At 41.0% G+C, this 144179-nt stretch overlaps 1 protein-coding gene and 3 pseudogenes across 1 annotated transcript; 1 reads left to right on the top strand and 3 right to left on the bottom strand.

The window, feature by feature from the left end:
* Positions 1 to 50849: 50849 nt before the first annotated feature.
* Positions 50850 to 51173, bottom strand: LOC147422894 (putative pentatricopeptide repeat-containing protein At5g52630). Its single transcript, XM_086500879.1, has one exon. The coding sequence runs from the start codon at positions 51171 to 51173 to the stop codon at positions 50850 to 50852; it is 324 nt and encodes a 107-aa protein (XP_086357005.1).
* An 8376-nt stretch (positions 51174 to 59549) lies between these two features.
* Positions 59550 to 103881, bottom strand: LOC147422893 (uncharacterized; annotated as a pseudogene).
* A 7742-nt stretch (positions 103882 to 111623) lies between these two features.
* LOC147422892 (uncharacterized) lies at positions 111624 to 114539 on the bottom strand (annotated as a pseudogene).
* Positions 114540 to 137364: 22825 nt separating this feature from the next.
* LOC147422891 (uncharacterized) lies at positions 137365 to 138477 on the top strand (annotated as a pseudogene).
* Positions 138478 to 144179: the final 5702 nt, after the last annotated feature.

Genomic DNA, 144179 nt, shown 5'->3' with positions numbered 1-144179 from the left:
TGAACCCTAGTGTGGAAAGTGATACACTCGGAGCAGTGCTAATGCAAAAGGATCCCAAAACTTCTTTCATGCGTCCTATTTAATTCTCTAGTCGGGTCATGAACCATCAGAAAAAGGATTTACCGAAGTAGAACACATGGTTCTGGCACTAATGTTTTCTACTACAAAGTTTCGCTCCTATCTCCTGTCTAGAACCTTTGTAATCTTGACAATGGAGGAGGTCTTCCCATATGTAATGCGACACATGGATGTCTCATCTAGGATCTCAAAGTGGTTAATTAGACTACAAGAGTTTGTCTACACCATGCAAGTAGAAAACTCCACCAGGGCCAGTTTAGCGGGAATTCTCACTCATCGCCATTATGAGAAGAAGCTGAAGGTCAACAAAGAAGCAAAGGGAAGAACACCAACGATAGATAGTCCTAGGCTAGAGAGATCTCACTCTCTTTTCTTTGACGGAGCATAGAAGAGAACAATGGATCAGTCTGCAGCAGGCATGGTCATTTTCAATGAACAGCAAGAAAGAGTATTCTCCATGGGGCAGTTATTACACTCCCACTCCAACAATGAAGCAGAATATGCACCCCTAATTCTTGGGTTGGAACAATGTATTTCACAAAGAATTCAGTGCCTAAATGTGTTTGGAAATGCTTTGCTTTTGATAAGGAAAATAAATGGCACTTGGGATTGCAAAAATCAGGTTTTACTTGGTCAACTTCGCCAAGTTAAGGACCTTCTAAAGAGGTTTGAATCAGTGAAACTATTCCATGTCCCCCAAGCAGAAAATCAAGAGGCAAATGCGCTAGCTAAAGAAAGAATACAAGATGTTCCCGTAGGGGCTATTAAATTAAAACTACCCCTCTTCCAAGGTAGTGATGTTATGCCTGATATCATCATTTTTCTAGATACAGGAGAATGTCCAGCAGGACACACCAAAGGCCAAAAACAGTGGCTGGTAAGGAAGGCTACTAGGTACCTCCTTATAGACAAAAACTTGTATTGTAAGGGCAAAGATCAAATTCTCAGGCGGGTGCCAACCTCCAATGAAATCACAGAGGTAATTTCAAGTTGCCATGACGGCGTCTACAGTGGTCATTTTGCTTTAGATATCACCAGTAGGAATATTCTACAGGCAAGATACTTTTGGCCTTGTTTGAACAGGGATGTACACCATTGGTGTAAGACATGTAAGGCTTGTCAAGTGGCTAGTGATCGCACGTTAACCTACGAGCCACAAACCCCTATCATTTCATATGGTCCTTTTGAGAAATGGGGAATAGACGCAATCAGTCCTTTACCAAGGGCCCAATCAGGTAAATTGTACATCATAGTGGGTGTAGACTACATGACTCGATGGGCAGAAGCAACAGCCACCACCCGCATTACAGCCTAAGATGTGGCAAAGTTCATTTTTGAGCATATCGTTTGCCGTTTTGGCACTCCTCTTGAGATAATATCAGATAGAGGACCAGGATTCAGAGGTGATTTGGTGGGAGAACTGATGAAGAAGTTAGGCATCACACGTCAGCATTCCACACCATATAATCCCCAATGCAATGGTCTGGTAGAGAAGGTAAATGGAATGATTTGCAAAATCATCACAAAACAGGTGAACAACCACATAGGGGACTCGGATAAACATCTCATGGCAGCTCTTTGGGCCTACAGAACAACCTTCCGAACATCACTAGGTTTCACTCCTTTCCATCTAGTTTATGGGAAGGAGACAATTCTACCCATTGAGGTACAAATAGCCAGCTTATGAGTCTTGGCTAGCCAGACACATCGTCTAATTGTAAACCACATCTTGGATCTGGAGAGACTCCAACTGGATAGGGAAGAAGCAATCAATCATTATGTAGCATAGGTAGAACGACTTCGGCTCACTTTCAACCAAGGGCTTAAAGAAAAGAGACTGGAAAAAGGCATGTTAGTACTGCGATAAGACAACAGATTTGACACTAGGAAGGATAAGAAATTTCAACCCAGATGGGAAGGGCCATTCATCATTAAGAAACTCTATGACAGCGGCATCTATAAGCTGATGGAAGCAGATGGGAGAATTCACAAGACTAGGGTCAATGGATGGAGACTGGAAAGGTATTTTCTTAGGTTTGACCCAGAATTCGTGCTAGACATTCCAGAAGAGGGAGAAACCTCTAACTCTACACAACTCAAGAAGCAGAAGAAGGGCTAGAAGCATGAATGCCTCTAGCCAAAGGGGGAGGGCTAATGATAGCCGACTTTCGGAAATCAAAGAAAAAAAAAAAAAACTTATTCCCCCCCCCCCCCACTATCATTACCCCCCCTGGTAACTTATTCCCCCCCCCTGGCCCGATGGGCATTGGATAAAATAAGAGTCTCTCTCTCTCTCTCTCTCTCTCTCTCTCTCTCTCTCTCTCTCTCTCTCTCTCTCTCTCTCTCTCTCCCTCATTTTCCCTACAACCCCCCCCCCCCCCCCCCCCTAATACCCTCTCTCCCCAATTTACCCCCACTCTCATTACCCCCCCCGGCCAGGCGAAAGCTTTGAGCACTCACCCCCCTCCCCCCCCCCCCCCCCCCCCCCCTCGACCCCTCTCTCGTGCTCCCTCTGTGTGAGCCGCATGGAAACCCCCCCCTCCGCTCTCCCGTATTCTTACACTCACCCTTTACACCCCACCCACCCCCCCCCCCCCCCCCCCCCTCCTTGGCCCGCTAATATTCTTTCCACGACCCCTCCCCCCTCTTGCCCAACCGCTCGCCTCACCCTCCCCTCGGCCTCATTCCCTCCCCCTTGGCCCGCTGATATATTCCCTCACTCCCACCCATTGACTTGCTTCCCTCCCCTCGTCCTCAAGCTCCCATGCAAGAAAGTAGACCCCCCCCCCCCCCCCCCCCCCCCCTCTCTCACACCCACACATCTCCCCTACCCCACTGCATTGCCAACCCCCCCACCCCCCCTTCCTTCACTCTCTTGTCCGGTGGCCCACAAGGCACGGCCCTCCCTCTATTCCCTCTCTCTCTCTCTCTCTCTCTCTCTCTCTCTCTCTCTCTCTCTCTCTCTCTCTCTCTCTCTCTCTCTCCTCTCTCTCTCTCTCTCTCTCTCTCTCTCTCTCTCTCTCTTTCTCTCTCTTATCCACACACCTCACCCCTCCCTCTCCCTCACAATCTCTCTCTCTCAGCCCAGCGCGGACCACCCTCTCTCTCCCACTCGGGCGCTCAGGCCACGCAAGCAGAAATCTCCCTCTCTCTCCTTCTCACGGACTGCGGCAATAGAACCTCACTCTCTCTCTCTCTCTCTCTCTCTCTCTCTCTCTCTCTCTCTCTCTCTCTCTCTCTCTCTCTCTCTCTCTCTCTCTCTCTCTCTCTCTCTCTCTCTCTCTCTCTCTCTCTCTCTCTCTCTCTCTCTCCATACTCACTCACACACACACACCATCACTCTCCCCCCCCCCCCTTTGGCGCTATGCACGAGCCCACGATAGCACCGCTCTCTCTCTCCCACCTGGGCGCTCACGCACCGCAGCAGACCACACACACACACACACAATACACACACACACACACCGCACGCACACACACGCTCTCTCTCTACCCCATTTCCCCCCCCCCCCCATCCGCCTCGTGCCGTAGAAGGCAGGCAACCGCCCGCCCGCCATCAACAAAAAAAAACAAATATATATATATAAAGCCCCTTCCCACGCACGTTTTCGCGCACACACATACATATACATACACACACACCCGCCCTCATGCACGAATATATACACACACACGCATATACGCATCGCACCACAAATACAAAGGAAAACCGACTACGACATCGACGAATAAAGAAGAAGGATCCAAAGCACACGCTGCCAACAACAAAAAGAGAAAATGCGTTGAAGGCATGCCCCGGCCGACTTCGAAAAGAAGTACGCTCGACATCGACGCACTGGCAACACACCATTCACCGGCAACACGCAACCACGATGCCATCCCAGTAATTTATAGGTTATTTTCATCATTATCTTCAGTTTTCACCCAAGCCATTGTAAATTTCCACTTTTTTGTAAATATCCTCTCTCTAGGTGATGGTCACAAAGGCCCACTTAGAGATTCCCATCTTTTAATAACCTCCCAAAACAAAGCAAGGGTCAACCACACCGGGCCCACCACTTGCTTTATCTCCCTGATTAAGCTTACCCTAACCACACTGGGATTACCATAATCCAAGCAGCCAACACCTATAAATTGGCACTGAGAGGTCACTATGGGGGGGGGGGGTGCAATTCATGAGGAGCCAAGCATTTGGTAGAGTGTAGTGGGAAGGATTGACACTATCACCATCACGGGAGGGGGCTTCTGTGTTGGGTTTGCCTTGGGAATTGCACCATGCGAAGGGAACCACATCCATCTCTCAACTTCAATGGTCGATGCACACACGTATGCAAGCTCTTGGTAGTAAGTATTCACAATCATTGAGTCATCTCAGAGAATGCACCAAGTAGGTTGCACCACCTCCTCTCCCTACCTCTCTACCACCACGGCATGCCATTTTATAAATATTGATAATTCACCCTCACACCCCCGAGGGTTTTCATCATTTGCAAATCTCTCTCTCTCTCTCTTTCTCTCTCTCCCTGTGTGTGTGTGTGTGTGTGTGTGTGTGTGTGTGTGTGTGTGTGTGTGTGTGTGTGTGTGTGTGTGTGTGTGTGTGTGTGTGTGTGTGTGTGTGTGTGTTCTGTGTGTAAGTTTGCGGTGTTCATATCATCATGGTTTGCATCCTACCGCTCAAAGCTAGGTGGTGCCCCATTTTCACTTTATCGTGGCAGTCTCGAGGCGCGCCATTTGGCCCCCGTCGTTTTAGAGGCCATCGAGGTTCGGGGCCTGCTTTGCGTCCGTCAATACCAACAGCTCAAAACCATAGGCAAACTTCATCCTACTCCTCAAGTGCTGGAAAGTAGTACATCACACCCATTGAAAACATTGGGATAGACTATATTGCATGTACAAGTACATCAATATATTTACCCACATAAATTCTATGTGGTGGAGGATGAAAGCACATAACACCCAATGATGTTGGGGCAACCTTGGCAAAAAGAGTACAATGTGCAGATAGATTGGAATGCGAATGCAGTTAAAATTCAGCATGCACAAGAACAACAAGTGATAGCCTTTGCTCAGCAATACCGGAATAATCAGCTGCAAGCAATGCAATCGCTGGAAAAAGAGCCAAAAGAAAGAATGCCACCAAAGAACAACATGATACCAAAGGCCAACAGACAGGTAAAAGCCAACCATGCTAACTACATACATACAAAGCCACCGGCCACAGTGCAAAGATCTAGGTTACCAAAACCAGGGAAACAAGTATGGATGCGGAAGGATAGAAATGACATGGCACACAAACAACAATGCAAAGAAAGAATTCAACCGAAGCAGATAGTTCAACCAAACACCAAGGGCATAAAACAAATATGGATCCCAAAGAAAATTCTCAACAATAACCCAAATGTTACTCGCATTTGGATACCAAACAAAATCAAAAGGAACTCCCTTCAGTACAAGCAACAACGGAAGTTAGACAGCTATATTTGCAAAAGGACAACCGACTTATGTGGATGCCAATCCACAACAAACCAATGGAAACCAAGGAAGTTCCAAAACATCTACAAAAACCAGCAAAAACAAGCTACCAATGGAAAGCAAAGAAAATCTGATCCACGGCCAAGCCAATCCTAACCATAAAAGAAACTACGGCTATCTCAATAGAAGCGGCAAAGCGATTGCCTTTTGCAACAAAGACAATTAAATAGAGAGCAGTAGAGTTACAGTTGTTACTTGCAAAGAAAACAGGAAACCTCGACGGCGAATGCCAATAAGCATCTTGCTTATTCCCTTCTCTTGCACAACATTAATTTTTTCCATGCATTGACCGAGTATGCATCAATTAGGGCCACATTAATCGGCCAAGCATTAGCACAACTTTTTCAACCTATGCACGACACATACTCCGATGCGATACCTTGTCGTCCGGTAGGACTCCGGCTAGGAGGGGGGGAAGCATTCTCAAATGCGGAACCAATAGCAGAAAGAGCAAAAAAGGGTATGATTTTTTACTATTTTAAGGGTTGTTGTTTGATTGCGAATTTTTGGACTAACCCAAGTACATATGCCCTTATAAAGTATGTATCTATAGGTATATGGGGCCAAACGCCACATCAAGCCCCTAGGTGTGTGTATGTATATAAGTAGAAATAGCCATTTTTCGGACAAAATATTGGTAAAACGGAGAAATTCGGCCATAAAAATTGCATGTGAGTGTATATAATGTTTTGTGGTGATGTTTGTGATTTATTGTGATTTTTGGGGATTTTCTGGATTTGATTTGCTATTTTTCTTTTAATTTTGCTAATTTTCAGCATACAAACTTCAACAATACAAAAAGCAGGTGAAAAACGATCGTGATGAAAAACAAAAAATATGGGGATGATCAGTGACTATAGGAAAACCTATGGTACAGTGGGGGTACAATTATGAGACTGGAGCGGAAAGCGTGTTTTGACCAGGTTTTGACCGAAATGCCAAATTTCTGGCAAACATGTCAAATGGAGTCCAAATCAAGAAATTTTTGAGCCTAAACCGTATTTCGCAAGAAGATAGGAGCACATGTCAAATTTCATGAAAAGTGGTTCGGGGACCTCCATTATAAGAAATTTTCACCTCATTTTTAGCTCATTTTCACTATTGACCTTGTGGAGAGAGCTTCTGCCACCTAGAGCGGACGGACCTTCCAGCAGCTTCTACAACGCGCACGACTACCCGACGAGCTTCAGACATGTGAGGTAGGCTCACCACCTTGAGCATTTTGCACATGTTTGTCATTATGTCGCGAAAACTAGTGTAGGGATCACACACAAAGCGGGCGGTAGAGACCTACAAGTAGAGACGGCGACCTAATGACTAACCCAAAAGCAACAAGACTTCATCGGCAGCTTACCCTAGCATAGGAGACCAGTCTTGGATGTCCAAAGGCAGTAGAAAACCATCGAAAAAAACCCTAATTCCTAGAATCCCGCAAGAGGCCACCAAATGGGAAATCGGCGAAAGGCGACCAAATGCTACCAAAATTCATGGGTAGGAGCATCTCAACATGCTCGACAAGTCTATGTGCCCTGCATGCCCAAAAAGTGACCCGAAGCAGCACTAAACTTCAGAAACGGCATCAGACACACAAAGCATCAAATTGCTCTCGCGGCCAAACCGCATGCCCGTTTGCCACCATACTTCACGAGCGGCTTTCCTAGACCATCAACAACCAAGTCCAATGGTGGTAGACCACCACAAATCATTGAAGACATGTAAACGCAACCACGGGTGCTTCTAGAGCGACAAATTGCCAAATGAAGCTCCGTTGAAGCCAAAGTCAACAAAAACCATACGGCAAGGATCCCCAAGGAGTCGGGAAGCTATGGAGACCAACATCAAGAAATTTCATCGCCAAAAAGCACTCCAAAAGTCAAAAAATGGCTCGGAGGCTCTAAAGTCCACACAGGGAGTTAATTTCTATCTATTTGACTTTTTTGCTGAAATTAGGCTTAAAAGGGACTCAGGGGGACCAAGGGTAGGCACTAGGAGCACAATCCATGAAAAAATCATGAGGATGTCTCAAGGGAATTTCTGGGCATAGATCCCAATAATTTTCATCATACACATTTTCTGAATGACCTTTACATGCTATCCACCAAGTCTCATCACATTTGGACCAAAATTGACTTCATATGCATGAAAAAACGCAAAGTTAGGGCATAGAGGCAATAATGGACCATAGACCTACCAAATCTTGTCCAAATCACATGAAACTTGCACAACACATCACCAACCAATCTATGTGGTCAGAAGCAAAAATTGGTGAAGTAGACATCCTACGCGTAGGATGTCTATTTGACATTTTTGGCCTACAGAGGATGTTTGTCCATTCCAGATCCAATCACCTCATCATCAAGAGCTCATATATCAATTTTGAAGCCATTCTAATCATTTTTGACCCCCAACACCTTCAAGATACACTTTTTGAGCCCAAAAACACTACACAGGCTCTTACAAGTGTCATAATAATCAATATCTAATTCTCCTAAATGATTTTCTCATGTTAAGCTGATCATTTAATATGGGGAAGTGCCAGGGGAGAAAAAGCTAGAATATTGGTTAAGCTAGCAGACCGGCCACAGTAGGGATCCAAAGGAGGGAAAATAGGGATCCAAAGGGGGGGGCATCTGCAAAAGAGCCATGTGAAACAATGGGCTAAAAAGACCCTAAGGTTCAGCCCATTAAGACTTCCAAAATGCTAAGGTTCCAAAATTCGAAGGTTGTGTCCAAAGGTCAACCTTAAGGGAATTGGATGCTTTGTGTGTGAACAAGAAAGTCTTTGCAATCCCTACTTGGGAGGGGGCGAGCCTTTCTTGTAGGGGATGAGAGAGAAAGCCACACACACACACACAAGCTCCCTTTACACAAAGGGAATGAGGGACACATGTCAGCTCCCTAGCCTAGATGCCCACAAGGTGTACCCAATTCCTATTGGAGGGCCTTGGAGGTGGACCAATGAGAATTAGGCTAGAGTAAATCTAGTTTAATTAATTTAAAAGCACTTAATAAAAGAACCAATGAGAATTAAGTCCTCTAGAAGACTATTGGACAGTCTCCCAAGTGGTCCAATGAGCATTCAGCAACCCAATGTCTTGCCTGATTCCTATTGGCCAGGAGGCAAAGGGGTCCAATGAGATTTTAGTTGAACTATTAAATTACCTAAAGCTCTCACAAAAGGGGAAAGGGGGACGCATGTCAGAAGACTATCACTTATACTGCTTAATTATCATTGGCTTGACCTAGGGAGGTCCAATGAGGGTAGAGCAAGAGCAAATAGCTAGAGGGCTTGCCCAAGAGAGAGAGAGGGGGCTGATTTTTTCAAGTCATTATCACACACACACTCACACAATCTCATGTGTGAAGAAAGAGAAAGACTATCTCTTCCCAAGCTTTAATGGAGAGCTCATCACCTACTCCAAGCTTGTGAGATAAAAGCCTACATCGACACACTCTTGGAATGTGGATGCAAATCCAACCAAGAGCCAAGCTTCAATGCATGCTCATCTCCTCTACCATGCTAATTACTAAGCTAAGCTATGCTAATATGAGTGATTATGTGAGGAGATGTACATCTTTCTCGTAAGATACTCCTTATTCCTCTCAATCTACTCTCATACCCTGCTAGCTCTCACCATCTTCGAAGGTGTGTGAGGTCGTGGGTCTGAGACCGGGGATAATTAATGTTGTGTTTTCTAAGTGGTTTGCTTAGTGCATGAAGCTTTCATCTTCATTGCACTAGCTAGTCTTGAAGGAACACAAAGAATTGTATTGTACAATGTCTCTCTTGATGGGAGAAACCATAATACAAAGCCTTTTGGAGGGGGGACCAGCTCCATGCAAATCCGGTCCTCAATTTTTGTCAATAGCTTAATTTCTCTCTCTTTTTAAAAGTATTGTTCATGCTATCTAACTAGGTGTTATGCTTTTTGTTGCTCTCTCCACCTAAGCACTCTTGTAATTCTCATTAGGAATCTATTATAATGAAATGCCCACTATTGTTCATGCTTATTTCCGCTACACACAAGTTTTTAGGCCATTAAATGTTACATTGGTATTAGAGCACAAGGTTTCTCTTTTCTTGCTCAAGAAGGGAGGTCCTCAAGCTAGCTATAAATGGTTGGTATTATTAATTGCCTGTGAGTAAGTAGAATAGGGATTTTTCAGCCTTGCAGTGTGCCTGCCTTCGTGCAGTTAACGGGGCATCAACGTCGAGAGCTATGGTCTTAATAGTGGAGTCCTACGGGGCTTCCCTACGGCTTAACCACTATTGAGCTATTAGAAGCTTGACAGGAGCCGGTTCTGTTTTGGTGTTGAAAGACCCTCTCTTCTATTCCTTGCAATTAATGGTATTCGAGCCACGGGTACAGTAGCTTGAGTGCTTTTTCTAAAGGGGTAAAGAGGAGTAGCAACTAGGGCTTGAAGTGCCAAAGTACACCTAAAAGTTGTTAGAATGGCTGAAAATAGTAAAGAGAGTGAAATTAATGTTGATAACTTTGATTTTGCTAATGATCAAGCTACCAATGATGCTCCGATGCTTGTTAACTATCTTGTTTCTAGGTCTCAACAAGCCATGGGCAATCCATCTCTCCAAAGTGAAGTGCAACGGGAGCTCCGTGCTCACGGGATTCTCCAAGCTCATCACCATGACAAGAGAACACCTAGGAAGCCTCCTTGTGAGACTCCCAAAAGAGGTCTCTCTCCGATTCGGGAAGAAGAAGAGAATCCATATGAAGGGCTCAAGCATTTACTTCTTGATGATGCATCTCCTTCCCAAAGGAGAACTCAAGAGCCTCCATCGAAGGAACGAGAAAGAAGTGAGTCTCCCGCCACCTTGGTGGAGATGGCTCCACGAGGACTGTGGGCTAAACGCTCTCCATCACCACCAAAGCGGAGAAGACCATCACACTCTTCTCCACACCATAATTCAAAGAGGGATGATAAAAAGCAAGAGAAGAAAAAGGCGAGAAAGAGGACACCCTCTTCTCCATCATCTTCATCCTCTACCTCTTATGAAAGTGATGGTGAAGATGCCGAAGATCAAGACAAGAAAAATGCAAGAAAGAGGTCACCCTCTTCTCGACCTTCTTCAAATTCTTCACCTTTTGAAGAAAGAGATGGTGCAACCTTTGAACCATCAAAAAGAAGAGGCCATAGGAAATCCTATGCCGCATGGAAGAGGTCGTCCAAGCTGAATAAATTCAAAGAGGGAGGGAAAAGGCATCTCTTTCCTTACCTATGATGGTACCTTTGGTGCTACGGACAAAGTCTTGGCCTTTATCCAACAGTTCGATGCGGCGTTTGGAGATGAGGGCTTCACGGAGTCCTCTAAGCTACGCCATGCAGCTATGCGATTTCAAAAGTCCGCCAGGCAATGGTGGTCTAGCCGACGAGCCAACGGTGAAGCTCCACGAACATGGAAAGCTTTAAGAGCTTCCATTATGAAGCAGTTTTTGGCCATCGATGCCAAAGACAAAGTACTCACCGAATGGCGAAGCTTAAAGATCTCTCCCTATGAATCCATCCACAAATATGTAGACAAGTTTTGGAACCTACAACTCAAAGCCACTGTCTTCAGAAAGTTGGATTTTGGAGAGCAAAAGCAACAATTTTGTGCGGGCTTAACCGAAGAAATGGCGGAGTATGTCAACTCCCAAAGGCCAAGTACCATATCGGCGGTAATACACCATACTATGGTGGCCTCTCGAATCAATTTCCAAACGGGGGCTAAAAGAAATAGTAAGCCCACGAAAAACAAGGGTTCCAACGAGCCTAAGGGGAAGGACAATGTCCAAAAGTCTCCTAAGGGAAACTCCAACAAAGCTAAAGAAAAGGGAGTTTACAAAGGTAATAACAAACTCTCTCCTGAAGAGCTTGAGCGTTATCGCAAGGATAACCGGTGTTTCAAGTGCGGCAAACAAGGGCATGCGTACCGCGCTTGTCCGCAAAAGAAAAACCGCCAAGATCCTCCTAGAGCTTCCTTGGTTGAAATCCAAGAGGAGGAGACTCACCAAACTCACCACAAAGGATCTCCTCTATGCCATGCTTGGGGAAAGGTAAGAGAACATGATGCTTTTATTCTCTTTGACCCTGGTTCTACTCACAATTTTATATCTATAGAGTTGGTCACCAAGCTAGGCATACAAGCTTACGAGATGGGAGATGTCCTACCCGTAGACAGTGCTTTCAAGGAGCAAGAAGCTTCAGTCACTCCCTTAATCGGGAAATTGAGGCTTCATGTTCAAAGCTATGTGGACAAAGAGGAATTCTTTATCTCTCCTCTCAAGCATGAGGATGTAATCCTAGGGGCACCATGGTTTGACCGCCTAGTTTCCAATGTTAAATTTCTTGAAAGGAGAATCTCCTTTAAGTTCAGGGAAAAAGACATGTATATAGATGCTAAGGAAATGGGTAACACTATCCCCATTGTACATACACCATCTTTCAGCAAGTCAATAAAGAGCTCTATTTCCTTGTACATGATTTTTGTTAAAGATTCTCAAAATGAACCTAATGCTTTAGCAAAAGAAAATAAAAGCAACCAAAAGGAATTAGAGTTATCCAATTTTCTCAAGGGGTTTCAAGATGTTTTTATTGACGACATCCCTTGTGAGCTACCTCCTAAATGAGGTAATGATGACCATGCAATTGAATTTCTTCCAGGAAGTTCACCGCCTAACAAACCTCCTTATAGAGTTTCTCAAGCTCAACAAGAGGAGATTATGCGGCAAGTGCATGAGTTAGTTGAGAAGGTCATGGTTAGGCCTAGCTCATCTCCATTTTGCTCACCTGTGCTATTAGTGCAAAAGAAAGACAGCACATATCGTATGTGTGTCGACTATAGAGAACTAAATAGGATCACCATCAAAAATAGGTTTCCCATTCCACGGGTAGAAGACCTATTTGATAAGCTACAAGGATCGACCTACTTCAGTAGGATTGACCTAAAAAGTGGCTATCATCAAATAATGATAGTTGATCAAGACATTGTAAAGACCGCATTTCACACCACATTTGGTCTTTACGAATACAGTGTAGTGCCTTTTGGCTTGACCAATGCACCAGCCACATTCAACCGCTTGATGGAGAAGCTGTTCAGGCCTCATCGAACCTTCACTGGAGTGTTCTTTGATGATATTATTATCTACTCAAATTCATTAGACGAACAAAAGCAACACCTCCAAGTAATATTTCAAGTTTTGAGAGAGAATAAACTTTATGTTAATCGAAAGAAAAGTGAATTTTTCTTGCAAGAGATTCAGTATTTAGGTCACATTATCTCTCAAGATGGCATCCAAATGGATCCATCGAAGTTAGAGGTAATAAAAGGATGGCCTAAACCAAGGAATCTTCATGAACTAAGAAGCTTTATAGGTATGTGTGCATACTATAGACGCTTCATAGAATAGTTCTCACAATTTGTGGGACCATTACATGACCTAACAAAGAAAAGCATTAGGTATACATGGTCTGCTGAGGAGAACAATGCTTTCAAAAAGCTTAAAGAAAAGCTTATCTCTCAACCTGTGCTTACACTACCGAATCTCTCAAAACCATTTGAGGTCCAATGTGATGCTTGTGGTGATTGCCTTGGAGGTGTTTTTCTCCAAGAAGGTCACACCATAGGCTATGAGAGTCGAAGGCTCGACCCTGTTGAGCAAGCTCTAGGCATATATGAAAAGGAACTCCTTGCAGTTCTACATGCCTTAAACTCATGGAAGTACTATTTATTGGGGACTCCATTCATTCTGCGAACGGATTACCAAAGTCTTAAGTACTTGATGACGTAGACCAAGCTCTGCGACAAACAAATGAGGTGGGCAAATTTCCTTTCGCAATTTCATTTTCATATTGCTCACATTACTGGCAAGCATAATCAAGTAGCTGATGCACTCTCAAGACGACCGAGAGTGAATGCGGTTTCCATAGCAACTCACAATGATCTATCTTCAATGATAGATGAGTATGCTATTGATCCCGATTTTAGAGATGTGATTTCAGCCCTTGCATTAGGGAAGAAAGAAGAACCATTTACTTTACAAGATGGTTATCTTCTCTACGGCAATAGACTATGTGTTACTAACTCACTACGTGAGAAAGTAATGTATGAATCTCATGCTCCACCTTATGCAGGGCATAGAGGGATTCAGTCTACCTTAAAGGGAATTGAAACATATTTCTATTGGCCTACCATAAAAGTGAACATACAAGAGTATGTTTCTAAATGTGTGGTATGCCAAAAGACAAAATTTGATAGAGGGAAGCAACTTGGATTTCTTCAACCCTTGCCAATCCCTAATTCACCATGGGAGAGCATATCCATGGATTTTATCTTTGGATTGCCTAAATCTATCCATGGGAATACGGGAATATGGACAATAGTAGACAGGTTCAATAAACAAGCTCATTTTATACCTGTCAAAAAGACTATCAAAGCCCATCAAATGGAAACCCTCTTCATTTCACAAATTTTCAAGTACCATGGCTTGCCAATGTCCATAGTGTCGGATAGAGATCTTAGAATGACCAGTAATTTTTGGAAGGGTCTCTTTGAGAGTTTAGGGACAAGGCTAAACTTCTCTTCGGCCTATCATCCACAAACGGATGGCCAAAGTGAAATAGCTAACCTAACAATTCTCGACTTACTAAAATCCTATGTAACGCAAGTAGATCAAAGATCCCAATGGGATAAATACTTACCCTTAGTGGAGTATGCTTACAATAACACTGTACATACTTCCACGGGAAAAGCACCTTTCGAGGTAATTGAGGAGAGATCAAAAAGTCCCTTGCTACTTAAGGTACATGGGAAGATCTTCGCCACAGATGAGTATAGCCAAGACCTACAATTAGAATCCTTTCAAAAGATTAAGGATGCTATCTCTATCTCACAGCAAAGGCAAAAGGCTACTGCTGACAAGCACAGAAGATCCCAAGCCTTTAAAGAAAATGATTGGGTCTTATTAAAGTTTCCCAAGGCTCGATTAAGGCACACGACGGGTAAGAATCCTATGAGACACCAAAAGTACTATGCTTAACTAGCAAAAAGGTACTATGGTCCCTTCCAGATTCTTAGGCCAATGAATGAGATGGCCTATCAACTCAAGTTGCCGAATCATTGGCTCATACACAATGCTTTCCATGTGAGCCTATTAAAGCCTTAAAAAGGAGAGCCACCTCAAGAACCAACTATTGAAGACCCACCGGAGATCGAGGACCAAGAGGAGGTGCTGCAGCCCGAGTCCATTCTCCGACATGAAGACAAGGTATTAAGAGGCGGTAAGACTATCCGACGATATCTTATAAATTTTAAGAATTATCCTTTTGAAGATGCTAGATGGATGCAAGGCATACAATTAAAGGATAACCTAAACCTTGTCAATGCTTACAATGCTTCCCAAGAGTAAGCAAATGTACAAAATGTTAAAAATGAACAAAGTTTTTTTTGTCTTATAAGACTCTCTTTTTTCTTTATTGTGCACAAAAATGAAGTAGTATGCATGCTTAGATCAAGTTTGCGGAGACGAAGTCTCCCAAACACCAAGTAGAGCTTGTCACTCTACTATGGAAGATTGGTAGGACTAATGTGCAGACATGCTTGCAGCAGCCTCGGGCTCTCAAGCGCCAAATGGACTAGTCATCCATTGTGGAATGATGTCGTAGGGTAACATAGGGATCCTCTACCCGCTAAGAAAAGGATTCATGAATATGCTTTATCTTCTCTACACCATAGTCGAAGACGACTATGATTTCAAGAGAGAGGTAATGTCATAATAATCAATATCTAATTCTCCTAAATGATTTTCTCATGTTAAACTAATCATTTAATATGGGGAAGTGCCAGGGGAGAAAAAAACTAGAATATTGGTTAAGCTAGCAGACCGGCCACAGTAGGGATCCAAAGGAGGGAAAATAGGGATCCAAAGCGGGGTGCATCTGCAAAAGAGCCATGTGAAACAATGGGCTAAAAAGACCCTAAGGTTCAGCCCATTAAGACTTCCAAAATGCTAAGGTTCCAAAATTCAAAGGTTGCGTCCAAAGGTCAACCTTAAGGGAATTGGATGCTTTGTGTGTGAACAAAAAAGTCTTTGCAATCCCTACTTGGGAGGGGGCGAGCCTTTCTTGTAGGGGATGAGAGAGAAATCCACACACACACACACACAAGCTCCCTTTACACAAAGGGAATGAGGGACACATGTCAGCTCCCTAGCCTAGATGTCCACAAGGTGTACCCAATTCCTATTGGAGGGCCTTGGAGGTGGACCAATGAGAATTAGGCTAGAGTAAATCTAGTTTAATTAATTTAAAAGCACTTAATAAAAGAACCAATGAGAATTAAGTCCTCTAGAAGACTATTGGACAGTCTCCCAAGTGGTCGAATGAGCATTCAGCAGCCCAATGGCTTGCCTGATTCCTATTGGCCAGGAGGCAAAGGGGTCCAATGAGAGTTTAGTTGAACTATTAAATTACCTAAAGCTCTCACAACAGGGGAAAGGGGGACACATGTCAGAAGACTATCACTTATACTGCTTAATTATCATTGGCTTGACCTAGGGAGGTCCAATGAGGGTAGAGCAAGAGCAAATAGCAAGAGGGCTCGCCCAAGAGAGAGAGGGGGCTGATTTTTGCAAGGCATTATCACTCACACACTCACACAATCTCATGTGTGAAAAAAGAGAAGACTATCTCTTCCCAAGTTTTAATGTACAATGTCTCTCTTGATGGGAGAAACCATAATACAAAGCCTTGGAGGGGGGACCGGCTCCATGCAAATCCGGTCCTCAATTGTTGTCAATAGCTTAATTTCTCTCTCTTTTTGAAAGTATTGTTCATTCTATCTAACTAGGTGTTATGCTTTTTGTTGCTCTCTCCACCCAAGCACTCTTGTAATTCTCATTAGGAATCTATTCTAATGAAATGCCCACTATGTTCATGCTAATTTCCTCTACACACAAGTTTTTAGTCCATTAAATGTTACACAAGCATCAATACATGTCCAAATCCAAATCCAAAAGCATAGCCATGTTCCATAGGCCATGCACTACCCACAGAATAAATCTCATGTCATTTTGATGAAATAGACATCCTACGCGTAGGATGTCTTCAGCATAATTTGGACCTTCTGTGCAAAGAGTGACATCATGGGAGCCAATACCATGGTGCAATGAGCCCATATACCAATTTTCAACCCATTTGGACATCAATTACTACCCGTTATGAACTTTCTACCCAATTGGTGACCTAAAGCCTGAATCAGCCAAAAAATCCACTTTTTGATGCCCAAAACGATATCCAGGCACATAGCCATGTTCCATAAGCCATGCACTACCAGCATGTCAAGTATCAACCGATTCTGATGAAAAAGACATCCTACGCGTAGGATTGGCCACATTTGCACTGTGAGCACATGCACAGTTTAACAAGTTCCTTTTAAGCTTTATTTTCAATTTTCAAGTCATTTGGATAGTTAAAACTCATTTTCTCAGCTAATATGGAAAAAACGCTAACTTCGGAATACTGAGTGCAACAGGATCTATGGCAGCCGCGAAGTCACAGCCGGCAAGGAAGAAAAGAATGACCGTTAAGGACTACCTAGAAGAAGTGGAGCCCTTCGTCATACCAGAAGGAACACTAAAGCCCACTAGCACATGGATTCAAGAAGATCTGCTAGAGTCAAACGACCTTAAGATCTACCAAGGAGTGTTCAAAGACATTGAAGGGAATGTGATCGAGCTACCAATGCTGCCGCGAGAACTCAATGAGTTCGTAAGAAGCAAGATGGCCAGGTACTTGGAGAAGATTGATCTCCACAACTATTTTGAAGTAGTGCCGGTAGCGGTTGACATAAAGAGAGTCTGGGAGTTTATGATGACCATCAAAGAAGACGGAGTGGCCAGAGTAACCAATCTACAAGGCAGGCCTGAAACAAAAATAATCATCACTGAGCAAGTCGTAGCAGATGCACTAGACCTCTCCAACAAGGGGTATAGTGTAACTAAAAGAAGGGATGATCATGTCAAGGTGTACAATGAAAAGAAAGGAAACTACACTTTTGAAGATATTGCCAACCCAAGAGTGGCAGTCATGAGTCAGTTGTACAACCAATACTTCCACATGTGTACGAAGAGGCCACAAAAGTACAGAATGCCGCCAAGTGCAATTGCCACGACATTCACTTGGGCAATGACAAAAGGCACCCCAAAGATAATCAATTATGCAGCATATATACATGACAACCTAGTGAAGATGGGTAGCAAGAACCCAACATATATTGTACCAGGAGAACTAATCACTAAGGTGATTTATGGGGCATTACACGCAAAAGGAAGATGGCCTGACCCCCCGTCTCAGAATGACTGGCTGAGGCTCAAAGAAGACAAAAAGGACGAGCCACAAAGAGCACCAAGGGTTGCTACAAGATTGAAAAGACGGCTAGAGCCTGTTCAAGAGGAGCAGCCAGAGAAAAATAAAGGAAAGAAAGAGTTTGCACAAGTGCCGGTGAAAGATACAAAGACAAAAAGCGGCAAGATTAGAGCGGCTGATGGAGAGCTTCAGAGCAGAGAGAGCCCTTAAAGGTGATTTGAGTGAAATCTGGAAGCCATCTCTAGAGGCAATGTCGGGATCATCCCGAAGAGTGCAATGGGACAGATTCGAGGATTATATCAAAAAATTTGAGATTCTTGATGCCACATCAAAAAATATCCCGCATGTACCTTTCACAGAGGAGGAAGTGGAGCAAATATGGCAAAAACTACTAGATGAGCAAGAGAGCAAAGAGAGAGAAAGAAAAACTAAAGCAGACAGAGATCTTAAGAGAAATCCTACATCTCTACCAGCCAGCCCGAAACCCAGTCCACTGCCCTCACCACCTCCTCACAGCCGTCCACAAGAAGATAAAGAGGAGGAAGACAAACACAAAGGCCAGGAGGAGCCCAAGAGAGAACAAAGCCAGGAAAGGTAAGAGGTTAAACCCGAGAGTGAAGAGACAAAGCCAAACAAAGAATACAACACATTTTTGGACCTGCTAGCTGTAGGATACACAAAGGAAGAAGCTGCCACAGTCGTGTTCGACTTGGCAAGCACAAGGCCTAAGGAACAATTGCAAAGCATCAGGCTAGTAGAACTAAAAGAAATGGCCACGGATATAGTAGACCTGCACCCGCCCTCCAATGATTGGGATGTGGTGATGACGAAGCTAACCAGGTTAAGAGAAAAAAGACCAAAAAGCCCTGCAAGAAGAATTAGAAAGTATCAAAAGAAAGCTCGAGGAGGCGGAGAAGATAAACGCCGAATTGAATGACCTCCTCGTAAATATGGGCGAAGAAGCTGAAACAAAAAAACGGAAACTCCTAAAGAAGATTGAGGATCTGAAAGGACAGCAAGCCGGAGAGCAAGAGGGCACAGGGCCAACTGCCTATGAAGGCATTGATTTAGAAAATGTGGCAGCTCCGGTGGACACACCTATGCAAGAGGAAATCCTAGAAGGATCCTCTCAAGAGCCACAAGATTTGACACAGGAGGAGGAAGAAAAGCTGTGCAAGGCAATAGAGGTGGAGATCACAGAGACAACAAAGGAAGCCTCGAGTGGGAGCAGAGGGTTTTCAAGTCCATGACCATACAGAAGATTGACGCCAGCAACCTCAGGCGCGAATGGCTTCAACCCTCTCTCCCATATCCATTGCTGAAATATAAAGCCACCACCATCAATAAGAGGATTAGAGAAGAGCCGACCGTGCCACTCTGCAATGCAGACATCTCCCAACCAGAAGGGGCCAGGCTAATAGTTGACTCTCAGCCCAAATGGAGGAAGGCTTGGCTCACAAAGTACCCACAATACCTAATTCACTTGGTAGAGGCACCGAAAAACATCAGAGACAACCTCATCTTTTGTCCTCTACCAAGGATCAGGACGTGGAAAGCCCAAAGATCTTACAAAGGAGCCAACCCACTTGGCTGAATTACCCTAAGCTGCTGGACTTGAAGGCAGGTGAGAGAATAAGTGTCCAATACATGGTGAAAACCCTAATGGGCGCCATCAAATTGTTCATTGGCTCACCTGACCTTACATGCATCATGATGAAGAAAATCTGCAAAACCCTTCTGTCAGTATTTGAGACATTCAAGCCAGTCCAGGTGACAGACAGTATCTTCTTCTTACAAGATACTTACAAATGCGCCTATGATCTGTCTGGTGAGCCTTCCAAGGAGGTGATACATGCGTTGTATCAAAGGATAATGTTTCTACCATCCTATCACCTCCAGGCCTTTGAAGAAGCGTTCTACACCGGCTTCTTCACAATAAACACTGATATTTTTGGCCCAACAATGATGAATCTGCATGCAAGATACGAATCACTGATCAAGATGCGTGAGACCATATGATGAAGAAGTAGCTCAGCGGCCATGTCGGGGATGAAATGAGCAAGGAGGGGGGGAGTGTTAGAAGCTGGACACACCCCACGCAGACTAACTACTCGGAGGATTATCATTTTTTTGTTGTAATTATTCATTTATTGAGGAAACCTGATTTTTCACCTTGTAAATATTGGGGCTTACAGAAGTTTCCAGATTGTATCCCAGTTTTGATAGTTAGATTGAGTAGATGGTTGATTTTGGAACTTTAGGGTTTGAGAATTGTAAGGTATATATACCACTTTTTGACCTTAATGAAAAGGCCTTTTTGTCATTTTAAAAAACAAGTTTTGAAGTCTGTGAGTGAGCATACTGTGTACGAGAGAGAGTGTGAGATTCATCTTGACGCTACGTGTGCACCGGTGGTCGGAATCGAGTGCGGAGAAGTGCAGCGTGTTGCCCCCGACGAGAGCTACGTGCTGATACCTACATTGCACGCGTACGGTTCGGTTTTGCAAGCTCCTTATACAAGCTTTGTCTGTCGATTTGGTGAGCATACGTTGTCCGATTTTGCATTGCAGCATATCCACGCGTTCACATTGTTGAGATGTAGAGAGAAAGAGAGAGAGAGAGAGACGAGACAAGAGACACACCATATACTCTCCCAAAGACTGATTCATATTGAGGACAAGATACAAATATATAGGTGAGACCAATTTCAGTAGAGTGAGCCATATATAGCTCCAACACCCCCACTCAAACAAAGGTCTCTAGCTTTGGATGAAAAAACCCTTGGGGAGTTCAAGGGAAAAACCCAAGCCCCTATACAATGTGAAAATATGAACCAGCGGTGATGATGTGAAAGTGAATTATGCATCTATGTACAAATATTCAAGTGACTTAGATATCACAATGTGCAAATGTGGAGTGTGCATAATGCATGGCACCTAAAAGATTACAATGTCATATGTACAAAGCTATTACAATAGCAAAGAAGCTAATGTAGAAAAAGTGAGGCCGAAGCAACTCCAAGCTCCGAGTGCAAGAGGATGAAACGTGACTCATTGAGGCCTTTGGTCAAAATGTCTGCAATCATTTGGTCACTTGGACAGTGTTCAACCATAATGGTTCCTTTGCGTACTTCATACCTGACATAATGATAATGGACAGCAATGTGCTTTGACTTATTATGTTGAACATAGTCTTTTGCAAGACTAATAGCACTTTGGTTGTCACACCGCAAGGGTGTGCTAGAAAGAGGAGAGTGACCAATATCAACCAGCATTTGTCGAAGCCAAATCAACTCACGAGCTGCAAGTGATGTCGCAACATATTCTGACTCAGTCGTAGAAACTGCAACACAACGTTGTTTCTTGCTGGTCCAAGAAACAAGACAACCATTTATAAAGAAGCAATTTCCACTAGTAGATCGCATAGATAAATGTGAGCTTGCCCAGTCTGCATCTGTGTAACCCAAAAGAGAAAGAGATTGCATAGAATCCGATGTGAGTTGTCGTCGATAGACTAAACCAAAATCTGTAGTGCCTTTCAAGTATTTCAATACACTCTTTGCAGCAGACCAATGCTTAAGAGAAGGACATGCAAGATGTTGTCCAAGATAATTGGCAGCAAACAGAATATCAGGACGAGTGTTCATGTCAACAAACTGAAGACATCCAATCAAGTTAGCATAAAGTTGATTTGTGACAAGTTGACCGCCATTGTCAGAAGTGTTCTTCATAGAGTTCGCAAGACAAGGTGTGTTGGCTGAATGTGTAGATTCCATACCAAATTTTTGAATAGTATCTGCAATAAACTTTGACTGTCGAAGGAATAAAATACCTTTTGTATGGTTCCGTTGGATTTGAATGCCAAGACAAGAGGGAATCTCTTCAAGATCCACCATATCAACTACAGAAGACAATAACTTTTTCACTTGCTGAAGAAATCCCAAATCATTGGAAACAAGGATGGTATCATCCACATAAAGAGCAAGAATCACAAAACTGCTACCTTGGTGTTTTATGTATAAGTTGGGGTCTGACGAGCAAGAGATAAATCCTTTAGAGGTGAGAAAAAGATCAAATTTTGTATACCAGGCTCGCGAAGCTTGTTTGAGACCATATAGTGCCTTATGGAGTGCAACAAGGTCTTCTTTACCTGGAATAACAAACCCTTTTGGTTGTTCCATATAAATTTCCTCTTCCAAGTCACCATTAAGAAAAGCAGTTCGCACATCCATTTGATGAGCTTCTAAATCAAATTGAACAGCAAATGCCAATAAAACTCGAACACTTGTAATGCGAACAACTGGTGAAAAAGTCTCTTGATAATCAACACCAGCTACTTGGGAGTAACCTTTTGAAACTAAACGCGCCTTGAACTTTTCAAAAGATCCATCTACTTTTACTTTTGTCTTATACACCCACTTACATTTAATAGCTGTACGACCAGGATGTAATTCAGTTAGTATCCATGTACCTTTAGAGATAAGAGAATCGTACTCTGCTTCCATAGCCTCTTGCCATTGATCCTTTTGTGGTGAAGAGATAGCTTCATCATAAGTAACGGGATCTTCAGAAGTAGAAAAAGCATTCTCAGCAATATCGTCATCATAAACATGACATGAGCCATGTTCAAAATCAATAGGTAGATCAACAAAAATATCAATATCATCATTGTTAACAATTGGAATGGATGGTTGTGAAGAGGAAAGTTGCTCTATAGGAAGAGTTTCATCTTCTGAAAGAAATGGAAAAGCCTAAAGCAATGATTTATTATCATCAGAATCATCCATGGACCATGAGCCTTCCATGAGCTGTTCGTTAAAAGTAGCATCACGATTCACAATTACTTTCTTGGAGGAAGGTTCATAGAATTTATAGCCTTTGGAAGTGTCAGAATATCCAATAAAAATAACTTTAAGACCAAGAGCATCAAGCTTTGTTCGTGTTTCTTTAGGAACATGAATATAAGCAATACACCCAAAGGTTCGAAAATGAGATACAGAAGGAATGTCACATGTCCATGCTGTGATGGGTATCTTACCAGAGGGTGAAGTAGTAGGAAGATGATTCTGAATAAATGCTGCTGTCAAAGTAGCTTCAGCCCAGAAAACACGAGATAAGCTAGAATGAATCATCATACATCTGACAGCATTGAGAATAGTGCGATTCTTTCGTTCAACAACACCGTTCTGTTGAGGCGAATATGGAATAGTGTGTTCATGATGAATTCCACTATCAGCACAGTAACTCACAAACTCTCGAGAAACATATTCGCCTCCATTGTCACTACGAAGCTTCTTAAGGCGACGACCAGTTTGAAGTTCCGCAGCCTTGTGGAATTTTTTGAAAACAGATAAGGCTTCAGATTTTTGTCTAAGTAGAAATACAGTCGTATACCTTGAGAAATCATCAATGAAAGTAATGAAGTAGCGATATTGTGATCTCAAAGAAGGTAGAGGTCCACATATATCAGTATGAACAAGATCCAATATGTCATGAGAATGAGTTGTATTTGAAAGAGGAAAGGGTTTACGATTGTGTTTCCCAAGAGCACAAAATTCACAAATTCCCATATGGGGATGGGCTTTAAGATCCATACCATGAACAAGATCACGACGTTGAAGATCAAGGAGTTTTAAGAAATCAGCATGAACAAAACGGTGATGCCATACTTTGCAATCATGATCACCTAGAGCAGTGAAAATATTTGCTACAGCATCGTTGAGAGAGAGTTCAAAAAAATTACCGTTTCGAGGAGCAATGGCTATAGTCTGTCCATCTTTCTCAATTCGGCATTTGGTATGATCAAATCCAACAAACAGACCAAAAATAACAAGTCTAGAAAGTGAAAGAAGATTACGTTAAAGATCTGGTACATGTAATACTCCTCGCAAAATTCGAGTGGAAGAAGATAAGGTACCAAGATATAAGTCTCCAATACCCTTTACTTGACAAGTAGTACCATCAGCAAGATAAACAACATGTTGAACTGGCAGTGGATGATAGTTATGGAGCCACTTAGACTGATATGTCATATTTCCTGTAGCACCAGAATCGACAATAAAAAGTGATCCATCACGTACATGAAGTATTCTATCTGGAGCAACTGAACATAGGACGCAGCTTGTTTCTGGTACAATGTTGTTTCGATGTTCAGTAGCATATGCTCTATTCCGATCTGTGTCGAATCGATGCTTATAGCACATATGAGTGGGATGATCAGATCGTCCACAATATTCACAATAAGAAGAAGAAGAGTCTCTAGATAAACGTGCTTGTTTTGTGGTAATATTGTGTTCTTCATCATATTGACGTGCCCAATAATCATCTTCAGTATGGCCATTTCTGTTGCAGTAAGAACATTGCTTATTAGGAAATTTGAGACGAGAGAAAATATTACCGCGACGGCCACCTCTGCGGTTTCCTCGTTGAAATGGACGCCTTCGAGCATAAAAAGCACGTTCCATCTGTTGTGACTCAGTCTTCTCTTGTGAAATCATAGCTGTATCGTAACGAGCATTCCGACGTTCTTGATGTTGAGAGTATTCAATTAAAGACATGCAAGCTTGGTCGAAATCAAGACCATCTTTATTAGAGAGAATAGTAACAATGTTATCATAAGAAGAGTCCTTCACCGTATCAAGGAGAAGTGTAATCAATTGCTTTTGTGGAATAGGATCACCTGCAGCAGCAAGTTGATTAATAATAGATTTAAAAGATTCAATATGTCTCGTCATGGCAGTACCAACTTCATATTGTAACTTGTTAAGCAACCCTCTCAAATAAAGTATTTATGTAATAGATTTCTTCTGAAAGTTTGCAATAAGGTACTTCCATATGTCGTGGGAAGTAGGAAGTTCATACATATCAAGCAAAAGAAAATCAATAAGAGCAAAAAGAATATACCGACGAGCTACTTTATCACGTCGTTGCCAATCCGTATAGGCAACATTCCAATCTTCAAATATAGGTCCTTCAGTGATAAGCACGTTATCATTATCCGTATCAACAGGCTGAGGCGGACAAACACGATTTCCAAGAACAACATCAGAGATTTCATCGCCTTCAAGAATTAACAACATCTTTGCTTTTCAGCCTGGAAATCCTTGACCTTGGAAAGGAGGAACAGAACGCTGGCCAGAAGGAAAGCCGTTGACGAGAATATTCATAGCCATATCTTGTTGCGAGGAGACGTATAAGATAAGATCGCAGAATCTGCACACCATATATGGTGAAGGCCTCAATTGAGAATGAGAGAGATATGAGTACTACGTTCTGTCAATGATGAACGTAAGAAGGATGCTCAAGGAACTTCCAAAGATGTGAGAGACATCACCCAAAAAAGGCAGGGTAAAGGAGACGTTAATAATAAACGAGTCCTCAAAATAGAGTGGCGTGAGACGCAAGATTGACGGCCACAATACGAATAGCAAAAAGCTAAATCTTCTCAAAAAATTTAACACCAAAATAAGAAAAACGATCGTGGACGCTTCATGAAGAAGTAGGACGAAGAAAGCTGCGTCAAGCTCAATTGCAGTAAAAACAGCATAACTTTTTGCTGCGAACTCCGATTGGCGCAAACCTAGAACTCAAATCGAAGAGCTCAAGGAGACGAACAATTTTTGGATGAAAATTGCCATTGCGCTTTTCCCGTTTCTCCAAATTTTGAGCAGAACAGCAAGAAAAATTGAGATGAAGTTCAGGGTGTCATCAACAAGAAAACGTAATCAACGATTAGATTGATTAGAAATAAACGCCACATAAAACACTAATCATATTCTTCTTAACACAAAATAACCACAGTTAACAAGAATCAACGCTCAAAAATAAAATTTGTAGCAATTTTGAATCTTACATGCGAATCGCATACACATACTGTTGTGTCACCATGAATTGAATCTGCGCGTGATCGTTACCGCTCTGATACCATGTTGAGATGTAGAGAGAAAGAGAGAGAGACGAGACAAGAGACACACCATATACGCTCCCAAATACTGATTCATATTGAGGACAAGATACAAATATATAGGTGAGACCAAGTTCAGTAGAGTGAGCCATATATAGCTCCAACACACATTGAGTAGAACTACACATTAGGCACTTTAGATTTTGGAAACGAAGACCTGCAAATTTTGGCCAGACATCCTACGTGATTTTGCACCGTGTGTTTTGCGTTGGGGTTTTGGTTCATAGACCTTAGGGAGAGTGACCTATTGGTATTAGTAGGGTCTCCTTCAAGTTCTATGGTGTTTCGAGATTGTTTGATGGGTGTTCGGCTCTAGAAAGCGTTGTAGGAAGTTTCCTCTTATGCACTCTTGAAGGCTATGACTTAGACAATTGGTAGAGACCTCTATAGGAATTAGTTAAGAGTCGATCAAGTGTAGGTTGACACATTATGCTTGCTTCCACGCGCCTGCGGGTCGAGCTTCGTCCTTAGCTGACATTATATGGTAGGTGAGTTCTCGCTGTGCTGACATCCGTCGTGGCGTATCCGTCCAATAGACTTTTTACTGCTGATGCACGAATGGTGTCCACCACCTTATGATGGTAACCAAAACATATATTAGTGGAGTTTGTGTAGAGTGCGCAGGTGATGGAGAAGGTAGGAAATAAGACTACACACACACACACACCAACACACATTGAGAAACACACACACAATCGTTACCCTGTAGCAGCCATTCAACAAGCTGCTCTTCTCTTCTTCTCTTTTGAACTATTATCCAAAGTATATTTACAACATAGTATATTCAGTGTCCAGCCGCCCATAGCACCATGGGCATATTCTTTAACATCATATTATTTAACACTCCCCCTCAAGCTCAGAGTGAGCTTGCATATGATGGATTCCCAATGCTTCACGAAAGTAGCAAAACTTCTCCTTTCCAAGAGCTTTTGTGAATATGTCCGCAACTTGATCATTTGTCTTCACATACACCAAATCAATCATGCAAAATTTGCTCAGCATGACTTCCAGTGAGAATCAAGTCATCAACATAGATAACAATAACGACAATCTCTCCATCAACATGCTTCAAAAATAATGAGTGATCAGCAGTAGATTGTTTAAATCCAATCTTCTTCAAGAATCTGGTTATCTTTTCACACCAAGCTCTAGATGCTTGCTTCAAACCATACAATGCTTTCTTCAACTTACACACATAATATGGAAACTCTGGATGTTGATAACCCTCTGGATGTATCATATAAATTTCTTCTTCCAAGTCACCATTCAAGAATGCATTATCCACATCCATTTGCCGTAACTTCCAACCGAACATACTTGCCATTGCCATCACCAATCTGACTGTTGTCATCTTTGCAGCTGGACTAAATGTCTCATCATAATCAAGACCTTTTGTTTGTGCATAACCTTTAGCAACAAGCCTCGCTTTGTATCTTTCCACACTACCAGCTGACTTGCACTTGACTTTGTATACCCATTTTGAACCAATTTCTTTCTTTCCACTTGGCAAGCGAACCAAATCCCAAGTGTCATTCTTCACAAGAGCATCCATCTCATCATCCATAGCTGACTCCCATTCTGATTTTCCAATTGCCTCTTGAAAACATGTAGGCTCTTTATGTTGCACACGTGAAACCATGTATGCATAATGTGTACGCATGTAACCGTTGTATGTCAATCTATCAACTGGATAACGCACCCTCTCTGATCTTCTCAACTGTGGTGCACTCTTCTCTTCATTTCTTGCATATGGGGGTACATATTTCTCAATATGCTTACTGCCAGGTGTCCTCAAATGTGGTAAACCATGCTCTTCATCGAGGCTTTCATCTCCATAACTCTCTTCAACCACTTTCTTCTTGCCTTTCTCGTCTTGCTTCTTATCTCGCAAACGACCGCTCCATGGGTTGACACTTCCTGTACTCTCCTCTGCCATATGTGGTCCTGAAATAGTTCTTGTTGATGGTCCTGGCTTATCAACAACATGACGCACATTCTCTTGCTCTTCATACTCATCTTCTATCATCACTGGCTTTGGTTTATACCATGGTTCATGCTCACAAAATCTGACATCTCTACTGACATAAAATTTTCTTGTCGTAGGATCATAGCACTTGTAACCTTTTTTTTCAACTGGGTAGCCCAAGAATATACACTTCAGTGCCTTTGGCTCCATCTTCTTTCTTGCTTCATTTGGCACATGAACATAGCAAACACATCCAAAAACTTTCATGTAGGAAATTGTTGGCTTGATCCCATAAAGTCTCTCATAAGGTGAAATTTCATGAATGGCAACTGTTGGTGTTCGATTCATAATGTGTACTGCTGTATGAACTGCTTCAGCCCAATATGTTAATGGCATATTCATCTCATTCATCATGGCTCTTGCAATCTCTGCTATGACTCTATTCTTTCTCTCAGCAACTCCATTTTGTTGTGGTGTGTATCTGCAAGTAATCTGTCTTCTTATGCCTTGTTCACGTAAGTAATCATCAAAACTGTGTGACATGTACTCTCCCCCTCCATCTGTACGTAGGCATTTAATTTGACAACCATTCTCTTTCTCAACCATAACTTTGAACTCCAAAAATACTTCAAATGCCTCTGACTTTGCCTTTAGAAAGTAAACCCATGTCATTCTACTGTAATCATCCGTAAATGTGATAAAATATCAACAACCATTTGGTGTAGCATGATCACAAGGTCCCCAAATATCTGAATGAACAATTTCCAAAGGACTTTGGCTAATTCTCCCCCTCTTTGGAAATGGTAAACGAGATTGCTTTCCAAATTGACAAGCTTCACAAACATGATCAAAATTCAATCTGCCAAACTTTGGTAATCCACGTACAATTTGATTTGATTGCATATGCTTTAGTCTTCTAAAATTGACATGACCAATTCTCTTATGCCATAAATTTGCCCAATCATCTTGAGTGCCTGATTTGTTTGCATACATACCACTGTGTAAACATGGATCTCCAGCTTCCAATGAGAACAAGCGACCTTTCTTTCTTCCACGTGCCAATATCTTGCCTGGTCTGCCTTTGTGAAACTCCTCTATGAAGCATCCATAACGATTAAAATGGACTTGCAACCCTTGATGTGTCAGTTGGAGATGTTCTATATGTTCTTTGTGATTGAAGGCACATATAGAACATCTCCCAATCTGTTGTATGTCCCGTCTTTTTCTAGCAATGGAACTGAACCAACATGTGTAATCCGATGCAAAGTATCATCACCTGTAGCGACAAACTCATCCTCCTCTAATTTCTCTTTTCTGTCAAACCATTCACCATGATATGTCATATGATTTGTGGCACCACTATCTAAATACCAATCATCTGTATGATGTGGCTCCACCATGCTTCCAACAACATGCTCCATAGGAAATAAATGTCCACTCGACCTATTGACATATATATTTTGATCATGAGGATTGTATCCAACAAAGTTTCCTCCATGTCTGCCATAACCTTGGCCTCTTCCACCACAATCACGATTTTGATTTAGCCTTGTGTAACATTCTCTTTCAAAGTGACCATAAATGTCACATCTGTTACAATATCCATCTCTTTGAGGATGTACAAATCGTCCACCTCCACGTCCACGAGTTCGGGCTCTCTCCCTACCTCTTTGGCTATAATCATTGTAACTTTGACTTTGTTGGTTTTGCCATTGACCTCTTCCAGCATTGTTTCCACGACCATAGTTTCCTCTTCCACCTCTATTGTTTCCACGACCTCTAGAGTAAAAAACCTGATCTCTGGAATTGTTATTTGATGTAGAAGGACCTGACTTGCCTAACTTTACCTCTTCTTGCAAACAAAGGTTTACTAACTCTTCAAAATCAGGCATGTGTCCTCGAACAGATATAGATGTATCCAATGACTTGTATTCCGGTCCCGAACCATTCAATGTCACTGAAACTAAGTCATCATCTGGAACTTCAACATTAATGCTCGCAAGATCTTCCTGTATTTGCTTTATCTCTGTCACATAATCTGATATGGATCTATTTTCTCGCCATACACAATGTAACCTTTGCTTCAAGTGAACTTTTTGTGGTTCTGTATTGGAGCTGTTCATTCTTGCTAGTATCTCCCATGCTTCCTTTGGAGATTGAGCCTTCTTCACATGTGGTATAAAGAAGTCACTAATGCATAGTGAAATCCAATGCATCACTTTCCTTGAATTCTCGATCCACTTCTTGTAAGCTTCTACTCCTGCTTGCCATGTTTTATGTGCGTCAACATTCTCTCTATTTGGTTCCAAACCAACCTCGGGACACTCTTGTTCACCTGTAATATAATCCCATAAACCTTTGCCCATGATAAAGTTCTCCATCCTGTAAGACCATATGTTGTAGTTCTCTCTAGTCAGCTTCTCTCCAACAATCTGTGTGACTTAAGTTGAAATTTCTGCCATCTTCACTCTCTCAATTTCTTTCAAAGGATTTTGACAAAATTTCGGCAGAGTTTCGTTTGTATTTGGACAATATCTCAAGTGATAATTTCAACCAAAGTGCTCATAAACACTGACAAAAAATCTCTCACTGCCAAGGGAAAATCCACTGACTCACTTTGCCACAGACTGACTCAGTACTATGCATAAATACTCTAAAACAATGTCCACATGGACCTGTATGCAAATGCAATCCATACGCTGTCTTGTACCACATATCCATACATCCACCTTCTTCCCATAGTCGTAAACGACATATGAGGTCTTTCGCGGGGCTAGTCGGGGGTTCGCTCTAGTACCTAATCCACCTTGCCAAGGTACCAAAGCTCCCAAGGCAAGGCTTCAAAAAACCTCACTCGACTCTCACAAAGGCTGCAGTTTTCCAAAATACATTGACTGCATATCCATACATAACCACAAAGTACTCAATCTGACAATATAACCGCCTCAACTTCTTCCCACAACCTTTCTTATATAGGCGGCTGTCCATAACGGACCCACAACAACCAAACATAATCTTCGATAACAGAATATCATGATGCAAAAGCTCTATGTCGCTCTCCAAAACCTGTGTAAATGTTGAATTCTTCACCTGTAACCTGTAAATCTACTGCTGAGTGCAAAACTGGACATCTCCTATGCTTGTATGAGCTGGCTGTTTGCTGCAAAAAATTGTATATTTTGGCAAATCTGAGTATGCCAATGCGTCCGGAATGCCCAAAAACATAAAGATAGACTCCTGGATCACTGTATTTCGAGTTCGGGTGAGGAAGTTATGACCAAAAAACCTCTCTTTTTTGCTGTTTTCCAAAGCTGCGAAAACCTGTGTATTGACTGTAGCTCCTCAAACTGAGCTCTGATACCACTTTGTAGAGTGCGTAGGTGATGGAGAAGGTAGGAAAGAAGACTACACACACACACACACCAACACATGTTGAGACACACACACACAATCGTTACCCTGTAGCAGCCATTCAACAAGCTGCTCTTCTCTTCTTCTCTTTTGAACTATTATCCAAAGTATATTTACAACATAGTATATTTAGTGTCCACCCGCCCATAGCACAATGGGCATATTCTTTAACATCATATTATTTAACAGTTTGAACACATTTTGTTAGTAAACACTTACAAGTGCTGTCACACCACAATGAAGCGGTGCACACAACACTTACACGTATAAAAACCACTTTCACATGGTGTCTGACTGCATTCAAGTGGTGAGAAGCCACATTTTTTTTGCTAAGTCACTACGTCAGTCCATCACTCCATGCAAGTGGTGAGGCACCACTCCCAAGTGGTGTGACACCACTTTCAAGTAGTAACTAAAACCTTGTCACTGCAATCAAGCGGAAAGTTCCCTCTTTCAAGTGGCCAGACACCGCATTCAAGTGACCAGAAAACGCATTAAAGTGGTGACTGCCCACTTTGAACTAGTTTCTCACCACTCTCAAGTGGTCATCAAGTGGTGAGACACCACTTTCATGTGCAAAGTCACTACGTTAGTCATCACTCCATGCAAGTGGTGAGACAGTACTGTCAAGTGGCCAAACACCGCATTCCAATGACCAGAATCCGCGTTCAAGTGGTGACTGCCCACTTTGCACTAGTTGCTCACCATTCTCAAGTGGTCATCTAGTGGTGAGATACCACTTTCAAGTGGTAGCTTAAACCTTGTCACTGCAATCAAGCGAGAAGCTCCCGCTTTCAAGTGGCCAGACACCACATTCAAGTGACCAGAATCAGCGTTCAAGTGGTGACTGCCCACTTTGAAGTAGTTGCTCCTCAATTTCAAGTGGTCGTCAAGTGGTGAGACACTACGTTAGTCATCACTCCATGTGCTAAGTCACCACTTTCATGTGCTAAGTCACTACGTCAGTCATCACTCCATGCAAGTGATGAGGCACCACTCCCAAGTGGCGAGACACCACTTTCAAGTGGTAGCTAAAACCTTGTCATTGCAATCAAGCAGCAAGTTCCCGCTTTCAAGTGGCCAAAAACCGCATTCAAGTGACCAGAATCTGTATTCAAGTGGTGACTACCCACTTTGAGCTAGTTGCTCACCACTCTCAAGTGGTCATCAAGCACTTTTTACAAGAGCTTCTCCACTTCCAAGTTGTGTTGGACCACTATCTAGTTCTAATGCTGGTCTGTTGCCTAGTATTTTGTCCCTCCCAGCTACTTTTTAAGTGCTAGATTTTAATTGGTGTCTAGCCACTTTGTACTAGTCGCTCACCACTCTAAAGTGGTCATCAAACACTTTTCACGAGAGCTCCTCCACTTTCAAGTAGTGTTGGACTACTATCTAGTGCTAATGTTGGTCTATCGCCTAGTATTTTGTCCCTCCCAACTACTTTTTAAGTGCTAGTTCTGAACTTCCCCAGAACTTTCATGTCCTTACTCACCACTTTTTAATCATTGCCCACCATATTCAAGCAGTGCACACCATTTTTTATTGGCGGTTCATCACCGTCAAGTGGTTTGAATTCACTTTTAAGTCATGCCAAACCACTTTTTAGTTACATTGAATGCGGTTTCTCACCACTATTAAGTTGTCCTCACACAACCTCTTAATATTCTACCTTTTTGTATGGTTACTAGTTTCTACACTAATTTGTATTTGTGGTGCATTATTTTCACAGGTAAAACAATACTATTGAATGTATCATTACTAGTTTTTATTGGTGCACATCAGTTTTTAGTGATATAGCATCACTTTTTAATGTTTTGAAACAATTTAACCAGTTTTTAATGCTAAGTTTATTTTTAACATTTGTATACATGTATATTGCAGGTGGAGCTTTATTTAAGATTCAAGACAAAGCATGTAGATATTCAGATTTCACAACGTTGCTTCGAGTCTATGAAACCGTTCTTTGTCCAAAAATTGAGGGATCGCTACACCTGTTGTTGTATTGTGCATGTACAAATGATTTTCCTTAAAGAGGCAGTAAATCACATGCGGACGTTTTGATCTTCATGGTTCTTGCTGCATGTGCAGCTGCCCTATATGCCTTCATCATCATGAAGTTGTCAACCATGGATTTCTTGCATACAAATGCAAGTATGAGTACCACTTCATTGTTGGAGTCTATACTCTGCCCTATACTTGCAGAACATAGTTTCCATAGGTACCAATGCTTAATGGGAACATGCAATGCATGCGGTGTAGGTAATATTCAAATCTATCCAAGAGAAGAAGTTGAGCAGAGTAAGCAAGTATCTGTGAAGTTTTTTGAAAATATAGTGGGTGCTACTGGATTAAACAATGAAGCTAGAAAGAGCACTGTGAAAGACATTGTCCAAAAGAAAATGCTGCCTAGAGAACTTTTGCGAGTGTACCAAGACCACTTGAAGAAGTATGTCACTCACAATTTTATATTTAGGTGGAAAGCACAACAGTTCAAGGACTGCATTTATTTGTTTCCAAATGATGTGGTTGTCTCCGTCGTTGACTTTGCAAAGAACTACTCCTTCAAGGAGAAAAATGAGATCCAGTCAATGCATTGGTACACTAAGCAGGTCACTATCTTTGTCCTGATTACTTATTTCCACATCGCATCAGGTGCAATAAAGAACACCATGCACTTTTTTGTCTCACATGATAAACAACATGACACCTTATTTGTGCAGCATGCTTTTCTCTTACATGCTCAATGGTTGAGAGATCAAGGGCTAAGCTTTTAAAAAAATTGGGTTTGGTCAGATGCGCAGCTTCACAATTTAAAGCAAAGCGACTGTTTTACTTTGTTGCTAGATATTGGAGCCTTACTGGCATGTAAATGAATTGGAATTTTTTTTGCTCGGGACATGGAAAGGGGGAACATGATGGGGCTCGGGCTGTCATTAAAAGGGCTCTAACTCATGAGCAATTGAAGCAAAATAGCGTGCGGTTGACTTGTGCAGTTGAAGTCGTCTCTTTTTTGAGAATGCATCTCAGTACTGGAGCAACTGCTATGTATGACAAGAAAAAGAGGGAGGTCAATAGGGTGTTTTGGGAGGTCAAGCTAGCCGATGTTCAGCGATCCCATCAATGGGACTGCAAACCATTGAAGGGCTCAAGAGCAATGCATTGTGTGAATGGGTATTTTGAGAACAACACTTGTGCATCGCGATCAAAATGGTTGTCATGCTTTTTTTTTCCTTGCAGGCTTGGCCATTGGAGAAGGTGTATGAATAGATCACATGTGGAGACATGGCAATTTCACACTTTGGAGCCACTTGCTAATGATTCCCAGTCATACGGAGACTCGGACGATGAGGAGTTCCATGGTGCCACTTATGCAGGTCATTATGACTCCTTAAGCGATGCTCTCACACCTGGAGACAATTTTGTTGTCACTTTTGAAGAGAATAATGAGGAGGTTGTTGACTTCTATAGTTTGAAGTGTGTAGTAGCTAAGGGCCTAGCAACTAACGAGCAAATTGATGCATGGGGCAACAAGATAGAGAAGCATACTTATATGGTCACGGGCCATTGGTATAAATCCATACAAGCAAACTTGTATGAGCTGTGGGATAACAAGCCAGTAGTTTTCATATATTCCCGCTTGATAAGGGCAATAAAGTTCCCTATGGATCCTGTAGTGCTCGAAGGAGAAGTGTTCGAACTTTCCAATGAAAACCATGAGGCAATATACAATAGCATGCCCTTTGAATTGTAAATCTAATCTGATTTTATATCATCTAGTGAAAGATTGAACAAGATGGAATTGGTGTAAACGTACAATGGAATTGACATGTTGGTTTTTGAGAATGCTTCACAACTCCCCCCTCCCCCCCCAAACATCACCACTAAAAAGTGTTGCAGTTCCAGAAAAACTCAATAAAAATTTACCACTTTTTAGTGGTGCTAAAGTGGTTTAGCACCACTAAAAAGTGGTTAAGAATGCTTCACCACTCCCCCCGAACATCACCATTAAATGGTGTTGCAGTTCCAGAAAAACTGTTGCAATAACACAATAAAAATTTAACCACGTTCTAGGGGTTTAGCACCACTAAAAAGTGGTTCTGAGACATTCAAAAGTGTAGAGACATGTATAGTGCAGAGACATGTAAAGTGCGAGAACTTCTGTATATTACAACAATTATCCAGAAACGTCTACATATCCATCAAGAATGTACAATATATAATGTTTCTTAAATTACAGATGTACAATCTCATTCATCTCCATTTATAAAAAAGTGCTTAAAGACACTAACTCGAAAGTTCATCTTTGGGATTGCTGATGGGGTTTGCCTTTGTATACTCCTGTGAATTGGGATTTAGTGCCCATCTGCACAGCCATGGCAATAGTATGCGCGTGAGGTAATCAGGGTCTTAGTCTTCATCAAGAGGATCAAAGGTGGGTGGACATATACAGTTGTCCCAGACATTGCGCATATTTTTATATCTGGAGTCATCCACCAGGAATGCCCGAGAGGAGTCATATTCTGGAAACTTGTTCCAGACATGGTAAAGAGGCTTGAAAGACATAGGTTCACCTCCAAGGTCTCTTGGAGCTCCAGCAATCTCTTCAAAATATGACCACTTCTCACATTTCCAGTTTGAGAAGAGATCCCATATGTCTAGCCAACATGTAGTAAGGATTAGCTCAATGTTGGCAGCAGTACAAGTTCTCCAAATCATTGCATCTGCTATTTGCCTCAAATCTCAAACAAGTTGCTCAACATCTCTACGATAGTAGATCCACAACTTCTCATCCACTCTTTTTAGTTTAACTCTGTCGGAAGCTGGACGTGGAGGGTGTTTAAGTTGTCCACTCTTTGGATCAAGTTTGCTTACATCTCGTTTCATGAATAGTCCATCGAGATCAAGGATGATGAGCTTTTTGATCTTGCAGAAATTCGAAACAAGATATCCCCATCTAGGGAAGTTTGGCAAAATCTCCTCAATTTCGGGGAAAACTGTTGGTTCCTGGTCTTCCTCTACTTTATCTGGTGTTACATCTGCATCCTGCTTAGTTGCTATGTCTTCAACCTTCTCATTTGGTTCTTGAACATCTCCAATCTAGCTAGGTTCTGCCATAGACAAGTACCATGCCTTAAAAACCTCAATCAGACTGACATATTAACCTTTTCAAAATACACTTGAAAAGTATACCTTCCAGGCTATTGATTTCCATTTCATTAATTTCCTGAACTTCTATGGCAACAACAGTCCACTTGGCAGGAGACACTGGAGAAAAAATAAGCTCTACTTGAAGATGCTCATGATGAGGTCGGAAAGAACAATACAGTACAATAAATAGACAATCAATGAACAATATGAGTACAATAAATAGACAATCAATGAGCAATAAACAACTAGTGAATGAAAAATAAAGCCGTCGTTTCATTATCATCAAAATGAGGGTACAAAGACCAAATTACAAACAGGCTACAAAGTTAATAGGGGCTACAAAAGTTTCTTGCGGGACATTGGTTTGGGAGGTTTAAGGTTGGGTGCTTAGAGGTTAGTCTTTTTCCAAGCAGATGAAGGCTCCTTGGATTTTTTACCTCCTGGAGTAGGCTCTGAAGGCTCGGATGCAACCTTAGCTTTTTTCTTTGGTGTGGCGCGCTCTCCAGTGTTGCTCCTCTTTTTCCTACACCCCAAAATCTCTGCACAAACATCTGAAATAAGCAGATCCGCGTCCCCCGGGGCGGTCACTTTTTAGAATGTGTATGATATCACGTGAGTTAACCGGAGAGGATTATTAAAAGACCAAAATGTATACATATAGAGGGGGGTGGGGGTTTTTTAAATAGGCTCACAGTGTAAGTATAGTATGTATATTGGGGTATTATTAATTACCTCTTGAACGCACGTGATATAGGGGTCTTTTGATAAGTGACTGCCCCGGGCCGCGTCCTCATCAGAAAAGTTCACTGTTGTATCCTTTTCAATTGGCTTCTCAGATGATTTTTCAACGTCCTCTACGTCCTTTTTCATTGCAGGTTCTGGCTTCAGAGGCACCTCAGCTGACTCCTTGGATGCATCACCTTGAGCTCCCACTACATCTGCTCTTTTTTCAGCCCTTTTTTCTACCTTTTGTTGGTCCGGAGTGTCTTCACCTACTTGTTTCTGGGATGCATTCTTATTCCCCGCACCCACCACACATGCTATCAATATTGGGCTTGCGTGATGACCCCAGCTTGGGAGTGTGCTACATAAAAGACAATGTAATAATACTCAATATTAAGTTATGTGAACATTCAAAGAGAAGAATGTTCCACAGAATATTACCAATTCCATCAACAGGAGATCCAAAGATGCCTTCCATTGGATCTTTCTCCGCAATTACATAAGGAAAATAAACAAAATGGTCAAGAAATGAATCTACAATCAGCTTCATATCATAAGGTATAAAAACATTGATTACCTGTACCAACATGCTCATCCATGTTTGCCTCTCCAGGTACCAGCAGCTTCAAAGCATCTTTTAAAGGCTCCTCACATCCATGAAATAGACACTGGCCGGCAGACTTACAGGCAGTTACAAAACAAAGTGGGTGATACGGATGTTGACACCGGAGCATGTAGACACCGGTAACAACAGTCTGCATGATAGACATCCCACAAGCAACACAATCACCTAACTGCACACAACTATTGTCCGATCCCAAATGAACAGGCGGCCTGACAGGAAGGATAGGCATTCTTGACTTGAACAAATTAATAATCGCACTACAACATAACCCAAAGTTATCGACGCTTTATATATCGACGCCCGTGCCTTTCCATGTTTATATCGACATACTTATCATCCGTCGATATACGCGTCGATATCTACGTCGATATGCTAGTGGCAGACTTACAGGCAGTTACAAAACAAAGTGGGTGATACGGATGTTGACACCGGAGCATGTAGACACCGGTAACAACAGTCTGCATGATAGACATCCCACAAGCAACACAATCACCTAACTGCACACAACTATTGTCCGATCCCAAATGAACAGGCGGCCTGACAGGAAGGATAGGCATTCTTGACTTGAACAAATTAATAATCGCACTACAACATAACCCAAAGTTATCGACGCTTTATATATCGACGCCCGTGCCTTTCCATGTTTATATCGACATACTTATCATCCGTCGATATACGCGTCGATATCTACGTCGATATGCTAGTGGATATAGGCGTCGAAAGGCTAATTTTTCCACGCATATATCGACGCAGGTATCGACTGAAGTAATTTGGGGGGAAAAAAGCCAAACCCGCGCGAAGGGGCCATTTTCGCCCTCAACGCGCGCGTTCTCAAATCTTGGCCGAAACCTGCTGCGAGGTATTATGGCACTCTTCCCCCCTAACCTCTCTCTCTCTCTCTCTCTCTCTCTCTCTCTCTCTCTCTCCCCCCCCCCCCCCCCCCACATCGTGTGTGTGTGTGTGTGTGCGTGTGTAGGAGAGAGAGAGAGAGAGAGAGAGAGAGAGAGAGAGAGAGAGCAGTGTGTGTGTGTGTGTAGGAAAGAGAGAGAGAGAGAGGTGTGTGTGTGTAGGAAAGAGAGAGAGAGAGAAAGAGAGAAGTGTGTGTGCGTGTAGGAAATTAAAGAGAGAGAAAAATGTGCGTAGGAAATTAAAACTAGAGAGAGAGAGAGAGTTATGGTTTGCGTAAAAAATTAAAATTAAAGAAAGAAATGAAATGAAATGTTATGTTAACTCTTCAAAAGGCCAAAGTGACCTATGAGACCAGAAAGTTACAATGTGGTAGACTGATACTAGGTTAGAATAACAAAATGACAAAATAACATATTATGGAATCCTAAACTGCTGGGTGTGGACTAAGCAGCTAAAACAGCTAGCTGAAACCATTCGTAGTTCATTAGGTAGTTTTAAAGCAATTTCAATAGCGCGTATGGCAAGCCGTAGGTCAATGGGTTTGTATTAACGTCAAATACACAAGCCGTAGGTCAAATCCGGTTGCGTTTTTCTACAGAAAAATGCAAAGGAACTTCGGAAATGGCTTCTATGCCTTCTGAAACCATCCGTAGACGATTAGGTAGTCTTTAGGCAATGTCAAGAGCGCGTATGACAACCTGTAGGTCAAACGGATAGAAGAAACGCCAAATACACAAGCCGTAGGTCAAATCCGATTGCGTTTTTCTACGAAAAAACGCAAACGAACTTCAAAAATGGCTTCTATGCCTTCTGAAACCATCCGTAGACGATTAGGTAGTCTTTAGGCAATGTCAAAAGTGTGTATGGAAAGTCTTAGGTCAAACGGATAGAAGAAACGCCAAATACACAAGCCGTAGGTCAAATCAGGTTGCGGTTTTCTACGGAAAAACGCAAACGGACTTCGAAAATGGCTTCTATGCCTACTGAAACCATCCGTAGATGATTAGGTAGTCTTTAGGCAATGTCAAGAGCACGTATGGCAAGCCATAGGTCAAACGGATAGAAGAAACGCCAAATACACAAGGAGTAGATCAAATCCGGTTGCGTTTTTCTACGGAAAAACGCAAACGGACTTCGAAAATGGCTTCTATGCCTTCTGAAACCATCCGTAGACGATTAGGTAGTCTTTAGGAAATGTCAAGAGCGCGTATGGCAACCCGTAGGTCAAACGGATAGAAGAAACGCCAAATACACAAGCCGTAGGTCAAATCCGGTTGCGTTTTTCTACGAAAAAACGCAAACGGACTTCGAAAATGGCTTGTATGCCTTCTGAAACCATCCGTAGACGATTAGGTAGTCGTTAGGCAATTTCAAGAGCGCGTATGGCAAGTTGTAGGTCAAACGGATAGAAGAAACGCCAAATACACAAGCCGTAGGTCAAATCCGGTTGCGTTTTTCTATGAAAAAACGCAAATGGACTTCGAAGATGGCTTCTATGCCTACTGAAACCATCCATAGACGATTAGGTAGTCTTTAGGAAATGTCAAGAGCGCGTATGGCAAGCCGTAGGTCAAACAGATAGAAGAAACGTCAAATACACAAGCCGTAGGTCAAATTCGGTTGCGTTTTGCTACAAAAAAACGCAAACGGACTTCGAAAATGGCTTCTATGACTTCTGAAACCATCCGTAGATGATTAGGTAGTCTTTAGGCAATGTCAAGAGCACGTATGGCAACCCGTAGGTCAAACGGATAGAAGAAACGCCAAATACACAAGCCGTAGGTCAAACGGATAGAAGAAACGCCAAATACACAAGCCGTAGGTCAAATCCGGTTAAAACGCAAACGGACTTCGGAAATGGCTTCTATGCCTTTTGAAACCATCCGTAGACGATTAGGTAGTCTTTAGGAAATTTCAAGAGCGAGTATGACAAGCCGTAGGTCAAACGGATAGAAGAAACGCCAAATACACAAGCCGTAGGTCAAATTCGGTTGCGTTTTTCTACGGAAAAATGCAAACGGACTTCGGAAATGGCTTCTATGCCTTCTGAAACCATCCGTAGACGATTAGGTAGTCTTTAGGCAATGTCAAGAGTGTGTATGGCAAGCCGTAGGTCAAACGGATAGAAGAAACGCCAAATATACAAGCCGTAGGTCAAATCCGGTTGCGTTTTTCTACGGAAAAACGCAAACGGACTTCAAAAATGGCTTCTATGCCTACTGAAACCATCCGTAGACAATTAGGTAGTCTTTAGGCAATGTCAAGAGCGTGTATGGCAACCCGTAGGTCAAACAGATAGAAGAAACGCCAAATACACAAGCCGTAGGTCAAATTCGGTTGCGTTTTTCTAGGAAAAAACGCAAACAGACTTCGGAAATGGCTTATATGCCTTCTGAAACTATCCGTAGACAATTAAGTAGTCTTTAGGCAATGTCAAGAGCGCGTATGGCAGCCCGCAGGTCAAACGGATAGAAGAAACGCCAAATACACAAGCCGTAGCTCAAATCCGGTTGCGTTTTTCTACGGAAAAACGCAAACGGACTTCGGAAATGGCTTCTATGCCTTAATCAATGTCAAAAGCATGTATGGGAAGCCGTAGGTCAATGGGTTTGAATTAACGTCAACTACACAAGCCGTAGGTAGCCGTAGGATGTTGAAGAAACTATGGAACTAAAAGAGGCAAAGGGGTTTTGCCCGCTCCATGCATTTTTGCCATGTACACCTGGGAGTGCAGGTATGTGTCTACCCATATAGGATTTGACCAATAAAGACGATATTTTGACCCGGTGGTCCTGATCTCCGTACACCTCTGGACCGAGGTGTACGGAGATTGGGCAAGACTAGAGAATGCGAGGTAGTTTACATTGTGAGGAGTATATATATTAAAACAACATTCATAATCATTGTAGATAGCAACGTCATCAACTAACATGGAGGAAAAGATTGCATGCTCGTGCACGCTCTGCAAGTATCAAATCCTGTGCAAGCATAGGATATGTAATGAGCATGTGCACAAGTACGGAGAGTTTGCTAAAGAAACCGTACAGAATCTACGATATGACTCTTACGGAACGGGCATTGATTTTCGTGACATAGCACCTACATCTGAGAGAGAGAGAAAAAGGATTATGCGTGAAGGTCCGACCAATATAGAGCCAAGGATGAAAGCAGAAAAGGACTTACAGACAGAAGACGACGGCATGGAGGAGATGTTGGATGCCTTCTTCCACATAAGCGAGGAGAACGCTAACGAAGCAGCACCAGAAGCCATGCGCCCATCTCCTAAAGACATGTTAAGAAAGTTGGCACGACTGGCATAAGTTCTTGCAATTCATTCTTCCAATTGCGATCAAGGGGTGTTTAACGAAGAAAGTGCGGACCTGTATATACAAGATTTCAGAGCTACTGCGGTGGATCTCTTCCAAGGAGATACAGGAGGAATCTATTGCAGTCGCAAGGGCTAACTCCATTGAGGCATTTTGCATGATTGAGAAGTATCTACCCACGAGCTGTCTAACTATCCAAATGCACTTGCTCGTCCATGTAGTAGATGAGGTTGCAGTGGCAGGTACAGTCCACAGCCGTTGGATGTTCTTTCTAGAGCGGTTCATGAAAACACTTAAGGGTTTTGTTCACCAAAAAGCGCGTCCAGAGGGGAGCATGGCAAAAGGATGGCTGGTGCAAGAGTCTCTTGTATTGACGACCGAATTTCTATCCGTTCTGACCCAGAAATGCCTCGACTGTGGAGCGATGAGGAGGATGCAAGACTGGTGGGAGAGGAGCCGCAAGGGCAATGGGTGCCGAAGAAAATGAACGACGCCATGCGAGAAAAGATCATGAAGTTCTGTATACTAAATTCAGCACCGATGCAAAAATGGCTTGAAAGGTACGAAGAAGAGAAAGAGAGACGCAATAGGGAGCGACAGGATTTCAAGCGAAGCCGAACGACTAGAGGTTTACCCTTGCCAGACTATCTCGCTCCTCTACCTGAATTCCCTACAATGGCATGGTTGGACAAGACAGTGAGACCAGCTCGACAGATCGGAGAACCCATATCTCTAGAAGAGGAACAGCTAGCTATTGGATGTGACTGGAAGTATCATACATACATGGCACTGTGGTCGCATGGAAAGCATTTCAGAACACAAAAAATTGACAGCAGAAGAAACACGTTTGATAGTGGGGTAATGGTTAGTTTCATGCAAAAGAGCAGGGCTAGTGCCAGAGACACGAATGAGAGCACTAGCAACCTAGATTACTGTGGTCTGGTGTCAGATATCCTGAAAGTAATCTTCAGGCAGTTTGAGATGTTTTTGTTGGATGTGAAGTGGTTCAAGGTGATTACTTCTGGTCGCAATGCAACGGTATGCAGAGATGGAAACAAACTTGTGCAAATAGATTCTATAAAGGTTTGGACAGATGCGAGTGACACATTTTCTCTCCCCGAACATTGCGAGCAAGTGGTCTTTGTACCGGACCCTCGAGAGCGACAGTGGTGGTTTGTGGTTCAGGTTGCTCCAAGAAATTAACAAGTATTTGAAGGGCAAGATCTCCTGGAGGAAAGTCAGTCAAACGACGTCCATACTATTGTGACATTAGATGAGATGGACGAAGGTATGGCAGAGGAAAATGGCTTCTATGCCAGGGATGACGCAGACGAGCCAGAATTGACACTTGTAGATGAAGATGCAATGGATGAAGACAATCTGCCAGAACGAGTTGGGGCAAAGTTATGTTTGCAATTAGAGATAGAAGATGAAACGGTGCAAGATCTTATCGATGATGCCTCACTCGTCGAGGCCTAGGCCTGTAAGTGTTTGTGTGAAGACGTTGATTTAAAATTAACCTTAAAGTTAATTTAAACAACTGTGTTCTGACGCTTTATTTTACTTTCTTTGTGCAGGACTTTAGTATGGCAGACCAGTTTCCAGATCCCGCTTCTATGAGTGTGGATGCATTCATGGGCTTCGTTACACGAATGACGCTTGCTCAGATGGCAGAGGCTTCTCAGTACTGGGTAGCTAGAGGCACGAGTACTATGCTTCCGGGCTTCACACCCAAGGGTCCAACGCCTGGGGGGGAGACACCTATGGGGGGGGGACGCCTATGGGTACGACGCCTGCTTCTCCCATCACGGTCGCTTCGACACCTAGGGGTGGGGCAGAGGCGGGTACGTCCTCATCTCCGCAGCACAGGCGTACTCGCCAATCTCGGCGATCGTCAGGTGGAGGTGGTGGTTGCTGTGGAGGAGGGTCCACAGATGCTTCAACCCCTCCTCGCTCACGACCCCCGTCCTACCCAGGCACACCTCTCGACACACCTCTTGGCACACCTCGGACACCTTGGGGGGCACACGATTCTAGTGCCTCCAAGCTCTATACTATACGGCCAGATGGTTCTGTTGACATGGATAGAGTCAGGACTGAGATGAGACAGCGGATTCGCCAGCTCGCGGAGCTACAGTTTTCGACCAGTCTTCTGACGTCTTAGGATCAGCAGGAAAAGCACAAAGTCAATTACATAGTGGAGACCATCCTGAGAGAGTACCAGCCTGCTCCGGGTTCTGACGTTGTTCCGAGGAGCTGGATCAAGGGTGTTGCACGGGACACCGTGGAACATCGACGAGATGCTGCTCAGAAGGCTTTCAGGATCGACTTGCCTAAGCCTTCGGTCATCCCACACGAGACGTGGCTTCAGATCAGGGAGAATGAGCGGACAGTGGCCACGCGGTTCAGACAGCAGCGTGAGGCTGCGCAGATATGACAGATGACCAAGGGGACATCTCATCTTGGCAGCGGAGGCTTCGACACCTTTCGCTATGAGTTTGTGAGTTTCTAATCCAATCTTAACTATGGCGTTTTTTAAGACGCGACGAATCATGTATTGTTATTACTCTGATTTTTGTATAAACGCAGAATCTTGCGATGCATCGAGCCTCGACACGTCAAGAGGAGTCAGATGGATATCGCAAAGGTATCTATGAAGTATTGAATGATCTTGATGCTTCAGGAGAGCCTGTAGACTGGGCGGCCTTACAGTCTCGTTGATCGCTTGAGGTGAGACGTTAATATATGTGAGTTGATTTAATTAAGTAAGTATATGTTAATACTAATTTTGTGAGTTGTCCTATGTGCAGGTTGTGATGCCTAGTCATCATCAGTGGCCCGGATTTCATATATATGCTTTGTGAGACACAGACACGCTTCTGTGTCTCCTTTTGTATAGACATATATATATGGTTATGATTATTGTTCATACAGTTATTGTTTTCCTTATGGTTATGGTTATGGTTATTGTCATTGTCATTGTATAGACATGGCTATTTCTCCTATTCTTATATAGACATAGTTATGGTTCAGGTTTTGTTTATGGTTATGTTTAACTTTCTGGTTATGCTTATGGTTATTGTTAATTTTGTTTCTCGTTATAATCAAAGTGGTTATATTGGTTGGTTCTGGTTTCAAGTTATGGTTATGCTTTTAAGTTATGGTTATGGTTCGTTATGGTCATTGGCCTTAAATCTCATGTGAGATCCTACATGGATAGCATGTAGGAGGCATATACATGATATATTTTAAAAAAAAAGTTTATGTAAAAACGAAGGGAACTCTGCCGAAATTTCTGCGGGAGCACGGTTGATTTTGGTGCTACTCGCTTTCTTGGACAAAGGGCAGGAAGTCTGGCTGTGGTGCCTGTGTCCATCTTTTCATTGGGCACAGGCCAGGCTACCTGCCGTCTGTCCAAGAAAAAAAATTTACTGTTATGGTCATCGATATACGCGTCGCTAGAAAAGCCTTTCCACGCGTATATCGACGCTCTTTGCGACAGGTTCACAGCCCGACGCATATATCGACGCGTATAGCGACGTTAAGCGTCGCTATATACGACGATAACCCCCTTTTTTGTTGTAGTGTCGTTTCTACAAATCGAAGATGCCCTGTCGCCACTTCTACTTCCCATAACAAAGTGTCATGCTGACCCTGTAAAAAAATAGCACTGCGTACTTTATAAAACAGTATAAGTGTTTGTGCATTACTTTCAAGAGTCTTCATCACTTTATGTGGTACCACTTAAGAGTGTTATATAAACACATTTAAGTGGTCTTTTACCATATAAAATGGTCTCTAACTATTTTTTTCTAATTAGAGTTTAACCTTTTAAGTAATATCAACTACTACTAGGTGAATCAATCAAGCTTGCATACCTGTAACTGTGCTGCCTCTTCACCTAGGTTATCGAGATTGTGCCCTTCAATATCAAGTCCCATGTCTTTGAGAGCCTCCTTTCTGATTTGAATCAAGGTCTCAAGCTTTGCCATTGCTTCCTCGTTTGGTACAAGCCCAGCCTTATGCAACTTGAGTTCCTCCATATCCTTGTTCAGTCTCTCTATGATCTTGGCGGCGCCTCGCATCAAACCAACCTGCTCAACTCTCTTTGTCTTTGATTGATCTAAAGCAATTTTATTGCTTCGAGACATTGCTTCTTCTCTTTTAACTTTTCAACAGCATTAGCCTTCATGTTAGAAATAGCTGCTACATCAGCCGTTGACGCAGAAAATGTAGTCGAGGAAGCATTTGACATTCCAAATGTTCCCATCGAGCCAAAGGCCCACTTCTTTAGAAATTCCTCCTTAGCCTGCCGTAAAAATTGATGTCCACTTGAGTATGTCTGCCAGTCAAATATTGTGCCAGTACTGTCAGTGTAATTAGGCATATTTTTTGCATTAAATTTCCACTCGCTTGCAAGACATGGACCGTTTGTGGACCTCCATTTCTCCAATTTCCTATTTAAAGTTTTCAGTTGGCGTAAGATTTTGATAACACCTTCAGCATACACAGCCCATGCAACTAAACCTTCAGAATCTTCAGCGCCCTTGCACTTCTTCCACGTAAATCCATGTGCAAAATGCACGCCTACCTCGTTGTTTGGGGGAGCTCCCTGATATACTTTGTCGTATAGCAGGAGACATTCTTCATACATTTCAGCCCTCAACCCCTTTAAATGCATCTTCTCCTTTTGGTGGCGCTTGTAAAGCCATACCCTAAGCCACTCCTCATCTGAGAAATCATCATCACATGGGAGCTTCGGATCCTGGCCAACCAAGCATAGCCCATATTCGGTATGAAAATCTTCCTTGGTGAAGCAAAATCTTGTTTGAGTGGGTAAGGCCACTCGTGGTACTCTCCACCTCCCTGTAAAAACATGTATGAATACATGTTAGTATGTAATGAGCCATAATTAAACTTTTTTTATCAACAATAAGAAGTGGTTGTGTCATAAAATCTAATATATAACTAACCCAAATGATTTTCTCATATTAAATTGATCACTTAATGTGGGAGAATAAACGGGAACAAGTGTTAAGATATAGGTATGTGCTTTTAGATCTATCTCAACACGGGGCCAATGTAAAGGGGCCCAAAAGGGAGATGGTCTATCAAAGAGCAAGGCTAACCAATGGAGCATAAGACCTTAGGGTTAGCTTCATTGAAGACCTCCAATAAATGTGTGTAAAAGTCCTTTTGACCTTAAGTAAGCTAGGGCTGAGCTTGAGGTGGGAACCCGGCCCAAGCTCGAGGTGCTTGTCCTGCTTGAGGTGCTTGTCATGCTTGAGGTGTTTTTCATGCTTGAGGTGCTTGATTAAGATGCTTGAGGTGCTTGACTGGCTCCATGCTTGAGGTGCTTGACTTGCTGCATGATTAAAGTACTTGAGGTGCCTTGAGAAGCTTGCCTGAGATGCTTGTGGGAACCCCCCTAGTTCAAGTGCTTTGTCATGCTTGGTGAGTAAGGTGCTTGATCACCTAAAAGTCAAAAGCATTCCTACAAGAGGGGGGGCGAGCCCTTTTCCTAGGGCCTAGAGAGAGAACACCCACTCACACACACAAGGGAAGCCCATCTTGAAGAGGCAGCAAGGACACATGTCAGGCCCCTACCCATGTTACCTTCATGTGTTGCTTGAAGCCTATTGGCTAGGCTTCAAAGGGGTCCAATGATAAATTACATGAATTATCTAATTTTTTTAGCGTTTATCAAGTCCTCTCTCTCAAAGGGGAAAGGGGGACACTTGTCCCAAGGCTACCCATGTTGCTTGTAATGGCTCCTGCTTGTGATTGGCTAGGCCTGGAGGGGTCCAATGAGCTTCAGGCATGAGCTACAAGGGGGGGTCGACCCAAGCAAGCTAGGGGGGTGCCTAGGGGGTATACTCACCCACACACACTCACAAGCACTCTCATTGTGTGATATGCAAAGTGCAAGAGCTCCCTCTCCAAGCAAGTAGAGGTTGAGAGCCTACACCAACACTCTTGGCTATGGAGTGCAAATCCAACCAAGAGCCATGCTTCAATGCTTAAGCTTGCCATCTCCTTCTTCTTCATTACTATGCTATTATGTATGCTAGCAACAAGAGTATGATAAGTGAGGAACTAATTCTTTCTCCTACGAAATGTTTCTTCTTCCTCTTCCCTACCCTCATTCCCTGCTAGCTCTCTCCACCTTCGAAGGTGTTTGAGGTCTTGGGACTGAGGCTTGGGATAGTTAAAGCTTTCTTCAAGTTTATGTTATGTTTGTGGTGCATGAAGCCTTCCATCTTCATGGCATCACCTAGGTCACAAGGAACACAAAGACTGTATTGTAACAAGTCTCTCTTTATGGGAGAAATCATAATACAAATGCCTATTGGAGGGGGGACTGGCTCCACATAAATCCGGTCGTCAATTGTTGTCATGTTCTCTAAACTCTCTCTCTTGCAAAAGTATTGTCTATGCCAAGTTAACTAATTGCTATGATCATGTTGCTATCTTCAATTATGTCTACCCGCTATGCTCACAAAATCATTTCTTGAAAGTACTCTCATTAAATTCCGCTATTCTCAAATTGAATAGGCCAATTCCATTACAGGTTGAAATGATTTTTGCACCATTCTTAGTGCTACTGCAAAATTTTTAAGTGGTGGTGTACCACTAAATGGTTCTCAACCACTTAAAACTCGTTAGGTAATACTAATAAGTCCTACCACACCACTATTTGCTGGTGATACATCACCTTTTGGTGTTTCTTTACCACTTTAATGTGGTGCTCCAACACATAAAAGTGGGCTGAACCACTGTTCAGTTGTGCTTCACCGATGTGAATTGTTGTACACAACTTAAAACTGGTGCTACACTCCTAAAAAGTGGTGCTACACCAACAGAATGTGGTATCTCCTTGTAAAGCTTCATCACTTAAAAGCACTTAACCACCACTTTTAGCAAAGATGCAGAACTAAAGATTATTGCACTTTTATAGAGCATCACTAAAAAGTGGTTCTATAGCACTGAAAGTGGTTGACCATCACACACCACCACTTAAATGTGATTTGAACCACAAAAAGTGGTGAACACCACTTTATTGGTGTTTACCACTTTATACCAAATAACGTTCAGGTTAAGAAGCACCACTTTTCTGTGGTTATACACACTTTTAAGGTACCGAATGTTGACCACTTTATAGTGGTCTTCACCACTATAAAGTGGTGCTTCTTAACTAGAACGTTATTCGGTACCTTAAAAGTGTGTAGAACCACTGAAAATTGGTGCACCATCATGATGCTTCGCTTAAAAGTGATGCTTCACCACAAAATAGTTAGGGCTTTCCACTAGAAAGTGATGCACCCATTGTATCGCCAGTTTTTACTAGAGCCTTACCTCTTTTTAGTGATGCACAGCAGTGGTCCAGTATCACTTTTAAGAGATGGTGCACCATATCAGCATAACTATGTAGTGATGCAACCATGGTTTCTGCCCAACTTTAAAGGGTGTTGCAGGTGCACCACTTCAACACAGCCTATCAGTGGTGCTGTACCCATAAAAAGTGGGTTTCACCCACTTGATATTTACTAGTGGTGTGCATACTACTTTTTCCTACTAAAGAAACACTTTAAATGAATCCATGGGGGAAATACCTGCATCTAACCAACTGAACATTTTGCTTCTTAGGTGTACCCTTGGGGGACTCGGAAGTTCTTTTTGTAGCATGCATGTGCAAAAAATTCAAAAATTTTACAAGACATATGCATGATGCATCTAACCTGTTTTGATAGGTGACTCCTACGTAGAGCTCTTTCCCTTCCTAGGTGTACCCTTGTCAGAGTCTGAAGGTCCTTTTGTAGCCTGGTTCTTCATCCTGAAAAAATCACAAATCCCACATAGATACAACATCAATAGTTAAATGCATTCATGCTTGAACCTGCATGATGCATTCGTATAAGCATGCACACAAAGTTGATATAATCTGCATTCATGCTTCAAGCTGCATGATGCTTCAAACTGGATGATGCATTTTTATAAAGCATTCACAAGGGTGATCAATGCATATACATTCCAGAAATAAATTCTAAACTCACACATGCATCATTAATGGTTACAATCCACGATTATCTTGCCACACATTCTTTTTTTTTTTTTTTGCAATACCCTCCCCAACAGAGGGCAGACCATATCGCCAGGGGTTGAACCTGGGTCCTTACGCACCCACCCATTCACTTTAACCACTAGGCCAAGCCCCCTTTGGTTATCTTGCCACACATTCAGAGACAAGCATACAGCGCTTCTACATCTGCATGAAGCATGTTAAAACATGGATCAATGCTACCTGGAAATGCTACCTAGGAAAACTAGCCACATTCAAATTCAACCAAAATTCGAGATAGAATGCTTCAAGCTACATGATGCCACATACCTGTTGCTGCTGCAGGGGATTTTTACTGAAGTTGATGACTAGCCTAGAAAAAAGTAATCCTCCTCAATTTGCTTGTTGTTGTTGTGATGTTGCTACTTGTTGCTTCGGCTAGCAGAGAAACGCAAAGGAGGGAGGAAAGAGGGAATCAAAAACCTGAATGGCGCGGGCGAGACAGAGAGAGGGGGGAGGAACGAGCGAGACAAAGAGGGAGGGACGAGACTCGAGAGAATATTTGCATTAAGTGCTTGAAAGTACCTTGAGGTGATCATTAACCACTAAGCGCTTTCACTTAGTACACGTCAAATTTTAACCCTTTTTTCATAAATTTTGAATTTAATCCCACTGTTTCAAACGCCTAAACCACCCATTTTCTCAACCCCAAAAACTATATACTATATAGTGGCAAAAGGGGTCCACCTACATGCTTTCACCCACCACTGTATTGCCAAGAACAACATTATCATTTAGCAGCTTGATTTCACTTATCTCACCATGTAGTTCCTCACCCTTTTCTATGGCCACCATGTTTCCACAAACCTTGATGGCATAAGAAAACATCACAACATTAGGAGAGACACGTGCTGCTCTTATCTGCTTCATACAAGCTAAGGCTTCTTCATTTTCTTCATGTTGTGCATAACCACCAATCAATGCAATCCATGAAACTACATTCGAATTGCAAATTTCATGAAACATTTCACATACTTTTCTCAAATCTCCACACTTACCGTACATGTCCATTAAAGTGGTTCTAAGAACCGAATTGTTTGTCTCTCGATAATCCTCTCCTTGCCACCTCTATATGTAATTCTATGCCATGTTGCAAAACTCTGATGCTGTAACAAGCGTTGAGGTTGCATACATATCCTGTAATCATATCGCTCCATTAAAGGGTAAAAGACATACCAATGGGGCTACTAACTGCGTAGATGTGAATGGGCCTCACTTCATAACACGATTTTAAATTTCAAATTCGTCGGTTGCTCTCTCTCTCTCTCTCTCTCTCTCTCTCTCTCTCTCTCTCTCTCTCTCTCTCTCTCTCTGTTCACACTGTAAACTACCTCACATTCTCTAGTCATGTCCAGTCCCCACACACCTCGGTCTAGAGGTGCACGGAGATCAGAACCACCAGGTTATAATCTTGTCTTTATTGGTCAATGCCTATATTTGTAGGTACAAGAAATCTACACACCCACATCTACATGATAGTGCATGTAGTGGACAAAACCCCTTTGCCTCTTCTCTAGCTATAGCATTTCACAGCATATTAACATCTTTTCACAGTAGATATTTGTCTATAGCATGCAGGTACGTCATTCTTGCAATGTAGCTAATGCGTGCTCAAAGCATTTAATTCTTACTCTAGATTTGACGGGCTGTGTAGTGTGTGTGTGTGTGCGCGCGCGCGCACGCGCGCGCGTGTGTGTGTGTGTGACCCTTGGAATCGTCATCTTGCATCACTAATTTTTGTGTAGGCTCAATTTGCTCTTCCATTGGCTGATCATGACGGCTTATTGTATGGCAACAACAGTCGAACATGCAGGTGGAATTGCTGGTCCGCATGGACTATCGAGGTTGTGAGCGCAGGAAATTTTCTCATGTAGAAAAACGGAGTCTTTTTTAGTGTTTTTCATATGAGAAATTGTTTTTCATACAATGCTTAACATCATGAGCGCACCTTCATTGACATGCAAAGCATACCTTCATTTACATGCACTAAAATCTAACCTAAATCTAAAAAAAGCTAGTCCATCGAACATAAATCTAGATCTAATTTAATCTTAAACTCAAAATAAACATAAATCTAATTTAATCTAAAGTAAATCTAAATTTAAAGTAAATAAACCTGAATCTAATCTAATTGAACCTAAATAAAGCTAAATCAAATCTAACGTAAATTTAAATCTAACATAATCTTAAACTCAACATAAACATAAATCTAAATGTAATCTAACCTAATCTAATTTAAATTTTAACATAATCTCTTTCTCTCTTTGTTTTCTCCCCGTACCTCTCTCTTTCGTCTTCTCCTCTCTCTCTCTCTCTCTCTCTCTCTCTCTCTCTCTCTTTGGTTTTTTATTCTCTCTCTTTCTCTTTGTTCAACACGTCTTGAGTTCAACTCCTTGTCAGCTAGATCTTTAAGGTCTCTTGGGATAGTTTCCTACGACGTTAAAACTCTCTTCTTCTCGGGTGTCTGTGTGTGTGTGCCAATAAAAAGAGGAAAATGGTAAACCTTTCTATCACCCAAGTGTGGTAGATTGGTTATGCTATTTCCCTCTTGAATAACAGGTCTTGAGTTCAACTCCTCGTTGGCTAGATCTTTAAGGTCTCTTGGGATAGTTTCCTACGACGTTAAAACTCTCTTCTTCTCGGGTGTGTGCATGTGTACCAATAAAAAGAGGAAAATGGTATAACCTTTCTATCACCCAAGTGTGGTAGATTGGTTATGCCATTTCCCTCTTGAATAACAGGTCTTGAGTTCAACTCGTCGTCAGCTAGATCTTTAAGGTCTCTTGGGATAGTTTCCTATGACATTAAGACTCTCTTCTTCTTCTTGTCCTCTCTCTCTCTCTCTCTCTCTCAATGTGTGTGTGTATGCATTCTTTATTTATGCATGTGAATGTGTGTGTGTGTGTGTGTGTTTTTTTAAATGCATGTGCTCTCTCTCTCTCTCTCTCTCTCTCTCTCTCTCTCTCTCTCAAAAACACGATGTGTGTGTGTGTGTGTGTGTGTGTGTGTGTGTGTGAGAGAGAGAGAGAGAGAGAGAGGGAGGGAGAGAGAAAGAGGAGAAGGGAACATGAGAGAGAGGAGAGGGAAGGAGCATATTTGGATCTCCTTCCTCTCCTCGTGTATATGTGTGTGTGTGTGTGTGTGTGTGTGTGGAGAAGAAAGAGAGAGAGAGGGAGGGAGAGCGCGGGTTACCTCTTTGCTTGCTTGAGCGTCGAAAACTCAAATCTAAGATCTGAGTTTTCGGGCGCTCTTGGTTTATTTTTTACCCCTGTCGGCATCGCTATGGGCGTCGCTATGTTACAAATAAACTAGCGACGCCGTGAATTTTCACTTTTGAGCGTCGCACTGCGAGCATCGCTAATATGAAGTATCTCTTGTAGTGAGAGCTGCTAGTAACTAAATTCTTTTGCTCATTAATAATAGCCACCAATGGAATCCATTAAATATTTGAAACTTAGTTGGCTTGTAAAGATTTTTAAGCTTGCTGAGACCTTCCATGTAACAACAAACAATCGTTTTGAGAGGTTGTAGCATGCTAGATGGAGCAAGGGACAAGCACGTTAACTGGCAGCAATTGTCAATTATCAATGTTTTCACCATATGTAAGCAAAACCCTTGTTAAAAAAAAAAAACTCTTTGAAACAGTCCGTGTCGGGGACTGTTTTTTTTTAAACAAGGGTTGGTGTTATTATGCAGGCTCTGGCTCTTGAGCACCAGCATTGGGTTGGTGTTATTGCACAGGCTTTGGCTCTCGAGCACCAGCATTAGCAAAACTCTCTATTTAAAAGAACTCTTTGAACCAGTCCGCGCCTGTGTGCACTGTTTTAAAGAGGATTGGTGCTATAGTGCATGCTTTGGTTCTCGAGCACCACCATCAGTGGCATAATTCGCAATGTGCTTCATAGGCGGCTTAGTTGAATGCAGTAGCAAGCTGATATGGTGTGAAGCAGCAGTAGCAGTTTGAGGGCAACCATCCTCACGCCGCAGAGTGCTTCACAGGCGGCTCAGACGTTGAATGGAGAGCAAGCTGAGATGGCGTGCAACAACATTAAAAGTTTGAGGGCAACCATCCTCACGCAAAGTGCTTCACGAGCGGCCCAGTTGAATGCAGTAGCAAGCTGAGATGGCATGTGGCAGTAGTAGCAGTTTAAAGGAAACCGTCCTCATGTAAGGAGGTGCACCATCGAAATTGAATCGTAGCTGTTAGGAGAGTAGCAGCGCGTGAAGGGGAACGTACACAGCTAATTAGCCCGGGGGATGCTTTTTTTTTGGGGTTCAGAGGGGTGGTCTAGGCGTCTACTGGTCCGGTTTAACCTATGGCATCGGTTCAAGCCAATGCAGCCACCAAAAAAGTGACACACGGTCAGTGGCCAACACAAAGGGGAGCCAACGTCAAGTGTAATTCCCTCAAACATTTGTTTCAATCATCTCTCAACCTAGAAAACAACACTCTCGACATATAAAATTTAGCAAAAAAATGTGAGTAATGACTCATGAGACACTTTCTAACACACAAGAACCAATGCAAACTAGCCTGATCAATAGCACAAGCCCCCCAAGCAAGATAAGGTTAAAGACATGACAAAGAGGGGGCCCACACCAGAGGGGGTAACTCGTTATCCATTAGAATTTGTTACCCCTCTCATAACTAAAGAGAATTGGAGGTACCCCCTCCCTCTCAAATTGGTTGCAGCCACGCGTAGAAAGTTGAACAATAAAAAAATTAAAATATGTAGTTCGTGATGATGTGCGGGGGTAGAGAGAAAGGCTGAGAAAGCATGTAAAGTTTATGTTCAATACAAAAATCTGCAAATCAAATCAACACTTAAAGCGTATAAAATTGGAAGGAAAAGAAAAAAGAATAAACAAATGTTTCATTCATTTCCTTTCATCCTTTGGAGGAGAGGGAAATGAAGGCTGCACACATCGAAAAAGGTGTCAACGTCCTGGAGTTGGAAAACCTAGATGAAGTATACCTTTAACAGTGCAAAGTTGAGATTCCGAAGGGTCCAAATCAATTTCCCCCCCCCCCCCCCCCCCCCCCCCCCCTTTTTTTTAAATAACTATAACACATTTCATCTAGTGTGAGCATCACAATATATAGTTATTTTTTTCTACCTTACAAATTACCCCCCTGCGTATGGGGGGTACCAAAGACCCTTTGCACATGATGTATTATTCCAACTAGTGTCCACCGCTTCAACAGTGTTTATTCCTTGCGTTATGTACTTGTTGTTGTCATTCAAGTTTAAGCTGAGGTATTGAATTAATAGCACAATAGTTAATCAGGAGAGCCTCGGAGCTCAAAGAGTTGGGTTCCAGGGACGGAGTGGAAGGCAAGTAGCTAGATGCAACCTTGCCATGCTATGCATCCAATATATTTGAGCTTGGTCATCAACACGGTCTACTTAGTAAGAAAAAGAGAAGTGGACAAAAAGTTTCATGACCAAGTCAAGAACACTCCAATTATCCACATATAGGACGCGTGTTGTTTTACTCACCGTCGAGTTCAACCAGGTAGAATCAAGAAACGAGTAGTGGATATGGGATGCAACCATAAGAGATTACATAGGATAGAACTTTTCCAATAAATTATTGACCTCAACAACCATAGTCAATATACCATATAGCATTGCTAATAGTCTTGCATAGACAATAACATCACCCTGCTCAACCTTCACTCAGCCTGCCATCAATGATACTCCCACACCATCTCTAATAGTACTCAACCCCGTCCCGTGCCTGGAAAACTTCAAATTTCAGTAAAATTAGCCGTCGTAAATGGTAAATTAACCACCACCAATGCTACCACAGCTTGACTGAAATTTCCCTCATAGCCATTCCAATCTATTGGAGCAGCACCTGCACGAGTAGTGGCGACACCCTTACCGTTCGAACTATGACCAATGTCGTTGTGAACAGTGACAAGAGGTGTTAGCAAAAGTTCTCCTAGCTATCATTACAACACCGTCATATTCCCACCACATGCATTGATTTTTTTAATAAAAAAAATTGTCTCGATAGGCTCATGTACCACCAAATTACCACTTTTATATATATATATATAACTCCTGGTTGCCGGTGATCATTGGCACCCCATGCAGATGAGTAGCTTGCTTCTCTCTCTCTCTCTCTCTCTCTCTCTCTCTCTCTCTCTCTCTCTCTCTCTCTCTCTCTCTCTCTCTCTCTCTCTCTCTCTCTCTCTCTCTCTCTCTCTCCCCCCGCTTGCAAACCCTCAACCGCCACAGTCCATCAGCTATCGACCCCTCGTCTACAACCACTCTCCATGCAAGGCTGAGGGCGCCAACAATTTCACCAACTACGCTGCATACACGCGTAGTTTTCCAACCACACACTACTCACGCAAGCCAAAATCGGCTTCCAACCTTGGCCTTTCAAACTGGATCAAAAGATCGGTGTGCTACATCTCCTATCCCTGCGGCTTGGAATCCCTTTTTCTCTCTCTCATGGACGTCACCAAAAATCTCTCTGCCCCTCGTTGCTGCAATACAGGTGCGTACACACCCACTCCCACTGCCACCAACATGCATGCAAGCTTTCTATGCTCTCTACCATTACTTTGCAGCAGCTGAACTACCCTTCAAACCTCTGCCACCCCGCCATCTCCTTCCCCATCTCTATCTTGATGTTGTTGCCCCCCTAGGTCCTTGATCCCAATACAGCTTGTTTTTATATGGCTTGTGAGAGAAGGGAGAAGGAGAGCACTCACAAAGAGAGAGGGTGAATGGTTGTTAAGCCAGAGATAGAGATACGCAGGTAGCAAGACAAGGCGATAGGCAAGAAGCGTATGTTAAATTCATCCGTGGAGGTGCAGTTATATACAGAAGGAGGAGGCAGTTACAAGCCAGTTATAGGGTTGATGTAATCTATGGGGATGTGTGCCATTTATGCCTATTATGATGATGACATGGATGGATGATGTGGATTATCATTCCAACACGCCCCGTAAGATGCATCGTCCATACAAAGGCATGTGGGTGCATAGTGGGAGATTTAATCTACATGCTTTGGGTAGATATAATATGCTTATGCAATTGGGATATTTTCTAATAGCATCTTGGTGTGACTACCATGGTCTTCAACCTGGATCAAGATTTCCTTCATTAGATTGTTGAGGTCCCACATCTTGTGAATCAATCAACCTAGAATACCACGGAAGCCGGCTTTAAGATAAGCGTCAAGAGTTCTTGAAACTTGAACACTATCAAATCCCCCCCGCAAGTGAAAGAAGTAGACTACTTCATGGTTGCTAATTTTGCGCCCCCATAAGAGAATGAATTGTAAATTGAGCTGACTGTAGCATGCTTGGAAAGTTGTTGCCTGGGTTGCTACCAAATTGAGGAGATGGATCTCGACAAGAGGTAGCGGAGTAGGGTCAACATTACCGCCAGGGTCAAAGGGGGTTGAACGAGAAGCTCTTGGCGAGGGAAGTTGATTCAAGGATGTAAAAGTGACGTGAGTGTTGCTTTGGTAGAGGCCTTGAAGAGAGAGAGGTTGGAAGTAGTGCTCAGACGAAAGGGATACAGCTAGGTAAGCATCTCGGAAATCCACGTTGGAAAATGGATTTGAAGCGGTATTCATTGTAGCTTCAAGGAGAGACTGGAGCTTGGATTTGCTCAAAGCCTTGGGAAGGTGTGGAATGCCAGTTGATGGACTAAGCTTGTGAGGCGACTCGTCATCAAAGTCGTGCTTTGGTGTTGGACAAGTTTTCATGTGTGGGCGTCTTTGGCAAAAGCAGCAAATGTTGAGACCAAGGTGGAGACAGATACCATTTCAGCCATCATTGAGGGAGTAAGAGCTGCAATTGAGAGAGGTTTGCTGCAAGAATTCTGGGTGGGTAGCAGTGAAGATTGCAGTAGCAGCTTTGGTTGCTACTTCGTCTTCTACAGGTATGGCGGGACACTCGGCCGTAGTAGGTTCGTCTGCAGGGGTGGTAGCAACATCATCAACCCAGGTGTAGCGAGATTGGTAAGATCATGGAAAGTTGGGTAGGCTCTGCCAGAAAGGTGTCGTCAGGCCCACAAGAACTTCATGACAAATTCCCTGATGAGTTTCTAACGTGGAGAAATTATTTTCATAAAGGAAATATATTTCCCATCATGAAATACATGTATTTCTTATGAGAAATTCTTTATTCCCATATAATAATTTGTAATTGTTCCATTTGGGGATTTTTTCCTTATGATAATAAATATCCAAAGTGGAAATTTAACTTTTCTAACATGGTTTTTTTTCCCACTTTCATCAATAAAAAATATCTTCATTTTCACATGGAAAACTTTGAGGGACGTTTCTTTCCCACATAGAAATAATAGAATGGAGAATCGGATATATCTTCATTTCCACATGGAAATTTTTGAGAGTTTTTTTCCATGTAGAAATAATGACACTCATGTCAATAATAAATTCTACGTACGATTTTAGAAATAGTGTAGAATAATAACATAGAGCTAAGCTTTTAGACATGATAGTTTGTGAAAAACAATTCTATACTAAATTTTTTGGTGTTATTAATCATAGAGTTACACTATAAACAAGAAAATAAGCTACAATGTCTCTTTCTCTCCCTCTCTCTTCCAAGAACACACACCCACATCCTCATGTGCATGCACAGATTCCCTATTGAGTAGAAATCTTTGAGTTCAAAGCCAATCGCATAGATCTTATAGGTAGCTTGAGATTGTTTCTATAGTGCTATAGACTACTAGCTCATTTAAGGAGAAATATAATTGGTATCATGGCACTATGGCTTCCATGGTGGTGTTGAGTATGGTTTTCAAAGACAATCATGTGGTAATTTTATTTGATAATTAACACTACGTGCTTGATACATGTTATATTTAATGGATTACTTTCTTTATGGGTGACTACACTTTTTAAGAGTGACTATAGTTTACACTTCAAAAGGTTGTTATCATTTCTTACCACATGCAAGTAACATAGTAACATTGTGAAATAGATGTTTGGATTATCACTCTCTCATAACACACGAAGATTGCATGTTTAACGTCTTAACACAAGCAAAAAGATTATTTCAGAAGTACATTTTACCTCTTCATTTCTCACTTAATTGATACATATTGTCGATTGCCAAAAAAACAATTTAGAGTGACAACATGACAACTATAAGAGAGCTTCACAACAACTCAAAGCTGACTAGTAATACACAAAAAGACAATTACAAAACACCATAGAAAGCAACTCAATTAACTTTTAAATAGCTTGTCATCAATACAAGCTTTGATCAATAATCCTTAAAAGAGAAATTTGAATTCCTATACAACGAAAGGACGCATGTACATATAATTGAAATCCTTATGTCTTTCAATCTCAACAAAATAATTTGAAAACTTGAAATAAGTCCCATCAATCCATATGTGATGCATCTTATCACCCGTCCATGCTTTTGGATACCTGTAGAACAAATCATACATTAGTAAACTTTTCATAAATCACTTACATAGTATTTCAAAAGACTTACTTAATTGGTTCCAGGTATCGGAATAGAGAAGATGAATTTCCAATCGACCCAAAAAGTTTCTTCGTGATGATCATCTTTCCAGTATAGCAATGCTTTCTTATTAGTTACATTAACACTTTGCACCAAAGCTTCAATTGTCGTAGCTTCAAGTCCCTTAGCAATTACAATGTCGCCCTCCTCTGGCCAAGGAGGAACACATCCTAGCCCCCTTGGAAGCACTAGACGATGATGTCGATCAGATCCACTAAGCACTAACTTCATGCAAGACCTCCATATCAACTCTTGCTCCTTGCATATAAAAGAACTTCCAGCAAATACAGTGGACTGGTAGTATCAATGACACACTGATTCCTCTTACTTTTGTGTAAGATGAACATTCCAGAAACATCGTCTATACCATCAAAGCTTTCTACAATGGCCTCCACTGTGACAAACACAATGACAAATCCTTCTTGCTCCACATAAAATATTTTAGATAGCCTCCCATAAAATTTTGGGTCGAAATCTTGAGCTACTACCACATAATCTCCTACATTGTACTTCACTTCATCTACAAAAACCTTGGAATATTCATATCCATAGGAGCATGGGTCTCCACTTGATAGGCTCTTGATCGATTCTTTTTCATTGGCACTTAATAAGAAATGAATTTTTCTCAATTTTCGTCCAATAACTATTCCATTTCTATTAAGCAAAGCTTTACAAGCACAAGGGTATCCAAGCCAAATTGCACTACTCCATAGATCTCCAGCTTGCTTCTCTGAGGTTGCAAGAAAGGCACACAAAGAATGCGAATTATGACACTCAAGGTTTAACAATTTATCAGAGTTCCAACCTTGAGGTGAAAGTGAGCAAGAGTGAAGAGCTTGCAGATATCTGTTTTCACACAATAGCCCGTCCTTTTCTGTAATGTACCCAACATTTATTCATATAAGCCAGTTCAGTTATTTCGCAAAACAATTGAGATTCTCAATTTTGTGAGTCATCATGAGTTTATCAGAGCAATCGGATTGAAAATCCGGTTCAATCCATTTATTTATTATCTTTCTTTATGTGGAACGATAGGTTTACGTGGGAACTTAATCTATGTGTGAAGAAAAAGCTTAGAGATAGTATTTTTAGGAGAGAGAGAGAGAGAGGTGAGTCAAAATTAGGATACTTCTTTCTTATCTCTTTCAAAATAGAATGGGAACTTGTAAGTATAGAGCTTTTTAAAATCGCACATAGGATTCACGAACGCTAAAAAATAATAATAATGTTATTATTATTTATTTTTATTTTTTTAACAGCCGCGACGACGCGTGAGCTTTTCCTTCTCCTATTCTTGAAACCTCTCAGTATTTTTAGCACCCCCCTAGGGCCTATATAACGGACCCTTCTCCTCTCACTTTAAACACACACATCTACAGAAGCGGAAGCTCTCTCGCAGCGACGCGTCGGAGGAAGCCTCTCTCCCTTGACCTCTCACCTTCAAGCCATCTCCATCTCCAATCGTCGACGTGCCGTCGCCCGATTTGTGAACACTCTCTCTCTCTCTCTCTCTCTCTCTCTCTCTCTCTCTCTCTCTCTCTCTCTCTCTCTCTCTCTCTCTCTCCAACAACACGCTTTTCTTTTCTCCATTCCGAAGCTATGGCTCTGAAGCGTGTAACGCGAAGTTCCAAGGACGCCCATGCCGTTGCACCACCAAGGAAGGTGGGAAGAAAGGTGTCAACTCCGAACGTACCTCATGTGGAAGCATCAATCGATGAAGAAGTCGAAGTCGTCCAACCGCCAGCACAGGAGTTAGCCGCACGCGCTCCAAATCCGGTAAAACAAATTTATAATTATGCATAGTATTCATGTTGAACGGTAAGATGAACTTAGATTTAACCTTACCTTAAACCGACCGGAAACGTGATTGTTCAATCACATGAAACAAGCATATGTTTTATAAAGTAGTAAAAGTATTGTTTTTATAAACTGTTATTGTTTGATAAAGAAATATTGTTGATAAGTGATTATGGTTTGAGAATATGATTTTGATTGATCTTATTGAAAGAAACATTTAGAATATGAAATACTGAAAGAAAATCTTGTTTCCAGATGGAACTCGCGGTTAGCGAGAGGAATCCGCGGTTAGCGGAAATTAAAGTTGAGGTCATCAACTTTCTTTCTTTTACCTTGCGGTTAGCAAGATGCCTTGCGGGTAGCAAGATGTCCCTTGCGGTTAGCAAAAGGGAAGTATGCGCATCTCGCGGTTAGCGATTAGGAAAAACCTTTACAAAGGCTCTGTCAGTTAAACAGAGAAAGTCCGTGGTTAGAGGCAAAACTTGTATAGAAATAAAGATTCTTTTTTTTTGCGGATTATAGAATTCTTTCACTCTGGTTATGAAAGAATTGTTTGATGATGGTTGAAAGGATTGTACTAAAGAACTTGTGTTAAGAATTAATTAAGCAACATTGTTGTATATGTCGTGGTAGTAATTAGATAACATTAAAAGAACGGGTGAGTGCGGTGTGGAAAGTGGGGACTGGCTCAGGTTGCTAGTCAAGGATGGGTAGACTCGATTAGTCGAGTACTTTTCACTTTGTCTTCGTTAGTTAGAGATTTATCTCTTGTCATATTTCGGATTTAAGGATGGTGACCGTGCCTCTTAAAAGCGGGGAAAAAGGCGTTGTTTTTGAATCCTTAATATGTGAAGGGGATTTTCTTCTCTTATAATGTAGAATGTAGAGTCCATAGAACCTTTAACCTTATCGACCTGGCTTGTGGCTTAGGTCCTGTAACTACGAACACATCAGGTGGAAGTCTTCTTCTCTTTCGTTGCTCGTACCAACAAGTCTGTTTTAGTACATGAAAACAAGGGAGGAACTGCACATTTTACAAAAACAACATCCGCAGAAAAGACACGTTTCAACTGTGGATGATATAACCTGTAACTCTTACTCTCAACATTGAAACCAATAAAGATGCATTTCCTGTGTAGTTGTTGTGGCACTAGAGCATAAGCCAAGCAACCAAAAATACGTAAGTGATCAATAGATGGATTCTTATCATGCCATGCCTCATATGTAGTCATAGATTACAAAGCTTTGGTGGGACACAAGTATGTAGGCATCACCCATGATAGTCTCTAGCCAAAAAACTTGTGGCAAAGCTTTGCTTTTGACCATACATCATGCCATCTCCATAAGTGACTTGTTTTTGCTTTCATAAACACCATTTTGTTGAGGTTTACAAGGCACTGTATGTTTTATGCCACGACAAATGAGAAATGCATCATATTCTTTTGACATATACTCTGCTCTCAATCACAACGGAGGGTGCCCACAATAAAGCCAGATATATTTTTTAATCAAATAACAAGAACTATTTGAAGTACATCAAAACTTTGGACTTAGCCTTCAATGGATATATCCATGTATGCCATGATTAATCATCAATGAAAGTCACAAAGTACAAATTTGTACTAAAAGGAGTGTGAATTGGGCCACAAATATTGCTGTGAATAAGCTTCTTCCAAAAACCTGGAACATTGCATTTTTCCCGACATAGAGCCTTTACAAACATTCTTAGATGGTGCATCCTGTTGGGATGTAGGCCAGGTGGACGTGGGAAACCACCCTTACTCTTTTTCTTTCCTAATCAATATAAGGAGAGAAAGTGAGAGAGTACTCTCTCTCACTTTCCTCTGCACTAGCCCAACTCACTGTCTGTGCTTCATCCCCTTCCCCAATTCTCTTCTCCCCTCTCTTGCATGCATTCCTCACACGCACACTCCACCAAAGACAACCCCCACAATTGGTATCAGAGCAACAGCAATCGGCGGCGATGACCCCTTAGCGGCGACAGTGAGCTCGCCGGCTATGGCGGAGCTCGGAGCTCAAACTTGAGCTTTGCCAAGTGGATCCTGCAAGGATTGGCGGCATTGATGGATCTCGAGCTTAGGTGCATCCCCGCGTGCACAGCCCCTCTTGGGCTTAGGGAATCAAGAGAAATGGAAGCTTTGCAGAGCTAAACAAGGAAATCAAACATAAGCTTGGGCATGAGAGCATCTCGGCAATAGAGAACATGAGCAAGATCGAGGAGAAATCGGGACTACAGATAGTAAGAAAAGGGGGAATTACGAGAGAGCTTGAGAGTGAGAAGCTACGAGCAGTCAAAAAGAGCTTTAGTAGTAGCAGGAGTCAAAGATTGTGTGTTACACTCTCTCTCTCTCTCTCTCTCTCTCTCTCTCTCTCTCTCTCTCTCTCTCTCTCTCTCTCTCTCTCTCTCTCTCTCTCTCTCTCTCTCTCTGGCTGCACTACATTGGTGTGCTTGTGAGCAAGGAAAGGTTAGAAGCCAGGTCGAGGAGGCAATTGGCGAGCTTGTGTGTGTAGAATCTCTCTCTCTCTCTCTCTCTCTCTCTCTCTCTCTCTCTCTCTCTCTCTCTCTCTCTCTCTCTCTCTCTCTCTCTCTCACACACACACACACACACAGAGTGTAGCGAGCTTGTAGGGGTAGCAATGAGCTCTTGAGAAGAACTGGACAATGTTTTACAATTGGGGTAAGATACAACAAGCCAGTCAATTTGGGACATTGGCGAGCTTGTGCGCGCGCCCACACACACACACACACACACACACACACACACACAAAGAGTAGCTTGTGGGGATTGCAACCTCGGATGCAGCAGGTCAAGACTTGTGCTAGCAATTGAGGGGGAGGATTGCAGTAGCACATTAGGAAGAGAATGGGGTCTAAGAGGGCCTCTTTATTTGCCATGAGATTATGAAGGTGATTAACATTTTGACTTTATTTGCCATGAGATTATGAAGGTGATTAACATTTTGACAAATAGATTAACATTTTGACAAATAGATGCATGCCATGTGTGCAAGAATGATGAGTGTGTAGGTGTAAGAGTGGTCAAAGGATGCACTTTTCCCCCCAAAAAAGGGGGTGGATAACTTTATGATTTTCGGCCTTCTATAACTCTTACATATGATCTTTTCTCTGAGTGGAGATTACAGATCTGTAATCTACATGCCAAGCTCTTTCCGTAGATATGTTACATGATATGGTTTTGCCCGCTAGATTTTAAATTTCATTTTGGGGGGAAAATTTGAATTCAAATGAACTAGCCGTTTTGCCTGTTTGAATTCAAAAACTGCCCTTTGGTTGCTTTCTTAATGCAAGAGGTTAGACTCCCTTAAACTGCCAAATAAAGAGGCCCTCCTAGACCCCATTCTCTTCCTAATGAATCGGGCAGAGCCAAACTCAGCAGGAGAGAGGCAGCGCTGCACCAAGCAAGGCAAAGCACCCCCCCCCCCCCCCCCAAACACACACACACACACACTCACACACATGCTGCCACATTTTATTTGACATTGTAGGTTGCGGGCGTTGACATTCATTTTTTTAAAAAAATTCAATGCCTTAACACCTTTGTGTGTCCAAGGGTGGGTCCCCCTCCCCCCCCCCCCCCCCCCCGAAATTTTGACCCCCGCTCACACATACTCGGGCATGAGATATTGAGAGAGAGAGTCTAAAGAGAGAGAGGATAGAGAGACGACAACGACTTTGGAAGCAAGCAAGAAGAGAAAGATTGAGATTGAGAGCGAGCTTCCATGAGAAGCCCAAGGATCACCCTGTTTTGCCCAATTTTTCGGCATTCTCCTCGGCATCGGAGACTCCTGTTTGGCAGTGGGAGGCGGCTTCGACATCAATCTTTGACACTGACTTAGCGGCCCGGTTTGCGGTTTTGACACCGATCCGACTCGGCCTCTATGGCTTGACATCGGCTTCGAGTATAGGCATCCTATGGCTATTCGGATAGCCACTTTCGTCCGGCGGTGGAAGGCGACATTGCTTTCATCTTTCAGCATTGACTCAGACTCTCGACGACCTTGACGTCTCGACACCATCTCTAGCACACCGGCTCGACATCCTTACACATTGCGATGGATTTCTCGATATCCGACCTGACACCGATTTCACGCAATTGACAATTGTGCTCGCCACATGCATGGGTGAGGTGCTTCTACAATACAAGAGTGACACCCGGCATCGGCACCGAGCACACCGATCACGCTCTACGACACAATTTTTGACTATGACAGCTTTGGCAGCTATTCGACTAGCATATTTATGCCTGATGGCAGAAATCAGCACATACCTACACCGACACACATGTTATAGGTTACAGGGGGCTTTTGATCCTGTTCACACACAAATTCTCCAGGTTTCTAGACACAACACTTTTAGAGACGATTTGGTAGTCATTTCGACAACAGATTTTCAACGGATAGATGTTTGAGCACACCTAGTGCTACTGAGCTCTTTTGAGAGCATATATCCCCGCAGGGATCACTTTTATTCCATGCAGTAGTTCTTGGCGCCTGTTTGAGCGCGGCTTACTTATGTACGTTGAGTTGCGGACACTGTCCATTGTACTACGTGTGGAGCCATTTTTGGCTATTTTGACAGTTTTTTCAGGGCATTTCTGAGACTCGGACTCGAAGATCCCTGTTTGAGATTGTGGCTAGTCCCTTGTGTCTGCATTATTAGCCTTTGTAGGGTCCATAGCGTGAGGTTTTCTTTAGCCGGGGTGTGCTTGAATGTTGAGACACATTCGGTGATACATGTAGCTGGAGTGTGCTCAAATGTTGAGACACGTTCGGTGATACAAGTAGCTAGAATTCCCCACTTTTGATATCCTCGCCATAGGAAATGTATGTGGATGGTTTCATATGCTTTTACGCCGAGTTGGCGATCACATTGGCAGTGAAAGTATTAGTTTTTTGATGCCCAGTTAGTGCAATTGGCACATTTATGTGTATTTTGAGTTGAGTTTTGACTCCTCATACAAAGGAGACTCTGTCGGATTTCCTTCTCGCCAGTCATGACTTTCATTGTTGGCACCTTTGAGCCTATTTCGGTTGAGATTTTACTCTCGATACAAAGGTTACTCTGCCCAAATTTTTGCAACTTCTTGCCATAGTTTGGCACCTCTCAAATCCTCTTGTCAGTGATGGCTTCTTCTTCAGAAAAGGAGGAGTATTTCATTCGCAAGTTTGATGGCAGCAACTTCACCATGTGGAAAGAGTGCATGAAAGATGTTTTGACAAACAAAGACCTATTAGAACCGTCGAAAGAGCGCGCATAAGATGATGACTATACGCAAGCTCAGTGGGAACTTTTGGATGTGAATGGCGACGATACGTCTACATCTAGCCGAGTTAGTGTTCTTCACTATTATAGGGAAGACAACAACTAAGGAACTTTGGGATAGCTTATGTTCAACATGGGAGAGAAAAATTGTATCCAACAAAGTTTTCTCATGAAAAAGATTATGAAGCTCAACATGAAAGAAGGTAGCACAATTTCTGGTCACTTGAATGAGTTCAACTCCTTGTTCAGTCAGTTGTCATTTTTGTGCTTTAAGGAGTTTGACGACGAACTCAAGTCTATATTCTTGTCATGCTCTCTACCCAATTCATGGGACATCTTTTGCACAGCCATTAGCAATTCGGCTCCGAATGGCAAGTTAATGTTCAATGACGTCACAAAGGTGTTGCTCACTGAAGAAATTTGACGTAAATCTCTCGACGATTCTAGTCATGGAGATGCATATATGGATAGCAACAAGAGGCCGTGACAGGAACAAATACAAAATCAAAAGTAGAGAGAAAAATCCTCTTAGTCCTAGCAGACACATGAACTCAAGTATAGACCGCAGTGCCAGAAATGTCAAGTGTTACTATTGCCATAAGAAGGACCATTACAAGAAGGATTGTCGTAGTTTCCTAAGATATTAGAAAAACATGCAAAAAGATAATTATGAAAAAGACAAAAGTACAGTAAAGATTGAGGAGCTCAATGTGGTTGAGTCTCCCATACCTACTACTGCAGTAGAGGATGCTCCTCCTCCAGTGATGAACATTATGCCAATAGAGATTCATGCAGAGGTGACATCAGATCCCTCAGATGTTCTCATTTTCACTTCAGATCTCACTCTAGATGCTTTGGTTGCACAGGATGCAAGATGAGGGTTATGCACAGAATTGAATTCTTGATTCGGATGCAAGTTTTCATGTCACACTGCATAGAGAGTGGTTTTCCTCTTATGCATCCATGCATGGCATAGTCAAGCTTGGTGATTCCTATGAGCTTGACATTATTGGCATTGGTGATGTGAAACTTCAGATGCATAATGACACTACTTGTGTGTTGCAGAATGTCATACATGTGCCCAAGCTTACCAAGAGCTTCATTTCTATAGGGCAATTGGATGATCTTGGCTACTCTACAGCTTTTGGTAATCGTTCTTGGCTGATCCATAAGAACAACCTTGTCATGATGAAAGGTCGTGAAAATGGATCCCTATACTCTATATTTGTTTTGAGTGTCAATGAACACTCTATCTATGTTGCCAAGATGCCGCTGTCTACTGGGTTGTGGCATAGCCGGCTAGGGCATATTAGCCAAAAGGGAATGAAAACACTTCAGCGTTTGGGCTACTTACCTGTGTTAGATTACACGGACTTTCCATTGTGTGAGCATTGTCTATACGGCAAACATATAGGTTGACATCTTTGCCATTGAACAAGAAACTAGGCGAACCCCTAGACTTAGTGCACAGTGATTTGTGTGGTCCAATGCCACATAATACTATAGGGGGGAAAACTACTTTCTCACGTTCATAGATGATTATACCAGAAAGGTGTGGGTGTATCTCCTTAAGTGTAAGGAAGAGGTCTTTTCTACGTTCTAGGAATTCCTTGCCATGGGTGAGAACCAATCAGGAAAAAACCTCAAAGCTTTTCCCACGGACAATGGTGGATAATACGTCTCCACGGAGTTCAAGGATTTTTGCATGAAGAGGCATTCGTCGGCAGTTTACTGCTCCATACACACCTATACAAAATGGGATATTTGAAAGAACGAATCGCATGATTCAAGAGTGAGTTATCTCTATGATTTTTGTGTCAAAACTTACTCCATAGTTTTAGGAAGAAGCTGTTCTGACAGGAGTGCTCATCACCAACAGGTCACCTAGTTCTCCTTGAATTTCAGAATTCCAAATTATAGAATGAAAAAATGCCAAGCTATGAGCATTTACGTGTATTTGGATGTGAGGCATATGCGCATGTGTCCAAAGAACTTCGTTGCAAGTTAGATCCCAGGTCACACAAATGCATTTTTATCGGTTATGGTGCAAATGGAGAGATGGGCTATCGTCTCTGGCACCTAGAATCCTGCAAAGTCATTTGTAGGTCACACATGATTTTCAATGAATAAAAAATGCACAAGAAGCCCATTAGAGAAGTTGAGTATAGACGCGTTCGTTTTGAGGATGTAGCCTCCGAACCAACTTAGTTCAGTAGTGTTGCACCTAGTACATCAATTGCAAGATAGTACTATGGAGAGAGCAGAGTACAACAGTCAGGCACTAAGACGCTCTATAAGAGTATCACGTGCGCCCGAGTGGTTTGAGCCGGGTATACACCACATTTTGGTCACTGATGGTGGAGAGCCCCTGGAGAGCCAACCTGCTACAAAGAAGCTATACAAATAGATGATAGCATTAATTGGGAGCATGCTATGCAATCAGAATACAATTTGATTGTGGATAATGAGACATGGGATTTGGTTGAATTACCAAAAGGAAAAAATAATCTACCTTGCAAGTGGGTATACAATTAGAAGAAGTATACAATGGAAAATCCCGAGCCTAGGTACAAGGCTCGTCTAGTTGCCAAGGGTTTCAAGCAGCAAAAAGGTGTGGATTTCAATGAGATCTTCTCTCCAGTTGTCTAGATGAATACACTTCACACTGTGCTTGGCTTGGTTGCTATCCATGACATGGAACTTGTCCAAATGGATGTGAATACAACATTTCTTTACGGGGATCTAGATGAAGATGTCTACATGAAACAACCAGAGGGTTTTGTATGTGAAACCCAAAAGCCAAGGAGGCTAGAATTGGTTTTTAGACTTAAAAAGGCACTCTATGGCCTCAAGCAAGGTTCAAAGAAGTGGTATCAAAAATTCAACAAATTCATGCAATCTCAGGGTTACGTAAGAAGTCAAGAGGATCACTGCTTATACACAAAGAGGTTGAACAATGGTTCTTTAATCATCTTGATCTTGTATGTAGATGATATGCTTATCGCAAGAAAATCAATTGATGAGATTAATTAGTTGAAAAAGATGCTAAGCACTCAATTTTCCAGGAAAGATTTGGGAAACGCCAACCACTTTCTTGGTAGAGGTTGTTGGGATGTAGGCCAGGTGGCCGTGGAAAACCACCCTTACTCTTTTTCTTTCCTAATCAATATAGGGATAGAAAGTGAGAGAGTTGACTCTCTCTCATGTTCCTCTCCACTAACCCAACTCCCTATCTGTGCTTCATCCCCTTCCCCAATTATCTTCTCCCCTCTCCTACATGCATTCCTCACATGCACACTCCGCCAAAGACAACCCCCACACCTCCCAAGGGGCCAATGAGGCAAACATATTAGATTTTTGCAAACGCATCAAACTAGAATAATTTAGATGTCCAAAATGTGGACGTTAGAATTTGTAATTGCATTTAAAATTCTTCCATAGAATTTTCATAATACTTAAGCTTGTACATGCCATGAGACAAGGTACCTAATGCCACAATAGTGTCACCTGAAGTAAGATCATGAACAATACATGTGTCTCTATAGAAAGATCAAGTCTTGGTAGTGTAGATATAGATAACAGATCCTCCTTGATCCTAGGCACAAAAAGGACATCAAGAAGTGTGAAGGAACTGCCATTGCCTATAGTGGATACAATTTTTTGGACTTATTTAGTTGTATAAGAGGCATTGTTTTGACACAAGCAATAAATATTTCCAGTTGGGACGACATCAAGAGACGTGAACAAGTCATGATGAGATGTAATATGCTTTGTAGCACCATTATCAAAATACTACACATGTGAATCTACAATGTCAATGATGCATACATCATGGACAAAAAGGTCATATTGAAACTATGCATAGATATGCTATTCTTACCTCATCGGAACGTGCATATAGACTAGCTAGAACGTCCCAAGCTTGTTTTACTGTATTGGTCTACAAGGTATGCTCATTTTATATTGAGCTTATAAAGTTGATTCCTTCAAAGCATCAATCGTAAGCTTACAAGGGTCCACTTGATGAGTATAGTTTTTGATCATGATAGCTTCTAAATGCAAAATTGTATTTTCAAAAGACCCTCTAGCTGACATATTTAAGTATATAAAGAGAGTTTTCTTAAATACACCATCTGATGCAAGTAGCATTTAATTTGAATTTGTAAAAGAAGGACACTAAAGTGTTCTATTTTTGTACTAAACTAGTGTTAGGGGGACTTTGGAAATTTTACATGCATGTAATGTATATATGTAAATATATATGGTGTATGTATATATGCATGCATGAATGTATGTTCATATGTATATATAAAAAAGAGTTTTTTCCCTATAATAGATGCCCTTTGTGCCACTTCTTTGTTTATTTATCCAAGGTGTCCCCTTACAATGGCTCATGTAAGCCCACTCACATAATTTGAGTGCCAATGGCCTCTTACTAATAGGCTCTTGGTGCCAAAATTTACAAGTTATTTCTATACATTTCTTGAAATAACTAAAAGGCCTTTTGTTATCATTACATTGTGATCAAGAAGCAATTCCATCATAAGAGTATTCCACACCAGTCATGCACACGCATGCCACATCAGCACAGCCATATGTACCATGTCATTACCTATCTGTATAGTTTGATGGATCTTGCCATGATTTTATGTGTGTGTGTGTGTGCGAGAGAGAGAGAGAGAGAGAGAGAGAGAGAGAGAGAGAGAGAGAATTACCCTATGTTTTCACAATTGATATGACTCATGCGAGTTGAAATGTCTACCTGGAGAATCGACAGTTTCAATGTATTTGATAATTCCAAAAGGGGAGTTTCTTAACAATCTCAAAGATCTTCCAAGAGCTTGGTTCTGAAAAGTCCTTACAAGGAGATGGGTTTGATTGTACCAACTTTCTTGGAGATGTTTATTGAGCTCGTATCGAAGATGTTTTCAATAATAGGCTAACTCATACCTTCAAAATCAAGAAGATGAGAGACCAATTTGGAATCTTTTTCTTCTTTGCCATACTCTTTTGGTTGTCAATGGTTTTTTTTTCTCAAGTTTGTTGGCATGATACTTTATTGACTTTGATGACATCTCCTTCTCATTGACTCTCCAACTGTACTTATACACATCAACTCGGGGGGTTTACTCAAAAATATGTAGAATAGCACGTGAGTCCAACAGAAGGGGTTACTTTTATAAAATATACAATAGAAGGGTGTTTTGAATTGAAAAAATGGAAATTTTGGTACATAAGGGGTCTCTTTATACCTCAAAAAGAATAGTGGGTTTTATAAATACCTCTTGAGTACACGTGCTATACAAGATCTCTATATAGTGAACCCCCCGAGTACATCAACATGCTTGACTTTTCAGCTCGCGCTTTTTGCATCTGATGAGGAGGTTGTTTGGCGGTTAAGATTAGGTAGCAAAATATGTGTGCTACCCTTGTAGAACCCTTGTGCTTGAAGTAGCTTCATTGGGATCATTTGTTGTTTTCTTAAAAAAAAACATTACGACCATTTGTTATACCCCTAACTAAAAGATTCATTTCCATCTTTGTTGCAACCACTTGAGACTTTGGAACCCAAATTTGCTTAGCCTTTGTTGCTGGTGATAGTGCAAAACCACTTTCTTTTTGGACTTCATGTTTTCTTTTATTTTCCTCATGTTGGTTGTTGCTTTCATAGTAGATCTTGAGGCAATAAATAACTCATAGCTACTTGATGAAGTTACTGACCATCAACCTTGACTTGAGTTGTTGCAACTTTGATTTTCCCTTGTCCTAGAAGTTTTGGAGTTTATCATTGATTGGTAATGGCTCCACTTGAAAAAATACGTCCTATTCAAGACTATCCAATAGTACCTCCCATGGCCGTCCGTACAAATTTTGTTGTATGGACGGCCATGGGAGGTACCATTGGATAGTCTTGAATAGGATGTATTTCTTCAATTTCTTGAAATCTCTCCAAATATTCAAGATCCCTTTGCGCTTGCATTTCTTTCTATCTTTGTTTTTGAATTGCAAAATAACGTTTCCTAAAAGGGTTACCGAGTGATGATCTTGGGTGTAGCTCCCCCCTTCCTAGACGGTTCATTATGTAAATGAATTCCATAAACACATTGTTCTCATTGAGGCTTGGCTAAATTAAGATTCAATAATTCTTGATTCCAATTTGTAACTAGTGGTTGTAATGGAGTTTCCGTATTGTAGCATGCTCTATCTGAATCATTCTTTTAAAGACTCCTAAAAGGAATTCCTTCTTGGAAGGTATAGCACTCTTGGTCTCCTACTTCATTGTAAAGTATCTCTCTAGTGGATTTTGTTTCAGCTATCTTAATGTCAAATATCATCTAATTTTCTCTTGTTTTGGAAACCCTTGACTTCTTGTATTCCACTTTTCTATGAATGGAACAAAAACAATTTCACTTCTCTAATGGAGTCCTATGTACATCTCAATAAGAAAAATCTGTTATACTCAATCTCATTATTTCTTCGAATTGCTTAAGATATATGGCATTATAGTCCCAATCTTAAATCATTTGGAGTCGTTTCATAAACAATCTTCCTAATATGATTTTGTAGTTTGATGTGGCCCTCAAATCCACGATAGAAAAAGTATGTTTGTAGTCAATTTTATACAAGGTGACTATCACTCCTTCTAACAATCCTAGTTGTGGCTTCATGCAAATCTTTCTAATCGATGGTTTTACCCAAGCTTTCCAAACTTGTTTGGTAGTAATAGAAGTTCCTGCTCCACTACCCAATATAGCAAGAGATTCAACTCCGACATATTCAAGAGGCAGCATGGTATTGCCTTCTTCTCCTCTCCCACTTTGTTCATAAAAACAAATTTACCTATTTTCCCTGGATAATTTCTTGGTTTAGTTGGTTGAAATGTTCTTTTGTTAACCCTTTGGCACCGATCTTTTCCAAACTACTTTCAAATCATTCCATAAATGTGGTCCGAGCTTCAACAATTCTCCCAAAGTGATAGTGCACTTGATTGGAGTGGATAAGATAGTGTAAAATTGATCACATCGAGGGTCTCCTTCATAGCGTGTATGCTGGTGGTTTTGCAAATTATTGGTCCTTCTTCATGATCTTCGAAGCATGAGGATAAATTTTTTAGGGTATTGGCCTTTGAAGCCTCGAGGGTTTTGACCCTCAATTCATATACTACAACTATGTCTCTATTGCAATTGAAGGATGTTCCAGCCATAATTCTTCAAAGGGAGATGATTTTATGATTTGACTTGTGTCATAAGCACCCCTTATTTTTTTCCACAATTGTGTTGGCCAAGCATCCAAAACATGTGAAATCACCCCCATTCATCTCTTGTATTAAACCCTATTTCATCCATTTCCTCTTTTGGAATGATTTGCTCTCTCATAGGGAGATCCTTCTCACTAATATTCTCCTTTGGTTCTGTTTCATTGGGCTTTGGTTCTTGTTTTTGGGCTTCCAAAAACTCTTATGCTATCTTGACTAATCTCTCAAAGGCTTCAAGTTTTGCAGCTTCAAGCTTTAGGTGTGGGTAGGGTTTCTATCTATTGTCTAAGGTTTTTCAAGCTTGTAATCCTACTTGGTATGCTTCTAGAGTAGCATTGATTGGATCATATACTTTATCTACTGAGGTTGATCCCCTAGGTTCCATTTTTGATCCTTTCACCTTGAGAGAAGTGGACTTGGTATTTTTTTAGACAATTCTTTAGCCTTTTCTTTAGTTTGTGCCTTTTGTTTTCACTTTCTTAGTGAGTTTCTTTGCAGTTTTTCTCTTTTTGTAGCTTGAAATGACTTCTTATCTCCCTCAACATCCTCAAAATTGTTTTGTTTTTGGAGATTTGTTTGAGCACTTGTCACAACATTCATGGGAACTATTGGTTCATGCTCAAATGAGGTTGACAAAATTGACTCTACCACATTCAACACCGCTTTGTTATGTTTGTTTGGGTTTCTTGGGCAGTCCTCTAGAAATTGATACCCTTTCTTACAACAATCATGACAATATACAATAAGAGGTACCAAGTTTTGACTCTGCTCTCTACACTCACTCTTCCATTCTTTCCCAAACTATTTTTCAAATCATTGCAAAGGTGTGGTTTGAGTTTCAACAATTCTTCCATAGTTATAGTACACTTGATTGGAGTGCATAGGATAGAATGTAAATTACTTACATCAAGGGTCTCCTTTGTTGTGTGTACTTTGGTGGTTTTGAAAATTATAATCCTTCTTCATGTTCTTTCAGGTATGAAGGTAAATGTTTGAAGATATTGGTGATTGAATCCATAGAGGATTTTGACACCCAATCCCCATACAACAAATGCATCTCTAATACCATGGAAGGAATTTCTAGGCATAATTCTTCAAAGGGAGATAGCTATATGATTTGAATGATGTCATTAGCACCCCTTACTTTTTTCCACAGTTGTGCCAGTCAATCATCCACAATGTGTGGAATCCCTCCCATTCCATTTTGTACATCTTGCACTATTGGATTTGTTTCCTCTTTTGCAATGGTTCTCATAGGTAGATCTTTTTCACTAATAGTTTCCTTTGGTTTTGTTTCATCAAGATTGACTAGCTCTTGTTTTTGGGTTTCCAAAATCTCTTATGTTATAATCCCTTAAAGACTTCAAGTGTTGCAGCTTCATGCTTTGGGTGCAGGTAGTGTTTCCATTTGTTTTCCAAGTTTTGCCCCACTTAAAATCCTACTTGGTATCTTTCTTTGGTTCTCATATACTTTATCTACCAAGATAGATCCTCTAGATTCCATGAATGATCCTCTATCTTGATAGAAATGTAGTCTCTCTTGTCATACAATTCTTTAGACTTTTCTTCAATAAGTGCCTTTTGTTTCAGCTCTCTTAGTGAGTTTCTATGCATTCTTGCTTATTTTGTAGCTTGTGATGACTTCTTACTTTCCTAAACATCTTGATACTTGTTTTGTTTTTGGAGCTTTCTTTGAGCTCTTGTCACAACTTTCACCTGCACTATTGGTTCACGCTCAATGAGGTTGATGGAATTGACACTACTACATCCAATAGTAGTTTGTTATGGTTGTTTGGGTTTCTTGGATAGTCCTCTGGAAAGTGATTCCATTTATTACAAAAATTATAACAATATATAGTAGGAGGTGCCAAGTTTTAACCCATCTCTCTACATGCATTCTTCCATTGATCATGGTCTCCACAATGTTGACAACCCTCTACCCTTTGTTTCTGATGAGGCCCAGTTTTGCCAAGTAGATTGGATTCACTTTGATAGGCATATGATGGTCTAGTTCTACCCTAAGTGGTGGCATATACCAATCTTCATTAATTGGCATGGAAGTGGTACTTGCTCCTAGGAGATGGTAGGAACCATGGCTTGTTTGCTTGCATGTTCTTTAAGTTGCATCAACTAAGGAAAATTGGATTTCCACTAGGTAGTGGTAGAATTTTTGTTCTTGACTCTCCATGGGTACATGCTGTATATCTCCATTGTACCTTGGCCTATAATAACACTCATGGGTTTCATGGTTTTTCCACTTGACTTATATGGCACACCACTTTTGAGCCATAAGCTGATCTTGAGGAGTCCCTTATGTAGACATTTGCAAAACAAATTTTTCCTATATGAGAAGGAGTTGTAGGTTGAATGACATCATGTGTGAGGTGTGGTAGCAGCTAGGGTTCATGCATTTGGTTAAGATTTATGGGAAAAACTCGTATGCAATATTTTAAGGGTTATTTAACCTTTCGAATTAATCCCTATCTAGGTGTAGATAGGCTAGAAAGGTCCATGTATCATAGCTATATCATAAGGCATTATTCCACATCATCAATCATCATGTGTAGCTAGAGAGAGGCTCCATAAGGCTAGGATAATGTAGGGTGAACCCATCAGATGCCCTCCTAAGCCTACATTATTCTAATGCATTCATATCATGGTGTCATGGTTGTCATAGTGCCATGGTTTCATGGTGCTTAGGTCTCTAGTTGGATTCAACTACAAGGTCCTCATGATACATCATGACAGGCTCTAACTAGATTTATCAGGGTCTAACTACAAGGTCCTCATGATACATCATGACAGGCTCTAACTAGATTTAGCAGTCATGGTTCTCAATTGGATACATCATGGTAAGTCTCGGTAGATTCATTGTACATGGTTCAATTAGATACAACATGTAGGTTCTCATGAGATCCTAAGGCTCATACAAAGAATTCATGCCAAAATAAATCTCACCTGTTTAGAGGGAAGTGTCTACTCATTAATCATGATATGTGTGGAGGGAAGTTTTGCCTCTTCTCATTGTTGATTATGCCCTTTGTTGGACGGATACGCCGCGACGGACGTCGGCACAACGAGAACTCACCTAACAAGTAATGTCAGCTAAGGACGAAGCTCGACCCGCAGGCGCGTGGAAGCAAGCATAAGGTGTCAACCTACACTCGACCGACTCCTAACTAATTCCTACAGAGGTCCCTACCAATTGTTTCAGTCACAGTCTTCAAGAGCGCAAAAGAGGATACTTCCTACAATGCTTGCTAGAGCCGAACACCCATCAAACACTTTCGAAACACCATAGAACTTGAAGAAGACCCTACTAATACCTATAGGCCACTCTCCCTAAGGTCTATGAACCAAAATCACGACCCAAAACACCCGGTGCAGAAACACGTAGGATGTCTGGCCGAAATCTGCAGGTCTTTGTTTCCGAAATCTGAAGTGCATAATGTGTAGCTCTACTCAATGTGAATGCGTGGATATGCTGTAATGCGAAATCAGATAACGTATGCTCACCCAAACAACCGATGAAGCTCATAGAAGGAGCTCCCAAAGCCGGACCGTAGGCGCGCAATGTTGGTATCGGCTCGTAGCTCTAGTCGGGGGCAACACGCTGCACTTTTCCGTACTCGATTCCGACCACCGTAGCACACGTAGCGTCAAGACGAAGCTCACACTCTCTCTCACGTACACAGTACGCTCACTCACAAACTTAAAACTTGTTTAAAAGGACAAAAGGTTTTTCATTAAGGTCAAAAAGTGGTATATATACCTTACAACTTCTCAAACCCTAAAGTTCCAAAATCAACCATCAACTTAGTCTAACTATCAAAACTGGGATACAATCTGGAAACTTCTGTAAGTCCCAATATTTACAATGTGAAAAATCGGGTTTTCCTCAATGAATGAATAATTACAAAAATAATAGTTCCCCGAGTAGTTAGATGCCGTGGGGTGTGTCCAGCTTCTAACATCCCCCCCCTCCTTGTTCATGTCGTCCCCGACATGGCCTTGATCCTTTGCTTCATCTTATGGTCTCCCACATTTTTAGCAGTGATTCGTACCGTGCATGTAGATTTAGCATTGTTGGGCCAAAGATATCTGTATGCATGGTGAAGAACCCAGTGTAGAATGCTTCTTCAAACTCTTGGAGGTGATAGGATGGGAGAAACATAATTCTTTGATACAACGCATGTATCACCTCCTTGGAAGGCTGACATGACATATCATAAGCACATCTGTATGTATCTTGGAAGAAGAATATGCTGTCAGTCACCTGGCCTGGCTTGAAGGTCTCGAACACTGCTAGGATGGTTCTGCAGATCTTTCTTATCATAATGCATGTAAGGTCAGGTGAGCCAGTAAACAACTTTATGGCGCCCGTTAGGGTTTTCACCATGTATTGTACACTTATTCTCTCACCTGCCTTCACACCCGGCAACTTTGGGTAGTTCAGCCAAGTGGGTTGGCTTCTTTGTAAGATTTCTTGTGCTTTCCACGTCCTAACCCTTAGTAGAGGACAGAAGCTGAGGTTGTCTCTGATGTGTTTAGGTGCCTCTACCAAGTGTATTAGGTATTGCGGGTACTTGGTAAGCCAAGCCTTCCTCCACTTTGGCTGAGAATCCACTATGAGCTTTACTCCTTCTGGCCTCGAGGTGTCTGCGTTGTAGAGAGGGACCGTTGGCTCTTCTCTGATTCGCCTGTTTATTGTTGCCGCCTCATATTTCAGCAATGGATATGGTAGAGAGGGTTGAAGCCATTCACACCTGAGATTGCTGGCGTCTATTTTCTGAATTGTCATAGATTTGAAAACCCTCTGTTCCCATTCCAAGGCTTCCTTTGTGCTTTCTCTGAGCTCTGTCTCTATTGCTTTACGCAATTTTTCCTCCTCTTCTTGTGTTAGATCCCGTGGCTCTTGAGAGGATCCTGCTGTGCTTTCCTCTGGCATGGATGTGTCCACAGGTTCTGCCACATTGTCGAGGTTGATGCCCTCATTGGCAGCTGGCCTTGAGCTTTCTGCTTCTGCTTGTTGCCGGCCTTTCAACTCCTCAATTTGCTTGAGGAGTGTCTGCTTTTCCGCTTCGGCTTCTCCGCCCATAGTCACGAGGAGGTCATTGAGTTCAGCGTTTACTTTTTTAGGTGGCTGTCCTCCATTATGGTTTGCATTGCGATAGAACCTTCAGCCATCATCAACCTCTGCTTCTTCTCGAGAGTTAGCTCTTTCTGGAGTTCTTGCATCTGCTCTTCATATATTTGACTCTCGAAAATGATTTGATTCGAGCTCATAGCTCTAACTCTAGCAGGTGATGCTCGCAGCCTCTGGATGGTTTGATCTTTGACTTTTAATTGGTCCTTGAGCTCAAGGACTTCATCCAAGCTTGCTTCTTGTTCTATCTCTGCCTTTTCCTTTGCATTCCTCATGGCCTCTACTTCTTTAGTTTCTTCTGCTAGTTGGAGTGTCAGATTATCCCGTTCTGTTTCGGCATCTCGCAATGACTTGCTGAGTTGCAGACACTCTTCTTCAGCTGCTTGTAATCTCTTTGCTGCTGCCTCATTTGCTTCTTGCTTTGCTTGGTAGTTTTGTAGAGCCATTGCCAAGCTGGCCTGGAGGTCAGCTTCTCTCTCTTTTAGCCCTTGGCTTTGTGCCTGCAGAATATCCCTTTCCATCTTGGTATTTTCTTCGGTGGCCTTTAGAGTTATCAATTCTTCGTCTGATGCCACAGATTGTGCTCTTATTCCAGCTAGCATTGTCATCACCACATCCCAATCATTCGAGGCGGGTGCAGGTCTACCGTGTTGGTAGCAATTTCCTTTAGCTCAACTAGCCGGATGCCTGGCATCTGTTCTTTATGCCCTGTCCTTGCCAAGTCGAATGCGACTGTGGCAGCTTCTTCCCTTGTATAGCCTGCAGCTAGCAGATCCAAAAATGCATAATATGCCTCCTCTAGTTCTTTTTGCTTAGACGCAGTCTTGGCCTCTTCTTTGGGCTCAGGTTCTGGCCTTTACTCTTGCTCCTCAGCCTGGTGTTCTTCTTGATTGTCCCCAGCCTCCTTATCTTTTGGTGGAGGGCTGCTAGGAGGTGGTGATGGTGGTGGTGATGGCATTTAGGGCTATGTGGTAAAGCTGCAGGTTTGCCCTTTAAGTCTCTGTCTGCTTTCATTTTTCTTTTCCTTTCTTGGCTTTCTTGTTCATCTAGCAATGTCTGCCTTATCTGCTCCACTTCTTCCTCAGTGAAAGGGACACGGGGAATGTTTTCCGCTGCAGCATCAAGAATCTCGAAATTCTTGATATAGTCTTCAAAGCGGTCCCTCTGCACTCTTCTGGATGATCCGGACATAGACTCGAGAGATGGCTTCCATAGTTCGTTTAAATCACCCTTTAGGGCTTTTCTACTCGGAAACTCTCCATCAGCCTCTCAAGTCTAGCCACTTTTTGTGATCTTGTCTCTTTGGTTGGGCACTTGAGCAGATTCCTTTTTTCCTTTCTTCTGCTCAGGCTGCTCCTCTGCATGTGCTCTAGCCGTCTCTTCAACCTTGTAGCCACCCTTGGTGCTCGTTGTGGCTCGTCTTCTTTGTCTTCCCTTATCCTTAGCCAGTCATTCTGAGATGGGGGGTCAGGCCACCTTCCCTTGGCGTGTAGTGCTGCATAAATTACCTTGGTTATCATTTCTCCTGGCACTATGTAGGTTGGCTTTTTGTTGCCCATTTTTACCAAGCTGTCATGTATGTATGCCGCATAGTTGATTATCTTTGGGGTACCTTTTGTCATTGCCCAAGTAAACGTTGTGGCAATTGCACCTGGCGGCATCCTGTACTTCTATGGCCTCTTCGTGCACATGTGGAAGTACTGGTTGTACAATTGGCTCATGATCGCCACCTTTGGGTTGGCGATGTCTTCAAAGGTGTAATTGGCCTTTTTCTCTTTGTACACCTTGACTTCATCCCTTCTTTTTGTCACACTATCTCCCTGATTGGAGAGATCTAGTGCATGGGCTACAACCCGCTCCGTGATTATGATCTCTGTATCGGGTTTGTCGTGCAAATCTGTCACCTTGGCCACCCCATCCTTTTTGATGCTTGTTACAAACTCCCATACTCTTTTGAAGTCCACCCCTGCTAGTATTGCTTCGAATTAGTTATGGAGGTCAATTTTCTCCAAGTAGCCGGCCATTTTGCTTCGGACAAATTCATTGAGATCTCTTGGCAGCATTGGCAGCTCTATTACATTGCCTTCATTGTCTTTGAACACCCCCTGGTATATCTTTAGGTCGTTTGACTCTAACAGATCTTCCTGTACCCAGGTGCTGGTGGGCTTTAGTGTGCCCTCTGGAATGACAAAAGGTTCCACCTCGTCCAGATAATCTTTGATTGTCATTCTCTTCTTCTTTGCCGGTGACTTCGAGGTTGCCATAGATCCTGTTGCACTCAGCAATCCAAAGTTAGCGTTTTTTCCATATCAGCCGCTAAATTGAGTTTTACTTATCCAAATGACTTGAAAATCAAAATTATAGCTTAAAAGGAACTTGTGAAGCTGTGCATGTGCTCACAGTGCAAATTTGGCCAAAAAATATCCATCTAGACATCCTACGCGTAGGATGTCTTTTGTTAGGAAATAAGACGTAGCTAAATAGATAATTGAGTAGATTACTTAATGGAGAGAGAAAGATTTATATACACGAGATTATAGAGTAGAGAGAGAGGGAGAGAGAGAGAGAGAGAGAGAGTACACACGATATACGTGGTTCACCCAATGTGGGCTACGTCCACGGGAAAGCAGCCACTCAATGGCTTTAGTACTTCAAAACAAGAAGTAGTTTACAAAGGAATTATACCCTTAATGGAGCTCCCGCCTTGCTTCACTCTCACCACCTCACACTCACCTTGTTGCATCAACTTCACACTATGAAATGTGTGTAGAAATGGCCTCCTTTTATAGGCCAAAAGGGCTGCCCTCTCTTATGAGAGACAGCCATGTGTAGCCGCCCTTGTGCGAATAAGTCCAAATCGGACCCTCCAATCCGCCCATGTGTGGCCGCCCTTGAGAAGACAAGTCCGCTTTTGAATTCGGCCACCGGCCATTGAATTCGGCCACCGGCCACCGGCCATCGGCCATTGACTACCGGCCACCGGCCAACCGACCGGTTGTTTTCCGACCACTTTTCGGCCGCCGTCCGGCCATAATATTCCGGCGAAAAAGAATATTCCGGTGAAAAAAAAGTCTCGAGGGCCTCCGTCCCCGAAGCCTTTAAAGTTGCCCTTGATTCTTGTCCGTGAAAATTTTGGTTTCCGGTGAGTGATTTTCCTTCACGCACGATGGCTTCTCCTCATAATGGGGGTGTTACAAATGTGCGCTTTTACCACAGAAAATTACAAGGGTAAATCAGGCTCCATACTTAACATCTTTTTCTTCAGAATTGGTTCATACTTGACATGTAGGTAGTGTAAGGCTCATGGAACATGGTTATAAGCTTGGATTTGAAGTTGGATGACAAAAAGTGGATTTTTGGGCTCATTTAGGCTTTAGGTCACAATTTGGGTAGATTGTCCCTCATGGGTAGCAATTGATGTCCAAATGGGTTGAAACTTGGTATATGGGCTCAATGCATCATGGTATTGGCTCCTATGATGTCATTTCTTGCACAGAAGGCTAAATTTATGCTGAAGACATCCTACGCGTAGGATGTCTTTTTCATCAAAATTGCATGAAACTTGTTCTGTGGGTTGTCCTTGGCCTATGGAACATGTCCATGTTCTTGGATATGAATTTGGATAAGATTTGATGCCTGTAGGGCTCTGTGAGGTGTTTTCGGGCTCAAAAAGTGCATCTTGAAGGTGTTGGGGGTCAAAAGTGATTAGAATGGCTTCAAAATTGACATATGGGCTCTTGCTGATGAGGTAACCAAATCTGGAATGACAAAACTTCCCTTCTATGCCAAAAAGGTCCATTAGACATCCTACACGTAGGATGTCTAATTCATCATTTTTACTCCTTGACCACACAGATGGTTTGCTGATGTGTATGTGAATGTGGTGTGCAAGTTTCATGAGATTTGGACAAGATTTGGTAGGTCAATGGCCCATTAGTGCCTTTATGCCCTTAGTTTGCGTTTTTCCATGCATATGAGGTCAAACCTGGTCCAAATGTGATGAAACTTGGTGTAGGGCTTGTAAATGTCCTTCAGAACATGTGCATGACAAAAATTGCTGGGTTTGGTGCCAAAAAGTGCCCTTGAGACATCCTACACGTAGGATGTCTCCTGATGATTTTTTAAGTGTTAGTGCTCCCAGTGCTTGCCCTTTGCCCCCTTAAGTCCCTTTTGAGCCTAATTTCAACAAAAAAGCCAAATGGATAGAGTATAACTCCCTGTGTGGACTTCAGAGCCTCCGAGCCATTTTCTGACTTTTGGAATGCTTTTTGGCGATGAAATTTCTCGATGTTGGTCTCCATAGCTTCTCAATCCCTTGGGGATCCTTGCCGTATGGTTTTTGTCGACTTTTGCTTCACCGGAGCTTCATTTGGCAATTTGTCGCTCTAGAAGCATCCGTGGTTGCGTTTACATACCTTTGATGATTTGTGGTGGTCTACCACCATAGGACTTAGTTATTGATGGTCTAGGAAAGCCGCTCGTGAAGTTTGGTGGCAAACCGACTTGCGGTTTGGCCACAAGTGCATTTTGACGCTTTGTGTGTCTGATGCCGTTTCTGAGGTTTAGTGCCGCTTCGGGTCACTTTTTGGTCATGCGGGTCATATGGACTTGTCGAGAATGTCGAGATGCTCCTACCCATAAATTTTGGTAGCATTTGGTCGCCGTTTCGCCGATTTCCCATTTGGTGGCCTCTTGCGGGTTTCTGGGAATTAGGGTTTTTTCCCGATGGTCTCCCACTGCCTTTGGCTATCCAGGACTGGTCTCCTAGACTAGGGTAAGCTGCCGATGAAGTCTTGTTGCTTTCGGGTTAGCCGTTAGGCTGCCGTCGCTACTTGCAGGTCTCTACCGCTCGCTTTGTGTGTGACCTCTACGCTAGTTTTCGCGACATAATGACAAACATGCGCGAAAAGCTCAAGGTGGTGAGCCTACCTCTCATGTCTGGAGCTAGTCGGGTAGACGTGCACGTCGTAGAAGCTGCTAGAAGGTCGATCCGCTCTAGGTGGCAGAAGCTCTCTCCACAAAGTCAATAGTGAGAATGAGCTAAAAATGGGGTGAAAAATTCTTATAATGGAGGTCCCCGAACCATTTTTCATGAAATTTGACATGTGCTCCTATCTTTCTGCGAGATGCAGTTTAAGCTCAAAAATTTCTTGATTTGGACTCCATTTGCTCTGTTTACCAAAAATTTGTCATTTCGGTCAAAACCTGGCCAAAACACGCTTTCCGCTCTAGTCTCATAATTGCACCCCCACTGTACCATAGGTTGTTCTTTAGTCACTGGTCATCCCCATATTTTTTGTTTTTTATTACAACTGTTTTTCACCTGCTTTTTGTATTTTTGAAGTTTTTCTGCCGAAAAGTAGCAAAATTAAAAGGAAAATAGCAAATCAAACCCAAAAAATCCCCAAAATTCATAATAGATCACAAACATCACCGCAACACATTATGTATACTCACATGAAATTTTTATGGCCGGATTTCTTCGTTTTACCAATATTTTGCCTGAAAAATGGCTATTTCTACTTATATATACACACACACACACACACACACACCTAGGGGCTTGATTTGGCGTTTGGCCCCATATACCTGTAGCTTCATGCTGTATAAGGGCATATATACTTGGGTTACTCCAAAAAATTTCGCAATCAAACGTCAACCCTTAAAATAGTCGAAAATCATGCCCTTTTTTTATTGTTTCTATTATTGGTTCCGCATTGAGAATGCCTCCCTCCCTCCTAGTTGGAGTCCTCCCGGACGACAAGGTATCGCCTCGGAGTATGTGCCATGCATAGGTTGAAAAAGTTGTGCTAATGCCTGGCCGATTAATGTGGCCATATTTTATGCATACTCGGTCAATGCATAGAAAAAATTAATGCTGTGCAAGAGAAGGGAATAAGCAAGATGCTTATTGGCATTCGCCGTCGAGGCTTCCTGCTTTCTTTGCAAGTAGCTGCTGTAACTCTACTGCTCTCTGTTTAATTGTGTTTTTGGCAAGAGGCAAGTGCTTTGCCGACACTTTTGATGGAGTCATAGCTGTTTCTGAGGATAGAATTGGTTGGGATGTGATAGCTAGGGGTCTTATGGCCTTGGCTTTCCATTGGTAGTTTGTTGCTGCTGACTTTTGTAGATGGTTTGGCACTTTCTTGTTTGCCACTGGTTTGTCTGTCATCGGCATCCACATATATCGGTTCTCCTTGTTGACCTACAGATGTCTGCTTTACATTGTTGCTTGTACCGTAGGTATTCCCTTTGGCTTTTGCTTTGGTATCCAAATGTGAGTGACATTTGGGTTATGGCTAAGCATTTTCTTTGGGATCCATATCTGTTTGGTTACCTTGGTTTTGGGTTGCACTTTCTGCTTTGTTGGAATTCGGTTGTTACATTGTTTCTTTCCCGCCATGGCATTTCTATCCTTCCGCATCCATACTTGTTTACCTTGTTTCGGTAACCTAGATTTGTGCATTGTGGCCAGTGACTTTAGCTGCCTGTGATAAGCAGTGTTGGCTTTTACTTGGTTGTTTGTCTCAGGTTTCATGATGTTCTTTGATGGCATTTGTTCTTTTGTCTTTGTTGCCAGTGATTGCATGGCTTACAGTTGAGCATAATGGCATTTCTGAGCAAAAGCTATCACCTGTTGTTCATGTTCGTGCTGAATTTTGACCGCCTCTGCTTTCCAATCTATTTGGACATTGTATTCTTTTTGCCAAGGTTGCCCTAGCATCATTGGGCGTTGGGTGCTTTCATCTGTCACCACATAGAATTTGTGTGGGTATATCTGTCACCATCCTAATGTTTTCAATGGGTGTGATGTGCTACTTTCCAGCACTTGGGGGGTAGGATGAAGTTTTTCTGAGACTTTGAGCTGTTGGTATAATCCGTAAGAGATCAAATTTGCTTGAGCACCCGAATCAAGCAAGGCTGTTGATTTAACTTGATTGTTGCCCACTTTGACTGTAATTATTGGCTCTACTGTTTCCTCCTCCAAGTTCATCAGTCGAATGGCATTGACTCTCAATGGTGGTTTACTCTGTTGTTGTTGTCGCAGAAGCCGTCTTTTTGCAATGCGTGCTTGTGCTTCGGCTTGAGCCTCCTCCCGTACTCTCTCTTTTTCCTTCTTTCTTTGCTTTCCTTGATGAATTTGTTGGAGCATCTCCTGTGTGAGGGGTAGAAGGTATCTCCTCAGACGACACCCACTAATCCAGTTTGGCATTTCTTCACCTGCTAATGTAGCAAGCTTGACAACTCCACTTTGTGATAGATCACTAATCACAAATGGTCCCATCCCTCGCTTTTTAAGTTTCTTGGCATGTTGCTTCAAGGTATAAACAAGTACGTAATCATCTGTTTTGAACTCTTTGGTACGCACATGTTTATCAAAAAATTCCTTTTGTCTTCTCTTTTTAGCATAGATTGAAGCGACAGCTCGTAAGCGGAGTTCATCTAGCTTTTCAAGATCATTAATTCTTGAAGAGAGTTCATGCGCAGTCCATTCCAAGCTTGTTGCTACTCGTAGAGTTGGGATTAAAAACTCTATGGGTAGTATAGCATTTAACCCAAACACCATGTTGTATGGTGTTGTTCCTATTGATGTTTTTTAAGCTATCCTGTATGCCCATAGTGTTGAGTGTAGCTGCTGATCCCAATCGGTTCTTGATTCTGACACTATTTTAGTGAGAACCGTGCATAGTGTTTTGTTTGTGGTCTCAGCTTGCCCATTGGCCTGTGGATGGTATGGTGTTGATCTCCTATGTATGACCATGAATTCCTCTAGTAGATATTCAATGACTTCATTGAGGAAGTGTGTTCCACGGTCACTGACAATTTCTATTGGTAACCCGTAACGTACAAAAACATTCTCATACAAAAATTGAGCCGTGGTGCGTGCATCAGCTTTTTGTGTTGCTTTGGCTTCGACCCATTTTGTGAGATAGTCCGTAGCCACAATGATATATTGGGTATTGGTGCGATATGCAGGGGGTGATATAGGTCCCACAAAATCAATGCCCCATTTTGCAAATGCTCTTGCCCCCATCATTGGCCGTAATGGTATCTCATCTCTTTTTATTGGTATCTTGGTGCATTGACATGCATCACAACGCTTTACAAACTCATTGGCATCCATGTGCAATGTAGGCCACCAAATTCCTGCGGTTAAGAAAATTTTTGCTGTCTTATCGCCCGAAAAATGGCCTCCACTTACTGCGCTATGTGCATGTTCTAGAATCAGCAGGTATTCGCTTTCACTTGCACAGATTCTAAGTTGATTGTCCTTTCCCCGCTTATAGAGTTGATTTCCAATTAACTGAAAGTCACGAGCTTCCAGCTCTATAGCTTTTTCCCGTGCTCTTGTAATGTTCTCAGGGAACGTTCTAGTGGTTAGGAAGTCAATGATATATTGACTCCATGCAGGTGCTATGTTCACCCGAAACAAAGTTGCGTGATCCACTGGTCGTTTGGCACTACATACTGTACAATTGGTAACATAAGAATGTGTATCCGCATACATAGTTGGCAAATAAACTCCTAACTGTTTCAGTCTCTGGTGTGTTTTCATTGTCGAACGATGAAGTGCAAAACCCTGGACATGTGCCTCTTCAAGGTAACACTCGAATTCTTCCGGATTTATACATAATCGTAGGATTAGGTCAGATTCAAGATGATACAGCCGTCCTGCTATCAACTGTAAGTTTTTTGTTTGTCGAATTGTTTGTTGTTTGGATCTGCATCCTGTATTATCAAACTCACTTCCAAAGGAGAGAATGCTAACTATTTCCTGAGACCATTTGGGTACCATTTCAATGTTGAAAAGATAAGCATCTGGTATGTCATCATCTACCCCTTGAGGAGCTTCCCCGTTGTGTATTCTTGAAAGATGATCAGCTCGCAGATGGGTTTTTCCCTTTTTGACCACCACTGTGAAGTCAAATTCTAGCAATATAATAAACCAGCGTACGATTCTCCCTGTATTGCAAGGTTTATTTACTAGGTATAAAAGAGCTTGATGATCCGTGAAGAACACAAATTTGTTTGCAAGCAAATAATGCCGAAAGTTCTTTACAGCATAAATCATTCCTAAACCTTCCCTCTCGGTGGTTGTGTAGTTCTTTTCTGCACTGTTTAATTGTCGGCTCGCATAGCAAACCGGAAAGTCCATTGTTCCATCTCCAAGTTGAGCTAGAATACTTCCAATGGCATATGCTGAAGCATCAATGTGCACATGGAATATCTTTTCCCAATCTGGTGCCTTTAGTACAGGTGCTGATATAAGGTTTTCCTTCAGCCTTTGGAATGAGGTTTCACACTCCTTGGTCCATTCGAAATTGACTAGCAATAACGATACAGAGGTTGTGCGATAACCGTATACATGTATATGAATCTTCGATAATATCCGCAGTGCCCCATGAAGGATTGCACTTGTTTCGCATTAGTAGGCCTGGGCAGGTCTACAATGACTTTGACTTTGTCTAGGTCTGTGGTTATGCCGTTTCTTGAGACAATGTGTCCTAAGATTCGTCCTTGCTTAACCATAAATACACACTTTTCCGGGTTCAGATAGATTCGATATGTTCTGCACTTTTCAAAGACCTTTTGCAAATGGTCAATATGTTCCTCTCGCAGAAGAGAGTGTACACACAAGTCATCCATGTAAATTTCTAAGAATATTCTTAGGTATTCCTTGAAAGCGTGAGTCATTAACCTCTGGAAAGTGGCTGGTGCATTTATTAAGCCAAATGGCATAACTCGATACGCATAAATCCCCCATTCTGTGGCAAAAGCTGTTTTGTGTTGATCCTCCCTTGCTATTGCCAGTTGGTTGTATCTTGAAAACCCATCCAGAAAAGAATAAGCCCGTTTCCCGGCCACTCACTCAAGGACATGTTCTGTAATTGGCAAGGGATAATTATCCCTTATGGTTGCTGCATTCACCTTTTTGAGGTTTACACACACCCGCAGTTTTCCATTCTTCTTGGGAACTACCACAATGGGTGACACCCAATCTGTATGTTCAATTTCATAGATGAACTCTGCTTCCATCAGTTTATCAATCTCTTCTTTGATTCATTTGGCAAATGTGTCATTATATGTATAAGGACGTTGTTTTCTAGGTTTTGCATCCGATTTCAAAGGAATTGTATGTTGGCATATCAATGGATCAACTCCTTTGAGGTCTTTATAGGACCAAGCGAACACATCTTTATACTTCGTGAGAAGTTGTGTTAGCTGTGCTTCCTCCTCAGGTTCTAAATCGTTAGCTATATAGATCGGCCTAGGCTTTTCACCTGGTTCTGCGAGGTCTATTCTTTTTGCATTTTCAAGCCCATCGTAAGATTCTTGGTTGGTTCTCTCCCTGATCGGTGGTGTCATGATGATTTTTCTTTCTTGGATAGTAAATTTCCGATAGTGTGCTGGTACGTTCATATTGCCCTTTTCTGACTCCCCTTTACCATCACTATCTTCTTCAGTAGTCCATATCTCTCTCAAAGACCGTTTCAGTTCTTGGTATTTCTGTTTACGCTCCAGTTTGGTCCACTCTTGGTCTTTTGTTGGTTCTTTTTTTGATTTTTTTGATTTTTGTGATTTTGTTTCGGTTTTAACTTTTCTTACCTGTTTTATTTCTTCTTGCGTTCGTTCTTTTCGATTTTCTGAGAATTTTCCTGATATTTGATCTTTTACACAATCCTCTGCTTTGACAAGCATCAAATAGTGAGTTTTACCTTTTATCCTGGGCATCAGGTTCTCTCTCGCTTTCCTTCCTGCTCTTTTCCTCCTATAGCGTTCTTGGCGTCTAGGGTGTTGATTAGCAAAATCATAAAACTTGATATTCTCGGCTTCATTCCCACGCTCACTTGAGGTGTCTGAACAGTCATTATCTGCCTCATCGTTTACTTCCATTTGTTCAGAGGAGTTGTAAAACTCTTCTTGTTCCGGAGGTTCTACCGTCTCTTTTTCTGGTACAACGCTTACCATGTAATAGGGTAGCACATCATAGCCATCCTTATCGCAAAATTTTGTTGTTGGACTGTCGGTAATGGTACAGACATCTAATGTTGCCAGTATGTGTTCCCATTCTAGAGGTTCCAAGGCATCTTCAGGGAAAGGTTCCGGAATATACTCCTTGTCCTCAATTGCTCTTTCTAAGACACATTCCTCTTTTCTTAAGCTTCCACAATGTGAACCTCCGCACATCCATAGCTCTTTTGGTTGCCCTAACCATGCTGGTAGTTCTGATCCTGCTATTGTAGCCGAATCAAGCTCTTCCACTGGTGTTTGGTTTACATCTTTGTAACTATGGTCTTTCAGGTGTATTTTAGTTGTTGTCTCGCCATGTCTAAGGTACATGTGGTCATAACCCCAATCTTGGACCATCTTCAGCTGTCGCATGAATGGTCGTCCCAAGATTATCTCATAATTGTTCTTTTTGTCGAAATCGACTATTGCAAATGTATGCTCATACTCGATCCCGCACGAAGTGACAATTACTTTTTCTAAGAGTCCGAGAGGCTTCTCCATGAACCCATCTGCCAACTGCAGCTTCATTCTGGTAGCCCTCAGAGCTGGTTTTCCCCATTTTTTCCAGATTTCCTTGGTGGCGATAGCAACTCCCGCTCCACTGTCAAGAATAGCTTTGGAAACTACTCCTTGGAATTCTACCGGTAGCGTCGTGTTTCTGTCTTCTGCCTCGTAATATTCTCCAACCTTATTCAATGGTACCGGCCTAGTGTTTAGGTTAGGTCTGTCCAACTCCCTGATTCCTTCTTGTAGCTTCGATGTGGGGTCTTTCACTCCAAATTTTTCTAGGAATTTTCCTACTGTGGTCCACATGTTTGGCCTTAACCTTAGGAGTTCTGCTAACGTGATTGTGCATGCCACTGGGGTGGATAACAGCTCAATCAATCCTTGTGAATCCATCACCTTGTTAGAAGAAAGTCTTTGAGATGGGATTTCTCTCACTTCCGATTTAGTTTCATATTCTCCTAGGTAAGAGAGTAAAGTTCTCAAAGAGTCTGGTTGGCTGTGCCCCAAACTAATAGATCCTTGGTCTCCCCCTTGTGAATGTATCTCAAAGTTCACTTGTGCTCTTGCCTCGAATTCTTCAATAGGAGGTAAGATCACGTTCTTTTCTTTTCTCGTGCTATTCATGTGGTTACTCATCCTATTAGCCTCGTTGGCCTCCCTGATTTGCTTCCACAGATCATCTAGACCATTACCGTCCTTTCCCATTTCTGCCAATATTTTAGGATGGACCCCGTCACTTGCCTCATCGGTGGTATTTGGCACTATGATAGGCTCTCCTCTGGACTCATAATCATTAGTGAGTCTTTCCTTTTTTTCTTCATGTTTCTCTAAGGTTGGTTGGATAGGGGTTGGAGCTGGTGCGTCATGACAATTTGCTGGTTTACCCCACGGGTCTTCCATCAATGATTGAGCCGTCTCGATCATATTTTTACACATATCCAACCTTTGTTTTTCTATTTTTGCATATGGATAAGTCATCCACCTTTGCTCGTGGGTTTGGTTCTTTTTAAGTCGAGCTTCATAAGCTTTTAGAAGCGCATCCAGATGCTCGTTTACCTTGTCCGCCAGTACAGATCCTCCTGATCCTGCACTTTTGGGCTCTGCTATTTCCTATGGCTGCTGTGGTGTGTGAGCTTAAGCTAGCTAGATCTTCTAACCGCTCCAATCTGTTCTTTGTATGTTTCAACTCATCGGATAGGGCTGTTTGCTCTCGTTCTTTCCTGGCTTTCCTACGTGCCTTTCTCGCTTTCCAAGTGCTTCTCTGATTTTTCGTTTCTGAACCTTGGGCATCTGTTTTTGGTTCTTCTATTATGGGTTCGTTCGTCCTTCTTTGGGCTTGTGCTCGTGTTACCGCCTGAATAGGTATGATTGTTTCATTTTCCGATCCTCCACTGGAAGGTACTGTTTCCAACAGGTTCAAGGTGGTTTTTGCTCCTTTGCTCGGGTTTTTAGGGCAATCAGGAATCAAATGAGTAATTCCACATTTTGGGCAATATGCATTGACTCTAATGATTTCATCATGAGGACAATCTCTCAGCTAATGGTCTCCGCCACACTTGTAACAGGGGCCCTTGGGTTGTGGAGGTGCTCCTTGAGCCCCTCTTTGCTGGTAAGCCTATCTTGTTCCGCCCATGCCTCCATTGGCTATGAACAACAATGTTCATTCATTTAAGCTATATCTTCCTTCTCCTGCAGCCTGTGCAACAGTTGGAGGTCCTTGATTCCCTATCGTGCTCCATGGTTCTGGTGTCGAGGGTTCTTCCGGTGGATAATAGACAGGGTTTGCCACATATCCATTGGGATCTTCATAATATGCATGCATAGGCACAAAAGCCTTTTCTTCTGATTCAGTTACCGTTGGTGTGTATCTTATATCAACTGGTCGTAAACCTGGTAGGGGTGGTTGTTTCCCCAACACTGGTTGTGATCTTTCTACACCTACAGGGCCTGGTAAGTTTCCTGCTTGATATCTAGGCATCGGTGGAACTTGAGGGGAAGCTACTGGAGCTTGGGGAGCATAAGGCCTCTCCCTCACATATCCCTTGTTATAGTAACATTCCTCGGTCCCATGGTTTGTCCATTTTTGTTCAATAGCACACCACTTGGGCTGTTTAGCCTGGGGTTTGGCGTACAAGTTGATCTTTTTTAGCACTTCATCTACGAGCTGCTCCTGGTTTACCGCTATTTCTCCTTTCAGTGTTGTCTTGGAAGACTTGCTCCCACTTTGCTGTGAAGATGAATCGTCATCAAGATCCTTGAACTCCCCTTCTTTGTAGACCACACAATTGTCCACAAGGTCCTCCTTAGTCAACTCATTCAACGTCGTGCTCCTCTTCATATGTAAGTCTTTCTGGAGATCTGCATTCCTTAGTCCTTGGATGAATATCAGCATAAGTCTGGACTGAGTTGGTAGTTCTTCAACAGGACAGAACTTAACATATCTTTTTAGTCTTAGGGCTGCCTTCCGTACAGATTCTCCATCTTTTTGTTTGAATTTATGGATTTGTGAGACGGTATTATGAGCTATTCCCCTTTGAGAGAATTCCTCAATAAACTCATCAAACACCTCCTCCATCGACTCAAAGTCTCTACGCTCCACAGAGTCAAACCAAGTTGCAGCATCATCCTCTAGGGTTAGTCCAAACCCTGCAAATTGGGTAGGAAATTCTAACACCTCTTCGGCTCTAATTACGCGCACAAAGGCTGCTACATGATCTCTTGGGTCTCTGTTTCGTGTGTATTTCTTGTTTACCCATTTTTGCACTTGAGAAGGTCGAATTCTGCGATGGTCTACAAACCTCATCATTGGATCACCCCGTCCCAGTCTATACACCTCCTCAGGCCTTCTGTAATAGGCCGGTTCCTCGCCCAACGGTGCTCCTAAGCCATAATTTCTAACGGTTCTCGCTGGAGGTGGTTCTTCTCTTCGAACTCGTTCGATGGGTGGTCCTCCAAGCTCGGTCGACCCTTGTGTCTTTTGTTTACTCTCTGCTTGATACCTTGAATAGTGTGGTGGTTCTTGCAAATCCCTGAGCCCTCGTGCGGCTGGATAACCATCTCGGTTTCGGTCTGGTTTCATTGTTGCACTCTGCCGAAGCCATGCCTGCAATGATGGCTGGTATGCTGGTTGGTCTTGGTTGTTGAATGCTTGCGGTCTGGTGGAATGTGAGGTAGTGTCATACTTATCTGAAAATGGATTCGTTGACTTGCTTGGGGTGTGGACGGCTCTCGGCATTTCCTCAGGGGCATATGCTGATGCTCTTGGACCTGTTGCTCTTTCTACTTCCTTTGGGAGAATACGTTGGTATTCTCGCCCGTATCTATCAACAAAAACAATGCCCTTCCCCGTAGCAGTTTCATAAGAGAATAAGTAAAGAACCTTGTCTTTGCTTAGTTCGTTTACGTATGGTTCTTTGTTGCAAAAGTAAGAGACAATACCCTCGCTCTCGTGTTTGTAGATTCCCACATTCTCATTATAAGTTGGAATCCTGATTGTTTTCTTATCGTACATAAAAATAGCTCCATGCCGATCAATGTTTGGTGGCGGCTCTTGAGTTTTTGAAACCATTTTCCCTTTTGCCACGTTATCTCCATATCTGTTGTAATCTTTAGGGTTGCTAACTATTAAATAGTGGTTCCCATTTTCGTCTCAGAATCTATCTCCATCATCATACACGCGGATTATCTCCAATCTTTGTGTTGGCCTCTCTTCGTTACAAATGCACTTGCGGCCTCGATAGTCAGAATAGACTAGGGCTCCTCTTGAGTTCATTCCCTCTAAGAAGATCACCGTAAGCTTGGAATCATTCAAAGGATTTTGGGAGGTGCTTCCTCCTCGCATAGGTCTATCATAGGTGAAACCTCCTGGTGGTTGACTACCCATCATGAAGAAAGATTTGTCTGACGAAGTGTCAGTATCACTACCTTCCTCAATAATCGGTGCTAGCGGGTCTAACCTTGTCCGAGTTACACTCTCTTCGGTGGACACTAAGCTACCTTGGTCACCTACCACCTTCTGGTCTCTAACAATGTATCTTCCTGATCTTAAATTCATCAAACTTATCAATGAAACTTATCACAAATTCAACCACTCACCTGGCAACGGATCAGTTTCTGCACAACTTCTTGCTTTGTTGCTGGATATACCTGTACACAAGAGTTTTAATTTCGGCAATTGAATCAAAGCATTTTATCTGCTATAGGTTATCTTAGTAATGATTGGTATAACTGGAGAGTTAATCTCAACCACTACTGTATTTTATACACTGCTGATGTTCTGGATTAGGTTGCTAATCTGAAACAGTACTTCTCTCTCATGTTGGCCAATTTACGCGAAAAAGTCCGAATTTAGTCTTTGCTTTGTCAAATGGGCAACCAAGGTCCAAATTCACTTCTGAAAGAAGTTCTGGAACCCTTAAGCCAAATGGAACCTCACTGTCTAGGCCAGGTCAAATTTTCTCTGCAGTATGCCCCAATAGACATCCTACGCATAGGATGTCTCCTGCTGTATTTTGCCTGGATTTTTGCACAGTTGTTTCCCCTTGTTGTGCTAAGCTTACAGCTACTTTTACTTTTTGATTTGGACTTCTATAAGCTGGTCAATGAGTCAGAAATCTGTTCCGACAGCCTGTTGATGGTATTGATCAGTCTAATCAACTCCAAATTGGACCAAAATTGACTAGCAGGCTTGCCTTAGGCTATATAACACCTTACAATGCTCAAAGTCAACTTCTGGCTTCATTTTCTTGCATTAGATATCCTACGCGTAGGATGTCTTTTTCATCAGAATGGCTTCAAACTAAAGGCTCAAGCTCCCCTTGAGTTGCTGATCACCTTGGTATACTCAGATTTCAGTTTGGAGTCCCAAATCACTCAGAAGACATCCTACGCGTAGGATGTCTTTTTGGCCCGTTTGACCCCAGATTTGTTCCACAGCTTCCCCTTGATGTCAGTATCCCAATGGTATGCTTAGATTTTGATTTGGATGTCAAAAGTCCCAAACTTCAGCTGTTTTTGCTTTTTCAGTCTAAAGTGCTAAAGTCCACTTTGAACCCAATTTTCTTGTCCAAATGAGGTGAAACCCCTTTCGGTCACTCAATATATCATGCAAGACACACTCATACAACCATCTTATGGTTTTGGTCTCAAGTTAATGTTTTGGCACTATTTGGGTAGGATGTTTAGCAATTTCAGTCTATCTGGCCTTATCATGTCAAGAGATGGCCAAATTTTCACTTTCCAGTTGAAATAAGGGTAAACCCTACCTCTGAACACACTGGTCAACTCAAAATCCCAAAATTCCTCCCAGATTGGCCTGTAGACATCCTACGCGTAGGATGTCTTTTGGCTTAAAATTAAAGTTTTTTTCTAACAGGAATGCTCCTGATGCTCTGTAGACCTATCAGAAACACTCACAGTAACTTTTGGACTTCAATTAGGCTTTCAACCACACTTTTGCGTCTTTTACAAACTTGTAATGATTCTCCTAAGCAAGTGTACATGCATGAAATGCTCTAGATTTGAATCATGATGTCCTACTTACTCTACTCCTACCTATCATGAAGAAATGGTGATAATGGTGTTTTTGGTTGCTTTTTGGCATCTCCGAACTCTCAAGCTCACCTCTCACCGCTTCTACCACTCCAACTCCTACTCTAGAACTCGACTACTACCTAAAACTACCTCCTCTACCTAAGTCGAAGGATCTAGGCCAGACACACGCTTCCTAAACTCCCTCTAAGACCTAGAGAGTCCTCCACCCTCTGATCCTGTCTAAATGTAAAGCGAGACTCTTGGCAAGCCAAAAATCTCAATCCTCAAGGATTAGTCTCGATCACCTACCTAAGGTTTTCGTCCCCGGCAATGGCGCCAATGTTGGACGGATACGCCGCGACGGACGTCAGCACAACGATAACTCACCTAACAAGTAATGTCAACTAAGGACGAAGCTCGACCCGCATGCGCATGGAAGCAAGCATAAGGTGTCAACCTACACTCGACCGACTCCTAACTAATTTCTACAGAGGTCCCTACCAATTGTCTCAGTCACAGTCTTCAAGAGTGCAAAAGAGGATACTTCCTACAACGCTTGCTAGAGCCGAACACCCATAAAACACTTTCGAAACACCATAGAACTTGAAGAAGACCCTACTAATACCTATAGGCCGCTCTCCCTAAGGTCTATGAACCAAAATCACGACCCAAAACACCCGGTGCAGAAACACGTCGGATGTCTGGCCGAAATCTGCAGGTCTTTGTTTCCAAAATCTGAAGTGCCTAATGTGTAGCTCTACTCAATGTGAACGCGTGGATATGCTGTAATGCGAAATCAGATAACGTATGCTCACCCAAACAACCGATGAAGCTCGTAGAAGGAGCTCCCAAAGCCGGACCGTACGCACACAATGTTGGTATCGGCTCGTAGCTCTAGTCGGGGGCAACACACTGCACTTCTCCGTACTCGATTCCGACCACCGTAGCACACGTAGCGTCAAGACGAAGCTCACACTCTCTCTCACGTACACAGTACGCTCACTCACAAACTTAAAACTTGTTTAAAGTGACAAAAGGTTTTTCATTAAGGTCAAAAAGTGGTATATATACCTTACAACTTCTCAAACCCTAAAGTTCCAAAATCAACCATCAACTCAGTCTAACTATCAAAACTGGGATACAATCTGGAAACTTCTGTAAGTCCCAATATTTACAATGTGAAAAATCGGGTTTTCCTCAATGAATGAATAATTACAAAAATAATAGTTCGCCGAGTAGTTAGATGCCGTGGAGTGTGTCCAGCTTCTAAAACCCTTCATCTTGTTATCGCGGTCATGTTTGATCTGCATTTTGATGTTGGTGTTTTCATCTTTATGTTGATAGTCTTCATTGTCTTCAATCTTCATGTTTTGTTTCATGTTGTCAATGAGCTCTCCTATGTTCATGAAGCTCCCCTTGTAGTGCTTGGTCTTCTTCATAAATGAATTATCTTGATCTCTAAAGCTATGGCTTGTGATTGTCTCAAGAAGATTGAGTGAGAGGTAGTTCTTGCCCTCAAGAGGGTACTCTCCAAACCTCTAGGAGCGGTTACAAAGAGCATGGTTTCATTATCTGCATCAAGAAAAGAAATCATACATATCAATAGAATAGAGAGGGCGAGTGGCTTGATTAGGGACTCTTAGAGATTTTCAAAACTTCAAATGATTAGTGTAGAAACATTCACTAATCTCCATACATCTCATAGCCAATGCACTATAAGCCTTTCTAAAAAAATCTTCAAACAAGTAGATATTTTCATTGGAGAGAAGCCATTTTATTCAATGTTGAGACCAATTGTGAGCCCCAAACTATTTGTGCAAGATCTTCAAAAGACATCAAAGAGCCATTCCTTAGAGATTAGCATAATTGGAAGTTGCTAATTGCACTAGAAGTGCAAAGTTCCACTACCCCAAATACTCCTTCATAGCCTTGGTAATCTTTAGCTCCCACATGGTATGTTGGACCAAATTTCATGAAACTTGGTAAGGAGATTGCTATATGTAGGGACAAAGTTCCCCCAAAGATGAATTTTCTTCAATCATGAGCATTGGCAAGATCTATTGCTCTAAGTTTCACATGACTTATGCTACCAAATCGTGGAAAATTGGAGCTTTTGGCAAGAAATTGATGGATAGGGATGTGCAGCAGAGTATGAAAAAAATTCTTGTGTTGATGCCACATGAAATGGGTGTGTGTATGACACGATATAGACTCTAGAAGTAGTGGGTACCTAAAAGGCTCCCTTTTCCATGGATGTAGCCACTAAAATAGGATCATGTTTGGACTTTGCTACAAAATGGCAAGATATGGCTTTGATGCCTTGAGTTAAGGAAGGATGGGGTACTAGAACTTGATCTAAGGAAAGGGATCTTGACTTAGGTGCACTAAATCTAGCCTTCTCCTCACCTAGACACCAAAGGGTAGTGGAGCATGATCATGCCCAAGCGGTAATTAGGGAGTGAACTTATTAATAATCTAAGATGCTAATGCAAGAGATAAAATGAAATCAATCAAGGTACTCAAAGGTGTTCTAATATCCATAGATTCCATAAATAGAGTGAAAATTCATATGGCTATCATAAACCTCTCTAAACAAATGCATAGAGAGACAAAATACACCTGTAGAAAGCCAATGTGCATGCATGTAGTAAAAGTATGATGCCCCCCTATGAGTCCAGATATATAAGTTGTGAGACTTGTAGCTCAACCAATAGAAGTGTAACCAAATCTATGTCTTGGCCGAATATGGTATTTGCTAGTATACCCACCTATCGGTGTTGATATCCAAAAGTTGTTCTCCTGATTGAGTCCAAATCCTTCGATGAAAATTTCCTATTAATGTCTCTACCTGTGTTGCTTGATGCCAAAAACCTATATGCGGTTGGGTTTGATTCTTGATTGTTGGCTCCCTTGTAGAATAGCTCTAATGAATCAACAAAATTATCAATCCAAAGATGGTAGTAACCTTGGTAGGGCATGGAAGCATCACATATGGGTGAGTGTGTGAGAGTGATGAGTTGAAAAAGAGTGGGGAAATCAAGAGAGGCCATCTAGAAGATGAAGAAGAGAGAACTAATGAAAGGGATTAGTGGACACACACACACACACACACACACACACACACACATTATCCCTAATCAAGCAATGATTTTGTTGCATTACCTACTGATCCTTGTACACACATCCTAAACACAAGCTCATGAGGTTACAATTAAAAGATATATGTATGAATCCTAATCTACACACTACATTAATCATGTACGAAACACCATAATAAAATACACAATAGACAGTCAAGAGATTAGAGAGCAATTAGTTCTTGATGCACACACATCAAGACACCAATACACAACTTTAATGAAAAGCAAGAGATAATCAAGAGGACTCAACTTCAATGCATGCATTAACCAATTTGTGAAGAGAGTACATGTGGCTCCAAGCTCCACCTCCATAGTCTCCTCCTTCTCCTTCTCTACTATAGGTTTTATCACAAAATGATCCCTCCCCTTTCACAGGACCTACAATTCACTTATATGCATAGGGTTTCAAAAATAAGTGGCTGGCTGCCCAAGGCACATAGAGTAAATTAAAAGATACAAATTGGAAGTCGTTAGCAAGCCCAAGAACGTTACTATACATGGTAAATGAAAAAATATGCTCATGGAGAAGATGAAAATGGTTAATGGTGTTGGATGCTTCCAACATTCTCTCCTTCCTAAACTTTGTCATCCCTGACAAAGCCATGTTGTGGTATACGCTTGAGGAAGAGTGTGCCTACAAAAGAAAAAAGTCAATGAGATAGCAAGCTCAATCATGTGGAAATAAAGCATAAGAAAAAAAAACACATTTTTGGTAATAAGTAAATGCAAAGAATTATGAAACGCTATGCTCCCATCAAGGATAAATAAATTTCAATTCCCAAAATTAATTAGTCAAGAGTTTTGGACTTATGGGGTGTGACTAAAATGTGGAATAATGTATGGAGTCTTTTTCTTTACATTTATTCACATAGTGATGAACATCTCTCTTCATGGTAGGCCAGTAAACACCCAACTAGGTTAATCTTTGCAAGGTTTTGATCTTGCACAAAGTGTAGACCTATGATGGTGGTATGAGCTTGACTCAAGTAGGCATCTTGCTCCTCAGGATTGGTGCACAAGAGTAGGATTCTATCCTTATTTTTACAATACAATTTTCTCGCCAACAATTGATATAGAGCTAATTGTTCAATCAATCATGGTGTAATAGGAATCGGTATTTGAAAATCCACTTGTACTATAGTCATTAAAGACACAAGTTCTTATGACCATCTTGGAATCATTTCCATAGAAAACAAGTATGCATCGGGTAAGTCATCATCTTTTTTGACCACAACTGTGAAGTCAAATTCAAGTAGGATGATAAACCATCTTACTATCCTACATGTATTGCATGTATTATTCACCAAGTAGAGTAAGGCTTGATGGTCTAGGAAGAAGACGAACTTGTTAGCTAACAAGCAGCGTTGAAATTTCTTGACTGATTACACCATACGAAGACTTTATCTTTCCGTGGTTGTATAGTTATTTTTTGCCATGTTTAATTGTCTACTAGCATAGGAGATATGAAAATCCATTGTTCCTTCTCCCGGCTGGGAAGATGTAGCCGATGGCATAGCTTGAAGCATGGACATGTATGTGGAGCACTTTGTTCCAGTTTGGAGCTTTTAGTGTTGGTTTTGAGCTCAACGCTTTCTTAATCTTTTGGAAGGATTCCGGTCCTCACATTCATCAGTCCATTCAAAGTAAGTGATAAGGCAATATATGGGCCCAGCAATTATGGAATACATGTAGATAAATCTACAATAGTAACCACAATGTCCCATAAATGCCTGCACTTCTTTAATTCTTGTTGGCCTAGCCATTTCCGCGATCACTGCCATCTTTATGTCTGTGGCTATATCATTTTTTGACACAATATGTCCAAGAATTTTGCATTTTCGAACCATAAAAACATATTTTCAAGATTTAAGAAAATCTTATATAGACAGCATTTCTCAAAGACACATCGTAAATGCTCAAAATGACTTTCGTGCTTTGTGGAGTGCACACAAAGATCATCCATGTATACTTCCAAGAAATTTTGCACATATTCCTGAAAGGCATGGCTCATTAACCTTTGGAATGTTGACAGTGCATTGGTCAATCCGAAAGGCATTCCTCGATAAGCAAGAATTTCCCACTCCGTGGCAAAGCCCTTATGTTGGTCCTTGGGATCAATAGTCAATTGGTTGTATCGAGAGAAGCAATCCAAAAGGCTATAGGCTTCCTTGCTAGCTACTTGTTCTAGCACGTGATCGGTGATGGGAAGAGGAAAGTTATCGTGTATGGTGGCAGATTTCACCTTTTTGAGAGTTACACACACTCTAAGTTTTCCATTTTTTAAAGTAACCACTATAATGGGTGGTACCCAATCAGTACTATTTCATAGATAAACTCAGCCTCCTTGAGTTTCTCTATCTCTTCCTTGATTTTCTTGGCAAAGGTTTCATAATAGGTGTATGGTGGCTTTGTATACTTGGCTTAACATCATCTCTCATAGGGATAGTGTGTTGGAACATTCACATTCTCATTCTCACTTAGTGAAAGTGCAAGGATTGACAACTTCAATTTTGCACATGAAGGTGCTAATGATGATGCCCCCATGTTTGCTAATTATCTTCTGTTACTAGGTTGCAAGAAGCTATGGGCAACCCTGCTTTGCAAGTCAAAGTTACTCAACAACTTTGTGATTATGGGATTTCCCTTCCTCTCCAAGAGGAGAGAGAGAGCTTAGGAGGCATCTTGATGAGACTCCCAAAAGAAGACTTTCTCCCATAAGAGAGGAGGAATTGTGGGACGGGTGTCTAACCTCACTCCTATTTTATTGCAGACATAGCAAGAACCACGAATATAATTGTCAATCCATGGGATGAATCTGACTCGACTAGTGCATATAGGATACAAGAGGTTGTCAATCTCTTGTAAAACAACAAACAACTCGCATCTAACTCAAGCTACACTCAAACGACTGAAATCACCAAAAGCTAATAGCTCATCGACAAAGAAATCACATCCTTTACAGCATCAAATGACATCCAAACATAATGAAACTTCTAAACATGTTTATAATACCTAAGCACACATGCTTATGGTCTCAAATCTCACTTTAGGTCAAGTGAAAAAATCACGATTATTAACAGTAGTGAGTTTTTGACCTAGTCGTTTTCGACCTAGGATGCATCTAAATGCTTAGTAATGATGCCCCAATACCTCCCCTATACTTAGTTTTTGATTTTAAAGCTCAAATTCCTAATTATGATGAAATTAGGTCGCGGGTTGGCGACCCCAAAAGCTACGAAATACCGTGAAATGCTTATGTCAATGCGTAGAGCTCTTACCTGCGGTTGCAACGCAACAGACCCGACTACAATGTGACAACCAGGGAGGGAGTAGGAAGTGCAAGAAGGAGAGAAGTGAGTGCCGTTAGCTCACGATATGTTTCATTATCCAAAAACTTATGAAAAACTGACAAAAATTGGCTTTTATACCTTAGCCAAGGTTTTTGGTGGTCAAAACCAATAATGTGGGAGCTATAACTAAAGACAGGTTGATACAATCTAGAATCTTGTAGCCCCGGCTCTTCAATTACAATATTTATTTAGAAAGTAGGAGTTACAATATTCCCGATTCATCAAAATAATAAATGTTTTTATAATGAAAGCTTCAAAAAATGGTATCCGAGTTAGCTTGCTGCTAACATTCCCCCCCTCCTTGCCTGTGTCGTCCCTTGACACAACTTTATGGGCTGAAGTAATCTTCGGGTTGACGACTGGCGAGGCGGTCTTTAAGCGCATGTAGTGCTTTTTCATATCTAAGTCTTCTCTCTTTGTCAGGTACCTGCAAGAATTGCATGGTGACTCTATTTTTAAGCTCAATGGCTGAGTAGCCAACAAATCTGGATGTTAGGTTGCTGATCACTGGCCTAAATATCTTTGTTTGCCAAGTGAAGAACCCTGTATAAAATGCTTCCTCAAACACGAACATATTGCTAGATGGCAAAAACATGCATCGGGTGTAGAAACCGTAAAGAACTTCTTCGGAAGGCTGGCCACTTAAGTAGTAGAGGCCCTTATTGCCTTTGAGGAATGACATCCATGGTGCCCCTGCTTGCTTAGGCTCGTGAAAGGATTCAATACATATGAGCAGCATTCGGTAGATCTTGTATAGCATGGCACATGAGAGGTCAGGAAGGATCTTGAAGAAAGTCATGGCACCCGTTAGGGTTTTCACCATGTATTCCTCTATTGCCGGTACCTGCTTTGTAGATGGCAATCTTGGATAGTTTAGCCATGTAGGCCGTGACTTATTCAGTGCTTCATGGGCTTGTCATGTCCTTACCCTTGGTACTAGACAAAAGGTTGGCTCTTTTTGAAGGCCTGCAGGTGCTCTTGTGAACAGAATGAAATATCTAGGATTCTTGTTCAACCAGCTCTTTCTCCACTTGGGGTGGACATCCTCTGTGCCTTCTTCCTGCATATCTTTATATAGTCTTTATTTTACCTGTAACATCTCTACCTTGATCAAAGGATATGGCTGTGATTGTTGATTCCATTGGCCATTGATTTGGTTGGGAGTGAGTTGAGTGATTAACTGAATGAAGAACTCTCAACTCCCAATCCATTGCTGCCTTCCATTGTTCATCTGTCTCCTGAGCAACCTATTCTTTGAGTGCATCTTCCTTAGCTTTGGAAAGCTGGACCATGGATACTTATTCAGCATCTGTGAGTGGTACCTGAAAGTATTCTTCTGCTCCTTGCCCTTCTGTCGGTTGCGTTTCCATCTCAACAAAAAAGACTGATGGAATTTCAACATTTGGTTGCTCTGAGGTACTAGATTCTTCTTGTGTCTCTGGCTGTCCTTCTTGTAGTAGCTGATTGAATCTTTTTAGTTCTGTTATCTCCTTGAGCAGTTGCTCTTTGCGTTGTATGCACATCAGTGCAAGGTCTCTTTTTTGTGATTGCTCTAGCTTTAGCTCAAGCTTGAGATCCTTATTTTCTTCTAACGCTTTATATACTTCATCTGTACCTTTGATCGAGGCAACTGCAGGATTTTCTCTTATCTGTCGCAAAAATGCTGCCTGATCATTGATCCTTTGCTCTAAGTATTGCAGTGAAGCATTCACTACATCGAGCTGCACTTGGATCTTCTGTACTGACAGAGTCGTGGTTAGGAGTTCATTGGTTACCTTTGTCGGTTGTTGGTCTTTGGTCTTGCATGCATCTGATAACTTTGTTAAAAGTTCTCCCAGCTCCTCCATTTCCTTTTGCTGCTTCTCTTTGGCTAACTCGTGTTGTTTAGCTTCAGCTTTCAGCTCTTGGACTTGTCTTGCAGATTTGTAATGACATTCATCCTGTCCTCTAGCTCTCCTTGTAGAGCATCAATGACCATTTCAAGCTCTCTAGCCTTAGCACTGCGGAAAAGTGCTGCTTCTCTCAAATTTTCAGTCATCTCCTGCATTTTCTCGGCATATTTATTAACCTGTATGATGAATTCATCCTTTGTCTACCAATCTTCAGGCTCTATAGACTGCCTAGATGTTTCATCCGTTTCTGTGTGTGGATCCTTAGGTGGTGCTGTGGTAGCTTCTTGTGGTTGCGTCGAGGTTTCTACCTCTCCTTGAGGCATTGCGATTGCCTTGGCTGCCTTTACTTCTTGAGGCTTCGTGGATGCCTCGATCGTTTCTTGTTGGGTGGTTGTAGAAGGGGTGGCCTCTGTTTCGATTGCTTTGGGCTGCTCAAAACTTGCTGTCTCCTGTGATTCAGGCTCCTTTTCTTTGGCTTCCTCGCCCTCAGTTGGTCTAACTATTGGTGAAGGTGGAGGACTTGGCAACACGTGGTCTGCTTGTTCTGTAGTGGGTGAGGTAGGCTTTGGAGACATTTCTTCTTGGTCATGCTATGTCTCGATTTGTGCAGTAGCCTCCACTTGTCTTTGTTGCTCTGCTACATCTTCTCTTGCTTTTCTCTCAGCTTCTTGAGCTTATTTTAACTTGAGGGCTTCTACCTCTGCATACATCCGTTCAAGAAAGTCTTTCCTTGCAGGGTTCTTAGTTCTGGGACCCCATTCTCTTTGAGAACCCACTTTGTCGGGTCCTCACCTGTACCTTGGCGGCTTCTTTCGTAAGTTTGTTTTTATCTTTCAAACCTTGCCCTTTTTTGCTGAGGTTCCTCTTGGTGTGTAGCCACTGCTTTCTTCTATATCTCTTCAATCCTGGCCCACCTTTCCTCGTTGTCTGAGCTCTCACTGCTATGAGCTTCGTGGGAGCTTTCAACAGATTCTTCATCTGACTTGTAAACTCTCTTTGACGACCGTGTGGTTCTGGGAGAAGGCAGTGCAGACACAATCCATGTGTTTTGATATGGGGCAGACATTAAATTATATGCCATGCTAATAGCATGGTATGCTATTCTTGCTAGTACTTCAAGTGCGCCCAGATAAGTGATTTTTCCTTCTTTGCCCTTCAGCATAGTTAGCACATAATATGCGTGATCACTCGATTGCCTGGTTGTCGACTTCAACACTTGGGTGAATGTAGTTGCAACTACATGGTTTGGTGTTGTGTACCATGGCTGTCTCTTTGCTAGAAAGTGGAAATGCTGATGATACAGACGTGATGGTTCTTCCATGTGCCTTTGGATGAGGTTGACAAAAGTTGCAGCAACAGTCTCCTTGGTGAAGGTGCTTGCTATTTTTCTGTCTCAAGCCCGCATTGTCATCCCTTCAATTGGCAATTTTAGTGTCTTGGCCACAATTTCCTTCATGATCACCACTTCTATTTTCTGTCCTTATTGGTCAGTAATTTGGACTGATCCATCCTCTTTAATTGTAGACAACAACTCATAGGCTTTCTGGAAAGCTACGCCACATGGTTCCTGGTCATAGAAGTCCTTGCGGCCTAGCCTTCTGTTGGCTTCTTTTGTGTCTGGCTTTGTCGCAACATCATAGATCTCTTTTGGAAGCATCTGTAGCTCTACTGGTGTTCTTTTTCACTCTTAAACCTGCCAGTGAAAACTGTTGTATAGTTTTCCTCAAGTTGTTCTCTAGACAAATATGTTGCTTTGGCCATCTTCACTGAACTTGGGTCCAGTTGGTAGGGTGGCATCTCTTGCAGCTTCTCTTTTTGGGACACCCTCTTCTTGGCCTTCTTTGCAGCTTGCATTGCTCCTGTTAAGGGAAGTAAGTACCAATGTTAGAAAATTTTTATAATTTCCGCTCTGAAATGCCCTTGAGTCTGAATTCCTGACAAATTGAGCCCAATTTGCTTCAAATCAATTTTGGAACATGCATAGATGCATAAAAACATGTAAAGATCAAAATCACAAAGTTCAAGCAAAAATTTGCAACAAAAGTAAATAATCGCGATTATTTACAGCTGGGGAAATTTTCCAACTTTTTGCATTTCTATCATGATAGGCTTGAGATATATAGCAATTAGATACTCTGAGTGAAGTGTGGTCTCATTTGAGTGCACAGGGTGGAAATGGTGCCAGATTTAGGCTTTTCGTCTTTGAAATAGTAGATATAAAGGAATTTTGAGATTTTGGGATCCAAATTTGCTCAAACTTGGTCAGTGGGCTTGGGACATCATGTGCTCTGGTCCCATAAGGTCAATGCTACAATTTCTTCCCATCTTGGTAAAAAAGTAAATAATCGCGATTATTAACTATTTCATCAAAAATGAACATTTTTTGGTGCAACTTGGTTCTAGGCTTGATGTAGACTCTATGTATGAGATATGGGGTGATTTGGATCAAAAAATGTGATTGATAACTCAGAAATTGGTTTGGAAAGACTTCTTTGTGTTTTTTAACAATTTTCCAAGTTATCATTGATCATTTTGGCTCATACTTGAAATTTGGCATGTAATAGGTGTGTACAAATGATAGGTGAAGTGAACGTACCATTTTCAAGTCAAAAAAGTGCAAAAGTAAATAATCACGATTATTTACAGCAGTCAACTTTTTTTGCTAAACTTGACAAGTTTTGACCTAAACATATTCAATACACCTAAAACAAGTCCTAAATTGAATTTGGTAAAGTTTTGTCTTGTCGGCATCACTTCGTGCTTTGTCAACTCTGAAATCACCGATTTTTGTGACTACATGGCCTGTGGAGTTGATTAGTCACTTTCGAAGCTATGGACTTGTCCGTTACATAGTCCTGAAGCTACCCATCCAATTTTGGCCCAGTTGGAGTCAATTTGACTTCAAATATCAAATTTGACGCTTTGTAGTCTTTGAGATTTTTTTTGGTTTTTGAAAGCTTTCCTTGATTGTTTTTATGATACCAGCCATATACATTGTGCATAGACCCAGTCTATAAGCTGTTTGTGGAGTCAGAATCCAATTCTCGCATCTGCCAAAAAAGGACCCCCCTCGACCCCTGTCGGATGGTCATCTGATGATATAGAAGTGTTCTATTATATAGGGGCATGCTACAGTTCAAGTCTCATCCGATTTGGTTGAGCTGACAGGCCGCTATCGTCAATTTTTGGTCGTAGGACTTCGTACACTGCTTGGATTCTAGGGTTTTTTCCTTGGGATTAGACTAGCTACTGGCCATACAGAGTTGATCATTGATAAGTATAGAACTTATTCCTCATGTCTCGTGTGAGACGGTGCTGTAAACAGGCAACTGTGGACTCCGGAAATTGCATGGAAAGAAGGTTGAAAGTTCTCTCTCCAAGGGCAACTAGTGGAAATAAGGTGATTTTGGGCTACCTCGGATATCTATACTCAGACTTCTCCAACTATTTTTTCCCAAATTTCCCTGTTAGTCCTACTAGGCCATGAAATCTATGTCAGACTCAAAAATTTCTCCAATCGGATTCCTGTAACTCATTCTGCAAAAAATTACGAAAGTAGGCCTCCCGCTTCCATCTGCCGATTTGATTGAATTTTTTTGTGCCTGTCTGCCTTGTCCTTTTGATTATCAGTGTATCTTCAATTTTTTCATCTGAGCTCATTTGCTATTTATTATTAATTTTTGACATGTTCATTAAATAAATCAAAGAATATAACAAAATGCGCTAAAAAAGCAAAGTGAAAATCCAATAATTAAAAAATCCATTAAAAAACACAGCTTTATTATTTGTTGTTGGATTTCTCCATTTTTACCAAAGCACGGCTTTGATGATGAGCCGCCTCGCAAGCCTAGTCCATCAACTGGCATTCCACACCTTGCCAAGGCTTTGAGCAAATCCAAGCTCCGGTCTCTCCTTGAAGCTACAATGAATACCGCCTCAAATCCATTTTCCAACATGGATTTCCAAGATGCTTACCTAGCTTAGGTCACTTTTACAGCCTTGAATCAACTTCCCTCACCAAGAGCTTCTCCTTCAATCCCCTTTGACCCTGGCGGTAATGTTGACCCTACTCCGCTACCTTGTCAAGATCCATCTCCTCAATTTGGTAGCAACTAAGGAAACAACTTTCCAAGCATGCTACACTCATCTCAATTTACAATTCATTCTCTTACGGGGATGCAAAATCAGCAACCATAAAGCAGTGTACTTCTTTCACTTGCGGGGGCCATATGATAGTGTTCAAGTTTCAAGAACTCTTGATGGTGATTTCAAAGTCGGCTTCCATGGTATTCTAGCTTCATTGATTCACAAGATGTGGGACCTCAAAAATCTCTTGAAGAAAAATCTTGATCCAGGTTGAAGACCTTGGTAGTCACACCAAGATGTTATAAAAAATAGTCCAATTGCATAAGCATATTGTATCTACCCAAAGCATGTAGATTAAATCTCCCAATATGCACCTACACATGCCTTTGTATGGACGATACGTCTTACGGGGCATGTTGGAATGATAAACCACATCATCCATCCACGTCATAATCTTGATAGGCATAAACGACACACATCTCCATGGATCACATGCACACTGTAACCGGCTTGTAACTGCCTCCTCCTTCTGTATATAAGTGCACCTCCACGGATCAATTTAACATACGCTTCTTGCCTATCACCTTGGCTAATGCCTTGTCTCTCTACCTACGTATCTTTGTCTTGGCTTAACAGCCGTTCTCTCTCTCTCTCTCTCTCTCTCTCTCTCTCTCTCACAGTGCTCTCTTTCTCCCCTTCTCTCACATGGTATCATTGCAGTAACCAGAAGATCCTACCTCCTCTGTGTAGAGCGCCAACATGCACCCACCTGCACCTCTCCTGTAGCTATGGGCAAAGAACCTCACCATGGTTCTCCTGGCTGCCCTCCGACGAGCTTTCCATGCCTTCTGTAGAGATTTCCCACTCGGGTGGTACCCCAAAAACTGGCCCTCCTTTGATGCGCAACCCCTTCTTCAGACTCATCATCTCTCCAGCCTTGTACGCTAGAGCTAGCTCCTCCATGCCGGCACAACCCACCTAGCGCGCCACACTCTTGGCGCTGGTGCTGATGGTGCTGCTACCATCATTGAAACTCTCCTCCCTAGCCAGGCTGCTCTGGTGGTTCAATTCCCCCACGCCCGGCCCGCTCCCGTCGCTGCCTGGGCGCACCTCTGCATGCAGCCACTCAGCCCCTTGCCGTTGAAGGTGGGGATGCTGCTACCTGCGATGGGGCCCTTTTCCCCAACCACCCTGCTACGGTGAACAAACCCACTCGCTCAAACCGTACTGCAGGCGATGCCAACTGGCCAGGCGAACCCCTTCCTTCTTTTGACAAGACCACGCCGCACGCCATAACTACAGGCAACACACGCGCCAACCCTGCAACCAAACTGGTCGACTCGGTTGCAGTCGATGTTGACACCTCCATCATGGAAGTATTTCTTGCTTCACTGGCTCCTCAACTCGCATCCCATGTTGCTGCCACAACAGCCAACTCTGTGGTTACATGAAATCCTTCAGCTCTCGAAGCAGCCGAAGAAGTCGTTGCCGCAACCAGCCCCGCTGCAGCCGGTGTGCTGTTGAGATCCCGGCTGAAGTCAAGCTGCTAGTAGACGTGACAAACATTGCCGCCATCCCTTTTGAAGTCAACCCAGCAAATGTGACCGATGCCGCCCTTGTTGCTCCCTCAAACAACCTTCTTCGCGCTGCTACTGATGCATACAATGCTCCTGCAACGTCGATCAACCTTTCGATGAAAACCACCTTGCCCTGCAGTTGTTGTGCCCACGGTGCAGACAAACATGCTTCTGCTCGATATGATGCCAATGGTGCTGGCCACAACAGTCAAACCTTCCAAGCTGCTGCTGACCATGCTATGGTTCAATCCACTCAGGCCACAAGAACTTCATGACAAATTTCTATTTGGAAAAGAGACCTATTTTCCTCTAAGGATTTCTACTTTGAAATGTAAATTTAGATAGGTATTTCTCTTTTCAATATGAGAAAAGAAGGACATTTTAATTTCCATGTTGGAATATAAGAGCATATTTTCCATGATGTAAATATTTCTAAGAATATTTACCATAAAGAAATCAAGACTTTTCCATGTAGGTTTTACTTATCACATCATGGAAATTGGAATTTATTTATATGGGAAATTTCTCACGCCCAACTTGAAAACTTTTCCACATGGGTATATTAGAACTTCCACATGGAAAACTTGTTTTCCAATTTGAAAATATTGGACATGGCACAGTTAAAAATATAAATATATGTATTGGCTACAATCAGGATTGTTTTTTTGCAACCACCCGTTTCTTGAAAAAACCAAAGGTTTTATTCTTTTCTTTGCGCTTTACTGTAATTTATAACGGGTAGCTCACATTTCACATGTAAAGAATAGGTAAAATTCATGGCAAAAAGGCTAAAGCGTCCTAGGTAGAATGCCATCTCACTCTTCCAAGCTAGTAGAGTATTCCTTCCAAGCTACTTGTTGACCAACACTTCTAAAAGACCATATCTACCCCTCACCTTATGGACACATATCTCAAGGTCTCATATACCTAAATTTGTCAATATTTCTATCATATTACATTCAAGTACACATGTCTTGAAATTTCGTACCCTATCTTTAAAATATTTCATATTTTCTTGTAATTATTTTTTTATAAAAATGGTTAGAGACAAATTGCATGACTACTTTGAAACAATGCTGAAAACAATTTAAGCTTACTTCCCAAGATCATTTGGACGGTTTATCACCATGTAGATGAGCATAGATGAAGAGAACTTTTGAGGTTTCGATTCTAAAATGAATAGAATTACAAGGGCCTTTAAATAGAGGCTTTAGTGGAAGCAATCCATTCTCTATAACATCTCAAAAAATGCTCTTGCTGTGATTTGCTAGTGCAACTTTTAAAATGTACTTTGTGTGTGCTCTTTAGGTCTCTTATAGTTGGCCAAAGTTAACCATACATGTCATCTACATCATCTAAGTTCAATGTATCCATTGCAATTGCCTCCATGCGATCATTGCTCAATAGCTCCACCACACTCTAAAGCATCCAAAAAAACAATAATTAGTAACTAGAACAAGGCATGTCAATTATCTTTAGCTAAGTGACATGTCTAAATACAATATTACTTTCATCTAACCTCTTCATCAAAGCTCTCATTGAACCTTGATGGCTTTTTTATAATTCTACATGACCTGGTTACTTTAGACATCTACACAAGAAAGAACCATTAATCAAAAGGTGGCATTAACAATGTCAACATTTTCACACATTTAAATTGTTCAAATTAAGACTCACTGTTGAATGATTTTGATTACATATAGAAGGGGGGATTTGATTAGAGAGATCACCAAGTACCTACACACAATGAAATTTTTTATTGATCATTATCCACTCTAACAACATAAGAATTAACTCACAAACATACCTTCCTGCCACTTGAAGTTGGTAACTTCTTATTCTTTTTAAGAGGCTCTTTGCTCGAGGTGTTCTATGAGAAAAAGCTCACAGATTGTTTGTCATTGTTGTAATTTTATAGAATAAACTTAAAAATAGAGTTAACTCATGGTGCCAATGGTTACCATCACTGAAGACAGGCTTGCAAACTTTTTTGTTTTCATCTTTGGATTAATTGCATTTTCCTACAAACCACAAAAAATTAAGTAGAGTAGAGAGAAAGAGAGAGAAAGAAGATGTTGTGGTGGGTGAGACAAGTAAGAGTAGAGCTTATAACTTACAAAGCTATTTGATTCAATGTCATTGATCACTTGTTGACATGAATCAATGTTCAAGCATTGCACAACAATATCTTCATTTCTCTCAAAAGTCCCTAATAAGTCTCTCGAGTGAGAGGGAACCATGTTTTCCTAACAGCACTTTATAATCAATTTCTACTATATGAACATGAACATTTGAATTTCAAGAGTTTGTTAGTGTGAATTTCATTTACCTAACAATTAGCCTAAGGGATTTCTTTTTTGAAAATGGAGAGAGAGAGAGAGAGAGAGAGAGAGAGAGAGAGAGAGAGAGTCTAACTTTTTTATTAAGACACTTGTCTTGTAAATTACTCGTATCTTGACACATAAAATCCTCGAAAGTTACTTGATAGTCACAAGCATATTGTATCTCATGAGCAATGGCCGGTACATTGACAATTGTGCTTTTGTTCAATGGTGGCTCTACTTCATTCTAAAATGGTGCAACATTATCCTAAGAATTTAAATAAAAGCAATTAGATTCTATTAGATGACAAAATGGTAAGCAATACTCACTATGTTCAAAGCTAAGATTAAGAGAAAGGGTATAATCCCAAGAAAATAAAAAGAGATTATAATAGCATAAGAAAACTTTAGCAAACTCTAATGATAAAGAATGATGATTTCCTTTTTCTATTCTATCATTACAAGAATGACATGGACTTGCACTTTACAACTTCAAGCATGTGGAACAAAGATAAAAGAAACATTTTCCTAAAAGAGAAGACAAATGATATAAAATACTAATCTTTCCCACTTAATCACCCATATCTAACTTATAGTATTATCTAACAAGCCCTTGGACCTTCTGAATTCAATAAACATTTCTAGAGTGCACAAAGAAAAATAGAGTTCATATACACACATACTATCTCACATTTATGCACAATGTATTAAAATTAGGTAAGAAGATACCATCTAATCTACTTACAGTCAAAGCATTTTTCAAAACTATTGGATCTTGCTTATCTTTGCAAGAAGAATACTTCATTGTGCAATTTCTAAGGATCTCTTTAGTGAAGTGTTGTTCCCACGAGTCGATGTTTACAATATTGGCGATAGACAATTGCTTTTACCATTAACAATAGACAAGTAAGAGTCAAGGGTGGAGTCAAATATCACAACAATAAATTAAAACTTTAAGTTTCTTAGAATCACAAGCTCTTTAAAACTTACTCGTTGAGCTTGACTTCTTTGAAGATCGTGAGAGCCATCCAAGCAACCTTTATTAACATAAGGGTGAAGAACTTCATAGCTTGTTGGTACTTCCCCTTGTAGCCAGGTCTCCTAAAAAACATCCATATATAATTGTTTCAAAAGGATATGTCTATATTACAAGGTTTATAAAAGTCATTTTTCAAAGAATTACCTCATCGGTATCATCAAGGGTGATGACCCCTTGGACGAGGCCCGTATAGAATGCACTTCGAGGAGTCTTCTTTGTGCAATGTAGTTGATGCATTGCTCATAGCGCAACCTTGGGTAGACTCCATGGGAGGTATATCATCCTTGACAAACTCGTTCTAGAATGAATGAGAGAGAGAGAGAGAGAGAGAGAGAGATTAGAACAAGTGAGAGATACATAAAAAACTTACAAGATACATAACATACATATTGGTAATACCGTTTGTGGATTGGTGTGATTATGACCAAGACTTCGATCAATGTTGTCGCCTTGAGCATAGCATCTACGTCTTTTTGCGTCCACCATTCCTTTGCCACACTTTCTAATGTAGTTTCGATGTTCCAAGACCTTCATGTACACATCTTCAATTCGCCATGGCAATTCTCCAAGTTTTCCAAAGTGGAGAGGTGGAATGTGCTCCATATTTTCTCTGATAAAATCGAGAATTTGATCCGATTTTTCACGACTATTGCGGAGATTGATGAATGAAAAATCCTCTTTGTCTTGCCCGTAAAAACCCATGTCAAACAACTCTCTAATTTTTACCATGCCCTTGTTAAAAGATGCCCATGCTTCTCGATAATGTTTCACAAGGAAGGCTTTCCCAACGGTGGCATAGAAGTCACTAACTACATCGGGTCAAGTAGGTTTGACATGAGATTCGGTGTTGTATTCTAGGGCTTTGCTTTGTGAGGTTAAGCTCATATTCTCGGAAGAATGAAAAAGGGGTGATGTTTGACTCTTAGGAACAAATATGTGGCCACCCTCTAGTACCCTTTTAGACCAACCCACCAAAGCATGTCTATGGGCAACACTCTTTATGCCTATCTCACTCCAACCTTCACTAGTCATATACAAGCAAAGTTTTCCATTAATGCCACTGGAAAAAATAGCCTCAGAATATTCACTTGTACCACAAAACCTTTGCACAAAATTAACCAACTGATAGAGTGTCCCATGATATCACCTTGGAGTTAGTGTCAAAGCTCACATCTTCAAAGCTACGAGCCAAATTGAAAAGATTAAACAAAGAACACTAAATAAAGCTTGATTTTTTGCTAAAGAGAAAAGTATAATCTTGAATTCAAAACGCTTAGCAGTGTACGTACCCTTCGGCAGCCATATCTGTCCTCGAAAATGCAGTTTATGGAGCTCGTGAAATAGCCCCTGTGAGCACCTGAGCTTGTCTTCTTGTTGCATGTATGAACCTGTTCGGAGTTTCAAATGGAGATGAGCCGTTTATATAGGAGCTTGGAGACGACTTGGTTGGCCTTGATTACAGCTTCTGCAGCGCACCCTTAAGGGCTCCGTACTGAGCTCGTCTCTAATGTCCCTCGCTCTCTCTGAGCTCGGCCTTGAGAGCCTTTTGCTGAGCTTGTCAGATGGCTTCCCCCCCTTTCAACTGCAGCTCGTATCCTCTCTTTGGCTATCAATCAACTGGCTGCCTTCAGCCCCTTCCAATCCCTTGGCGGCGCCTAGCTTCTGCAGCGTGCTGTGGCTTCTGAGCCCCCCGTGCCCTCCTTTTATATTGCTCTGCAAGTGGGAGCCTTCGCAAGATATACGCAGCTGCGCCACCCTTCGCTTCACGCACACAATATACCCCTTGCTCTCCCAGTCGACAGTGGCCTTATAAGGAGGACTCCCACTCATGAGCTTATTCAAGCTTGGGCGCGCGGTCGTAATACAACAAAGTGAAGTAATACTATTAGCAAAGTGAAGCTTGCATTTGAGGAGAAGCCTTGTGCGTTCGCTGTGACGATCTGTGCATAGCCAGACTAGAACGTTCAACCCACTCTGTGCATATCTAGAGAATCCAGAAATTAGATGTGGCGGGATATGAAGATGGAGTGCCGATTTAGATTGTAGCTGCTAACAGAATGTGTGTGTGTGTGTGTGTGTGTGTTTTTGGAGGGAAACTTGAAACGTGACTACTTTGCCTATAAAAGCTTATTGAATCGAATATTGTTTTTGCCAGAATTTGTAAATGTAAGAAACGACGCCGAATAGCCCTCCATAATGATGCTACAGACTCACGGTGGACTCGTGGAGAGAGAGAGAGCGCAACAATGTGTGTGTGTGTGGCTGATGAGGTTCACTAGAGTCTGCCGCCAGCCAGCGTGGACCCACTCCTAGCCAGCGTCGAATTCATGGAGCCTGGATATGGTTCACCAGTCGAGTCATTTTCATTGGGCCATTTTGTAAGGCCAAAACACCCCCCTAATTTGTGGAAATTCCAAACTACCTCTCAAGTTTCAAAAATTCCCAAAATACCATTGTATCTATTTTGGTGGCCTGAAGATATTCTAATCATTATTCTTTTTGGACAATTGAGCAATGAGAGGCGTTTTTAAGCGTAAGCACCTGACAAAAAAGGGCAATTATGTTTACAAATAATGAAGTTCATAGTCTCCAAAAACTACATAACCAACTCAAACTCTAGTTTTAGCATCTTCTATTGAATGGAAATCAATCTTTGAAATTTTGAGAGGTATTTTGGGAATTTCCAAAAATTAGAGAGGTAGTTTGCTAATTTCCTAAGGACCAACTTCGAAACAATGTAGCGTAGCTGTAATGGCTTACATCTCTTGCTAGGGACGTTGGTGGTTCGCAGCCCCTCTGTTGTTTTTGTGCGCCTCAGAATTTGGAAGTCTGTCGCTATCTTGTTGTGGGCGAGGGGGTAACCTCGGGTATACTTTTTCTTTTCCAAACAACATGCGGCATCGATGGTATTGTGCCAACTCAAAGTCGCACACGTCGAGGCGGACGTGTGTGATTGGTCCCTAAGAGCTACAACCCATCCATGATAGTGTATACCTCATGTGTAACCAACACAAGATGTCAATCAGAAAGAAATTTTTTGTAGGCCAAGATATCCCCACATATGTATACGTATATATAATTTTCATTGGTTGTTGTAGCAAAGATATTAATAATGGCACTGCTAGTCTACTTGGATAGTGATATACTATATAATTAACACTAACCTAGAATGTATATTTCACCCCTGGGATAGTTCTATAGTCTCCCTACAATAATAGCGGCACTGCTAGTCTAGTTGGATATTGATGTACGATATAAACACTAACCTAAAACTTTATATGTTACCCCTTGCATAGTTCTATAGTGTCCCTACATGTATACATGAATAGATGGATAGTGTCTCTGCATGTTTATAGGTGCCCGTATTAACCCCACATGTATACGCACATATCATTTGCATTTGTTGTTGCAACACAGATATATGTTTTTACTATTTATTATGATATACAATGTAAATAGTGTTTGATAATAATCATGGTGCCGTGAGTCTAGTAATTGAATAATGAGTTAGCATATGAATTCCTACATATTTTTGAAAAACTATATATTAAATGAAGATGTATATCAAGAGGTAAATGCATAACACCTTAATAGGATATAAATTAATTAGAGATACACTCAATACTTAACGAGTGCTAATAACGTGCGACAATAATTATGATAAGATGTTTACAATCAATGCAATTACTTATAAATTCAAATATAGTGCGTGAGAATAAAAACAAAATTGTATGTATGGTATAGTTAGATAGTGAGATAGGATATAAACAATAACCTACAATCACAGTATGATACCTTGTGTATAGATGAACAATGTCAATGTATATATACAACTCAATATATACACATAGAATAACAAGTTCTATAAACATATCTGCTAGAGTTTGCATATATTTTATATAAAATTAAACGAATATATAGATCAATAGGAATTTGTTATATATTTTCAATATATGCGACCTACGATATAAACAATGCAAGATACTAATTACGATGCGGCCTCTAGTCTACTTCATGATAGCCTAGACTAGGTTATGATGATGATTGAGAGTTCAAATAGGAGGATCAAATAGTGGAGTTATGAAAAATTAAAACAATCCACACTACCACATTATTATCAATGTCTAAGATAATGTGTATGTACGTACACGTGTTTGGAGCTACCGAGCACTCGATATATATGTATATATGTGTGGAGATATTAATGTGGGGAGCTGTAATGAGTTAGGATATACATATTTAACCTTGATAACAACCATTATAATACCCCTTCTATAGATGTATAGTGTCCATGCATGTATACAACTCCATATGTACCTAGAATATCATGTTTATGATAACTAATTAACACTAGACATTCCCTATATATCTCACAAGATAGTATACATTAGACAAATATAATTATGCAAGCTCTATTTTAGTTGCACCGTGTGATGTAGAACATGTTTCTGATATCCACTAGATATATATAGGGTGTATTTTAGAGATCTAAGAGGATAGTGCATGATAATGATTATGATACCGCATGTAATTATTACGACGAGCCCAATGAACAATTGATATTAAATGTAGATGTATATCAAGGGGTATGAACATAACACCTTGATAGGATATAAATTAATTAGAGATATACTCGAGCAATAATAATGTGCGATAATAATTATGATAAGATGTTTATAATCCATGCAATTACCTACGTCAAATATAGTGCATGATAATAATGGTAAAATTGCATGTATGGTATAGTTGGATAGTGAGATAGGATATGAACAATAACCTACAGTCACAGTATGTTACCTCGTGTATAGATGAACAATGTCCATGTATATATACAACTCGGTATATACGTCACATACAATAACAAGTTATATAAAATTATCTGTTGGATTTTGCATATATTTTATGTAAAACTAAACGAATATATAGATCAATTGGAATTTGTTACAATGGAAAAATTATATGTATATCAAGAGGTATATGCTACATAATAATTACGATATATGTGAGCTACGATATAGTCTAGTTAAATAGTGGATAGTAAAGTCATTATTGCACTCAAACTTTTATATACTTATATCAACATAGCCTCGCATAATGGTCTAACGTCTCGTCATTGCTTCCCTAGCTCGCCCAATCTGGCCAAGATCCAATATGATTTCGTGTAAACGTGTAGGATAATTATTACACCCCTTATATAAATTGATAGTGTCCCTACATGTATACATTTATAGATGGATAGTGCCCCTGCATGTAAATAATTTGACATATTAGCTCTACACATGTATGTACATAATATTCACAATGGCCATCCATGTAAAATGGACCTTTTGATACTATGTCCATGTCAAGATATAGACACAATCAATATATGGATGCCGTACATCTTTTAGAAAAATTATATATTAAATGAAGATGTATATCAAAAGGTATCAACATAACAAAGATAAAATAATCTCACATATTATCTCCACGTAGGTATACATATTATTCAAAATGGTGAGTTGTGTAAAATGGACCTTTTGATATTATGTCCATGTCAAGATATAGACTATTAATATGGATGTCCTACATATTTTTGGAAAACTATATATTAAATGAAGATGTATATCAAGGGGTATCAACATAACACCTTGATAGGATATAAATTAATTAGAGACATACTCGAGTGATAATAGTGTGCGATAATAATTATGATAAGATGTTTACAATCCATGCAATTACTTATAACTTCAAATATAGTGCGTGATAATAATAACAAAATTGCATGTATGGTATAGTTAAATAGTGGGATAGGATATAAACAATAACCTACAATCACAGTATGATACCTTGTGTATAGATGAACAATGTCAATGTATATATACAACTCAATATATACACATAGAATAACAAGTTCTATAAACATACTTGCTAGAGTTTGCATATATTTTATATAAAACTAAACGAATATATAGATCAATAGGAATTTGTTATCTATCTTCAATATATGCGACCTACGATATAAACAATGCAAGATAATAATTTCGATATTGCGGACTCTAGTCTACTTCATGATAGCGCTAGCCTAGATTAGGTTATGGTGATGATTGAGAGTTCAAATAGGAGGCTCAAATAGTGGAGTTATGAAAAATTAAAACAATCCACACTACCACATTATGATCAATGTCTAAGATAATGTGTATGTACGTACACGTGTTTGGAGCTACCGAGCACTCGATATATATGTATATATGTGTGGAGATATTAATGTGGGGAGCTGTAGTGAGTTAGGATATACATATTTAACCTTGATAAAAACCATTATAATACCCCTTCTATAGATGGATAGTATCCATGCATGTATACAACTCCATATGCATGTACCTAGAATATCATGTTTATGATAAGTTAGCACTAGACATTCCTTATATATCTTATAAGATAATATACATGAGACAAATATAATTATGCAAGCTCTATTTTAGTTTCACTGTGTGATGTAGAATATGTTTCTGATATCCACTAGATTGTTACGAGACTGGGCACCCTCCTGTTGTAGTGGTTAGCTGCAATTGGGATAGCTGGGCGTAATGGTTAATTATGTGCTGTCTATTTATTTTACTAATTGAGTTGATGATGATTTTGTAGAGTGGAATGCGGGGAGTTGACAAAGAGGTGACGTCAATTACTCTTGGCCATTTTATATTTGCACAGTATCTTAGAACATCATTTCAATAAGCCACTATGTCTCTGTAAATAGTTGTAGTGGGAACTCCCCTTATGGGTCATGCAAGAACTAATGAGCTTCACTCATTTACAAAAGTGAAGTGGTTGTAAAAGAGGGGCCTCAATTTTTAGCACCTTAAACTCAAAATAATATATTAGATACCAACTCCACAAGAGAGGTGCCGTGGAGTTTGGGGCTAGATTTAGGCCCTTCTCTTGCAGATTATCTTCTCTAATATCTTATGCTATGGTTATTTGCTGTGTACTCTCTAATCTAGTCTCCATCTCTTACACATCTCTTACACTCTCTTACAACCTTGTCTATGTCAATTCTATGTTTACTGTGTGTGTGTGTGTGTGTGTCATAGTGTAGGTGAGTGTGTGTGCTTGGAAATTGGAAGAAGAGGTGGACAATTTGATGGTGATTGCTTGGAAGCTTGTGTTGAGTATTTTAAGCGGTCGATCTCCCCCTCTTCTCCCAATAGTGGTATCAGAGCCAACAGGTTCGAATTAATCGGCAACACATGTCAACTCCAAGAAAGCGGATTCTCGAATCGACAATCTCGAAAATTGCAATTTACCAAAAAATGCAATACAAAGGTTCAAGGGATTGTGGAAATTCAAAGATGAGTAGGTCAAATTGTCGAAACAAATCTAGCTTGGTCGCTAATTGGCAGTGAATCAAGGACTAATTGGCAAGCAACTTTCAATTGGAGGTGAATCGGCGGCTAATTGGAAAGAAGAAAGTAAAAGCTTGGAGAATCGGAAGATTTCGACTTCGAACGAGTAATTGACAACCTCACATTCGGTAATTCTCCTTGCCTTGAGTTTCCTTGATTCAACCATACTATATTCCCAAATTCTGCCATCTAGTTCAACCCTGCTATGGGGAGGGCTGCCTAGCAGCGACTCTAACTCGTGCACCAGCCGTGGGAAGGACCTCCAAGTCGAGATGTCAACCTACATGAAATTGGCTGCAACTGCCACAGATGTCGTCGCCTAGGCCTGTTGGTTTAAGGCCGTCATCCCCTTGCGGTCCGAAGCTTGCTCTGCGCGCCACTCTGAGCGATGCATCGTACTCGCGCGCTGCCTGCAGACGACGAGCCCGCCATGCAAGGCTTTTGATAGCCTTCACACCTTTTATAAAATTAAAAGGTGGCTTAAATTTGTCTGGCCGCCCAATATAGCTTATCTTCAAAGGCTTTACAAAAACCCTCAAAAGCATTCCCTTTGTTATTCGGCCACCCATTGTTCTCCTCGGCCGCCCACTACAAAATCTCCCAAGATTTTTAAAATTAAACCATTCTTGATACTTCAAGGGGGCACCCACACATCATCATTACTCGTCCATTGAACAATCAAAGTTGTCGATTTGAACAAGGCAAAATTGAATAAATCGCATCTAAAGTTCAAAACAGGAGGCGATCAAAGGCCGGGTGTAATTAACGACCATCTGCCACGACACAGGGCACAAATCAGGAAGCGACCATATCATAAAATTATCAGCGTATTATTTTGGGGGTAAGGGAGACCGGACGCCACAAATTCAACTGACTCGGTGACACACCGTCGGACTGTCTACTCTCTGGCAACGTCCTAGCACATCGCCATTCCGGACTGGACGCCACCGCTCTTTCTCAGCTAAGTACATTACATTTCTGTTATTTATTTTATTTTATTCCACATATTGCATATGTGAATATCACCAAATAGCCTTTTTAAGCATTACCATTTAAGTATTTATTTATTAAAAAAAAGTACACAATCATGGCACACCTTCCTCATGCACCCACGATTGCAGAGCAACTTCAAAATTTGCAGCAATCACTCACATATGAACGCATGCGAAGGCAAGAACTTGAAGATAAATTATTGCATTCTGCATGCACCGAATCTGCATCGGCACCCAAGAAAAACAAAATTAGCAGAAAAGCCTTCACTTTCAAAGATTTTGATGGCACTAAAGATGCTAGCACGGTTCTAGCATGGGTTAGTCACTTAGATGACTACTTTCATGATGAAGACTTTCCCGAGCATGAAATGGTAAAGTGTGCATCCAATCATCTCACTAGCAGCGCTGCATTATGGTGGAACGCAACCAAACAATACGGTAGAAGACCACGCACCTGGAATGCATTCAAAAAAGTGTTTTTACCCCAATTTTTTCCCACACAGTACAAAGCTAAAGCACGACGTCAATGGGATTTAATTCGACAGGGTAGAAATGAAGATGTACATGGTTACACTGACCGTTTTTGGAATTGTCTAATTCAATTGCAAGTTTTATTGAACATGTTAGTCGCAGGAAATTGAGGCGAAAGTACATATCAGGCTTGGCACTACAAATTAGTGCTGAGGTAGATATGTTCGAACCTGATTCTCTGTCAAAGGCCATTAATTTGGCTCTCAACGCAGAAAAGAAGAAAGGTGGAAATTCCTCTCACATTGATCAACCTGCTAACACTAACCACAAAAAGAGACCTCCTTTCTCTCCTAACTTTGACAGAAGCAAACACCAAAGCCGTACTTTTTTCAAGAGACGTAGATTTGACAATCCTTCTACAACTGCTCAACCTCATACGAGCAACAACAGCAACAACACCCAGCAACGAGGCAACCAACATCCTTTCAACCAGCATTCTCCTCCAAATTCTAATGGTAACAAAAAGGTGAAGTGTTTTAAATGCTTTCAATATGGTCACTATGCAGATAAGTGCCCAAATGGTCATGCTAAGGGCAATGGTCAATCCAATGGCCATTCAAATGGAGTCAACAGGAATTCAAGTAAAAAACCCTTGAACAACAACCGCCCCAACGGAGCTACTCTTAACCTCATCGAAGATGCTACACCCGACGACAATGAAGTGGAAGTTAACTACGGTGAGGGATATGATCCTGATTATGATAACGATGACAACCCATCCTCAGGTACTCCTATATCTCCTCACACTTTGTTTAAAGTGCAAGGCACTGTTAAGGGTGAAAATGTCACCATTCTGCTAGATGATGGTAGTAGCCATGATTTCATTTCCACACGATTGGCACAGCAACTATCACTCTTTGAAATTTCATCACCTCACAAGGTCAAAACTGTTTTTAATAATCAATGTTTTAATTGTAAAACTCAAGTCACTGTTGAAGTTTGCATTGGTGAATTCACACAAACACGTACATTTTTGGTAGCACCTTTTCATGGTCTTGACATGATTTTGGGAATGCCATTTCGTCATGAATTTGACCCGTTGATTAATTATAAAACACGTACAATGTCTCTCACTCATAATAATAAAACCTTCTCCATCCAAGCAACACTGGCACATCAAAAATTTCCACTCCTCTCTCACACTCAAGCTAAACGAGCAATTCGAAAACAAGGGAAAACATATCTAGTATTGGTAAATCAAATTTCTGCTGAAACTGAAACTTCACGTAATTCCACACACGATGAATTTCTCTCACAATTTAAAGATTGTTTCATGCATGATCTGCCACCTGGAATTCCACCATCACGCCCAGAAGACCACAAAATTGACATCATACCTGGTAGTGAACCTCCTTGTAGAGCACCTTATCATGTAAATCCTACCGCACACAGGGAAATACAAACTCAAATCACGGATTTACCTGACCGAGGCCTAATCCGACCTAGTAGTTCACCATACGAAGCTCCAGTACTTCTTGTCAAGAAGAAAAATGGAACCTTTCGTATGTGTATCGACTACAGGGCTTTAAACAAGATCACCATTAAGAATAGGTTTCCAATTCCTAGAGTGGATGACCTATTAGACAAACTGAAAGGGGCACACATCTTTAGCAAAATTGACCTTAAATCAGGATATCACCAAGTCAAAATGTTTGAACATGATGTCTACAAAACTGCTTTCAGAACACAAACTGGACACTATGAATTTCTTGTCATGCCATTTGGTTTGACAAATGCACCAGCTACATATTCACACACATGATGAATTGAATTTTCATTAACCATAAAGATTTTGTGATTGTATTTTATGATGACATTTTGGTATTCAGTAAATCTGAAGAAGAGCATAAGCAGCATTTAACATGTGTATTTGATTTGCTTGCACAAAATCACTTGTATTTGAATCCTGAAAAGAGTTCATTTTTCCAATTTGAAATTGAACATTTGGGACACATTGTATCGAGTAAGGGAATACATGTCGATCCAAAGAAAATTGAAGCCATTCAATCCTGGCCTAGACCCAAAAACTTGCATGAGCTACGATCTTTTATTGGTCTTTGTTCGTAATTTTGCTTACAAAGCACATTATTTGACTCTCTTGTTGAAGAAAAACACGCCTTATGAATGGACTGATTTCCAAGAAAGCTCATTTAATGCACTTAAACATGCTTTGACTAATGCACCTGTACTGCAATTGCCTGATTTTGAAAGACCATTCTTTGTGGTAGTCACTGATGCTAGTGGAAAAGGTATCGGCGCAGTCCTTATGCAAGATAACCATCCAATTGCTTTTGAAAGTCGTAAATTCAAACCGTCTGAAACAAAGTTCAGTAGTTATGATAAAGAGTTGACTGCTGTGGTACATGCATTGAAAATCTGGAAACACTATGTAATGGGTACTCACTTGATCATTAAAACTGATCAACAAAGTATCAAATATTTACTTTCTCAGCCCTTAATAGATGATAGACATATTAAGTGGGCCGCTTTTATTCAAAGTTTTCAGCCCAACATTCAATACCAACCTGGTAAAGAAAACGTTGTAGCTGATGCTTTGAGTAGAAGACCCTCACTTAATCATCTATCAACCATTACGGGAACTTCATTTGACACTATGCCTGACACTTATGCACATGATGATGACTTCAAAACGACATGGTTGCACATGCTTGATAATTCTGTACACACATTTCTCGAATACACTATTCAAGAAAACTTCCTTTATTTCAAACAAAAATTGTGTGTGACTAAACCTTTCCGTACATTAATTATTGAAGAATTTCACAAACCTCCTTACGCTGGACATAGAGGATTTCCTGCAAATTTTCAAAATTTATGTCCTGATTTCTATTGGCCTACTATGAGAATGGATGTTAAACAGTATGTGTCAACTTGTTTGATTTGTCAAAAAATCAAAGCAGCTACAGGTAAGAAATTGGGACGTTTACACCCTCTCCCCATTCCTGCAAGACCTTGGGAACATATTTCAATGGATTTTGTTACTGGTTTCCCACTCACAACGCACAAACATGACATGATATGGACTGTTATTGATCGTTTCTCTAAACAAGAAAACACTCACAGCACATCAAGCTGCACTTTTGTTTCTTAAGACTATTTTTCCACATCATGGTTTGCCTAAAGTGATTATTTCTGATCAAGACTCAAAATTTTGTAGTGCTTTTTGGACTACTGTATTTGAAAATCTTGGCACTACACTTGACTTCACTTCTGCATTCCATCCTGAATCCGATGGTCAAACCGAAGTCACCAATCGCACTATTATTGACTTGTTAAAGGCTTATGTTTCTTCTCAAACTAAGAAATGGGATGATTACATACATATTTTGCAATTTGCATACAACAACAACACTCACACTGCCACGGGTAAGTCTCCATTTGAAATTGTATATGGTCACTCTCTTCCTACTCCTGCTTCACGTCTTTCTAATGTTGTGCCTGGCGCTGATGATTTCACTACTGACTTTCATGATATTTATGCAAGTGTGCATTCTGCCATTAAACACTCACAAGAACTTTACATCAAGCATGCTAACAAACACCCCAAGGCACACCAATTCAAAGAAGGTGATCATGTTTTACTTCGAATTGAAAAACGCAGGATCAATAGTGTTCATGATACAAATGTCTTTGTGAAGCTTGCTCCTCGTTTTTATGGACCTTCCAAAATTTCGGCTGTCATTAATGATGTTTCTTTCCGTTTAGAACTACCTGCACATTGGCACATTCACAATGCCTTTCACATTAGTCTTTTATGCCCATTCCGAGGACCCCTACCTCCACACCACATTTATGACGACCCACCTTCACTTGTAGACCAAGAAGAGCAACTCATCCCTGACAAAATAGTTGACCATGAGACCACCACTACACGCATTGGAATGGTTTATAACCGATACCTTTTGACTTTCAAGGGCCACCCTAGAGAGGATGCCAAATGGATGCCTGAAAAGTTTTTTCGCAACTTTCCCAACCTTCTCCACACTTTCCATCACTCACGGTCCAATTGATTTCTCTATTGAGCAACTGAGGATAGTTGCTATCCCTGGTGGGAGGGATGTTACGAATCTGGGCACCCTCCTGTTGTAGTAGTTAGCTGCAATTGGGATAGTTGGGCGTAATGGTTAATTATGTGCTGTCTATTTAGTTTACTAATTGAGTTGATGATGATTTTGTAGAGTGGAATGCGGGGAGTTGATGAAGAGGCGACGACAATTACTCTTGGCCATTTTATATTTGCACAGTATCTTAGAACATCATTTCAATAAGCCACTATGGCTCTGTAAATAGTTGTAGTGGGAACTCCCCTTATGGGTCATGCAAGAACTAATGAGCTTCACTCATTTACAAAAGTGAAGTGGTTGTAAAAGAGGGGCCTCCATTTTTGGCACCTTAAACTCAAAAGAATATATTAAATACCAACTCCACAAGAGAGGTGCTGTGGAGTTTGGGGCTAGATTTAGGCCTTTCTCTTGCAGATTCTCTTCTCTACTCTCTTATGCTATGGTTATTTGCTGTGTACTCTCTAATCTAGTCTCCATCTCTTACACATATCTTACACTCTCTTACAAGCTTGTCTATGTCAATTCTATGTTTACAGTGTGTGTGTGTGTGTGTGTGTGTGTGTGTGTGTGTGTGTGTGTGTGTGTGTGTGTGTGTGTGTGTGTGTCATAGTCTAGGTGAGTGTGTGTGCTTGGAAATTGGAGGAAGAGGTGGACAGTTTGATGGTGATTGCTTAGAAGCTTGTGTTGAGTATTTTAAGCGGTCGATCTCCCCCTCTTCTCCCAACATTGATATATATAGGGTGTATTTTAGAGATCTAAGAGGATAGTGCATGGTAATGATTATGATACCGCATGTAATTATTATGACGAGCCCAATGAACAATTGATATTAAATGTAGATGTATATCAAGGGGTATGAACATAACACCTTGATAGGATATAAATTAATTAGAGATATACTCAAGCAATAATAACGTGCGATAATAATTATGATAAGATGTTTATAATCCATGCAATTACCTACGTCCAATATAGTGCATGATAATAATGGTAAAATTGCATGTATGGTATAGTTGGATAGTGAGATAGGATATAAACAATAACCTACAGTCACAGTATGTTACCTCGTGTATAGATGAACAATGTCCATGTATATATACAACTCGGTATATACGTCACATAGAATAACAAGTTATGAATATATAGATCAATAGGAATTTGTTATATATTTTCAATATATGCGACCTACGATATAAACAATGCAAGATAATAATTACGATGCGGCCTCTAGTCTACTTCATGCTAGCCTAGATTAGGTTATGATGATGATTGAGAGTTCAAATAGGAGGCTCAAATCGTGGAGTTATGAAAAATGAAAACAATCCACACTACCACATTATTATCAATGTCTCGTCATTGCTTCCCTAGCCCGCCTGATCTGGCCAAGATCAAATACGATTTCATGTAAACATGTAGGATAATTATAACACCCCTTATATAAATTGATAGTGTCCCTACATGTATACATTTATAGACGGATAGTGCCCCTGCATGTAAATAATTTGACATATTATCTCTATACATGTATGTACATAATATTCACAATGACCATCCATGTAAAATGGACCGTTTGATACTATGTCCATGTCAAGATATAGACACAATCAATATATGGATGCCGTACATCTTTTAGAAAAATTATATATTAAATGAAGATGTACATCAAAAGGTATCAACATAACAAAGATAAAATAATCTCACATATTATCTCTACGTAGGTATACATATTATTCAAAATGGTGATTCGTGTAAAATGGACCTTTTGATATTATTTCCATGTCAAGATATAGACTATTAATATAGATGTCCTACATATTTTTGGAAAACTATATATTAAATGAAGATGTATATCAAGGGGTATCAACATAACACCTTGATAGGATATAAATTAATTAGAGACATACTCGAGTGATAATAGTGTGCGATAATAATTATGATAAGATGTTTACAATCCATGCAATTACTTATAACTTCAAATATAGTGCGTGATAATAATAACAAAATTGCATGTATGGTATAGTTAGATAGTGAGATAGGATATAAACAATAACCTACAATCACAGTATGATACCTTGTGTATAGATGAACAATGTCAATGTATATATCCAACTCAATATATACACATAGAATAACAAGTTCTATAAACATACTTGCTAGAGTTTGCATATATATCTATATAAAACTAAAGGAATATATATGTCAATAGGAATTTGTTATGTATTTTCAATATATGCGACTTACGATATAAACAATGCAAGATAATAATTACGATATTGCGGCCTCTAGTCTACTTCATGATAGCGCTAGCCTAGATTAGGTTATGATGATGATTGAGAGTTCAAATAGGAGGCTCAAATAGTGGAGTTATGAAAAATTAAAACAATCCACACTACCACATTATTATCAATGTCTAAGATAATGTGTATGTACGTACAGGTGTTTGGAGCTACCGAGCACTCGATACATATGTATATATGTGTGGATATATTACTGTGGGGAGCTGTAGTGAGTTAGGATATACATATTTAACCTTGATAACAACCATTATAATACCCTTCTATAGATGGATAGTGTCCATGCATGTATACAACTCCATATGTACTTAGAATTTTATGTGTATGATAACTTAGCACTAGACATTCCCTATATATCTCACAAGATAATATACATTATACAAATATAATTATGCAAGCTCTATTTTAGTTGCACCGTGTGATGTAGAACATGTTTCTTATATCCACTAGATATATTAGGGTGTACTTTAGAGATCTAAGAGGATCGTGAATGATAATGATTATGATACCGCATGTAATTAGTACGACGAGCCCAATGAACAATTGATATTAAATGTAGATGTATATCAAGGGGTATGAACATAACACCTTGATAGGATATAAATTAATTAGAGATATACTCGAGCAATAATAACGTGCGATAATAATTATGATAAGATGTTTATAATCCATGCAATTACCTACGTCAAATATAGTGCATGATAATAATGGTAAAATTGCATGTATGGTATAGTTGGATAGTGAGATAGGATATAAACAATAACCTACAATCATAGTATGTTACCTCGTGTATAGATGAACTATGTCCATGTATATATACAACTCGGTATATATGTCACATAGAATAACAAGTTATATAAAATTATCTACTGGATTTTGCATATATTTTACATAAAACTAAACAAATATACAGATCAATAGGAATTTGCTACAATGGACAAATTATATGTATATCAAGAGGTATTTGCTACATAATAATTACAATATATGTGAGCTACGATATAGTCTAGTTGGATAGTGGACATTAAAGTCATTATTGCACTCAAAATTTTGTCTACTTATATGAACATAGCGTGGAATAATGCTCACACATCTCGTGATTGCTTCCCTAACCCGCTCAATCGGGCCAAGATCCTATATGATTTCGTGTAAACGTGTAGGATAATTATTACACCCCTTATATAAATTGATAGTGTCCCTACATGTATACATTTATAGATGAATAGTGCCCCTGCATGTAAATAATTTGACATATTATCTCTACACATGTATGTACATAATATTCACAATGGCCATCCATGTAAAATAGACCTTTTGATACTATGTCCATGTCAAGATCCATTATAATACCCTTTCTATAGATGGATAGTGTCCATGCATGTATACAACTCCATATGTACCTAGAATATCATGTTTATGATAACTTAGCACTAGACATTCCCTATATATCTTACAAGAGAATATACATTAGACAAATATAATTATGCAAGCTCTATTTTAGTTGCATGGTGTGATATAGAGCATGTTTTTGATATCCACTAGATATATATAGGGTGTATTTTAGAGATATAAGAGGATAGTGCATGATAATAATTATGATACCGTATGTAATTATTACGACGAGCCCAATGAAAAATTGATATTAAATATAGATGTATATCAAGGGGTATGAACAAAACACCTTGATAGGATATAAATTAATTAGAGATATACTCGAGTGATAATAACATGCGATAATAATTATGATAAGATGTTTATAATCCATGCAATTACCTACGTCAAATATAGTGCATGATAATAACGTAAAATTGCATGTATGGTATAGTTGGATAGTGAGATAGGATGTAAAACAATAACCTACGATCACAATATGTTACCTCGTGTATAGATGAACAATGTCCATGTATATATACAACTCGGTATATACACATAGAATAACAAGTTTTATTAAATTATTTGCTGGATTTTATATATTTTTTATATAAAATCAAACGAATATATAGATCAATAGGAATTTGTTATATAATTTCCATATCTGAAACCTACGATATAAACAATGCAAGATAATAATTACGATGCGGCCTCAGCTAGTGTACTTTATGAGAGCCTAGATTAGGCTATGGTGATGATTGAGAGTTCAAATATGAGGCTCAATCAGTGGAGTTATGAAAAATTATAACAATCCATTTTATCACATTATTATCAATGTCTAAGATAATGTGTACGTATACGTGTGTGGAGATAACGAGCACTCAATATGTATGTATACATGTGTGGTCGGGGAGTTGTAGTGAGTTAGGATATACATATTTAACCTTGATAACAACCATTATAATACCCCTTCTATAGATGGATAGTGTCCATGCATGTATACAACTCCATATGTACATAGAATATCATGTTTTTGATAACTAAGCACTAGACTTGCCCTATATATCTCACAAGATAATATACATTAGACAAATATAATTATGCAAGCTCTATTTTAGTTGCATGGTGTGATGTAGAGCATGTTTCTGATATCCACTAGATGAATATGTATATCAAGGAGTATCGACATAACACCTTGATAGGATATAAATTAATAAGAGATATACTCGAGTGATAATAACGTGCGATAATGATTATGATAAGATGTTTATAATCCATGCAATCACCTACGTCAAATATAGTGCATGATAATAATGATAAAATTGCATTTATGGTATAGTTGGATAGTGAGATAGGATATAAACAATAACCTACAATCACAGTATATTACCTCGTGCATAAATGAACAATGTCCATGTATATATACAACTCGGTATATACACATAGAATAAATGTTATATAAAATCATTTGCTGGATTTTGCATATATTTTATATAAAACTAAACAAATGTATAGATCAATAGAAATTTGTTATATAAATTCAATACACACTACCACATTATTATCAATGTCTAAGATAATGTGTATGTACATATACGTGTGTGGAGATACCAAGCACTCAATATGTATTTATACATGTGTAGAGATATTAATGTGGGAAGCTGTAGTGAGTTAGGATATACATTTTAACCTTAATAACAACCATTATAATACCTTCTATAGATGGATAGTGTATATGCATGATTTAAACTCCATATGTACATAGAATATCATGTTTTTGATAACTAAGCACTATCCTTGCCTTATATATCTCACAAGATAATATACATTAGACAAATATAATTATGCAAGCTCTATTTTAGTTGCATGGTGTGATGTAGAACATGTTTCTGATATCCACTAGATAGGGTGTATTTTAGAGATATAAGAGGATAGTGCATGATAATGATTATGATACCGCATGTAATTATTACGACGAGCTACAATAAATATGATAATTATGCTAATAAATATGATGAGCTACAATAATAACGACAAGCTACAATTTAGATAATGCACACTAATAATTGCGATACATATAGTCTAGCTGGATAATGACTGCGCATATAAGCAACAATAAGTTCGAAGAGTTGTCAATATTTCCCTTCTTTGGGTGGATAGTGTACATGTTTCTAATATCCGGCCACTACATCGAGTGTAAATAAGAGATAGAAGAAGGTAGTGCATGATAATAAGGTGTGATGATAATTAGGATACCATATGTGATTATTACATTGATGTAATAATATATATGTGAGGAGATAACAATGATGGTATTGCATGTATTTTCTAGTTGGGAAATAGTGAGAAACGATATAAACACCTACCTACAATGAATATGATACCACATGTACAGATAGACAATGTCCATGACTGAATATATAAAGCTTTGTATGTACATAGAGTGTCAACTTATAGATAATTTTATCGACTTGCCCTTCATATTTCAATACGTGGGATCTATGAATAAATAATGTATGCAAGATAATAATGATGCATGTCTAGACCTCTTAACTAGTTGGACACTCAGATATGATATATTAACATCGAGAGAGGTGATGTGCTACATTAATATTTACGAGCTACAATATAAATAATGCACCCTAATAATTACGATACATATAGTCTAGCTGGATAATGAGTTAGCATATAACTTGTAAGGTAGAAGAGCTATGATCGATGCCCCTTCTTTGAGTGGATAGTATCGTACATGTTTATGCTGCCCACTAGATAGGGTGTAAATTAGAGATAAGAAGATAGTGCATGATAATAAGGTGGTTTCATCAATATTAATCTCTAACCTTCTGAAAGTATTTTTTGACTTGATTTAGCGGCTTTAGTATGGGGAAAATAATTAAATAAGAGAGAGTAATATAAATGCATATGCAATCTATGAATAAATAATGTGGGATAATAATGATACATGCTTAGGCCTCTAGTCTAATTGGATACTGAGATATGATATATTAACATCGAGAGAGATGATGAGCTACAATTATAACTACGCCTACAATATAAATAATGCACATTGATAAATACGATACATATAGTGCATGATAATAAGGTGTGATAATAATTATGACACCGCATGTAATTAAGTATATGACCCATTATATCTCGGCTAGCATTGCTTGGCCCTAGATGGTAGTGTAAGATTACCGAAATACCCCTACGATACAAACACCTTCTCAAGATACTACCCCTAAAATTACAAAGTGCCTAAGACTCTTCTCCTTTTGTTTGTAACTCCCAGAACACCTCTTATTAATATTTCTTACTTCTATTCTAAATGGGCTTGATTAATCGTCTATTACATTTCTAAATGGATACATTTCATGAGCTATAATGTTTATTAGTACTGATGCTAGTCTAAATGTATATTTTTTGTTGAGCCATTGTAGTAAAGCCTTATAACATGTGCCTAGGACTCTAGTCTAGTTAGACACTGAGATATGATATATTAACATTGAGATAGTTAATAAGCTACAATGACAACTACGAGCTACGATTTAGATAATGCACAATAATAATTGCGATACATATTGTCTAGTTGGATAATGATTGAGCATATAAGCAACAATAAGCTAGAAGAGTTGTCAATATACCCCTTCTTTGGGTGGATAGTATGCATGTTTTTGATATCCCGACACTACGTCGGGTGTAAATAAGAGACCTGAAGAAGACAGGTACGACTGTTCAGAAGGCGATGGGCAAGCACAAGTAGTGAGAGAGAGAATGAGGCGCGGCGAGGAGAGAGAAACAACGTTGCGATCGGCAAGCAGCGGGCATAGTTTTCCATAGTATGCTGAAAAAGGCATAGTGACACGAACTAAACTCCGTCACGCTGTCAGAAATGTTACGGCCAACTAAGCCTCGTGTGACCATACCCTTGGTACCAGATGTTTTTAATCAAAGTAAACTATATCCCGCAAGTATGAACGTCTCCATAAAAATCATAATATCCTTATATGTATGCATTAACATTACCAAGAGCTCAAACTAGGAAATGAATATCTCAATAAGTTAGAACAACTAGTCTAGTTGGATAGTGTGTACAAGTATAGATATATAGTGTGGAGATTGGAGATTGCTGAGCAGGATTCTACGTTACCAACTGTGGCATCATGTGCAAAAGCCAAGCTTTTCAACCTGGAAAGGGTAAATTGAGACCCATGTGAATGCACTCTAAATTGGCACATGGTTTTTTTTGGTAAATTTGGAAGTGTGGGGCGTGGCAACCGGGGTCTATTGAGGCGGACTCTATTGACAGTAGTGTTCGGAAAAAATGTGTCTCAGCTTAAGATCGTGCCGTTTTCAATTCCACCCCGAAATAGAGAAAAATAGTTTAAAAACCCAAAAAATAAAGCAAATTGATAAAAATTTCCTCTTGGTAAATTCAAGAAAAGGAGTTTTGCATGTGTGAAAAAATGATTTTTCCCTTGAGAGCCTCAAATAGGAATTGAGGGCGGGAAAAACTACCCCTGCTTGCAAATTGTCCTCCCCATAGCTGGCTATTGTGGGCCACCCCACGAGTTAAGGCTCACTTTCGCCAAGAGCCAATTGCAGTGCGCAGCTACTTTTTTCCCTCTGTCTCCATGTGGATGTGCTAGCTGCCACAACTACATGCGGTGATGCGCTGCGATGATCGCGCCCACTCGCCTGATATAGTGCAGAGGACGTTGTCCCACCCAAATGGCCAGCACCTCTCTTCTCTCTCTCTCTCTCTCTCTCTCTCTCTCAGCTACCCCACAGACAGTGCCCAGGTCGCCATCGTGTCTTCTCTCTCAGTACACCAGCTAGGAGCTAGGACGCCATCACTTGTTGCGCTCTCTCTCTCTCTCTCTCTCTCTCTCTCTCTCATCTGTCTCTCTGGTCCTAGCTCATGTGTATGAGCTGCCAACCCCTGGAGCTGCTCTCCGTAGTCTCTCAGAGCATCCCATCTCATTTGAAGGAGCTGCAAACACCAGAATAGCAACCTGTAGGCCGCCATCAAGCCTTGTCCATCGCGAGTAAGTTGCCCAAAATATCAGCTGTGGAGGCTTCAATTCGACATCTCGAAGAAGACGTCGCGATATATACTGCTGCAATACTCCAACTCCAACTGCAGGCATTAAGTCCCTGCAGAGTTCTCTTAAATTTACGAGGCGATTTCCATTTTTTCGCCTCTCGTTATTTCTATTGTTTGAATGAATTAGATTACTGCACTCTAGCCCTTCACTGGTTGGAGAATTGAAATCTTATTTACGTTTTATTTCCTGCCTGCTACATTGTCGTTGGAGCCCCGGTGCAGCCTGTGGGTAGTACTCTAACTCACCTATCTTCTGAATAGCGCTCGCTGCTGCACCTCCCAGCACAAGGCTCGGCGGAGGCATATATGGTCCCTATAATCAACAGTCGGCTGTATAATATTTAGCGCTCTTGCAGATGTCCCTAGCAGCAACGTACCCTAGCCACACAAGTACTGCTAGATGTAGCAGCTCTAGTCTCTCTCTCTCTCTCTCTCTCTCTCTCTCTCTCTCTCTCTCTCTCTCTCTTCAAGGTCTAGCTATCATCAGTTCCTTCGGGTAAAACAGAAGCCCTTATAATATGCGTCGGGTATGTTTAACTTACTATGTTATCCATCCTCTTCGATTGAAGCCTTGAAGGTAGTATTGACAAGGCACATCTCATGAGATGAAGGCCGCTAACTGCTACAGGCCGCAGGTTTGCTTTATGTATTGCACGGTAAGAAAGAACTTTAAGCAGAGGTAGCCGTGCAGGTAGCTGACGTCGGTGGGAATGAGAACAGAGATAAGAAGCGTATTTTTTCGAGCTTGGGCATGTGACCGGTGCTTTTCTGGGCTTAGCTACAAATCCGTTTTATGTTTTAGATTGACAATGGGTCCTTTCATTACCCTCCCTGCTGCCTTGCAACTAGTATGATCAAAACATAAAACACTTGTTTATTAATGTAGGTTGGCAAAGCATGTACAACATCGAACAATTTGGTAGGAAGACAAGACACACTAAAATTAGTCTCTGATCAGGGCATTTGATTGTCCAATCCAAAAATAGCTAGGGTTGAGCATTCGATCCATGCAAGGACTTGAAGATAATTCTATTGTGAGAGAGAGAGAGAGAGAGAGAGAGAGAGAGAGAGCAAACAACAATGCTTATACAACAATAATAACCAACTGGGAAATCTTTTATGAGATGGCGCTCTGTGGGTTTGGGTGATTATAATAGAAGGGATGGCGCTCTGTGTAATGAGATGCTCTTCAGTGTTGCTTTCTCTCGCAGTTTTTTGGAGATCGCGATTGAAATCCTCATACGAGACACCCTGTTGGTAAATGACAGCGAGAATGGGCAGGGTGATTAATGGAGTTGCCCTAAATTAATCACCTTCGTTAGCTGAGACATTGTCAGCTTGTAGGAGTGCGATGAGCTTGTAGGAGTGTGGGCATCCGCAGTAAGAAGATCAATGAAGATGCGTATGGAGTAGGGACCATGGTAGGCTGCTTTGAGTATGCACTGCAGCACAAGATACCACTTATGGATGAAATGCTGGGAAGTGTAGTACAGCATTTGCGTGCCCGAAGCAGACGTGTGTATGTGAGCAATCGTGATTGGCCAATGCATGCATAGTTGAACTATGTAGGTTTAGTTATTTGCGCGTGACCAGAAAATGCGTGTACAAACCATTCAGAGTTCCAAAACTAGAATACCTAATCTAATGAACTCATTAGGACATAGGTTCCAATGCTAGAATACCCCAACGTGGACAAACCATTTAGGTATCACCATAAAAGCTTTACAACTTAAATCATACGAAAAAGTCATGAGTCATCGTTTTGAGAGAGAGAGAGAGAGAGAGAGATAAATGATAGGCTTAACATGCTAAACTTATGCTAAGTGCTAACAAGATAGCAATCTCATGGATTGGAATTAGCAATCTATTTCTCTAATGATTCATGGAGTCAAGTTCTCATGGGTTGGTAGTGACGTGTGAATAACGTATTTTACAGAATGAACACATAGCACAATCACGAGTATGCTCTCAACGAAGCTATTTGGAATACCATTATTAGAATCCAATCTGTGATGGATTCCCATCGAGCTTCCATAAAGCTTCAGGATGATGTGATGCGTATCTTATTTCAGGGCTTAGGCTCTGTTTGTGAAGGTAAGGAGAAATGTCTTGCTAAGCTATTGACAGACAAGAGCACTGATTGGAATGGAAGTCTTAATGATTTCAATACACCTAGTAACTTCTCCGAAATACTAAAGCTCTATAAAGACAAAGGTATGGTCATTCCTCAGGAATGGAAACTATGTCTTGGCAGCGAAAGTCATCCCCATGAACCACAAGTCTTTCCACCGAGCCAGGAAGATGCTGATCGAGACACCTCTATGTGTGTTTGCATCGATGGAATCCGATCAAGACGTTGTCAACGGGATTGCCTTATATGTTGTGAAAGATGTTCAAAGTGCAGTAGAAGCAGAAAAGAGATGATGCCATTCTTATACACATCGTTGATAGATCAATTGAGGTGTCTCTGTCAAAGTGAAGAATATTGTCATGATTTCTTAAGCATGTGGAGAGCTCGAGAATGGTGGTTGGTTAAGGAGCCTTCTCAGTCTCCTGACTTCATTCAAGAAGTTTGAGATGGAGAGAAGATGCGGATTTACCAAGACTTTTGGAATCCTGATGCCCTTTGGGAGGCTCCAGTTGTGTGTCAAAATGACAAGTGCAAGATGACATATCATGCATTTCCTAAGTGTTTGTCAAGTAAAGAGCTTCTCAGTAGCTGGAATGAGGACACACAAGCCTCGAGTTCACATGTACTAGGTGTAAAAAGAATATTCGGGGAGAGAGAGAGCTTATCAAAGGAGACCCAAGAAATTTTTCTCTTCTTTTGCACTGGGATGGATTTCAGGCAGCATCAACAACTATGAAGGATAGTGCAGTAGTTGAGGTTACTGTCTTGAATGGAGGAAAACGATCTACTCTTGGTTCTATTCCAATACTGTCTCTTCCCCTATCAAGCAAAGAGTTGGAGAAGAAGCATGGAGACATTCTGTCTTCTTTCCGACAACCATTGCTTCTGGATCTAGAAAGCTTATTTTTAGATGGTTTCGAAGCTTAATATGCCTACAACAAAAGCCGTATTCATCAAGGGCTTCGAGATGAAACAACGAAGCTGCGAGGAATCCTAATGATGTGCATTGGGGACCATCCAGCTCAATGTAAGATGGGACAATTCAAAGATGGTGGAAAGAGCTTTTGTCGATGTTGTAAAGCACATGCATCACTTCGGCTAGATGCAAATGGGTGAAGATATGTGTATGATAATAACAGATTTCAAGCTAGACATCCTCCTCAAGGTTGACATGTAGAAGACATGTGGTTAGCAATCAAACGAGCCAAACGATCTTCTACTAAAGAAGCTAAAGAAGATATACTACGGGATGCAGGTTTGTCCGGGTAATCCATTCTCTGGAGATTGTATCACTTATATGCATTCGACCTGTCAAAAGACTTAGTATATGATGCTATGCATGTACTATCTCTGAACTTATTTCAGAAGTACATCAAAAAGTTGATCTCATATGCTACCACACCAATGAAGCGTGACATCGACAATGCCATTAAGGAGGTTACATCTTCCATTCCAAAGATTATATTGTACTCAGGGCGATGGCCAAGAAATCTATCAAAGCACTTTAAAATGTTCAAGGCAAAAGAGTGTCAAAAATTTGTACAGTGGTGTCTGCCTCACATTCTAAGTGTAGAGCAGGGAATCACAGATGAACAACGTCAACTTGGGATGCTTCTTGTTGATATTGCACATTTCTTTTTCAATTTCTCTAGAAGAAAAGGATGGTTATTGAGCGATATCAAAACATGTCGCTCTCTATTATTATAAGGGAGAATCTTGTCAGAACAGTACGAGGGTCCCAATAGCTCCCCTTTGGAGCATGTGGCAGGTATATAAGACTCTCTCAAGAATATTGTCTCAAAGAGATTTTATTAAGTGCTTGATTGTTATAGTATTGACTAAGTGATGCTTGCATTACTACTGTGTATAGGTAGCGGAGAGATGCTTGACGAAATCTTACGCCATGGCTCTCATGATTGCTTTTGGTGCTTCTCTTTTGAGAGGAGCATATCAGGCTACTTGAGCATTCCAACTAACAATGAAGCCAATGAGATATCCTATACGAATTTCCATAGTTGCATCTTGTTCACAAATATATGGAAGCAATTAGAGATCAAAAAAGTAAGGTCCCCGTCCTAAAAGATCGGGGCGACTTGGAAGATAGCCTTCTTTATCCTCTAAATCCGTTGACGACACCCTACTCCGATAATGCGAAGCAAGGGTACGAGCAACGAAAGAGAAGAAGATTTCCACCTGATGTGTTCGTAGTTACAGGACCTACGCCACAAGCCAGGTCGATAAGGTTAAAGGTTCTATGGACTCTAGATCCTACATTATAAGAGAAGAAAATCCACTTCACATATTAAGGATTCAAAAACAACGCCTTTTTCCCCGCTTTTAAGAGGCACGGCCGCCATCCTTAAATCCGAAATATGACAAGAGATAAATCTCTAACTAACGAAGACAAAGTGAAAAGTACTCGACTAATCGAGTCCACCCATCCTTGACTGGCAACCTGAGCTAGTCCCCACTTTCCACACCGCACTCACCCGTTCTTTTAATGTTACCTAATTACTACCATGACATATACTACAATGTTCCTTAATTAATTCTTAATACAACTTTTTTAGTACAATCCTTTCAAACATCATCAAACAATTCTTTCATAACCAGAGTTAAAGAATTCTATAATCCGCAAAAAAAAGAGTCTTTATTTCTATACAAGTTTTGCCACTAACCACGGACTTTCTTTGTCTAACCGACAGAGCCTTTGCAAAGGTTTTTCCTAATCGCTAACCGTGAGATGCGCATACTTCCCTTTTGCTAACCGCAAGGGACATCTTGCTACCCGCAAGGCATCTTGCTAACCGCAAGGTAAAAAAAAGAAAGTTGATGACCTCAACTTTAATTTCCGCTAACCGTGGATTCCTCTCGCTAACCGCGAGTTCCATCTGGAAACAAGATTTTCTTTCAGTATTTCATATTCTAAATGTTTCTTTCAACGAGATCAATCAAAATCATATTCTCAAACCATAATCACTTATCAAAAATATTTCTTTATAAAACAATAACAGTTTATAAAAAAAACACTTTTACTACTTTATGAAACATATGCTTGTTTCATGTGATTGAACAATCACGTTTTCGGTCGGTTTAAGGTAAGGTTAAATCTAAGTTCATCTTACCGTTCAACATGAATACTATGCATAATTATAAATTTGTTTTGCCGGATTTGGAGCGCGTGCGGCTAACTCCTGTGCTGGTGGTTGGACGGCTTCGACTTCTTCATCGATTGCAGATGCTTCCGCATGAGGTATGTTCGGAGTTGACACCTTTCTTCCCACCTTCCTTGGTGGTGCAACGGCATGGGCGTCCTTGAAACTTCGCGTTACACACTTCAGAGCCATAGCTTCAGAATGGAGAAAAGAAAAGCGTGTTGTTGGAGAGAGAGAGAGAGAGAGTGTTCACAAATCGGGCGAGGGCACGTCGAGGATTGGAGATGGAGATGGCTTGAAGGTGAGAGGTTAAGGGAGAGAGGCTTCCTCCGATGCGTCGTTGCGAGAGAGCTTCCGCTTCTGTAGATGTGTGTGTGCAAAGTGAGAGGAGAAGGGTCCTTTATATAGGCCCTAGGGGGGTGCTAAAAATACTGAGAGGTTTCAAGAATAGGAGAAGGAAAAGCTCATGCGTCGTCGCGGCTGTAAAAATAAAAATAAAAAAAATAAAATTATTTTTTAGCGTTCGTGAATCCTATGTTCGATTTTAAAAAGCTCTATAGTTACAAGTTCCCATTCTATTTTGAAAGAGATAAAAAAGAAGTATCCTAATTTTGACTCACCTCTCTTTCTCTCCAAAAAATACTATCTCTAAGCTTTTTCTTCACACATAGATTAGGTTTCAAGAATAGGAGAAGGAAAAGCTCGTGCGTCGTCGTGGCTGTAAAAAAAATTTAATAATAATAATATTATTTTTTAGCGTTCGCGAATCCTATGTGCGATTTTAAAAAGCTCTATAGTTACAAGTTCCCATTCTATTTTGAAAGAGATAAGAAAGAAGTATCCTAATTTTGACTCACCTCTCTTTCTCTCCAAAAAATACTCTCGAAGCTTTTTCTTCACACATAGATTAAGTTCCCACGTTAACCTATCGTTCCACATAAAGAAAGATCATAAATAAATGGATTCTGAACCCGATTTTCAATCCGATTGCTCTGATAAACTCATGATGACTCACAAAATTGAGAATCTCAATTGTTTTGCGAAATAACTGAACTGGCTTATATGAATAAATGTTGGGTACATTACAATCTCCCCAACTTAGGGATTCGAGATGTCCTCATCTCAAGAAAAAGTGAGGATAATCCTTCTCTAAGGTAGCTTCATCTTCCCATGTTGCATCTTCTAGAGGGTAGTCCTGCCATTGAACAAGGTGTTCTCTGAGGATTCTATTCCGAAAGATCTTCTCTCGGGACTCCAGAATCCTAGATGGTTGGAGTTCTAAGATACTTTGGTTAGGCATGACAATCTGTTTATCATTTAGGAGTTGATCATCACTGGGGATATAGGGCTTCAATAAACTCACATGAAATACGTCATGAACTTTAATATGTTCTGGTAACTTCAACTTGTAAGCTTGAGTATCGATACACTTGATCACTTCATAAGGACCACAATAACGTGGGCTAAGCTTCTTGTACTTTCCAAGCGATAAAGTACTTCTCTTTGGATGAATCCGAAGAAAAACCTTGTCGCCTTCTTTGAATCTTCTCTCGGGCCTCTTTCCATCTGCATACTGTTTTTGGCGATCCTGAGCCGCTTGAATATCCCTCCGAATGGCTTTTGTTTGGCTTTCCATTTCTTCAAGCATCTTCTTAGACGCTTCTACTCTTATGGTAGGATCTGAAAAATTAAGCGGAGAGATACAGTCCTGTCCATATAAGGCACAAAATGGGGTCATACCAATGCTTTGGTGATAAGAAGCATTGTAGGCATACTCCACTAGAGGTAAAAATTGAATCCATCGCTTAGGTTCCCTACTGCAATAAGCTCTGAGAATATCTTCAATGACTTGGTTGACTTGCTTGGTTTGTCCATCTGATTGAGGATGATATGCGGTACTAAAGTTCAATTCTGTCCCAATTGCCTTGAAGAGCGAAGTCCAAAAATTTGAAGTAAACTTCGCATCTCAATCGCGTACAATTTGCTTGGGTAATCCATGCAATCTGAAAACCTCTTTAACAAATAGTCGTGCAATATCAGAGGCGGTAAATGTTGTCTTGACTGGGATGAGGTGTGTAACCTTCGTGAGTAGATCAACGACCACCATAAGTGAGTTATACCCACCTTGTACTGTTGGTAATCCTGTGACAAAGTCCATGCTTATACATTCCCACTTCATTTGTGGAATGTCCAGAGGTTGAAGTTTACCAGGAAGTTTAACCCTTTCAGCCTTAATCCTTTGGCATGATAAGCACTGGCGAACATAGCGTAGTACATCTGCCTTCTGTCCAATCCAATAGAAGCTTTTACGTACTGCATTGAGAGTCTTTGCATAACCTGGGTGTCTTGAAGTAGGGCTATCATGGGATTCGAACAAAATAGCCTTCTTTAAGTTAGGGTCCCTCGGTACACATAACCTATCTTTGTGGTAGAGACAAAGTCCATCTTCTGAGAAGTGTATCATTGAAGTCTTTGACTCTCCAGATCGAACAAGGTTAAGCTGCCTTTGATACTCTAGATCAGATGATGCAGCTTCCTTAATCCTTTCAATGATTGGGTTGTTAGGTATGGATATGATTCCCACAAAAGGTTTCCGACTCAACGAATCTGCAACCGTGTTTTCTTTCTTAGGGCGGTAGAGAATATCAAAGTCATACTCCTATAAAAGTTCCACCCATCGCCTTTGTCGCATATTCAAGGTTGCTTGGGTAAAGATCCACTTTAAGCTCTTATGGTCGGTTATAAGTCGAAACTTTCTTCCCAATAAATAGTGTCTCCATAGCTTTAAAGCATGAATGACTGCCAACAGTTCGAGATCATGGGTCGGATAGTTCTTTTCATGAACCTTAAGCTTACGTGAGGTGAAAGCTATTGGTCTGCCTTCTTGAGTTAACACTCCTCCAACTGCTATTCCACTAGCATCAGTGACAACTTCAAAGGCTTGATTGAAATCTGGTAGCTTTAGACATGGGGCCGTAATCACATATTGCTTAAGTTGGTCGAACCTTTCTTGATGTACTGGTTCCCAATTGATCCTTGCTCCTTTCTTCAAGAGGTCTGTCAAGGGTGCGGCGATCACCGTATAATTATTTATAAAGATTCTGTACCAGCCTGTGATTCCCAAAAATACTCTAAGCTCACTTACATTAGTTGGACGAGGCCATTCAACAATGTCTTGAACTTTAGCGGGGTCTACTGAAATTCCTTCTTGCGAAACAATAAATCCCAAGTATTCAATCCTTGGGGAGAAGAATGAACACTTGCTCATATTTGCGTATAGCTTATGCTGGCGAAGGATGTCTAACACCTTCCTTAGGTGAGCTTCATGTTCTTGTTCATCTTTTGAGTAGATTAGAATATCATCAAAGAAGACAAGGACAAAATCGTCTAGGTAAGGCCTGAAGATATCTAGCATCAATCTATTGAATGTAGCTAGAGCATTGGTTAGACCAAATGACATTACTATAAATTCAA

Source organism: Adiantum capillus-veneris, chromosome 26 (assembly GCF_014529385.1).
Source record: "Adiantum capillus-veneris isolate H3 chromosome 26, ASM1452938v2, whole genome shotgun sequence".
Taxonomy (NCBI): Eukaryota; Viridiplantae; Streptophyta; class Polypodiopsida; order Polypodiales; family Pteridaceae; genus Adiantum; species Adiantum capillus-veneris.
Note: the sequence above shows the minus strand (reverse complement) of the source record. Positions and strands in the feature narration are given on the sequence as shown.

What these genes read in the sequence shown, in the direction of transcription:
- LOC147422894 (XM_086500879.1), bottom strand. Translation starts at nt 51,173, where the DNA reads ATGGACATGTACGGTAAGTGTGGAGATTTGAGAAAAGTATGTGAAATG.